We start from the raw sequence: 144179 nt of genomic DNA on the forward strand, positions 1-144179 counted from the left end.
TGGCAACCTACTCCAGTATTCTTGCCTGGAGAATTCCACGGACAGAGAGGAGCCTGGTGGGCTATAGTCCATGGGGTCACAAAGCATCAGTCACGACTGAGCGACTAACACTTTCATTTCACTTTTTTTCACCTTATTTTAGACCTCTGCTCTCCTGGGGTGCCTGTCATTAGCCAAACCCAAGCAGAAGCTGGAGGGAGACAATGATGTAGTCTACACAGCCAGCTTCCCAGGGCACAGAGGAGAGTAGAAGGTGGAGAGTGGATCTGAGGGACGAACAGGAAGTAGCATAGCCTGGAGTCTTGCCTCCATATCCCCATCCATCCTCCACATTTCCAAGACCCAGATCTCATCATTTCTTGCTCTTCTTAAAACCCATCCATTGCTCCCTATTACTGTTGGAATAAAATCAGTAGTTTAGCACCAACTCATGAAAGCCAACGGATAGCATCTTTTCCCAACTCTAGGGACTTCCCTGGAGGTCCAGTGGTTAAGACTCTGTGCGTCTGCTGGACGGGGCGACGGTTCAATGCCTGGTTGGGGAACTTAAGATTCTGCCTGCCATGTGGTGTGGCCAAACAAGACAAAACAAAACACTCCTACCCCCCAACTCTATGTTCAATGACCAATGGCATCAAGCTTGAAATCAGCTACGGGGAGGTGTTCACACTACGGAATTGGCAAATGCTACTGACCATTATTTTTTTCTTTTATAGAACTGCATGTGTTAAGACAAAAGCATTTTATTAGAAGAAAAGAATGAGCTCAGAAAATGTTCTTTAAAAACTCTTTCTATTGAAAACAGAGACAATGCCCAACTTAATAGCCATGAGGGTTCCTAGCACCCAGACTATATTCTCCAAGTACCCTTTCCCACTAAAAGTAACCAGGGCTCCTTGGAGAAAGAGCTTATTTGAAGTCTGGGGTGAGTAAAGTAGCAAGATGTGGCTGGAACATCTTAAGCCAGAAAGCAAGGAAGCTATCAAAGTCTACTGGGGTCATGACAAAAGGACGGTCACCACTGAAGGACTTCTACTGGCCCAAGAGAGGAAAATTTGAGCATGTAAAAACATAAAAAAATTTTTTTAACATTTAAATTTAAAATTTAACATTAAAATTTTAGACATTTTTTTAATATATGTATATCTACAGTGGATTAAAAGACATTGAATATACATTAAAAAAACTAGGAGTCACAGGATTGAAAAAACAAAACCTCACTGGACACGTTTAGAAGATGTTAGGAGCTCACCAGGCTCCTCTGTCCATGGGATTTCTCAGGCAAGAATACTGAAGTGGGTTGCCGTTTCCTTCTCCAGGGGATCTTTCCCAACCAGGGATAGAACCTTCATCTCCTGCTTGGCAGGTGGAATCATGGCCACTGAGCCACCCAGGAGGATGAAGATGTTAGGGAACAAGCTTTTCCTGAAAGCTGGCAAATAAAGGGAGAGAGACAGCATTCCATCTTTTCCTGTATCAATAGTCTTCAAGGTAACCAAATAGTTGGTGATAGGACATTCTTTTTAGAAAAATTCTGATAAATGAAAAAGTAATGGCTGATTATCATCATTTTGCAACCCTCAATGAAGTAAGAAATCAAGTCAGTCGTGTCAGTGGCTGCTGAATCCATGTGGTATGTGATGAAGAGCAGATAGGAAAATTTATAACAAACGAATCAAGCTGGGAATATTTGAACTTTGTGATCAGGATTTACATCACAAAAGATACAGCCCTGAGATCACCCTTTAGATCAGGATGTAATAAGAAACCCCAGAGTATAGAAATTCTATAGCATCAACACCAAATATTGTGTTGGCCAAAAAGTTCATTTGCATTTTTCTGTAACATCTTGTGAAAAAACCTGATAGAAATTTTTAGCCAACCCAATATGTTGCAAGATTTGAAAAAACAGAGAGAGGTTTCCCTGCTGGCCAGTGGTTAAGAATCTGCCTTGCAACGCAAGGGACACTGGGTCAATCCTTGGCCCAGGAAGATGCCCCAGGGCAACTAAGCCCATGCACAGCTCCTGAGCCTACGTGCCCTACGTCGTGTGCTCTGCAGTGAGAAGCCACCACAGTGAGCAGGCTGCACGCCACAACTAGAGCAGCTCCTGCTCTCCGCCTCTGGATAAAGTCCCCACAGAGCAACTAAGAACCAGAGTACTCAAAAATATTAACATTTTTAAAAAAGGGAATTCATAGATTAAGGGGTTTAAGAAACCCATCAACTAAATGTAATGTGGGAATCTTGTTTGGCAGCTGATTCAAATATATGAAATGTTTAAGCCAACTATCAGATATCTGGGGAAATGTAAACACTGACTGCCTATTCAGTATTTCAAATTTATTTTTTAGGTGTGATAATGGCTTGGAGTTTTTTTTTGTTTTTTTTTTTCTTCCAGCGTTAAGAGTGGGATTTCTCACCCTGGGTTCTACCAACATTTTGATCTAGCTCATTTTCTGTCCAGGGGCCTGTTCTCTGCATTGTTAAGACTGCATGAGCAGCAACCCTCGCCTCCACCCACTAGATGCCAGCCGCCATGTCTTAATAAAGACAGCAAAAAACATCTCCAAATATTGTCAAGTGTTTCATGGAGGGACAGTTGCTCCCTGTTGAGAAACACTGTGGTGGAGACACTTACCCAAGTATTTGTGGTTGAAATGATACTGTAGCTGGGATTTGTAAAAATAACCCAAGGGGATGTGGGTGAAGGTAGAGATGAAAGTGTTGGTAATTGCTTAGGCTAGACAATGGACACATGGGAGTTCATTATACCATTCCTTCTGTTTAGATGTTAGACATTTTTTTCCATAATAAAATTTTGTTAAAAAATTGTTGTACCAAAGGAGTATTAAAATATTTCTACTTTTCCAAAGCATCACTAGCATATTAGGTTTAGTAAGTTATCTCTAAGTGAAAAGGAGAAGGGGGCAGAAGAGGATGAGATGGTTAGATAATATCACTGACTCAATGGACATGAATGTGAGCAAACTCCAGGAGACAGTGAAGGAGAGGAGCCTGGCATGCTGCAGTCCATGGAGTCACAACGAGTCAGACACGACTTAGCAACTGAACAATGACAGGTCAAAGGTTATCAGTGTAATTCATAGTCATTTAACAAGCCTTAGTAAAGTCCCTCACCTACTTCCCAAGTCTTGACACAGTGTATGATCTAAAGACTGGATAATAAGCTCTTTTCCAAACTAAGTAACTTTTTTTTTTTTTTTGCTTTCAGCAAAATTAGAGGAGCTAATCATATTTAATTTTTTAATTATAATTTCATTGAGATTTGGGAGATATAATTAGAGTCCTAAAAAATGGGTGACATCATTATCACAAAACACTTTCCATTCCATCTATTAGTACTTATTATGGACTTCCTGGTGGCTCAGATGGTAAAGTATCTGTCTACAATTCGTGAGACCCGGGTTCAATCCCTGGGTTGGGAAGGTCTCCTGGAGAAGGAAATAGCAACCCACTCCAGTATTCTTGCCTGGAAAATCCCATGGAAAGAGGAATCTGGTAGGCTACAGTCCATGGGGTCCCAAAGAGTAGGACACGACTGAGCGACTTTTTTATTATTTATGGCAGCAAAGGTTCTCAGAGCTCACATTTATAAAAGTGAAAATAGGAAGAGAATTGATCAACAGTTCTCTTTCATTATGGCCAGTAGTAATATTTATCCACAAATTTGGGAGGAGTGGTATTCCCAGGTGGCGCTAGTGGTGAAGAACCTGCCTGTCAATGCAGGACAGGAAAGAGATAAGGGTTTGATCCCTGGGTGGGAAAAGATTCCCTGGAGGAGGGCATGGTGACCCACTTGAGTATGCTTGCCTGGAGAATCCCAAGGACAGAGGAGCCTGGTGGGCTACAGTCCATAGGGCCGCAAAGTGTTGGACACAACTGAAGTGACTTAACATGCATGCACATAAGTTTTTTATTATTTAATCCACTCATTTTTTATGTGGCTCATTTTAAAGTCTTTATTGAATTTGTCACAAGATTACTTCTGTTTCATGTTTTGTCTTTTTTGGCTGCTAGGTATGTGGGATGTGAGCTCCCCACCAGAGATTGAAACTGCATCCCCTGCACTAGAAGCCAGTCTTCACCACTGACTGCCAGGGAAGTCCCTAGCCATAAGCTTTTACACCTGCACTTTAAGAACTTTTATTTATTTCATTAAGAGGTGCATTTCAAATATCTTTTACAATTTTTTGTCAAGACATTAGGTGATTTTGATTAAAGATGCACTAACAATAATTATAATGCAAAGTATTTTTCTGGATTGTTAAGAGCCTTATGGTCAGAGGCAATAAAATATTTTAATTTTTTTCACAAATAACAATGACAGGATGGTCAAAAGTAAGACTTATGCTTTAAAAGATAACATTAGAATAAAATTCTAAGGGGAGTAGAAACACGAGTTCAAAGAGGAAAAAAAGATGTCAACTTTCCAATCGACTACGGGCTTTGTCCATGTGCCTTTAATTTTTATTGGATTATAGTTGCTTTATAATGCTGTCAGTTTCCACTGTACACAAAGTGAATCAGCCACACGTACACACACACCCCCTCTTTTTTGGACTCCTTCCCGTCTAGGTCTCCACGGAGCACCGAGTAGTTCCCTGCGCTGACAGCAGGTTCTCATTAGTTACCTAATTTATACGTAGTAGTGTAGATACGCCAGTCCCAATCTCCCCATTCGTCCTACCCTGCTTCGTGAGCCTTTAAAAACAGGCAGTCCCATTGCTTCCTGCAATTAATAATAATAAAGTACAAGTATTAAAAAATAAAATAAAATTAGGGGTTTCCATTGGGTCCCTTTAAGAGTGAGGTTATTTTTAGCTGGAAATTCACAATATGTTGGCAAGTATACACTTTACAGGGCTTCCCTGGTGGCTCAGAGGTTAAAGTGTCTGCCTGCAATGCGGGAGACTTGGGTTCAATCCCTGGGTCAGGAAGATCCCCTGGAGAAGGAAACGGCAACCCACTCCAGTATTCTTGCCTGGAGGGTCCCGCGGACAGAGGAGCCTGGTAGGCTACAGTCCACGGGGTCGCAGAGTCGGACACGACTGAGCAACTTCACTTTCATACACTTTACAACGTTTTAAAAAAAATTGTATTTATTTTTGGCTGTGCTGGGTCTTCATTGCTGGGAAGGCTTTTCTCCAGTTGCAACAAGCGGCGGCTACTCTCTAGGCAGGGGCTTCTCACTGCGGTGCCTTCTCTGGTGGAGCACAAGCTCCGGAGCATAAACTCAGTAGTTGTGGCACACGGGCTTAGATGCCCCACGGCAAGTGGGATCTTCCCAGACCAGGGATTGAACCTTAGTCTCCTGCATTGGCACATGGATTCTTTACTACTGAGCCACCAGGGAATACCCTATATTTGTATTTTTAAGTACGACTGCCCCCTGGGGTCTTATTTAAAAGGCAGCCATTTCCCTCCCTTTTGCTGCTGTTTACTTTTTCCATATCCAATGTCCTGTAGTCTTTTCTGGTGATTTGTACATAATGGAGAAGTCCCCTGAGGGACATACTGTGACCTAGAGTGCTACAGTCATAAAACATTTAAATGCTACTGTAATTTGAAACTTCCAGCCACTTGCTGATCAGAACTGACATTGAAATGTCCACCAATAATGATTAAAGAAAAATTCGATGATTTTTAAAAAAATATTTGTTTAGGCTATGTTGGGTCTTAGTTGCATTCATGGACCCTTAGTTGTGGCTCGTGGGAGCTGACCATGGGTCTGAACCGGTGCCCCCTGCATTGGGAGAGCAGAGCCTTAACCACTGGACCACCAGGGAGCTCCCTGGATGGTTTTTTCATTTTTAAAAAGAACTAAGTGACATTATGCTTGTTCTCCACCTTGCCACACCCCCAATTCTTTTTATGCTAAGGCTACTTAAAGCATTTTATATTGAAAAAGGCTAAACTCACAAGTTAAAAAAATCTCTTTGAGATAGCTGATTTGTGTTTGTTCCTTCAAAAAGACTATGAAGGGGTTGTTTTCTGTTGTGGTTTTCAATGATTAAACTTCACTCTAATTAACACGGTTTTGCAGGAACTGCTAACGAGACTGAGGAAAATCAACACAAAAACAAATGAATGACCTTTTATTTCACACAGAGATACAGAGGAAATTGTGTGGGGCAATGATCTGACAGGCAGTCCAAATTCTGGGAGGAGGAAATACATGGTCAATGTCATGATGGCTAGTTGAAGAGAAGGTCAAAGAAGGAAAAAAGTTGGGACAGAGACTGCTATGGCTAATAAATTAAAATTAAAAAGAGCTACTAAGTGTCAATGCCACGACTTGAATTTGTCTGGGCATCCTCAATGCTGTGAACACCGTAATTATGCATGGTTACCATCAAAATTACCATCTCGAGGTGTAGTTTGTGGCAATCATTGAAACATCATATTTCATTAAAGAGTTGTGAACTTTACTCATTGTCTGTCATGGACGTGGCCTTTGGAGCCCGACATGAATTTGGATTGAATATTATCTTTTAAGGTAAAACGGTTGACATTTTGGTTGGTCCCAGTTTCTGAGGCGATGCCACATAGAGTGGCATCTTCTTTTAATCTGAGGGAAATATTTACTAAAAAAATTGTCTTGCGAAACACAAGAAACGAGGTCAAGGTGGTGGAGACTCCTTCCCTAACACTCCACACCTCACCTCTTCACCTGTCTGTGGGCTGCCTGGAGTGTGCAGACCCGTATGGCTGCACCCGTGGACCTGACTCAGTAAACAGTCTATCATGAAAAACACACTTCCAGCACTTTACATCTGTAACTGGGATGCGTAACATGATTTGTTATCAATGAAAACAGTTTATTGGCTTTAAATATACATCAGTAAATTTTTAACTGTTAGTTTTATGATAAAAGAACACTGAACCAAAACATCAGAGGAAAGGAGGCTCAGTAGCGTGATTTCAATATATTTTCCTGGATAAAAAGACTGTTTTTAAAAAGTACATGACTTTTAATCTAAGAATGAAAGCTCCATGAGCTCAATGCTTAGCACTGAATTGTTTGTGACTAAATTTAAAAAACAGAGTTCATCAAATAAAGGCATAGCGTGGGCAGCAAGAAAAAAGACAAAAAAAAGGCGGGGTGGGGAACCAGATTTTAATATCACGTGTAACATCGCTTGGCTGCTTTTGTTTGGTTTTGTTTCAGTCTGTTTAAGGCAGTATAATCTCTCTGCAACCCTGCAGATAAACCCTAGTGTTTTAGCTATAAAAAAGTTTTAAGAGTTCAGATATACAGATAAGCCAATTAAAAAAAAAAAAGAACCCCAAACCCTTTTCTTACAGTATTCTAAAGACTTTGAAGCATTATATAAATCTTTAAAATTCCTATCACCCCCATTTTAAGAAATAAATCTACACTTTCATAAGGCACTCTTAAGATACAAAACAGTTTTGGAAACAGTTACATTCTACGCTAGGGATAACCCATTCCTTTGCCATAGGGATGGAGTGGATCGTTTGCCTGAAACTAGTCAATCTTTGCACCAACAGAAACAAGCAAGTGTTCAGACCATTCTGAATTTACCTAAATAGCTTAATTTTAACAGTGGGACTCTCCCATCCGCTGATGAGAACTGCCCAAATTTAATGGTGAAATTTAAAAACAACATCCTTCTCTTTCTAGAAAATGCTTCCTTTGAACACAGAACAGTGACTTCTACTAGCTTCCGCCCATAAGAGAAGACAGAATGGAAGACAACCAAAGCCTCCCCATATCCTTCAATTTTACTGATGGAACAGAAATATAAAGGAACTTCACTTTTGAGTGACAACCAATAACTATGGATAACCTAACATTTTAACTGTGTGTCTTCTAAGTATGCACGTTATTGGGCTAATGGCTTCCACTTCTAAACAGCAAGTATTCAAATCCCACCGTCCCTATCACTAATAGAAACAAACACCAAGGCTTACAATATAGTAATGCAACCTCTAAAACTGTAACAACATGAGAGATTTCAGGAGAATTCCCATTCTTCCCTAATAGAAGAAAACAAAGGAACAAGATGGGTCAGACTGGGCCTGAAATACAATTTCACTATGAAGAAAGGACGACCAATGTCCCTGTTGAGTGGGAGGAGTTAAACTTGTGGAGCTGGGGGCGATATTAGACTGAGGCAATGGTATGGGCTGGGTCTTTGTTTTGGAGAAATAAAGAAGGACCTCCAGAAAGGCGGCCACCGGGCACTTCTTTCTTTATCTTTCTGAGCTGGAAGCAAATGCTCTGTTACTTCTCGTAGAACTTCTTGTTGAGAAGGAAGATGAGGAGGTTGACATTGACTTTAGCTCTGTCAAATAATTTCATGACGGCGACTCCTTCATATTGTAGCTGCAGCAGGTCCTGTTCAAAAGAACACATTCTGATGGTTAATCAAGTCCGTGGGACAAGAAAAGGAGAGACACGAGTAGGGAGGAATCTGGAAGGGATGCGGCGTGCCTTGTGTGCCAGATGTGAGCTGGGGTGAGACACAAGTGCCCAGCTATGGACCTGCCTGCTTCGGCCCAGTTCCTCTAAGTGATATATCGCCTGGAGAAGGTGACAGCATTTCAATCCATGATGAGACATAATAACCACTGAACACAAGATAAGGCCAGTAATGTCATCTCAACACCATCTACTAGAGTCTTCATTTCCTTTTCAAATGACAGATCTTTCCTATCCTGAACACGACGGGGAAGAGAGGACTAAATGTTTTTTACATTTACTATATGTTCCTCAATGTAGAAGCGTGTTATACGATGTCTGTTTAAGTCCTGTCAGAAATCCTACCAGGGGTGATTATTTCAGATTTAAAGATGAGGCTACTGAGGCTGGGGGATGTTAAATGACCCACCTGACAGGACAGAGCTGGACGTGGTGAATCTGGATCTGACAGCTAAGCCCCGTTTCCATACTACCCTCCACTGTCCGAAACAAACTGAGGAAATCAGAGTGGTCTTACACCCAAACTTTGGAAGAGCGGTGGTGAAAAAGCAAGAATCAAAGGGCCTAAAGGCAGGACTTCTCGGTGATCCAGTGGTTAAAACTTCACCTTCCAAAGCAGGGGGTATGGGTTTGATCCCTAGGTGGGGGGGACTAAGAACCCACATGCCACAGGGCCAAAAAAAAAAAACAAAACATAAAAACAATACTGTAACAAATTCAATAAAGATTGCAAAAAAAAAAAACCTTTAAAAAAGACAGGGGCTTGAAGGGATTCCAAAAGTTCAACCAATTCATCTTTTGGAAAAATCTTAGCAGCTCCAGGTATACAAGGACCCTGGTGCATCACCTGAACTGTAACATCTTGCACCTGGCGGTCATTCCATATAATGACTCTGTGCATGGAGTGATACACTGAGGCACACTGAAGCAGAATGGGCAGCCTACACAAATTTGGTGAAACTGAGGGAATAAGAGGCTCTTTTTTGTGTAAGGACTTGAGTTAGCTACGTGCATCATAAAATCATTTCACATCTGTACAGTTAACATGTTTTGAGGGTCTACTGGTCATTGAGAAGGAGACAGAGAAATACTACCTGTCCTTAAGGAGTCTGCAGTTTGGAAGTCGAGAGGAAAGTAAAGTTGATTCCTGTAGTGAACAGGGGCTGGCTCTATAGGCTACGGAGGTGAAGTAGGAACTGACTGTGGTGTGGCTGGTGGGGCAAGTTTTAGGTGTGGTAACGACAGGAAAGTCCTCAATAAATGACAGAGGAAGAAAGTGGGGGAAAACTCCCAATGAAGGGAGAGCGACATGCACAAGAGCCCGAATTTCCTTTCAGGGAAAGGCCCCTGCCCAGCCTGACAGGGTGCAGCCATTTGAGAAATATAAGCTGGGTACCAACCACAAAGCACTGTGTTCACAGAACTAATGGAAGCTGGACATTACCTAGGAGTCCTCTCAACACCCTTATATTTTTTAATGTAAAAAAAAAAAAAAGAGAGAGAGAGATGTTTCAAAATAAAAATTAGGGACAGTTATGTTCCAATATGATTCACTGCAGAATTCTTCTTGAATTTAAAAGGGGATTCAGAGGGGAATTCCCCGGTGTTCCAGTAGTTAGGACTTGGTGCTTTATTGACCAGGGCCTGGGTTCAATTCCTGGTGGGGGAACTAAGATCCCAAAGCCGTGTGGTATGGCCAAAAAAAGTCATATTGCATAACAGCTTCAGACTGGAAACCCAGGCCTGTCATTTACTCTTTTCATTCTGATGTAACTCACACTGTTTGTCTGCTCTTTGTTCTGTGATCCCTATTTATTAACTTAGATTCAATAAAAAGTTGCCTTCTCTCAAAAAAAAAAAAAAAGTTCCCAAAATATAAACAAAGTGAGATTCAGTTTACAAAGATGCAACTTACACACATCTTGTCAGCAGTATACCTTTAAACCTCCTATATCAAATCAAAATGAGAGGGGGAAAAAAAAGATTTCAAGCTACTGAAAAAGTTCATGATTTTGTACTGTCAAGATCTGTACCTAAACATTTTATGTCAGTTCAATTTAGTGGCAACCCTAAGTGGAAGCTTCAGGTATGCTCGCTGAAGACTTATATGTCTGCAAAAGCTTGCTAGCCCACACAGACCAAATCTGACACTCAGAACTCAGCTCACTGCCAAGTGTGGGCTGCTTTCCTCACCTAGGTCTGCTTTTCTCCCCTTTCCTACCCTGACAAGAACACAACTGTCTCACACGCAGAGCTATCAGTTTTACCTGGTCCAGACCTACCTGATAATGTAACATAAATGTCTCCATCTGAACTCCCATGAACTTGGCCTTTACTTCAAAGTCTCCAACTTCTTCTGTTGGACTTATTTCAAAGATGACATTTTTAAACCTGTTTGAAACAAAACATCACAAGGATTTGATTTTTGTGTTCTCATATAAAAATATTCTGTGAAGTCTGGAAAGGAGATGAGCTCAATGTTCAGCAGTGAAAAGTGTGAGAAAATAAAGGTGCGAAGTACTATTGCAGGTGGGGATGTGTGTGATATTAATGCTGTAATTTCCATCTGCTTTGGGATCTGGAGAGAGTGGCAACTTCTCCTGGGAGAACGTGGTTCCTACTGAGAGGAACCGCTGAGGAAGGACACAGTGACCTATGAAGGGATGACATCAGGACTCCTCCTGGCCTTCCGTGTGGCCACTCCTGAAGCGTGATAGTGAAAGGAGAATCAAGAGGAAATGGGGCCAGGAGGAGGAGGAGAAGACAGATGTCTGAATACAAGCATGTCTGAGGACTGGAAATGGTACATAAACAAAGCAGGGGTCAGAACCAAAAGAACCAAGACAGGAGGTGTTCTGGAAGGAGTAGGTGCCATGGATATAAATGGAGTGAGTATTACCAAAGATAAACTGTTATTACTGAAAATATTTAAGGTACCACTCAGTCTCAACATGTTACATGCCCAGGAGTTTATGCACCAGAAAGTGGGAGCAAGCTGTTTTCTAGGTGATCAAAGCGTGTCACCCAGATTTCCAAAACTCAACTATGAAGCAAACTGATCTATTATAAGCAGAGCTGAGAACCAGGGAGGATGCAAAAGAGGTCACCAAGAAGCTAGATGAGAGGTTACAGAGTCCACAGTCTAAAACACATACATTTTACTCAACAGGAGACTCTCACAGGTTTTATAAAGATATTATTTTACATAATAAATAATTTTATTTTAACTGGATTGGTTTGTCATCTGGTTTCTAAGTTGGCGGTAGCAAATTATTAAATAATGATAGGCACCTGAACAATAACAGGAAATAACGACAAAAAAAGAAGGGAATAAATAATAAATTATAAAGAAGGGTTGAAAAATGCATAAAGTGCTAATCTAAAAAAAAAATAGACCCAAAACACCAAGGTGCTCAATTGAAAAAATAATCAAAGAAAACACAGATAATAAGCCATGTTTAAATACATACACACACACACCCACCGAAAACCTCAACTAGAATTCTACAAAATGCAAAATTTAAAAGTGCTACCTTTTTTATCTATTAAGTCAAAAATATCAAAAATTGCTTTGTTATTCAATGATGGTAAAGAATTATTGAGGTAAGGAAGCACTTTCATACACATTTCAGACATGGTTAGAAAATATTTTGTAATATTAATACACGAGTTAAAAAATTTTTTTCCACTACTATGGAAAATAGTATGACAGTTCCTAAAAAAATTAAAAATAGAATTTATCACATGATCCAGTAATTTCACTTACAGGTACACAGAAAGCAGGGTCTCAAGAGAGATTTGTACTCCCATGTTTACTGCAACATCATTCACAACAGCAAAAAGATGGAAGCAACCCGAATGTCCATCAATGGACGAACGGATAAGCAAAATGTGGTTCACATATACAGTGAAAAGCGACTCAGGCTTAAAAAGGAAGAAAACCTGTCACAGGTTACAACCTGCATGAACCCTGAGGACATCATGCTAACTGAAGAAAGTCAGACACAAAAAACAAGTATTATATTATTCTGCTGTATGAGGCAACTAGGAGTCAGATTCATAGAATCAGAGAGGAGACTGGCTGGTTTCCCAGGGCTGGGGGAAATGTTACTTAATGGGTACAGTTTCAGTTTTGTAAGATGAAAAGGTTCTGGAGATGGGCCGCACAACAATGTGAACGTACTTAACACTACTGAACTGTACACTTAAAGTAGTTAAGAGGGACCTCCCTGGTGGTCCAGTGGCTAAGACTCCAACTTCCAATGCACGGAGCGTGAATTCGATCCCTGATTGGGGAACTAAGATCGCACATGCCTCACAGTGTGGCCAAAAAACTAACTACTTAAAAAAAATAGTTAAGATGGTAAATTTTATGTTTTGTGTTTTTCACAATAAAAAAAAATTATACACTGATCAGAAATTGCAATTTTAGGCATCTATCATAAAATAAATAATCAAAGGTAGAATCAAAGATTACATTATAAAGGTATTATTACATGCGGAATATTGTAAAAAGTAAAATCAACTTAAAATATTCTACAATAGGTAAATGGTTAAATTAAAACTACAGTATTAAAAATTATATGGTCATTCAAACTATGTGAAAAATGCTCACAACATGTAATGAGGAAAAAGCTGGATACATGACTATAAACAGTATCATTCCAATTTAAGTTAAAAAAAAAGTAGTAAAGTGAGTGAATAATCTTTATGTGAATAGAGGCATATAGGGAAAAGATACAAATACATCCCCTTCTATGAAAGACAAATTAACTCTGGGTATTAGGCCAAATCCTGCATATAACTGATTACTTTAATTAATCAATTACAAACACATGTAAAATATAATAATGATTATCCAGATAAGAGAAAGTCAATAAGATAAAGCTATGACAAACACAGAAACAAAAATAATCAATATATAAAATAAAGTTAAACAGTAAATACTCACTGATTCACTTGCAGGTCCTCAATTTCCAAAAGAACTCCTTTTTCATGTAGTCTTGCTGCCGTGTATTTTAGAGAGATCTTTTTGCTTTTCTTCCCTTTCATTTCCCTAGGCTTTTTGGAGACTCTGTAAAGACCACATTATGTCACTTTCTATAAGTTACTATCTACTACGAATCTCTGTTGGTCACTCAAGGATATGAGGTTGGAAAACAAACTTCCCATATGCAAGCATAAGTAACAAACCAATTCTAAAATGGCAAATGAATGCTAGGATTTCTACTTCAGGGAACTATACTGAAGGGAACCCCACAGGAGTCACTCTTAGCCCCTTGGCTGTGCAGAGAAAAAAATAAAAATACCTTAGAATGTGTAATTTTTAAAGAGTTTAAGTCAGCATAGCAACACAGAGAAATGGGAACAAGGTAAAAGAAAAAGATGTTAGCAGGCCACTGGGATAATCAAGGCACAAAGCGGTAAGAAAAGTAAGCTAGGGAGGAACTGAGATGAATGAGAACTGGATCTGGGACTCTCAAGGGAGGGCTCTCAAGAAACGGGGCAGAAAAGCTGGTAGTTGGATAAAAGGTAATAATCCTTGCAGCTGGCAACTGAAGTACCTACCAAAATCACAACTGCATAAAATTTTGAAGCTGGCAATTACATTTCTAGAAATTTATCTTAAAAAAAATATGCCTACATCTGCAAAATGACATATGTACAAGAGGCTCTTTGTTGCAGAATTTTTTATAAGTAACGAGACAATGTCAATGTCTATCGATGGAGAACTGACTCAGCAGTTACTTTATCTCTACAACAGAATACCAGGAAGCCATTAAAAAGGAAATGAGAGCCTAGCTCTGTCTGCCTAGAAGACCTGAAACAATAATGGCTCTGGCAACGAGCACATCTAGTCCCTAGATTTTGGTTTCTAAATACCATCCTTCATTACAAGGAACGAGGGATGTTTGGAGAAATAGCTGATTCCAAGCCTGGGGAGGGGAGAATACAAACTGAACCAGAAACATCTTGTGTCACAGAAAGTCAAGAGGTGCTCAGAGAATGATGGGGACATTTCAAAGGACAAAGGCACCAACTACGTGAGCTCGGTTATGTGAACCTGATTTTCACCCCTTCATGTCGGCCCTGCCTCACTTTGGGAAGTCTTCAGGTAGGGAGAGAAAAGGCATAGATAGGAAGAGTAAGCAGGCTAGGGAGAGGGGAAGCTGATGGGCTAAACACAGTGAATCTATTAATAGCTGAAAGGTATATGGGTGCTTGTGGTTCTATTCATGGGATTTTTCTGGGGTTTGAAGAGTCTCAAAATGAAAAGCTGGGAATAAATAATAAACAGCCTTCTAGTAAGTAGAACCTGTGCTTAATCACTTCACCTTTCTGGATTTTCAATTTCCCTCCCTGAAAAATGGGCAGATTGATGGTTTGTAGCCAGCACCAAGGAGGCTGCATCAGTTCTTCCTTGGAAGCTGGGGAAAAATCATGGTCTGGGAGCCTGTGCTCAAGAAGTACTGAGGCCAGGGAATTGAACTGTTCATATTAATATTGTTCCTTAAGTGAGTTTTGAGGTGCATCCTGGTTTGGGGGCCACTAAAAGACCCTTTTACAAGGTTCTTTAATTTCCAGGGCCGAGAAGATATTTTGGAACACAGGATGTTTAGAAATAAGCATCCTTGAAACCCTCCACACATTATTTATTTACACCATACCATAACAAATGGAGGGCTTCCCAGGTGGCTCAGTGGTAAAGAATCTGCCTGCCAAAGCAGGAGATATAAGAGACTTGGGTTCAATCCCTGGGTCGGGAAAATCCCCTGGTGAAGGAAATGGCAAACCACTCCAGTATTCTTGCCTGGGAAATCCCATGGAAAGAGGAACCTGGCAGGCTACAGCCCATGGGATCACAAAAGTCGGACACGACTGAAGTGACTTAGCACGCACGCACACATAACAAATGGAACTAGGAAATTACAAACGATTAGAAGCCAAACAAAGGACTAATGCAATAAACAGATCCAGTGTGTTGTCAGTAAAAATCTCCAATGTCACTCACTTCAGTTGCCTCTACTTCTTTTTCCCCTGACATTGATTCTTTATGAGAATACTCACTTGCCCTTGCTGGCTAAGTTATCCAGGCAGGTCTTGATATAGCTTTTATAGTAATCCACCTGCTCTCCATAAAAGGTGGCCTTAGAGTTCAGGGCAGCGTACGTCTGCTGCAGCTTCACCAGCTCAGCCTTCCTCCTCTGTCGGTATCTCCGCTGATTCCGAATATCCTGAGACATAATTATTAAAATCACAAAAATAATGATGTCATGTGTTTCTGGAACCATTAACACTAGAAGCTGGCAGTGTTTAACTCGGCCTTGCTTGTTCTTCATAGGCAGCAGTTTTATGCTCAAAAACTAACAAAGAAATTCAGATCTCATCATTTTCCCCATTTCTATTTTCTAGAGGCAGGGAAAATGGGTTACTTTCACAGACCTCCAACAGTCTCAGAATCAACTGGCAAAGCGTGTTTAAACATCTTAAATATATTGTCATGAGAGGGAGGAAAAAAATCATTTTAATATAACAAGTGCCAAGCTGCGAGGAGTGTGTGGTGTGCTTTAGTGCAACAGCAGAGGACGCACAAACTCCTTGGCCTGCACCAGAGCCCCTTACTTGAGAAGACTCACACAAATCTAGGATGTGATGATCGATCTGAAGCGAATTTCTATTGCACAGTTATCACTGAAAAGATCCAGAGGAATTCTTTAAGGCCAAAAGAAAAACTGAGACACAGGAAACGCTAATCAGGATGTTCTTCCTACTAATTTAGGCCATGGAATAAGCCATGGAAGGGCAGGCTAGGACCGCACGCTGGAAGGGTCAGAAGCGATTCCTGGGAGGAGAGGACCCGAATCGGCCCATGAACTAAAGGTGTGTTGTCATTGGAACAGCTCCCGTGTCCCCACAAGCCTCTGAGACGGCTTTCAACACGGCCAGGCCACTGTTGCCCCCTAAATGCCATACCCTGGCGATGTCATTGATCAGTTCCTGGTATCTGTTCTTTGGGTCCACGGTGCCAAGCTCTGTGAGCTTCTTCAAGCCTGACTGGATCTTCTCCTTCTTCTCCTGAAGACTGAGGTTGCTGTCTTCCTTTATGGTTTTGGACTTCTTCATCTTGTCCGGAGTTTTGGCATCACGGATGGCGCGTCTCTGCATGGCCCTCTGATGCTCTGCCTCCTATAGCAAGGAAGAGGATTTCATGAAAGGACCCACCCTCACCCACACCTGAGCCTGTACAGCCCACACACTCCATTCTAGAAACAGAGGGCAACAAGTTTATGCCCCCCTGCCCCCACCCCAACAAACACATGAAGCAGAGGCTGCCCTCCTTTCATCTGGAAGAGAAACATCTATGAAGCTAGAGGTTGGCGTCTTTTTTTTTCCTAATGTTGACCATTTAAAAAATCTTTACTGAATCTGTCACAATATCACTTTGGTTTCTTGACTGTGAGGCATGTGGGATCTTAGCTCCCTGACCAGGGATTGAACCTGCACCCTCTGTATTGGAAGGCGAAGTCTTAACAACTAGACTGTTAGGGAAGTCCCAAGATGCTGGCTTCTTTCCTGGACTCCAAGGTTTAATCAGGAGATTAAACTCTACTGCATACAAAATCCCTCACTTTTTCCCTATCACATGTGGGTATGGAAACCATTTACTTTTATTTGAAACCTGGCATGATGAATGTTACAATCACACCAATGCAATGCCAGTGGCGGGTGAATGATTTTTTCCCCCACCTCGTCACAGCTGGATCACCTTCAGGCCTGCCCTCTGCTTTCAAATGTGCTGCAAACGCCAGTGAAGAGATCCTTCTTATGTCTGGTATCTCTCCTAATCACCAACCAATGTCTGTCTATTGTGTTCCCACCCAACAAACGATCCACACCTGCTTTCCCCTTCTTTCAGCACTTTCCTCAAAGTCTGGCTATCATCACCAGTTCTCATTACCATTCCTCTCACCCCAAATCCAGAGTCTTGTCGTAGCTGTTGCCGTATTCATCTTCCCTGCACATCTCCCTTGCCTTAGCAAGGGCTGGTGCCTCCAAAGGACCCATGGTCCGTCCTTCATGACTGTTCTCTCCCAAAACCTCAATGATCACCTCTATGCTGATAGATCCTAGCATATGGCTAAGGTTCTGGGACCCTATTTTGAACTGTTTGTACTGGGGATGTTTATACTCAGAAAGGTCATAATTTTTCCCAACCTGGAGCAATTTCTTTCCTAATATTCCCTTTCATTCTAATGTCAAAACTACTGCTTATCATGTGACATAAAGAGCACGAACTGGAGTCAGACAGAACCAGATCCAAGTTTGGCTCTGCTACTGTAAGTGAATGACTGTGGGCAAGTTATTTAACCTCAAGGCGGTCTCAGTTTTGTCATCTGTGAAATGGGGAACCTTGGTTCAAGCCCCATACCTTCCTGATGCTTTGCTCCTCACTGGCCCCTTTCTTAATTTCTATTATTTTTGAGTCAAGACCATGGTGAATTTTCAGTGGTTTTCTAATTGTTTCAGTTTATATGTCACATGTATCCAACTGTATCATGAGTTCACATAACTCAGGAGCCATATTCTACTCTTCTCTCGTACCTACCAAGGTATTGAACAGAATTCTAACTATAGGACTTCTCTGGTGGTCCAGTGGTTAAGAATCCACCTGCCAATGCAGAAGACACGAGTTCAGTCCCTGGTCTGGGAAGATCCCACATGCCTCCGGACAACTAAGCACATGCTCCAGAACCACCGAAGCCCTCATGTCCTACAGCCTGTGCTCTGCAACAAGAGACGCCACTGCAATGAGAAGCCCATGCTCACTGCAAACAGAGAAAGCCCTCATACAGCAACGAAGACCAGCACAGCCAAATAATAAAATTTTTAAAAATTTTAGAAATACAATATTCAATAGATTGCTGGGCAGACTCACTGACTCCGTCTCAGGTTAAATTAAAGCACACACAGACTGTATGCCAGTGCCAGTGAGCTCTGTGCCCTAGAAACATCGACCTCTGGATTTAGGGACCAACAGCTTTCTCAGGAAGCCCTGAGTGCTACCATCTGCCAGTCACACCCAGGCCCACCTCCCAGTGACCGCCTCTTACCATCTGTGTCCCCCCTTCTCAGCCCTGTCACATGCCCACCACAGGAGCATCTATCCATCTAATTATGGTACACAATAAACCCCCAAACTTTACCTGTTCACTGGTGGCTGGTGTTTCTAGGATTTCAGTCAAGGTCTCTCCTGGCTGGAACCGGATGACATCCACAATTAAGCGTTTTGTGCTGAAAGGAGATTCAGGAGGCATCCAAACATTAGCACCTGCCCCACTTCCTCTCGAAGGGACCTCAGCAGGAGCAGAACAAATACCGCCTCCCAGAGTCCCACTGGGCAGCCCCAACACAGGTACGTGAAGCCCCAGGATTACTCATGCAGCTATGACAGAGTGGGTACTAAGGTCAGGATCTCAGAGATGCAAATTTGTTTCAGCATCTCATTAGCAAATAAGGCAGGTAAGTTCTGTGCCAAGTATAGTACGGGAGATGACGAGAACTGTATTGGGCTTAAATGGCCAAGGTCATTTTAGGTATGAACAAGTGGACTCATTCAGCAAGACCAAGGAACAGGCGCGATCACTGGGTTAAAGTCACTCCACTCCTCCTCCTTTCAATCCTCACTTCAGTAAGATGGTCCGAGCATCCATTTCTGCATTCTCATCTCCAGGCACATCGAACTTATTGGTCAGTGTGAGAGACACTTCTGTCTTAGCCAGTGCCTCCTTATTTGGGTCATTCAAATTGCCAGCACCTTCTCCTAAAGTTTTGGAAGGGTAGGGAAAAAAAATCAATATAATAAAGAGAAAAGACATTGGAGAGTAGATGATAATTCATATAAAAGAGAATGCAAGTTTAAGAAGATAGTTGAATCAGCCAATATGTACCTTGTGGCAAGGATACCCTTCAGTGAGAAAAAATATATTATGTCAAATGATTAAGACAAAGGATCCCTAATAAAATAATAAATGTTTGACAAATCATCTCAACACTGTAATATTTCTCTCTCAAAATACCCTGTTCATTTCCTTTATAGGACTTATCATTTCTAGTTATATGATTATATGTATTGCTCTTGCTGTTCAGTTGCTAAGTTGTGTCTGACTCGTTGTGACTCCAGAGACTACAGCAGGCCAGGCCTCCCTGTCCCTCGACATCTCCCAGAGTTAGTCTAAGTTCATGTCCAATGAATTGGTGATGCCACCCAACCATCTCATCCTCAGATATGTATTACATCTGAGCATTTATAATATGCACTACATTTGAGTCCATTATCCACTGGACTTCAGTTCCTAACAGATGGGGACTGCACCTCACTTCTTCCCTGATGTGGATTTGGAGCACAAACAGCGTGGAGACAGAGGAGACAATCACAGCACTCCTGCCGTGCTCCCCATCTCCAGCTGCCAGGAAGTTAAGTCAGAGCCTCACCTATCAGGGACTCGATGGTGGGCACCTCGCCGAGGTCGTCCAGCAGCTCATGGATCGGATCGTTGTGCTCTGGGGCAATGGCATCCTGGTGGTCTAACAGGAGCTGCATCCACACATCCAGGGGTCAATTCCATTCACACACTCAACCCACCAGCCCCCAGCCCCACCCACAACACCTAACAGCACAAAAGAGGTTAGATAACAAAACTCCTGTGTTTTCAAGAACTGACGAGCTAATCCTCAACAGACCGACCCAAATAAACAACATGACACATAGAGCAACATGCTGGCCTGTGATGTATGAAGAAGAAATACTGGTACTCTCTCAGTACCAGCTTAGAGGATTTAAATGCACCCTACAGAAGAAAGAACATGGGAGCTCACAGACTTCAATACCCAAGTCATCAATGTACTCTACAACCAGTTCAAATGACTCACACTCATGCTTTCGTTTAAAGCTTCCGGTATATAATATCTTTTAATTCAGAGAAAAGTGCATTAGATCAACATTATTATTAATTCAGGGCCATTCGCCAAATCCTACTTGGTGATGTCGTCAAAAATGATAATCACTGAAATTTCATTTTACTTTCTCATTTCTTGTTCTATATGCCCCCAAAGGGGAAAAGGAATGAATTATAAAAATCTGAGGTGGGGAAAAAAAGAGCACACAAAGGAAAGTCACTTGAAGGTAACACAGAGGGAAAAGCTGGTATCTTAGATCATGTTAGAAAAGTAACACAGAGGGCCAGCGTAAAAAGAAGGAGCAGTAAAAACAGTATTTTATCCAGTCACTATATCAGGGGTCACAACAGAAATTCTGAAGCCCACCCACAGGGCTTCTGATTCAGCTGGCCTGAGGTGGGGTTCTAGAAATTTCGTTTTTAATAACCAGCCCAGATGATATTGACGCAGGTGGCCTGGGGATCACTTCAAGAAAGTTAAGAAAAATAAGCAAAGGAAGATAAGAAACAAGGCAGATGTGATGTCAGTAAGATCAAAGGATGGGGAGGTATCTGGCATCCAGAGACAGTGGACAGCAGCCAGAGAAGGCAATTAAGGCAGAGCAATGGAATTACGTCATTGAAGAATACTTACCGTGTGGGTGTTGATGATCTCGCCAATGGAGATGTAGATCACTGGCTTGGTAAGGGTCACTAAGTCGGAATACTCGTCCACATTAAATTTATCCTGAAGCTCTGGGACATCACAAGCAGTTTGGAAAAACCGTCTGAAAATAAACACAGCAGTCAGGCCCCCACAAGTGCCATGCGTGTAAGAAGCTGACAAAGGAAGGACACCCCACAAACCCTTGGAGCGGTGAGTTCAAACAGAAGCCAGGCAAGACGGCTGACTCGAGAGAAACCGCAGCATGTCCATTGTGCTTGACAGCCCTGGGACGTTGGTGCTCTTTCCACTTTATTTTGGTTCTGCCCACAAGAACCGCTCAACCATAATTTAAGATGGTTCTCAAACACCCGTTGTTGTTAGTGGACCCAGCTCTCGAAGACAACGCCCTGAACTCACGACTGAATGACTAACTTATAAATACTGAAAGTGCTCGCCAATTCTTCTCTGATTACAAAGTAACATGTGCCTGATGTAGATGTTATGTTTATGTTAAGTACTGTCTATTTCATAGGAACACATTTTACTTCTTAAAAATATTTTTAAAATATTATTTTTCATTTCTATTTTGGCTCTGTTGGGTCTTTGCTGCTGCTCACAGGCTTTCTCTCACTTCGGGGACATGGGCTTAGTTGCTCCACGGCATGTGAAATCTTTCTGGACCAGGGATCCAACCCATGTCCCCTGTGTTGGCAGGCGGATTCTCAATCACTGGACCACCAGGGAAGTCCAGGACACATTTTGATAGCTCGCACATGCTCCTTATCATCATCTGGAGCTCCGAGTGCATCAGGCGTGTATCCTATGATACTGCGGTCCAGGGAATGCTGGGTGTGGTATTTCATCTCGTTTTTACCCTTAAGAGTTAGAAACATGCCCACAGAGTCTTTTAAGCACCTCATCCCTTTCCCCTTACCTGAATTTCTGGTAGGACTGGGAGAGGTATTCATTAATGATGCTCAAGTGAGCGTTATCTCCCAGGAACATCTTATTGGAAGCTGCATGCTGGAGCATCTTGGCAATGGACCCGAGATTGCGGCGTTGGTCTGTGGTGAGCTGGCCTCCTGCCGACAGGTCAATGATGTCAAAGGCATCGGGAGCAACAATGGCTGGATTCATGTATCGGTAGTAAAGCAAGTTGCCAATAATCTGGGAAGAGAGTAAAAAGAAATGGGTGTTAAAAGCCACTCCAACAAGTAAGCCACAAATGACTTTGCTAACAAAACCAGAAAAGGTGACCCTGTGAGGAAAAAAAACAAACACTCTACACACTCATACACACCTTTTCTCAAGGCCTGAAACTAAAATGACCAAACATCCCTCGACTGGATGCAGAAAAAAAAGAAAATGAGAACAGAATTGAAAATCACTACAATGAAAGAACAGATTCAGAAGGTAAAAATGATAGACATAAAGTCTGTTATTGAGCATTTCAGGACAATCTTTGTCCACATATCACGGCAGCAAATAAAGCCATGTCAGCCACATGTACTTTTCATTACCGTGCAGGGGGGCACTCATTCTAAGCAGCTAAAACAAATCCTTGAACACGACCTAGCGTCATCTGTCCAACCCCCACCATTCTCATGCTGCAGATGTCAAAGGCAGACAAGTTAATGCCTCTGAAATCAAAGCCACTCAACACATATCTCTTCTACGGAATTCAAGAACAGTCAAAGCATTTCCCCTAGAGTTTCATTCAGAAAAAAAGAAAATGAATTCACCTGAACAGAAAGTCTAGAATCGAGGCCTCACTGTAGGAAAGCAGAGAGCTAGGAGAGAAGAAAAAAGCGTTCAGATTAAGGAAAAAAAAAAAAAGAGGGAGCATAGCTGAGTAAGAGAGTTATCAGCAACAGCCTTAGCGGAAACAACTGTGCTTGCTACCATTCACCTGGCCACCAGCAGAGGGAGCAATTCTTCAGCGAAAAGACAGGACTCAAAGAAATGTTATCTCAAGACAGAAAAATCCATCTTCTCTACTTGGTTGATAGCCATGTGCCATTCAAACAACATAGGAACTATACAGGATCTAAGAGAGGTATCATTTACTGTTTACAATCACTTTCAAAACCTCACGCTCAATGGCGAGCTACTGATAAAATCTATGTTAAGGTCCTTACTGCTAAAGGTCTAAGGAAGGGAATAGCTACCCACTCCAGTATTCTGGCCTAGAGAATTCCATAGACTGTATAATTCATGGGGTCACAAAGAGTTGGACATGACTGAGAGACTTCCACCTTTCCTTTTCACTTTCAAGGTCAGGCTTAGTCCTGGAGAAGGAAATGGCAACCCACTCCAGTATTCTTGCCTGGAGAATCCCAAGGACAGAAACCAGCAGGCCAGTCCATGGGTTCTCAAAGAGGCAGACACAACCAAGTGACTAAAACAAACAAAACGAAGGTCTAAGGCCAGGTGTGGTCTGGGCACTTTTCCTCCAAGGGCTAGTATCGGAAGGGAAAGAACGTGCCAGCTTTTGGTCTTACCTTCAGCAGCTCATCCTCACCAGCATCGGGGAACTTCTCATGTAAGGAGTCCTTCAGCACTTTGGCAATGAAGCGCATCCCGTAGCTGTGGGGTAGACAAAACTTGGTGAGAAGGACCGGGAGCTGGAGGCCACTGATGCTGGGCTCTACCAGGGGCCACAGAGGGCGACACTCACGGAATTTTGTCCACGGAGCTGATGATGGCTGCCAGGAACTTGTCAGTCACGGCCCGCATGTTCCGGATGGAGTTGTCTAGCCGCGTCCTGACTTCCTCGTGAGACAGGGCCTGCTCTGGGGTCACGTCATAGGGCAGTTTGCTGGGAAAGCAGAAATTACCCCCATGTATGTTAGACTATCACTTCATGGCAAATAGAAGGGGAAAAAGTAGAAGCAGTGACAGATTTTCCTTTCTTGGACAAAGGTCCATCTAGTCAACGCTACAGTTCTTCCAGTAGTCATGTATGGATGTGAGAGTTGGACCATAAAGAAGGCTGAGTGCCAAAAAACTGATGCTTTCTAACTGTGGTGTTGGAACATATACTTGAGAGTCCCTTGGACAGCAAGGAGATCCAACCAGTCCATCCTAAAGGAAATCAACCCTGAATATTCATTAGAAGGACTGATGCTGAAGCTCCAATACTTCAGCCATCTGATGCAAAGAGCCAACTCATTGGAAAAGACCCTGATGCTAGGAAAGACTGAGGGTAAGAGAAGAAGGGGGTAACAGAGGATGAGATAGTTGGATAGCATCACCGACTCAATGGACATGAGTTTAAGCAAACTCAGGGAGATAGTGGAGGACAGGAAAGCCTGGCATGCTGCAGTCCACGGGGTTGCAAAGAGTCAAACACAACTTAGCAAATGAATGACAACAACATGTTAGACCAACAGCCTGAGGCCAGGCTGTGTCTTTCATAAGCAGAATGACCCAGAGAGACCAGGTAATTTTGTAATGTTCATAGAGCTGGTGAACGGTGGGGCCGGAACTGGGGCTCAGGTTTTCAGCTGTGAATTTGGAGCCTAGATCTATGTGCCAGGCACTGTGATGGGCATTTGGGATCAAAGCGTTAGAGACATGATAGCTTCTCGAGTTCCTCACGGTTTGTACGTGTGGGAGAGACACACACGTAACTATCTGTAAACACATCGTGCAACAATAAGAAGCTGACCAGAAGTCTTACAATGCCACAGAGAAGAGGCTTCTACTCAGACTGGAGGAATCAAGAAGACTTCCATAAGGAAGGAACGTATGAACTCAGAAAAATGGGAGAAAAAAAAGTCTTCTACGAAAGAAGATCAAACACAAGGAAGGAAGAGGGAGGAGAAATGAGAACATTAAAATAAATAGAGGCCAGGTCATGGAGGGCCCTGTGGGTATTGCTAAGTCTGGACTTTCCCAGAAGCCAGGGAGAGCCATTTAAGGGACAGGAGATCTGAACTTTGAAGATTACCCCTGAGAACCTCACGCGTGATCTAACCCTACTCTACACCAAATGAGAAACCCACTGCAGACCACTCTGCTCACATCTCTAACCCTCACCCAAGCTGGATAAAATCAGAAACATTTTGGCTCTCTGAGCTGTATTTCCCCAGCATTTCCCATATTCTGGTGACACATTCCTGCTCTGGATGTATTCACATAGGTGGTAAACTATGGCCCAGGCACAGAAGTCTCCTAGATTACGGTAATTTAGTTGGCCCAACTTTCAGTGATCCAGGGCAGCTCTTCATTGGCCCACAGCATCTCCTGTTCCCTCTCACAGAACACAGAGATCTCACTCAGATCCAGGTGTCTCTTCCCACCTAACCCCATATCCGCGATGCCCGTGTCCTTCCAGTCCCAGGCTCTCAGAGCTCCTTTCACCTGCCGGCATTTGGAAAGGAAGACTCTGCACTTGGCAGGGCCAATCGCATCCTCCAGCCTCCGCCACGTGACAGTTCACCTGCTCAGAAAGGCTCTCTCCAACCACTCTAAGTTAGCTCCCACTTGTATGCTTCATCACAGCTCCCTACAAAACTACAGAACTCCCCTCAGCTTGCAACTTCGTTTCTATGTACCTGTCTCATCTCTCCAAACTATGAACAGAAGGCAGGGAGTGTGTTGGTTTCAATCATTATTGTATGTTTCATCTGTTATTGTATTTTTTTTGTTTGTTTAATATAGACCATTTTTTTAAAGTCTTTATTGAATCTGTTTCAATATTGTTTCTGTTTTATGTTTTGTTCTGGCTGAGAAGCAGGTGGGATCTCAGCTCCCCGACAAGAGATTATCCGCACCCCACCCCACTTAAAAAGTGAAGTCTTAACCACTGAACCGCCAGAGAAGTCCCCAATATCGTATTACTATATGTGCATTATGTCTGGCACTTAGGAAGTACTCTATAAATATCTGCTAAATAAGTGAAGAAATTACCAACTCAACTGCTTAAAGAAGAGATTTCTATGGGAAAACTTTTGAACAACTACTAACTTTCAAATCAAAGAAATATTAACCGCTTAAAAAGAGAGAGAAAATACTAAAAACATGAAAGAAAAAGGGGCTGTGATGATCATACCTCGCCTCTCCTGTCTGGGACTCCATCTGGTTAACCCAAGACTTGTAAATATCCACGGGGTCAGTTTTGATGTTGAGGGTCTTGTCATCCATGATCTCCTTCACCACTGGAGCCAAGATCTGTCTGAGCGCATTCTGGCCCCGGGCGCCACGGTTGAAACTCACAACCATCTTAATAACTGTCGGATTTCCTGTCACAATCTCTTGAATCTGATCTACTTTCGACCTGTAAAACACAAGAAACAAGTTCAATTCAAACTAATCACGAATCTACCAACTTTCAGATCCTTCCTACTTAAAGACCCCATCTCCTTAAAAACAGAAGTAGCTGGAAAGAGGTGGGTACATGCTCTTTCTCTAGAAACTTTCCTGACTCTCATCTGAATACGGGACCTGCCTGCAGCTGCAAACTCTTATCATGGAAACATGATTATTAGCTAAAGATGGGAAAGTTTCTTGTTTGGATAAGTTTTTAAAAAATTCTGTCTTAATACAGAATGTTTCTAAAACTACTGGCAAATCTCTTATTCTATCATCTCCCAGAAACAGCAACATTTTATATTAGTGTTTATATTAGTTCATAATTAGCATATTAGTTTACATTGTGTATATATGATTAGTTTATATTGGTGTGTAGTATATATAGCATGAAAAACTGAAATTGAAACTGTTAATCGCTCAGTCATGTCTAACTCTTGTGATCCCATGGTCTGTAGCCCACCAGGCTCCTCTGTCCATGGGATTTCTCAGGTCAGAATACTGGAGTGGGTTGCCGTTCCCTTCTCCAGAGGATCTTCCTGACCCAGGGATCAAACCCAGGTCTCCCGCAATGCAGGCAGATTCTTTACCATCTGAGCCACCAGGGAAGACCAATTAATTACATGTATATGGCATGTATGTAATTAATTTGTACTTTTAGTATAATTAGCTTGCATTAGTGTATAATATATGTTGCTGTTGTGGTTTAGTCCCTAAGTCGTGTCCGACCCTGCGACCCTATCCACTGTAGCCCACCAGGCTCCTCCATCCATGGGATTTCCCAGGCAAGACTACTGGAGCTGACTGCCATTTTCTTCTGCAGGGGATCTTTCTGACCCACGGATGGAACCCACACTCCTGCACTGGCAGGTGAGTTCTTTATCCTATCCTATACTATATATATATTATTGTTATAAAAATAGATGCTTCTTTAGAGTAAGTACTTCACACATATTACAGTGTGGAAAAAAGGCACAGACAGGCCCGAATCTCTAACTGGCGGCATCTGTGATGGAGGGGAGGGGTTCCTGGCCCTGCAGAAACCTGCCCCTACTTGATCTCCTCCTGCAGGGCTGTCTTGAAGAGCCGCAGGAGCAAGTACTCCTCTCGCTGGTTGGAGGCGTAGTTGTAGAGAGTGAAGATCACAGAGTCCATGAACTTGGTGGACTTGTTCTGGGGCATCTGAAAGATCAGCTTCGCCAGGTAGGTGGGGTTGGTCTGAAACATAAACCAAGGGATAAGTGATTTCCATGTAACGTGAAGGCTGGCACAAATATTCAAGACTTTTCAGTTTGAAGGATGTACCTGAATCATAAAAGAAAAATAAGACAAGCCCTTTGCTCACCCCTCAGTGGCAATCAGAAAGACTTCTACAGAGATCCACGCATGAGGCTTTCTTGAGAAAAAGTTAACTATATTTTACAGTACTGATTCCAGGAGCCACTCACCTGCAGTAAATAAAATAAGTGCTGATACGCTTCCAATTTCTCTCTCTTCTCCTTGCTCAAAGCCTTCAGACCTCCCTTCTGTTTATTTAGCATCATCATATCAGACAACTGTTCCTTATTTTTTTTGGTAAGTTTTTTACTGTGGGAAACCACATCCTGTAAACAAGCACATGTATACATAAATCAAAACACTTTCAAAGATGCAACTCCAGGCATTATGGAAAGGTTTTTAGCACCTAAAACCTTTCGTGAAGGTCTACTGCACTGGCGGATCCCATTACATACTTTAGAATTACTATCATCTGCTGCTGCTGTTTTAATCACTCAGTCGTGTGGGACTTTGGGACCCCACGGACTGTAGCCCACTCGGCTCCTCTGTCCATGGGATTCTCCAGGAAAGAATACTGGACTGAGTTGACACTCCCTCCTCCAGGGGATCTTCCCGACCCAGGGGTCGAACTCGCATCTCCTGCTTGGCAGGCTGATTCTTTACCACTGAGAAACCTGGGGAGCCCCTGGAATCACTACATTGAATCCCATTTTCAGTATGTCAATCAAATCTATTCCTACTCAAATCTACTTATGAAGAACCTAATCCTAAAAATGTCCATTGATTCAGGAAACCAGCTTCTAGGAGTCTATCTTACAAAGTCTTGTATACAATAAAGCTACATGTACACTGAAACATTAACTGCAGTATTATTCTGTAATAAAAAAAGTTGAAAATGCCAAATAGTCTGGAAAAAGACGTGACTCAGACTACTTCCTGATCAATTATTACACTGCCATTAAAAATAGTATTTGTGATGATATCATATAAAATGTATCTTATCCTCTATATTAAATAAAAATGTAGGATACAAAATTATTGTTAGAGTGGTGGAATAATGGGATGATTTTTATCTACACTTTTCTATTTTTAAAAAATATTTATTTGGTTGCCCCAGGTCTTAGCTGTGGCAAGCAGACTCTTAGTTGTGTCATGTGGGATCTACTTCCCTGACCAGGGATGGAACCCAGGCCCCCTGCACTGGAAGCATAGTCTTAGCCACTGGATGGCTAAGACTTCTCTACTCAAAACTATGTGATCAAATAATTTCATTTCTTATATAACATAAAAGAAAACATACAGCATTCACTGAGAAGAAAGCCAGCCCTGCAAGGCATAAAGGTAGGGAGGCAGAGGTATCAAGCAGGACAGTGCCCCAAGGCCCTGGCTGGTACTGGACCATACCTGCAGTGTAATTTTATTTTTCACCAGCAGTCCGATTTTGATATCCATGAGATTGAGGTCATTCTCCAGCTGCTGGTTAGAACGGATAAGGGTAATAACCTCTTCCCGCATCTTCATAAGATCGAGCTCCTCCTGAAAATCCTGGTCACTTTGGTCGAGCAGGTGGACGAATTTCCGGACCACGATCATAGGCGGGTCCTCGGCACTGACTGACAGAGAGAAAGCATGTGTCAGACGAGGAATGGCATTCCCAGAAGAAGTTCTGTGTCTTGGAAAGCATCAGCATTGTCTTATATTTAAAAAAGAAAACAAAGCAGCTCTATTCACACGTAAGATATTCGTTTATTTTTGAGATGTGCAGAGACAACCACCAAATGCAGTCTTCCTGGTCATGCTGTTGCTATGTTGTTAGGCAGAAGGCAGATATAGCAAGCAGCAAGACACCAAGCCATGGGTTAGCAAAGGGGCTTCAGTCACAAGCAGCACCCTGCCCCCCAAGCCTTGCCTGCAGGACAAGAAAAGAGATCCGTGGAGAATACCCAGAACCCGATGGCTCTCAGCCACTGCCTCAACTCTTCTCTGCTGAGCCACAGTTACTCACTGAGAGTCTTGTAGTCATCACGAGCTTTGTTTGCCCGGATAAAAGCCTGGATTTTGATAATGTCATTTATCTAAGGGACAAAAAAGAAGAAATTCCTCAGTTCATCTGTCCACTGCAAACACAGCAAAACTGATTCTACTGGTGCTTCTCACCCAGGGGTACTCACATGATCTCGGAAATACTGCAGGCGTTCTCTATAGCGCTTTCTAGCTTGGTGCATCCTTGCCAGGGACTGGATCTGTGGAGAAGGAGAGGGGGTCCCAGAAATGAGAAGAGCCCTTCATCTCCGCACATGTCACGCTCACACGCCATGCTGATGAGAAACCCTGCCTGGGCTACGTACCTTTATAACTTCATCTTTGTGGGAGCGCAGGTAAGCCAAGCGGTCTTGGTACGCCTTCTTCTGCTTGTATCCTCTCCACTGAGACTGAAACCCAAATGTTACAGAAGACGCATCATTTCCCAAGGGTCAGAGGAAGTTTAAAAACTTTCCCCCAAGAGCAATTTGTGATACACCCTTAAAAAGGATGACATCCACCTGTGATGGGGGAAGGAGAGATGGGACTCTCCTTCACCAGGAGAGCACCTGGCTAATTTCCACCTCCCGGAAGGGAGCACAGCGTTGCACGCTTTTCAAAGGGCATCCACACAGATGCTCTCACTGGCTCCTCAAAACCAGTTGGGGAGGAAGGTAAGATAAACACTAGCATCCGCATTTACAGAGGAGGACACAAACTCAGAGAAGGGGCTCGCCACATCCTGACAGTGCTGGAGTCGTAACTCCTAACCCAGAATTCTTTCTGAGCTTCCCTAGCACTGAAGCAAAATCACAGTTGCTTCTCTCCATATTCAAATCTCACATAAAGGAATAGTCTTAGGAGACAGTGAGGTGGCGAGAAGAGCCGCCACTGAGCTGGACAACTTACCGCTGAACACCATGAAGCACACGCTGATCACGTGGCAGGAGAGAAGGGGATGGTCAGAAGGCAAAAACCCCACTCAGTCACTCAACCACAGGCCCTGACTGTTTATCACACTCAGACACTCAACTGTAGGTGTTGACTGTTCGTCAGTCCTGCTCTGGAAGCCCCCGTGCTGTCTGCACATAGGAGGCTCTGAAATACCTGAATGCAGGTGATGGCCGGGATCTGTTTCTTTAGGAAATTCATCCTGGATCGGAACTCCTGCCGGACCAAGTACCCCCGGCAGCAAGCCTGCAGCTTGGTGATCAAGCCTTCGTTGGCCAGCCAGAGCTGTTCCCGGTTATACGCAGCCGTTACCCCAGAGATGGAACTCTGAAAACACAGCAGTCACGTGAGAAGACATACACGCACAGAACTTTAACACAGTGCCATCGCCAGCGCACGCACTAATGCTCACAGCTTGCCAAGGCTACACTAGACTTTTAAAAATACGGTGTGATTAGCTTTTTTATTTAGTGTTTTGGCTGTACTAGGTCTTCCTTGCTGCACACAGGCTTTCTCCAGTCGCGGTGCACTGGTTTCTCATTGCAATGGCCTCTCTTGAGTTCTCTAGAGTTCGGGGTTTGGTAGTTGCGGTGCACGGGCTTAGTGACCTCATGGCATGTGGGATCTGCCTGGACCAGGGATCAAAACCACACCTCCCACATTGGCAGGTGGGTTCTTTACCACTGAGCCACCAGGGAAGCCGCTCTACTAGATCTTTAGCCAAGAAACAGCAATGAAGACTTTAGGTCTATTTTTCAAGGCCAAGCTGCCCTCACATCCCCCAGCAAGGAGTCAAAAACGTGACCTTCTTTGACCTCATGTTATTTCCTTTACTCACTCACCCACCTAATGCTGACCATCCCAGGAACTGTGCTTGCTGATCTGGGGTCATACTGACAAGAAGACAGAGAGACAGGTGCTACCAAGGCCTGGAGCCCCTGGAACACCACAGAGGAGGGCCCTGTGGGGGAGTGGATAGACCATAGATGGTCTGGAGAATCAGCTTAGCGTGTCTGGACTGTTACTACCAGCCCCGGAGAACCAGCAAACTTTCAAAGAGGAATAAAACTATTAGATGCGTTTTTAGAAAAGCAGCATAGTTAGCTGAGTAGCTGGCAGATCAGCGTGAGCAGGTGAATTAGAATCCTGGTAGCGTATGATCCAAGTGAGAGCAGCCCTGACCATCCTGGGTGAGGGCAGGAGTGCTGAGAATGGCTACTGAGAACACCTGCAAACCCACCTGATAGCCATGGCCCCTTCTTGTCTTTGATGTCAGAGCTATTTCCGCCCCCCACCCCCCGCCCCAGACAATGTGTACAGTTAAAAGACTACATGAGGACCTCCCTGGCAGTCCAATGGTTAAGATTCTGTGCTTTCACTGCACGGGGGATGGGTTTGGTCCCTGGTCAGGGAATTAAGATCCCACATGACGCGCGGTGCAGCCAAAAAAAAAAAAACCACAAATAAACAGAAACAAAAAGACTATGACCTAGGGACAGTCCATGGGATGCAAGCAGAAGCAGCTTGGTAAGATCTTTGGGAAGGAAAGCTCTTTAAGAGAGACAGACAGCTGGCATCAGGCCTGTCTGCTCTCCTCCCCGTCTTCCTACTTCCTGCCTGCCTTCCTTCTGGATGACAAGGTGACCTTGAGAATGGCAGACGGAAGAACCCTGGGACAGACCAGGTCGTGGAGCCACCACACCTTCCCTGGATGCTCAACTTCAGAATTACTTTATGTGAAGAAAAAAAAAAAATACACCTTTATGTACTAGTCCAGCCCTGATTTTCCCATCAAACTGTGCTGAGGTGTCCACTGGACTTCTAGACTGAAGATGGAAAGGCAAATCTGGTGGTGAGGAAAAGGACTAAGGTGGCGGGCAGTGAGTCTGAAGGAACAAGATTTAGGTTTGCAAGCACACAGGTGAAAACTGGGGCTACTGGCTTGAATTAGATGACTGAGGAAGACTATACAGAGGAAGAGAAGGGGGCTGATGGAACCCAGATATAACGCAAGTAGAGTCAGAGGAAACAAAAGGAGACAGAGATTAAGAAGGGACACTCGGAAGTAGACCCAGGAGAGAACAGCACTGGAGGAGCAGAAAGAGTCGAGGGTTTAAGGAAGCGGACACACCGAGAGGTCACCTATGACGAGAGCACACCTCCTCGCTGAACTTGGCAATTAAAAGGCCACTGATACAGTCTAAAGCAGGAGTTTTACTAAAGTAAGAGCTGGATAGCCATGAGCTAAGATGTGAATGGTAATGGAGAATGAATTCATGAAGGACAGACTGACTTAAAGGCATTTACTAAGAACAGAGTATGAACTTACAGGCAAGACTGAATCAGGAGAGTTCTACAGGATTAAAATTTTTGTCTTTTTTGTTTTCAAAGACAAGGGAGACTTGTCTTGTCTTGATTATGTATGTAGGTGGTATTTAAAAGTATATCCTTGAACCAGCAGCACCAGTATCACCTGGGAGCTGGTCAGAAATGTAGAATTTCAGGCCTCATGTCAGACCCACAGAGCCAGTCTTCATGTCACCAGGATCCCCAGGTGACTCACACACACGTTTGCTTTTTTTTTTTCCACATACACATGTTAAGTTCTGGAGAGCACTGATCTACGTCACACAGAGGAGGTGACACTTGAGATGGGTGTGCCTGTACAGCCAGAATTCTGACAGATGTAGATGGCAGGGGAGGGACATCTCACATTAGCAGGCACTTTGTTTTGTTTATGATTACACCTCTGATGCACAGAAGAATATATGGTACATGTAGGAGGACAGGAGGTGTTCATAAAGTGTCAAATGAATGAAGAAATCCTAAAAAGAATGAAGAGCATCAGCAAAGACATAGGGGCTGGGAAAGACGTGCTTTGAAAGCTGCAATAAAAAAATGCTAACTTTATGTGAAAGTGCAGGCTATATTCAAATACAGTAAAGTTTGGAGTTTGTGGGATAGTCAGAAAAGAGATTAAGTATGTAAATTGGGAAAGATTAAGAGTAGTTGTATTTACCCTTGTTCTTCCTAAGTAGTATAACCTCTAAACTACAGGTACTGTCTCTCAGCTCCTTCTTTTGTGAAGAAATGTGACCTACCTGGATCTCCTCCCGAGAAAGCTGCATGGAATTCTGCACAAAGTCTGAGGGTTCGTCCCATCCTCCTTCCTGGGTCTCCAGATTGTGGTAATAATAATATCCACCTTTCACCCAGTGCTTCACCCACTTGCTGTTGTTATCTCCTGACATAAAATAAAGGAAAGATCCAAGAAACTCAGAGCCACACTCCCCACAGCCACATGTCTAATCCTATAGGATCACTCTGATCAGGCTGAACAACCTAAATGAATACCATTCCCAAAGCCTACCCCTTGGGTCTGTGAGAGTAAAGAGGGATCCTAAGTCCCTCTTAAATTATGACTCTGTAACGTCTCATTTAGTTCATTCATGTCCACACTATAACAAGAAAATACCTATGAAGTCCACATGTGGAAACTGACCTTGACTACCTCTGTTCCTTTCAAAGCCTACACTGAAGTAAGACCACGTGTGTCAGAAAACTATTTTCATAAAAGACTTGCAACCATTCAGTCTTTCTAGTTAATTTTCAAAAAAAGGGGGGGGGGGCATAAAATGGGATAAAATATCTTTATTCCCCCCTTTCTGCAGATGAACTACTTTTAAGTATCTTATAGGTTTAGGTAATCAGAACTATACCCTATGAAAGTAACATTTTCAGAAAATTGACCTTCTTAAGTTAGCCGTGACCATGGTAACTTAAGTGGTAACTTAAGTGACCACCTTGAGTTAGCCGTACTCAAGGTGAAGAAAAAGAGTTATTTTTAAACATAGGAATATTATCTCCTTGGGTCTTTACAGTAAGCCCCCTACTGTACTTCTTCAGGGCCTTTCCCTATAGCTTGTCCCTTTCCCCTTCAGTTCCATGGTATTTCTAAGTTTCTATGGTATTTCTAAGCTCTTACTTTCAGGACACATATTGATTTATCCATAACTCACCTGCTGCCAGTTTTTTCTTCTTGGCTTCAGCAAGGTCACTCTGGTAAGTTTCACCACATTCGGGGATGACACCATACAAGCCGACGTCGGGGGAACGAAGGGCGCTGAGTGTTTTGCTAACATCACCTTTCTCCACTGCTTCATTGATGGCAAAGATTCCTAAGGCAACTATCCCAGGAGAGAACTGTTACTGGAATAGTTTAGAAAGCATCTAGATTTGCTTACTAGCACACTGTCCCCCCTGCAACTATCTTTTTTTTTTTAAATTTTGGCCACACCACCTGGCAGGTAGCATGGTTCCCCATTCAGGGATAGAGCCTAGGCCTCTGCGGTGAAAGTGCCAAATCGTAACCACAGGGCAATCAGAGAATCCCCAGCCCTCTATCTTGGTCAAGCTGAGTACTGAGCTACGGAACACCTTGCCACCCCCCACTTTCCATCAGAACAGAAATAAACTGATACATACACTTTTGTGCTTCTTGGGTGTCTTTGTTGGACTGCCAGATTCCACCTTGAATTTCATCCAACCATAACACAGCTGACTCATCCTGGGTTTCCTGCAAACCATTAAGGGCAAAATGATCTTAGAGTCATGAAATCAGGGTACATGCCATGATGGTGGCTTCTGAGACTCAATGAGAGACAGAGGAAGAGGTTTCAAACATACAAGACAAGACATGTGGAATAGTCAACTGGAAGAAGCCAACATCAAAAACTGGTAAAAGGGTTACATGAGAAATACCTCAAATATAAGTGACGGGTATAGGAAGGTGAATTCCAGTCATTCAGGAGGACAAGAGCAGCTAGAAGGAGCAAAAGGTCCAAACTGGGAAGAGACCCAGGGACCTAAACACTGGCAAGGACCACAGCATGCATATGAATATGCAATACTTTTTTTAAAAAAGCCTTCTTTGCTGGCAATATTCAGAGGGAGTAAATATTCTCTACATATTTTGGGGGGCTTCCCTGGTGGCTCAGTGGTAAAGAATACACCTGCCAAGTCAGGAAACACAGGTTCGATCCCTGATCTGGGAAGATCCCCTGGAGAAAGAAATGGCACCCCACTCCAGTATTCTTGCCTGGGAAATACCATGGACAGAGGAGCCTGGCAGGCTACAGTCCATGTGGTCGCAAAGAGTCAGACATGACTTACCAACTAAACAACAATAACAATACATTCTCTATGACCACTATTTTTAAGACTATCAAGACTTTATCGCATGTAAAGCTAGGAGTCACTATGGGGAACTTAAGCTTATCATCGGCTTATATTCTAAAACTTGAAAGTTAAAACAGTTGTTGGAAACTTAGAGACACATCTTCACACAGAAACATAATAAATGGTGATTAGTTTACTCAGTGTGGCCAACAAGAGTTTCTCCAGCCCAGTGAAGTTTGAGTTGAATACTAGGAACAAGGGTGAGACAGAAATGGAGTCTTTTTCTCCTTCTAGGCAAGGCACCTTGGGTTTCAAAGTGACCAGGCTGGGAGAATTGTGTTTGAGACAACCTTGGCAGACCCGGCAAGAGTTAACTACTCCTGAGGCTTGAGCTAATAGCAGTTGGGATAAATCCTTCAAGACTACTTGATATAAATATAATTTGCCAAGGCACCCAGGAGACAACTGGGGTCAGTTACTCTGTGTTGTCAGCTGAGGCAGGGTCTTGGCTTTGGGGGAAAATGGAAAATTTCACTGTCTTCAGCACACCCAGCAGCTGAAGAAACTACAAAATCTCAGAGGAGGCTTGGCTTTCCTCCTGTGTTATTGGGAAAAGACACAATATTTCATTCAGCCAAGCCAAGAAGTCACAAATCCCAGCAGTTTACAAAGTGCCTTGGTGGCAGGGTGAGGCCAAAAGAAGGCACCTGAAATCCAAAGTAATGATTTCACTCAAATGCAGAGTTTTAGAAAGAAAGACCACTTTAAATTATGTTTAAGTACTGGGCTTACAATCATAGGCACTGTCCCAATGTAAGAAGTTCATAGTCTCGGTAAAGGATAAAAGGACCCCAATAAACAGAACACAAGAACAAGTCACCTAATAGCTTCAGAACTTAGCCGTTTTCTACCAATGGTCAGTTTCTGTTACTCAAAATAGAAAATGGCCACACACAACTCTCAAGAGTCCTATGAATAAATACTGGCAGTGCTAAGCAATAGTTTCAATATGAAATAATATACTGAGTCAGTGATAACTTAAACTGAGAAGTCATGAGCTAGACAGCTGAAGCTGTATTCTCTGAGAGAAGCAGCGTAAACATCCTTGCACCCTAAAAATGGGTACTTCCACAGAATCAGGTCATTTGCAGGTTCACTTTTAGGCTAATCATACATGAGCTATCTCTGCACAGAATCTCCTGTAAGCAAAGCCAGGAGGTTTGGCTCAGCCTTCCTTGTATCTGGAGAAAGGTGCAGCTTATCAAGAATTCTGACCATCCAGGGGACTTCCCTGCTGGTCCAGGGGCTAAGATTCCATGCTCCCAATGCAGGGAACCCAGGTTCAATCAGTTCCTGGTCAGGGAACTAGATCTTACATGCTGCAACTAAGATCAAAGACGAAGATCGAAGATTCCCTGTGCCACAACAAAGACATGGTGCAGCTGAATATATAAATATTAAGAAAAAAAATTCTGACCATCCAGAGTTCTGTCATCTCTGTCCCATGCAGACTAAAGCAGGAGGATTAAAACAAGCACTTTCATATATACATACATTTCATACATTCCTAAGAAACAAGTGACAGAGCTGTGGTGTGAAAGGAAAAAAAACAACACTGGATCCGTGTCTTAGGTGGGTCAGGGGAAAATGAGATAGAAACATCCTTCCTCTGACTGAATGAGGCAAGACAGACGACATACACCATCATCCCAGTGTAAGGAAAGAAGAGGACCTCGCTGCTCCAATTAGATCAAATCAGATAACAAAATCCAACATCCTCCTGAGAGAGTCTGCTCTAAGGATTAACTCAAACCACTCGACAGAGTTAAAAACCTGAATAAGATATTGTGGAGGATATTAAGATGAAACAGATTTAATGTGAAAATGCCATATAAAATATACTGAAATAACATCCCCTGACATCTCTGAGTACACTTTGAAGCACACTGATTGCACTTTAGAAGAGGTAAAGAGCCAGGGACCAGAAATAAGAATCCAAGGAGTGGGCAGTGACTGGAGGTAAAAGAGGTGGAGAAGCCACAAGATACAGGGAAAGGAAAGGGCAGACAGACAAAAGAAGAGCAGTTACCATCTGTATGTACATATACAAAAGCAAAGACATTTGCAAAGGGGACTGTGAAAGTGAAAAGCCGCTCAGTTGTGTCCGACTCTGCGACACCATGGACTGCGGCCTGCCAGGCTTCTCTGTCCATGGAATTCTCCAGGCAAAAATACTGGAGTGGGTAGATTCCCTTCTCCAGGGAATCTTTCCAACCCAGAGATTGAACCCAGGTCTCCCACATTGCAGGTGAATTCTTTACTGTCTGAGCCTCCAGGGAGGCCTGAGAATACTGGAGTGGGTAGCCTATCCCTTCTCCAGCAGATCTTCCTGACCCGGATTCTTTACCAGTTGAGCTACTAGGGAAGCCCACAAAGGGCACGTCTCACCCCTAAAACCTCCTTAAAAGTCTCTCTTGTTTTATGTGGCATGGATGCACGTGTCATGATTCCTAAAATATTCATAAATGTGTAGACACATATATGTGTAATATAAATTAATATCTTAGCACTCATCACGTATATTAACCATGCTATAATACATATAGATATACCTTAAAGCATCATACATACCATATATGCATGAAACACACATACATAAATCTATAAAACATTTATTAACACAAGTGCTGACCATTCATAGTGGAGCCTTGATGGTTTAGGTATCGATCCTCTAGCTGCTCACAGTAAACGCTCAGGGAGAGAGCTAGAACTGGGGGTGCCACACTGGGAGGTTTGGGACAGGAGCAGTGCACCAAACACACGTATTCAATATTCTAGCAACTGGTCCAGCTGGTTTCTAGCTACATGCATGTAGGCATGCCTGTGTACACACAGACTGTGGGGTGGGTGAGGAGAAGCAAGACTTAAACAGTATTCATATTTACAATTATGAGTTCCTTGAGAACCCCTAATGATACTGAGGCAGGGCCCTGTGGGGTTCCTGGGCACAAGGTCTTTCTGTCTCCCATTTCTTTGATTATAGGAAAAAGCTTTCATTCAGCCTCTGGGACCTTCCCTGAGTTTGGTATTCTGCCCACAAGCATGTAGACCCCAGACCAGTTGGACCTGAAGGTTGATGACGCTGACTCTTCCTCACCTCGATACCCATCCATCAGTCTATAAAACTTCTCACTGTCTTCCCCAAGTGGGGACATGTAGCTTTTCAAGGCAGGAGTTTGCTGTGTCCCCGTTTGCCTAGCAAAGTAATAAAGCTATTCTTTTCTACTCCACTCAAAACTCTGTCTTTGAGATTCAATGTGGCACTGCTGTACATAGAAGCTGAGCTTTAGGCATCACTAATACCATGCCTTGGCATTCAAACAATACTAACCCAATGACCAGTAATCTACTTTTAGCAAGTATTCCCAAGGCACTAAATTTAAATGAAGAGAGAAGTGACTTGGTGAAAACAGTGGAGGCAGGACCTCCAAATATCCCTTCTACATAAAAGCAACAAAAACACTGGCAAAAATCATCAGAATCAACTTTTTCAAAAATCCAGAAATTAACCAAAGGCTTCCAGCAGTCAGAGAGAGTCTATTCAAGAACAGTTGACTCTCTGTAAGAAGAGTGAGGTTTGTGGTGCTTTAAATGGCTTTATTCCCTTTTTGTGCTCTGCGCACCCCCTCTGCTCCCACCCCATACACACCTTCCTGCTTTAGATCTATCTATTCCCAGAGAACTGTCATTAGTTGACACATTAGGGAGACCACAGCTAGGTTCTCTTTATTTGACCTGACTCAGAGCGTGCCCAGTGCAAAAAGCCTTTCTGGAGTATCTGTCCGAAACAGTAAGAGGTAACTGCTTCACATCAGAGATGTCTGGGGCAGCGGATAAACACTTAGGCAAAAACAGGCTAACCGAAGAGCTTAAAAGGACGGACTTCCCCGACGGTCCATGCTCTCACTGCCAAGGGAGAGTTCAGTTCCTGGAGTTCAACCCTTGGTTGGGGAACTAAGATCCCACAAGCTGCAGAACACAGAAAAAAAAAAAAAAAAACCACACAAAACTGCAAAGGAAAAGCTAGAGAACGAGATGTCCACAGACAGCTTTGAAAAGCTCTGACAAACTCCTGGGATGGGGATCGAGAAGATGACAGTACACGTGTAGGCTCTGCACATGCTCAAAAAAGATCTGATAAGACTGTAAACTCTGACCGCTGGCTGACCCTGAGGCTCTGGGCAAGCATGAAGTGAACGTTAAAGCAAAATTGTGAACTGCCTAGCTGAGTGTGGAAGGCAGGCCCCAACACATACAAAGCCCCTCAGCAAAGGCTGGAAGCTTTGCTGGTTCTAGGCATTCAAGGAAATTTCTGTCTAATCATTAGCTGACCACTAGCTAACCAAGCAGAGACTTCAGTGGACACACATGACTAAGAATACAGACTTGAAAGAACTGAAAATCACTAAGAAAACAACAGAAATGAACTGGCACAGTAATAAACCCCAAGGAGGGGTGGAATCTGATTTCCAAACCTTCTCTATTATATTATTAAAATGTCTAACTTTCAACCAAAAATTACAAGATATGTAAAAAAAACAAGAAAGCATGGTCCAAAGAGGAAAAAAAAAATAAAGCAGACAACATAGTAGACAAAAATGTAAGTCAGCAATCTAAAGTATGTTCAAATAACTAAAGGAAATGAGAATAATGCCTCACCAAATAGAGAATATCACACACACAAACATATCTATTAAAGAAACATTAAATTATGGAGTTGAAAAATACAATAACTGAAATATTCACTAGAGGGATTCAGCAGATTTGAGTAGAGGGAAGATATATGCATAACGGAATTCCCTAAAGGCAAAGTGAAAGAAAAAGAGGCATTTTACTTGAAGAAAATCTGAACAGACCTATACCAAATATAGAGATAAAAATCAATTAAAAAAAAAAAAATCAAAACACATCCTACAAAAATAAAACCAAACCAAAAATTCAGGACCATATGACTTCACTGGTGAATTCTACCGAATGTTTAAAGAACTAACATTGATCCTTTACAAACTTGTCTAAAACATAAGAGAGGATGGAACACTACTCAATTCATTCTATCAGGCCTTTATTACTCGGATACCAAAACCAGACACAGAAATAATACAAGAAAAACAGACCAAATTTAAATTAACCTCTTTCGCTTGCTAAATTTGGAACTCAGATGGCTATTTTTAAAACTACTCCCAAGAGGAACTTAAAAGCTGAGCTGAAGCTTAAAAAAAAGACAACTATACCTAAACTGTAGTGTACCCGACTGAACCTGGCAGTGTAAGTAAACTTCCCTCTCATTCTCCCTATTCTTCTGCCTTTGATGGACTCTGGAAAGTTATTCCACAGCAAAAGGAAATGCTTTAAACTCTAGTCACATCCTCTAAAAGTTTAACTCCCAGGACCCAAACAAAAGGAGCAGTGAAGCCGTCACATGATGAAAGCAGGTACAACTTATATCCTCAAACTTCTTTCCTTTTTTAGACATGGACCCAGACTCAGTTCATTCTTTCAAAGTCCACTCCTCCTGGACTAATAAGGCAGCAAAAGACAACATGACCACCACTGGCCTGGGCAGAGCCACAGCAGCCAGGGCCCACACTAGAGATTCTGGATTAGCAGAAACAGAGTTAAAGCTCAGGAATCTGTATTTTAAAAATGACCTTTCAAGGTTTCTAGTGATCAGTCAAGTTTGGGAAGCTCTGATCCAACAAACTGGTATCACAGACAGACCTCCATTTATGGCTTCCTATGACTAAAAAGCCTCTTGATCAAAGTGAAAGAGGAGAGTGAAAAAGTTGGCTTAAAGTTTAACATTCAGAAACCTAAGATCATGGCATCTGGTCCCATCACTTCATAGGAAATAGATGGGGAGACAGTGGAAACAGTGTCAGACTTTATTTTTTGGGGCTCCAAAATCACTGTGGATGGTGACTGCAGCCATGAAATTAAAAGACGCTTACTCCTTGGAAGGAAAGTTATGACCAACCTAGATAGCATATTAAGAAGCAGAGACATTACTTTGCCAACAAAGGTCCGTCTGGTCAAGGCTATGGTTTTCCCAGTGGTCATGTATGGATGTGAGAGTTGGACTGTGAAGAAAGCTGAGCACCGAAAAATTGATGCTTTTAAACTGTGGTGTTGGAGAAGACTCTTGAGAGTCTCTTGGACTGCAAGGAGATCCAACCAGTCCATCCTAAAGCAGATCAGTCCTGGGTGTTCATTGGAAGGACTGATGCTGAAGCTGAAACTCCAATACTTTGGCCACCTGATGCAAAGAGTTGACTCATTGGAAAAGACCCTGATGCTGGGATGGATTGAGGGCAGGAGGAGAAGGGGACGACAGATGATGAGATGGCTGGATGGCATCACCGACTCGATGGGTATGAGTTTGAGCAAACTCTGGGAGTTGGTGATGGACAGGAAGGCCTGGCGTGCTGCGCTTCATGGGGTCGCAAAGAGTTGGACACAACTGAGCGACTGAACTGAACTGACTGAACTGATGGCCAACTGTTTCTCACTAGAGTAAGCAAACCAGTTAATGTCTCTGTCTCAATTTCCTGGCTACAAAATTTCCTGGGAGTTGTGATTCAACCCAGAGCACAGGATCAACTGACATGCATAATAATGATCTTCTTAAAAGGAACCTGGTACTTGCTACATGTATACATTTAGGACACATTAATGTCAAGTACTCGCATGACAACAGAATCAAAGGAGATCTATCCACACTATATTATGGGGCTTCCCTGGTGGTCCAGTGGTTGAGAATCTGCCTGCCAATGCAGGGACACCAGTTCAATTCCTGGTCTGGGAAGATCCCACATGCCAAGGGGCACCAAATGCCTATGTGCACAACTATTGAAGCCCACACACCCTAAAGCCCATGCTCCACAAAAAGAGAAGCTACTGCAATAAGAAGACCTCGCACTGCAACTAGAGACTAGCCCCGACTCTCTACAACTAGAGAAAGCCTGTGCACAGAAACAAAGACCAACGCAGCCTAAATACATACATAAATTTAAAAAATAAAATCTAGGCACTGGACTAATACCACAGTTGATTTTTGCCTCTTAAAAAAAAAATTGTATTATCTACAACTCCTGCCCCACAGCCTAAACTTACAGAACCCACAAGGGTGTCAGTGTACAAAACCTCCAATTATACAAAAGCCCTGGTCTGTTTTACTACTTTTGACTTTCCGGAAAGAATCTGACCTCCTGAATAAAGAAATTCTTTTAGCTCTTCTGCCTGCTGCAAGAACCTCATGGCAGGGATCTTCAAGGTTGTGGGCCTCAGCACAACTGTTGAGGAGGTTCCTTATCCAACTGTTGTTAGTTAGAAGAATTTAAAAGGAGATGAACCACAATTCAGACAAACAGATGGTCATTACGCTTTAATCACAGAACAAACAACTGAGGGCCTGCCAAACACATGGCGACTTCCTATTCATCAAGAGAACTAAAAAAGGTGTAAATCTCATCCATTTCCTCAACAAACTGGCTGAGAGGCAAGACAAACTTTTTAAAACTGTCTGTGTGACATCTACTTTGGAAAACATATTCATAGCAGCATTATCCCTAACAGTCACAAAGTGGAAACATGATCATCAACTCATGAATAGATAATTAAATGTGGTGCAGCCATACAACGGAATATTGTTCAACAATAAAAAGAAAATACTAATGCATGCTACGGTTTGAATAAACCAAGCTAAGTGAAAGAAGCCGGTCACAAAGGACCACACCTTGTACTGATGATTTTATTTATATGGAATGTCCAGAACTGACGGATCCACACACAGAAAGTAGACTGACGGGCACCAGAGCTGAAGAGACGGGAGGGTAACGACTCGGTATTGACGGGTACCAATTTTCTTTCTTTTAAAAAAAAAATATTTATTTATTTGGCTTTGCTGGGTCTTAGTTGCAGCACACAGGATCTTTTAGTCATAGCATGTGGAATCTAGTTCCCTGAACAGGGATTGAACCTGGGCCCCCCGCACTGGGAGCTTGGAGTTTCAGTCACTGGATCACAAGGGAAGTCCCCCAGGTTTCTTTTAGGGGTAATGAAAATGCTGCAAAATTGATTTTAGTTATGCTGTAAAATTGATTGCCTATGAAAGACGAAAAACCACTGAACTGTATATTTTAAAGTAGTGAGCTATATGTGAATATGAACCGTATCTCAATAAAGCCATTATTAAAAAAACCTTAATGGCATTATTTACTAAAGCTTAACATATGTATTCCCTATGACCCACAAATTCCATTGCTAAATGTATACTTGATGGAAATGCTAATGTACATTTACCAAAAGACATGTACTAAAATATTCACAGAAGCACTAATTGCAATAGCAAGTGAGAAACAACCAAAAATTCACTAATAACAGAATATGTAACCACAAAACAAAATAGTATATAACAATAAGAATGAACCAACTACTGCTACATGCAACCACATGGATGAATTTCAATAACATTATGTGGGACAAAAGAAGCCAGACACAAGAGTAAATAATGTATGATCTCATTTAAATAGAGTTCAAAACCAGACAAAAATCAACTGTGGTGTCAGAAATCAGGATGCTGGTTACCAGCATGCTGTAGGGAGTGAATAAGGATATAAGGGAATATAAGGGGGTTTCTGTTATTGCTTTTTATAATCCAAGCACCAGTTACATAGGTATGCTCACTTGAACATTTATACAACCATATACTTAAATAACTGACACATTTTCCTGGATCTTATGTTTCAACAGAGAATTTATGTAAAGAGACATAAGGTGTGTCTACAACCATAACAACAAACACCAACAAACAAACCAAATGTGTAAAATAGCACAAGTTCTGGAAGGCGGAGTCTATGACTCTTATACCATGTGTATCCCACTGCTCTGAATCTAAGGGTGCCCAGGGAAGAGAGTCACTGAGTGAACGCCCCCCCCTCTGTCTCGGCCCTAGGATGGATGGCATTCTCTGAACAGAAAGAACAATTTAGGGCCACTCACCTGGGCCTTCTCTCTCTTTGCTCGGATCAGTGTGTCCTGATAATGCTGGGCCACGTCTGCGAGGACCCCCTCAAGTTTAGCTGCAGGAATCTGCAAGGCCTGCAGGGTCTTCTGGGCATCACCTTCATCCAGGGCTTCGTTAATCAAACCAATGGCTAAAATCCCTACACAGGGGTGGACAGAAAGTCATTTTTGTTAACTGAGAAACTGTATAAATAAATCAGTCTTTAAACAAGCTAAGTGACCATCAATCCTCTACCCAAGTGCTATCATGAGTTAAACTACAATTTGCCATCCAAAATGTTAAACAGCATTTAAATTTTTTCCTTTAAATGTAGTGGGTTTTTTTCATCTAAGTAAACTCCCTTATATCTATTTTCCTATTGAAATCTCAAGTCTTTTTGTTTTATTTTTAATTGGTCTAACTGAAGAGTGATGAGGACTGTGACAAAACTAGCTTTACAGGATAGCTTTCGAGTATACTCCAATGTGTGATCAAAGCTATTCTTGACTCACAAAAAGTCTAGGGCTCAAGGGAATCTTTTTTTTAACTTTTTCCTTTGGATTAGGGCATAGCTGATTAACAATGCTGTGATAGTTTTAGCTGAACAGTGAAGAGACTCTGCCATACATATACACGTGTCCATTCTTCCCCAAACTGCCCTCTAATCCAGGCTGCCCCATAACATCGAGTACAGTTCCTTGTGCTATACAGTAGGTTCTTGTTGGTTATCCATTTTCAATATAGCAGTCTGCACATGTCAATCCCAAACTCAAGCATTCAAGGGAATCTTAAAAATCACCTAGTTCAACATTTTTATAGAAAAAAATAAAAGGATGAAGTTTAGGTATCTCTTCAATCACACAGCAAACAAGTGGCAGGTGGAAAATCAAAGCTTAGGGCATCCTCCTCCAAAGCAATGCTCTTCCCATTAAATCACTGATAATTTCTCACGGGAAACACTAAATGAAACTAGGAATGTTCACTCCTTACATATCTCAGCCAGCTGGACTACTCTTTAATTTTTATTTTTTGGTAAACCACATGGCATGTGGGATCTTCATTCCCCAACCAGGGATCGAATCCACACCCCCAACAGTGGAAGTGCATAGCCTTAACCACTGGACCACCAGAGAAGTCCCTGCACTGCTTCCGTAACGACTCCACTGTATAATAAATGCTCGTCTTTGTCTCTGGTTTCTGGAAAGTGAATGTTGCTCAGTTGTGTCTTGACTCCATGTGACCCCCTGGCCTGTGGCCCACCAGGTTCCTCTGTCCATGGGGTTTTTCTGGCAAGAATACTGGAGTGGGAGGCCATTCCCTTCTCTGGGGCATCTTTCTGACCCAGGGACCAAACCCAGGTCTCCTGCACTGCAGGCAGATTCTTTACCATATTTCCCAAGTGATAGGAGTATCTTTGTTGCTCATGGTGGGCCCCTAGGATCACACCTGAGTTTATGCCAAACAGGTGATTCCTGTTGGGCCCCTGGAAACTTCTGGGGTAGGGGCTGGTCATGCTGGAAAGACCAACCATGTGATCAGAAGGTTGGGGTTTTGAGTCTTATGATCTCTGAACACCTGCTTGGCTATTCCAGACACAAAAAGCAGACTGGAAATTGAATTCAATTACTTGGCAACTACTCTGCCAAGTAATTCAATCAATCAGAAGTAATGAAGCCCCAGTAAAGCCTCTGGATAGCCAAAGCTCAGGTGACCTTCCCAGGCTATGACACACATCGATGGGCTGGAAAGGGCAACATATCCTGAGGACACAGAAGCTTCGAATTTGGGGCCCTTCCAGACATCACCCCATTGGTTTCTTTTGACTGGTCCTGATTTGTACTCTTTACATAAAACTCTTTTTGTACTCTTGTACAACAAAATTCAATTTGTACTCTTTACAATACTTTGGCCTGGAGAAGGCAATGGCACCCCACTCCAGTACGCTTGCCTGGAGAATCCCATGGACGGAGGAGCCTGGTAGGCTGCAGTCCATGGAGTCGCTAGGAGTCGGACACGACTGAGTGACTTCACTTTCACTTTTCACTTTCATGCATTGGAGAAGGAAATGGCAACCCACTCCAGTGTTCTTGCCTGGAGAATCCCACGAACGGGGAAGCCTGGTGGGCTGCTGTCTATGGGGTCGAACAGAGTCAGACACGACTGAAGTGACTTAGCAGCAGCAATATTTGATGTAACAAGCTGACTCATTAGAAAAGACCCTGATGCTGGCAAAGATTGAAGTCAGGAGGAAAAGGGGACGACAGAGGACAAGATGGTTGGATGGCATCGCTGACTCAATGGACATGAGTTTGAGCAAACCTCAGGAGATAGTGAAGGACAGGGAAGCCTGGCATGCTGCAATCCATGAGGTTGCAGAGTCGGACACAACTGAGTGACTGAACAACGATAAAACTATAACCACAAGTACAGTGCCTTCCTGAGTTCAGTAAGTCAGTCTAATCAATTACTGAAACTGAGGGGGTGGAGGGGACCCCGGAATATATTTTCGGAAGTGCGGTGACCTGGGAACGCCAGATTCAAAGCTGGTGTCTGAAGTGAGAGACCTCTTAGGGAGGACAATTTGTGCAATATGATCTTCTAGCTCCAGGCAGTGTCAGAACCTGTTATAACAACATTTAAAAGTAACAGATCACATTCAATTCACCTCCTGAAAAACCTTAGTTCTCTTTACATACTTCTCCAATCATAGCAGTGGCCTGGTGTTTTTAAAACAATAGACAACCATAGCTTTTTGAGAAAGTTAAATGGACAGACTTTTTTGGTTTTTTTCAATTTCCAAAAATCCCCAAGGGGCAGTGCTCCCAGGAGGGTGGAATCACACTGTGTGTGACGGTGACATGATTTGGGGGAGCGGAGGCAGACCACTCACTCTCATGTTCCTCCTGCACCACCAGGTTCACATGGTCCACAGAAGCTTGGATGTCATTCCACGTAATGAATTCATTGTTCTCTGCACGGGCCTGAGCTTTCAGCTTCATCAGCTCATCCAGATACCTGCCCCATTCCCCCAACAAAAGAGGGAAGAAGTGCAGCATTAGAAAAGGGACCTGCAGGGTTATTTCTGTGGACAGCAATAAGAAGACATGAGGGCACAGGACCCAAGAGATGGCTGAGGAACCCCAACAGTTTGATGTATTCTAGAGGCCAGCTTTGGGACCCAGGCGTTAACCTGAACAAAGGGTAAAAATACAAAGATATCACTAATTCTTAATATCTATATGAAAAATATCTATATTATTTGTTATAAATTTCAGGTAAGACTAACTCTGGAATCAGAGGCAGCAGCTCAAACAATCCCTCTGAGGATCAGAAAACAAGGTCATGCACCAGCTAATAAACACAGAAGGAATGACAGACCAACAAATCACCATTCAGCAACTCTCACCCAGAGTCTGGATTTACACAAGGATCATCATCGGGGTTAAAACCATTAGGTGAATGGAATGGGAAACTGGACATTGTGATGGTGTAAAAGGTACAAAACAAAAGATTACGTTCTGGAGATAAGGGAGAAAAATATACAATGAAGGGACTAGCAGACTCCCTAATCGAAGGATCAATCTCAGTATCTCTGATGGTGGGGAGAAGCAGGTACTACATGCCTCTTAAAATGAGAAAATATGAAACACAAGTCACCAAAAATACTTCACTGAATCTTGACAAGCCTTTAGACCTGATTTCCAATTTACAGGAATAAAACAAATATTAGGAAGCAACCAAAACTGAAGATGGGACATTTTAGAAGACAATTGGCTTCAACTCTTTAACAAGTCAGAGTTATAAAGAAAGGGACAATGCTAGATTAAAAAATATCAAAGTGGGGGTTGTGAGGTGGAAGGAGGTTCAAGAGGAAGGGGACATGTGTATACCTATGACTGATTCATGTTGATGTATGCAAAAAACCACCACAATAAAGCAATTATCCTTTAATTAAAAATAAATGAATTTTTTAAATAAAATAAATAAAAGATAACAAAGGGACACAGTATGGATTGCATCCTGGTTTGAATAACCAGCTGAAAAGAACAAACAGTTTGGGAACAAGAGAAGTATGAAAACAGACTAGGTTTAGAAAATATTCAAGAAGTATTATTGACTTGACAAGGTATAAGAGTGTTATTTTGACTACATGACAAATATCCTCATTGTTTTAAATAAGTATATTTATAATAAATTTAGGAGTGGAATGCTATAGTACCTGTAATTTACTACAAATCCTTCAGCATAATAAAACAAACTGAAATACGGGGTGGAGTGGGGAGGGGAGAGGAACTAAAAGACGATCACAAGGGTCACGATTCCTGCAGAGAAAATAAGAGTGCTGGTTCACGGAAGACAGAGGTTAGGGTCAGGGGCACCCACCTCTGGCAGTTTTCCTCTTCAATGTTGGTAAGACCTGTCACTGAACTGCTCAGCTGTTTCCACACTGTGTTCATGTCTCCAGATTCCAGTGCCCTGTTGATTAGGGCCACTGATGACAGCATCTCCACCGCCACAGAGAGCTCAGGGTGGGTGAGGCTATGCTGTACAGAGGGAGAGGTGGGGAGAGAGTAAGGAAGGGCATTCTGGAAGACCCAGGGAGGGCAGACATTTAATAAAACCACACAGAGTCTAACTTTCTGGTTTAAAAAAAAAAAGGTTCTGCCTAACTACACCCAGAAGTGGGTATTAAATTCACGTTCACTCTTGTTTTGCTCACAAACAGCACGGGTTTGGTGAACTCACCTCGGGACTCTGATGCTGCAGGGTGGCCAGCTCCTTCTGATAAAGCTCGGCAGCAAACGGGTACACCTGGGGCAGCTGGGCTTCGGGGTTCATCAGTTCCAGGACAGTCTTCTCAGCCACACCCTTCTGGATTGCGGCATTGATCGCTGCCACTGCCGCCAACCCTGGGTGGAGAACACGAGGTCAAAAAGGCCACTGGCTCCCAGAGCCCCAAGCGGGCGCAGACGCCAGTTTTCACAGGAGAAAATCATATTCTGCAGCTAAACTATTAGTCGTGACGTTTGAAGTGGAACTTCCACCTTCAGACAGTGGTCTTCTTAGTCTGAGGATGAACTCAACGGTATGTGAGCTGCATCTCAGTAAATCTGTTTTCTTTCCTCTTCTCCTCACCCCTCCTGCTCCTGCCTGCCACCACTACACTCTACCTAAACACCCCTCCCCTACATCAAGGAGAGCCTGGTAAAGGTGGTGGTGTTGTCGTCATTCAGACACTAAGTTGTTTCTAACTCTTTGCGACCCTGTGGGCTAAAGCCCACCAGGCTCCTCTGTCCACAGGATTCTTCAGGCAAGAATGCTGGAGTGTGTTGCCATTTCTTTCTCCAGGAGATCTTCCTGACCCAGGGATCAAATCCACATCTCTTACATTGACAGGCAGATTCTTTACCACTGAGCCACCAGGGAAGTCCCAACCAACCACGTAAGCACGTGCTTAGAGCCAAAGTGAGCCTACATGGACTCTGGTTCTACTTTTAAAACTGGAGGACTCCTACTGCCACCAAAGGTACCTGGTAGTTGACTGTGGCTAATAGGCTTGGGGTGGGTTGAGGAGTGACAGAGTCTACTCTCAGGGCCCTCCATGACACAACGTCACTCTCCTCCCCTACTCAGTATTTCAGGGGACACACAGTTGAGGGGACTCTTACTTCTCTGATATTGCTGGGCGGCAGTGTTTGCGGCATCCACTCCAGACTGTAGCTCCTCCTTCTGCAGGGGCTCAGTCTGACCACCCTGAGAAAAACAGAGAACATTCAGGTAAAGATGACTCTTGCCTGTATGTCCAGGCCTCACAGTTCTCATATCTCAACAACAGTCATTAGGGACACTGAGCCATAGACCTAAGAGACAGCTTCAGGCTACAAGCAGCTGAAGCAGCAGCCCGAACTAGAGTCAAAAACCCTTGTCAAATCTGGGGGAGAAGGACTTTCCAGATACCAACACACTTAAAAGAATATTTTGTAAAGAACATCGAAATGTTCCAAGATAAAATCTTTATAGAAGCATTAGCATATTAATGTTGCTTTCTCTGGCCAATAATGAGAATTTATAAAATGTACACTAGTCCTTATTTAGCAAAAAAAAAAAAAAAAAGCCCCTTGGATTTGTTCTAAAAAATAAAAACCCATAAAGTACAACCCCACACAGTCTACTCTTACTGCAATATTAAATGCTTTCCCAGTGTTAGCCAGAGGAAACTTGTGAGGTACGGTTTTTTTAAAAAGTGGAAATTCCTGAAGTAAGAATATAAAATTTCAGGTTCTCCCCAATGGCTTTTGTCATTGTTCAGTCACTGAGTCGTGTCCGACTCTTTTGCAACCCCATGGACTATAGCCCACCAAACTCCTCTGGTCCATGGGATTTCCCAGACAAGAATATTGGAGTGGGTTGCCATTTCCTTCTCCAAGGGATCTTCCCAACCCAGGGAATGAACCTGCATCTCCTCAATTGGCAGGTAGATACTTGACCACTGAGCCACCTGGGAAGTCCTCTGCCCAGTAGTTTTAAGTTGGGGATTTACGGGACTTCAAGTGAAGGGATGGTGAGATTCAGAGGGTGGACGAAGCTATTTAAGAGGGGATTTACAACTCTACAAGCAAAAGAGAGCTGAAGATAATCTGCACTTTACCTGAGGATATTAAACAGCTTAATTCACATGCAGGAGAAAGTTATATTAGCGGGCAGGAAAAAAACGGCCCCACTGATAACTTTACACAACAGCATGAGATTCAAACGGATGGATGTCAAGCCTTACAGGTGCCACTCAAGATGCTGTTACCTGTCTCTTCTGCTCTCTGTCACTCAGAAGCTGCTTGAGGTACCAGTCACTATTCTGCTGCTGCAGCCCTCGCAGGCCCAGTGCGGGTGACTGCAGGATCTTGAACAAGGCTGGTGCAGATCCCTGCTCCAAAGCCAGGTCTATATTTGTTAACGCAGCAAGCACTGAGGAGGGAAAAAAAGGCAAACGCTTAAGACAAAACTATGTTAACATCATAGCCAGGAATATTTTTCCTTCCCAAAAACCAGTCTCGGTTCAGACTGGGGAAATATAATTAGATAGCTTTTCCTGTGGAGCATCACAGAAGCATTAGGCTTTGAGGGTGGAAGAGAACCTTAAAGTCTCCAAGTTCAGAGGTTCCCAGGGTGTTCAGAATTAACGGATTCCTAGACCACACCCCAGGCCTACTTACAAACTTCTAGATGCAGACAGGTTGGCACCAATAAGGGCAGCAATTTAAGAGGCATCAATAATAATACATGCCTGCATTCCCACTAAAATGCCAAGTCTTTATCCAGACTAAACTACTACACAGGAGAAAGTGTCTCCCACTGCAATTTACTACATCTCTGGATGATTCTGTTTAAAAAAAAAATTGTTAAAGCTCACACACTAGAGTTGACACTTGAGTACCTCCAACCCCTCTTCCCTGTGACAGTCTACTCCCAACTAAAGAGCCTTAGTTCCTTCAAATATTTCTTATACAGCATCATTCTGAATCCCTCCTGGCATCTCCTGAAGGTACTCTGCCCCTAAGCAGTGCCGAGACACGGAGGCTGGTCTGACCGTGTGGAGCAGAAGGGGCTCTCCGCACTGCCTCAACATTCTTTACTTCTACCCACAGAACCTGATATCACACAAGGTCATTAACACATTATCAACAGTAAAAATGCAGATTTCCCTTCATCTGAAAATGATAATAAAGGTACATTCCTCCTAAGATTCCTCATGAGATTAAATGAAATCATACATGTGAAAGTACTTTGCATATTATAAAATAAATAAGGTATTAAGTTGAAAGTCAAAATAATACATTTTCTGATTTCAGAAATGACAGCCCCTGGAAAATCGTAATTATTATTTTCAGCTTCCCTATTTTTAGAAGAAAAAATAGGGTTCTTCTTCCCTTTCCCCATCCAGGAATAAACATCTAATCTTATCACCAAAGTAGCAAGACAAACCAAAAATAAAATACTAAAAATCAAAATATTGGGGGCATAGCAGTAGTTATCAGTTTAAACTGTTTCATTTGTAAAAAAAAAAAAAAAAGAAAATTAATGTAAGGTGTTATAAAGAAAACAGTCCAAGAGAAAACAAAGTCTCAAACCAGAACTAATACGTGACACCAAGAGGTAAAAGGACGAAAGGCTAGATTCCTAAGAGACTGTTCCCTTCTTCCCAACCTTCTCCCCTGTGGTTTGGCTCACTGATCACCACACCAAAGAGACGAGCAGCTCTCTGAATCACGGCTGCAGGTCTACGTGGCCGTCGGCCAACCAACCAAGCACTTTCCCACCACAAGGACCTGCACCTGCTGCAAACAAAGCCAGGAACAAAACAAACAGGTTGTCTCCATCCTCAGGGAGCTTCTGCAGTAGTGGGGGACAGAAAATAAAAGCAACACAGGCTGGTAACAACCAGGCTTCCTCTAGGGATGTAACACAAGAGTCTCAGATGATCATCTGCAAAGGCATCTAGTCATTTATGCTTTTACTAGAAATATAAACTTACTATGTACATAAATATGTAAATATTTAAGTGGATATTTACTAATACTTATACTCTAAAGTTTAGAACAGGGGTTCCCAACCTCCAGGATCTAATGCCTGATGATCTGATGTGGAGCTGATGTAATAACAATAGAAATAAAGTGCACAAGGAATATAAAGTGCTTGAATCATCCTGAAGCCATTCCCCACCCCACCACCATCACCCTGGTCCGTGGAAAAATTACCTTCCATAAAACTGGTCCTTGGTGCCAAAAAAGTTGGGGACCACTGGTTTGGAACATTATTCACATACTTTCTCCCACTATGCTTTAATTATCTAATTTTCTTTATCCTACTTAACAAAAAAATAAGAACTTTTTCTCATTTTTAACTCTTTGGCCTGCAGCTTTCTTCTGAGGCAGCATAATGGCTTCACTGCTTGCTCTCAAGCCCTAGGGAAAGAATCTTATCTATAATTACACTAAAATAATTCTTGGGACCTAAAGTCCCTCTGTCTTCCAACTTTCCCTTGTCTCTGACTTTCCCTACTGTTAGGATAAGATTGTCCCTCTATTGAGAATTCTGCGTTATATCCTCACCTCCTTACCTACCCTAAGAACCCCAGTGAAGGGTCATGTACAAACCTTGAGGAAAAGTCATCATTCTTTTCTTTATTCTATGACTGTATTTCACACGTCTCTGGTTGCCTTGAAATTACTCACTGAATTGTTCTAGCCAAGTTGCCCTGAAATTATGCATCTGCCTACCTTCCTCACTGAAACATATCTGAGGGAATTTTTACTATTTTGCTCCTCTGACCACATAAGAACAATATGCATGGAACACTTTCAAAATACACACATACGTTTCTTTCCTTATGAGTTTATAACTAACTCTAACATAATCAGCCAGGTATAGCAATAAAGGCCCCAAACAACATAGTAGAGAAAAGTCCCTTAGTAAATAAGAGTATTTTATGCAGTGTATGCAGCAGGAAATGTACTGGACTTTCTTCTACAGAGAGAACTAAGTGCAAGGACATTCTGGTTTATGCTTGCTGACTAAAGCAGTATTCATACAGATACAGCACAACCAATCACCCATATGTGAATGGAACTACAGCTCTATTCAGAAAGCTATTATCCTAAATGAACCAGAACGGAACAGAATACACAGACTCCTGGTCAGGATTTAGAACCCTCTACCATAAGGAGTGGGTAAAATCTATAAATTCTCACCAGTTATTCAGAGCATTAGTACAAGTGAGAAATTAGGATCTCCAAAGAACAGAGAGGACCCTGATGACTATTACTACTATTATTTATTATCTTAATCAAAATAAGATCAAGGTTAAGTCTGGTTGAATTAAACAAGGTTTTTTAGTTCTGTCGGTGACTCTAACCCTATGCTAGGAATTATGAGGATTTAAAAAGAAGCAGAATTCATAAGTAAACTCAAGTTTAAGTCTATATAGATGTAAAAAACAAAAAACAAGCACTTAAGACAATAGAGAATTAAATACAAAATCATGTGGTTAAGCATACAGATGCTGTAGGAGATGTGAAAGGCAAGTATATTGTGAGCTAGGATACGCACTGAGGTGAGAACTGATCTGAATCTTGAATGATGGGTATAATTTGGATGAGGTAAGAGATGAGGCGTGAGGGCATTACAGTGGGGCAGTTACATGATTAACAACAGTAATGATAATGTTATTGAGTGCTTACTAAATATGAGCCAATTTACATATATTATCTCATCACGAGTATAATGACTCTGTGCCACAGGTGCCCAGTTCCCACAGTGATTAATACAAGGGCAAGAGATCAAACCCCAGGTCTGCACAACTCCAGAGCCACTCTTCATGAGTCATAAAATGAACACAATGAACGTGGGAGATGATCAGGCACATGAGTTTCTACAGAGAGTTGCATGCATCAAACAGTGCATAAACAGCTCCACGAGGCCAGGGAACAGCATTTTGTCTGGCAAGTAATAAGAAACTGATGCAGGTTCTTTTGCAGAAGAGAGACTAAATTAATTCAAGAAATTAATTTTTCAGAAAAAAAAATTAATTTCTCAAAAGTGTGTAACACATACACAAAAATCAAGATGAACAAGACAGCCTCATTTCTGTTTAAATATATGTTCTGAAGGATAAGTTAAAAATACCAAGCATGGTTATTCTTAGGAGTCTAATTTTTTATTTGTGGCTCATTTCTGGATAACTTGTATTGCTCTTTAAAAGAAAAACAAAACTATTATTACTTTAAAAATAGGACAATAAAATCCCTCTTCAGATTTAAGTGTCTAACACAGGGTGAAAAGAGTTAAACTGCAGCCAAAAACCCCAGTCTGTGAGTTACAACAGAAGAGCAGGGGGGCAGGGGGCAGGGGGCGTGCTGCCTGAGGACAATGGTAGCCCAAAGAGAAGACACATGAACACAAAAGACAGTAAATGTGCAATAGTTCCTAAGCAAATCCACAAATGTCTGATATAAACTTAAACCATGAACAGATCCACAGGCACATTATTCAGTGACATTCCTTTAGGGGCCTGACGGGGGCACATACTTACAGTTGACTTTATTTATATTGCCTTGAATTTCAGCTTGAGTGAGCAGTTCCTCATAAACGTCCCTTTCTCTCTCAGAGCTTTCTGTCTGAAGATGAATAAAAGGTGTAGTTAAATTAGCTGAAGTCTCTAGGAAGACCAAAGAAATACATGTGTGTTCCTCCCCCACCACGACAGAGTCAAGAGCAAGAAAGGGTGTAGCTTAAAATCCTTAATAAAGAACAAAGCTACAAGATTGTGACCAAAAACATAAAAAGGAGATCCAATCATAAATAACAAGCTCAAGGGGTTCTTCCAGAATCAAGCAGAAGGAGACACTGGTGAACCCTGCTCTGCTCATCTGGGAGCCTGAATCCTTGTCTCAGACTAGATCTCAGAGCCTCTCACAGGTTTGCACACAATTCGAGAAGAAAGTAGATGTCAAAATATAATCTAATACTGAAAGACTACATATTGGTAACTCCATTTCATTTATATAAAATTCCAAAAAAGATAAGCTAAAGTGATAGAAAACAGACCTGGAGTTGCCGGGGTCAGGGGTGGACAGAGGGAGGCAGTAGAGGTTGACTTTGAAAGGGAGATATGGGAACTTTGCAGGCGGTGGTCACATATCTGTATACACTGGTCAAAACTCATCAAACTGTACACTTTACATGGTTGGGTTTTATTATACATCGATTACTATCTCAATAAAACTGATCCTTAAAATGGAGTCATATTAAATAATGAAAGACTGTAAATCAATTGTGAAAAGTGAAAGTTGCTCAGTTGTGTTTGACTCTTTGTGACCCCCACGGACTATACAGTCCATGGAATTCTCCAGGCCAGAATACGGGAGTGGGTAGCCCTTCCCTTCTCCAGGGAATCTTCCCAACCCAGCAATCAAACCCAGGTCTCCCTCATTGCAGGCAGATTCTTTACCAGCTAGGCGACCAGGGAAGCCTGAGAATACTGGAGTGGGTAGCCTATCCCTTCTCCAGCAGATCTTCCCAATGCAGGAATCAAACCAGGGTCTCCTGCATTGCAGGCAGATTCTTTACCAGCTGAGCTACCACGGAAGCCCCTATAAATCAATTTAAAAGAGCAAATGTTCCATTTTTACCCTGTTTTTAGCATTTGCCATTTTGTCCTGTTTGGCCTGGTAAAGAACATCCTGGTAGGTAGAGGCCAAACATTCTTCAAGATTCACAAGCATGGCATTGGGATTTTTCAAAGCTGTGAAGGTGTCAGCTGGAATTCTGTGGTCAATAGCTTCATTAATGGCAATAACAGCCGCATGTACTGAAAAAAAGAATTCAAAACACAGAACACTGAGGTTATATAAAGTAAAGGATGTACATTACACATTCAAACACAGCAATCCCCCAGCACAGACAGAGGGGTTAGAGGAATCCCCAGATCTTGTGAGCCCTGTCTTTTCCCTAACACATAAAATCACAGCTCTGCCTATCATCCATGTCTGAAATGCTCAATCTGGAATCTTATGGGGAAAACATTTGTAAGGGACTTTGCAGGGAGCATCTGAGCATTTGTTCTGGAAATGTTCACCCTTAATTATCATGTAAACACCATTAGAAGATAAGAAACTAAAAAAGGCATTGAAATGTAGAATTTGCTTTCTAGTGCTTTTATTTTAATCAAAACTATTTGATTTTTTCTCACTTATTTCCAAATAACAGCATAAACAACTGTATAGCAGTGTTTGAAACTGTATCTACTGACCTAAAGAAAGAAGTAAATGTTAGTCGCTCAGTCATGTCTGACTCTTTGCAACCCCATGGACGGTAGCCCACCAGGCTCTTCTGTCCATGGGGATTCTCCAAGCAAGAATACTGAAGTGGGTTGCCATTCCCTTCTCCAGGGGATCTTCCCGACCCAGGGATCGAACTGGGATCTCCTGCATGGCAAGCAGGCTCTGTCTTTACTGTCTGAGCCACTAGACACTTGCTGGCAAAATACCTCATGTCCAAGACCACCATTATAGTATTAATCATTGAAAGCAGTAGCAACAACTCCACTTGAACCCACGAAATCACTCTCTTCTTACATGCGGCTTCATCCACTGACAGCTCATTAGCCAGAATACCCCCGATCTTGCTAAAGGCAGGCATCTGAATCCCATACTTCTCCAGTTCAATCTTCATGTTGTTGATTTCTTCTTCTACAGGAAAGAATTAAGACCCAAAGGTAAGCACCTTTTCAGAACTTAGAAGGAAACAGATTCCTTAAACACAAAATGTACTGGATAAAATGACTTCTAAGTCTTAGGATTGTTATAAGGATTTAAATAAGATAATATTAATACATGGAAAGCACTTAACCTAATATCTGGTATATAACATGCATTCAATAGACACACAACTATTATCAGTACTATCACGAGCATCAGAAATAACCATAACATGAGACTGGCTCTATAGAGAATAGTTTTCCCAAACTGCTACTAATGGCATTTCCTCTAATGAACTTATGAATAGAGCAACTTTAAAGGAACCTCAAACAAGAAGTGAATCCAAGTCACTAGCTACTATTAAACAATTTTGTGTCTAAGGCCAGAAGCCAAATGATATAGAAAACAACATGTTAAGGTTTGGCCCTTGCCCCAAGTCTGGGGAACAACTTCTCTGGAAGAAAAAATATCATAGATAAAAGCTGTATTACCAATTTTTAAAGCTCCAAAGCCTATAAAATAATCACCAGTTCAAAAAGATTTGAGTCTATTTCACCCTTCACCAATATTTCCCCTGTTCTTTTTCTCCCCAAGCCCCCATCTCTTCAAGGATTTGACTATAGCAAATATACACAGAAACACCCACCCAAATAAACTAAAGTTTTAAAATTACTAAATTGCCATCTTTGTATCATCTCACCACCCCCCCCCACCTTCATTTGCCTACAAATGATGCTCACTGGAAGGGAAAGGTAAAGACTGTCATAAAGTTTTTCTCACTATACGTGAACATTTAATATTAAATGTTAATATTCTAATTTACATATAAGAAAACGCAGACTTCTCAACCACACCCATGTCATAACTGAGAGAACAGAGCCTGAAATCCCGTTTCGTGTTCCTTCCACCATACCGGGAGAAGCAGGTTCCTTGTGCTTTTTTTTTTTTAAATCACTGCCGGCACAGTGTTTTTAAAGCCCCACATCTTTAAGATTGGTACAGTTGCCTCTCCAGGCTATTTCCACATAAATCAAGCACTTCCTGCCAGGTCTGGAACTTCTTACCTGTGAAGTCAACCTTTCCATACAGGTCTTGAATCTGAGGAGCCAGGCCTAGTTTGAACAGGTACAAACTAGAAGACAAAATACGCAAAAGAGTCAGGACTCCCAGCTGGATGTTCTGCTGCTCTAAAGTCAAAGGGGAAAACCACCATAAAGAACAGAAGCATTCTGAACACGGAGACTCCCAGGACTCTGCCATATTACACCCAGCAGCTATGATACTTTATCTCAGAGCCTTCTTTTAGTTTTCTATAACAAGGAGGTCCTTAAAAGTCACATAATGTAATGCAAAAAGCACTGGGCTGGGAATTAGGAGACACAAATTTAAGTCCTAGCTCCAGGACAAATCCAATAAACAATCAGACGTTAATACAAATGTTAATATAACAAAGGTAAGTGAAGTCTCTTCATTTCCGTTTAACTTCCTGTGATCAGTAAGTTTTTTTAATTTTTTTGTGATCAGTAAGTTTTAAGTAAAAAGACATTTTAGCAAAGTCTCATGAAAATGACTCAGATAGCAAATCTTACTTAAGCTGAATTCATATTACTGATGGAAAAGTTTAATTCAGGTACTCTAGGAGTTTTACATAAAGTATATATCATATATCTTTATTCTTTAAATAAAAATCTCCTAGACTCTAAGCCCCATGAAGTCAGGGTCAATAAAAGTCTTGTTTACCAGTGCCTACCCAGAGCCTGACATATATTAATAAATAATAATTAATATTTCACAGATGGATGTATGTCTACAAACATGAATCAGATTAACCAGAGACTAAGGCTCTACCAGCTCAGAATAAATTAGAAGAGATCAGAAAACCACTCCACAGGGATTAACATGAGCAAGACATTGACAGCCTAGTAATAAGAGAGGAAATAAAAAATATCGAAGAAACAAACCACAGAAACTCAACAGAGTAGCCTATAGCATTTGCAGATAATCTCTATATCTCAATGCTATCTACATACAAATATGGATCAGGTACACTGCATTCACAAAACTGATCACCATCCAAACTGTATAAGATAAACCCAAATGCATAATCTTAAAAAAATCAAGTATTCTGAAAACACATTAGTATATGCACATCCACAGTAACCAATCATTTTCTCAGGTAAGTACAAATACAAATCATATGTCTACAATTATGGGCTTTTCTTTAGAATAAAATGCTCAAGATGGAAATAAAGTTCCTCTCTCCAAAGATTTTACATTATTCAATACAGTTTCCAAAGCCAAAGAGCTAATGACTTTCTGGACAAGTAATATGCTTCTTCATATACCTTCCCTGCACAGGATGTTCCATCTGCATTCTAAAATAGTAAAAATATTTTTCTCCAGAAGCTTCTTCCTCTTTTATTTCTACCGTAGAACAAGAAAGTGGTTGCCACATTTCAACAAAAGCTTGAGCATGTTACTTTCACAGCCCCAACAAGAGTGAGTTCCTAAGGTTTTCAATGATAATCAAAGGCATCACAGTGCTATCACCAGTTGCTGTAAAAAGCAGAGAAGGGAAGCCGAAAGCAGATGGGCATTATCTTGCTTTTATCTCATTTTAATTATTAGGAATATTTTAAGGACATGATGGAGCTATAAATGGAATCCTAATGGCCACTTGGGTCCTCTTATCCAGGCTCGAAAGCACTTAACCTCACAGCTAAAACTTAAAATTCCTAATAATAAACATCACTTTCAGTTTTTGTTCCTGGCCTCCTGTGCTTGCTTTCACAAATAAGCTATCAGCTACCTATCACAATCAGCCTGTAATTGAGTTCAGATTTCTTTTCATTTTTTTCCTATTTAAGTTATACTCTACAGCAATGAGGAGAAGAAGCTGTGTCAGCCCATCTGGATGATGATTATCATCAATGACTGTGAAAGTGAAGTTGCTCAACTGTGTCCACTCTTTGCGACCCCTATGGACTGTAGCCCACCAGGCTCCTCCATCCATGGCATTTTCTAGGCAAGAGTACTGGAGTGGTTTGCCATTTCCTTCTCCAGGGGATCTTCCCAACCCAGGGATCAAACCCGGGTCTCCCACATTGCAGGCAGACGCTTTACCGTCTGAGCCACCAGGGAATACAAATCAATGATTGTAGAGTAACCTATGAAAGAAGTCACTATGCTAATCTCAAAGATCACTAACAAATGCTCTTAAACACAGCAGCTGATGAGGAAACACAACCTAGTACAGGTCCACATCCCTCACCTAAATTCCCTGGGCCAAATATTAATTTAGGATTTCTCAGAAAAGTTGTACAGTGTATGCAGCAAAATAAAACACCCCCAACAAGTCTTGGGGAAGCACCGCTAACCAAATACATTACCTTTTCTGCAGAGAAACATCTGAATAATCACATTAAGTAGATATACATTCTAAGTAATCTCAATTAATACTGATCAGATCTTGCCAACAAATGAGTTTGAACTGAACCAAAACTCAGAGTTTTTAGCATTTTTTTTTTTTAATTTAAGATAAAGGATTATGGGCCAATTTAACCCCAAACTGAATTCTTAAAAAGATAAAGCATGCAGGTGGGGAATGGAAAGGAAGTATACAAATACACCTGGAATAATGGAGAAGTAGGGTCTCATCTGAGAGTGGAGTGTAAACTACAAGTGTAACTTAGTCTGACTGATGTACAGTAACTATCTCAGGAATAATGCCAGTCAAGACTTGGGTGGGGGGGGGGGGAAATACAGATGGCAGGAAGGGGGGAAAACAAGGAGATAATGCTTCTTTATCACTGTTGATCCAAAAGGGAAACAGTGACTCACCCAAAACAGGTAGGTGAAGTGAGGGAGCTGCCTTGAACACTGTCCTGTGAGGGTAAACAAGAGCCTCAAGCACTTAGAAACACTTCCTACATATTATCAAGAGTGGCCAACCCACCCCTCAGGAAAAACACTGTAAGGGAGGAAAGAAATTGTAAATCTCCAACCAGGACACACTGCTGTGTATATACTTTCTAAGCACGAACTGCCTATTGAAGAGAAATGGAGAACAATAGCAGGCTTCCTCCCTTTCTCATTCCAATTCCATCATGAGAAAGGCACAGTTAGTTCTTCAGTCTCTCTTCAGGGGATGTGACAGCCTGCGACCCAGGTTACATGGCAGAGAGCAGTAGCTACAGAGAGGAACTCTGCCAGCTTAGCTTCTCTGCCTGCCAACTTCAGATATCCACGGTGGGTACCGCCTTCACAAGACTATCAACATTGACAGACCTCACGGAACACTGAGCCAACCACAACACTTAGAATCAATCTGATTTTAGCTCAGACATATACATCTGAAATGGCTACATTCTGAAAACTCTCTGATTTGTCACCTATTCCTAAACAATGTTTTTAAATTCTCATTTTACCATTGTTAGTCCAACATTATGCTATGTACCTTTGAGGGAAAAAAAAAGTAAGGCATGATTTCTGTCCCTAAGATGCTAATAAATATAATAGGGAGAAAAGATATGAAAGAAGGAATATATAACTAAACACACACACAAAACAAAAAAATCCAGAGGCTTAGAAAAAGGTAAAAAGCTGTCATTATTGGAGAAACTTCACCAAGAAAATGAGAACTGAACTGAAACTTGACTGGATAAGTAGAGACAAACATGAAGAGCCCTTCCATAAAGACAAACTGCCATTTCCTTTTTCACTGACAGGGACAAATTATCCCCTTGGGCTGGAGAAAGGAAGGGAGATTTGTTATAATGTATAATTTGGACACACATGTTTATTGTGGTTATATACTAGGCATCTAAATACTAACAATACAAGGATAAAGAACAAAGGAAATACTTTTGCCCCTAAGGAGTCCACAAGATAGCCAAGCACAAACAGTAACCAGAGGACAATGTAACAAGTAAGATAAGTGGAGTGAGAGCTTTGTTACAAAATGCTAGAGGAGCACAAAGATGGTAAGTAGCTAACTCTGCTTCAGAAGGAAAAAGTAAGAGAAGATACTTATGGCAGCATTCTGAGGTGGCACCCTGGGAAGAGCACAGGTTAAACCAGGGAGAAAAGGGCATTTCAGGCAGAGGAAACAGCAGAAGCAAAGGCATGAGATACTAGAGGACAGATACACAGGAGGGAATGGCTAGAGGTGACACTACAGTGGAATCATCAAAGCATTTTATGGAGTGTCTGGTAAGATGAAAGCTGTTTTGGAAAGACAGCTCTGAGTGCAGCATAACAGATGGACCAGAAGGTAGAGAGTCTAGGGAGGGAAACTCTGAGGGGGTTAATGTGTCTATCAGTCCACACAAGAGGTCTACCAGCGCTCAGTTACATTCTCTTTTACGGGTTTCACGCTGATTTCAGTGATACCCAGGGTCTGGCACACATTAGGTGCATATACAGGATGTGATATAAAAAGAACAGCGCAAGCGGAATGTTCCTTCTTATACTCACCCACTTGTATCACCTTCTGGTTTAGTCCTATGGCCAACCAGTAAATCTGAGCCACGCTGAAATACTAGGCTACTAGCACCTACCCTACTCCCTTCCCATCCCACCCTCCCTCCAGACATACCACCTCCTCCCTCCAATTTAGTACTGTGTTCCTTCTAAGGGCTGAGGACCTGAAATTAAGTCATCTTCCAAATTTATTATGAAACTGAGAAAAAAATTATACCTTGTTTCAGTTCTTATTTATCATATTTGCATTGTCATAAAAATTATTTAAGGAATAAATGTCTTATCAAGGTCCTAGATAACTAAACAAATTATCAATCAATCATTTGATAATTGCTGGTACTATGTTACCAATCAGTATCAAGACATAAGAGTATTATGTTCAGAAAGACTCACATACTTAGAGAACAAACTTAAGGTTGCTGGGGTGGAAAGACAGGGGGAAGGTATAGTTAGGGAGTTTGGGATGGACGTGTACACACTGCTATATTTAAAATGGGTAACCAACAAGGACCTACTGTATATACAGCACAGGGAACTCTGCTCAATGTTATGTGGTGGGCTGGATGGGAGGGAGGTTTGAGGGAGAATGGATACATGTATACATACGGCTGAGACCCTTCGATATTCACCTAAAACTGTCACAACATTGTTAACTGGCTATACTCCAATACTGAATAAAGAGTATAAAAAAAAGACACAGTATATTTTGTAATTCAGTTTATCAGGTTGAAACAAAATGGTAAACAGTTAAGTTTTCAAATATATATAGTTTTTTATAATTTTTTTTTTTTGTATTTTATTTTATTTTATTTTTTTTTAATTTTTATTATTATTATTTTTTTTTCCAGTGGGTTTTGTCATACATTGATATGAATCAGCCATGGATTTACATGTATTCCCAATCCCGATCCCCCCTCCCACCTCCCTCTCCACCCGATTCCTCTGGGTCTTCCCAGTGCACCAGGCCGGAGCACTTGTCTCGTGCATCCCACCTGGGCTGGCGATCTGTTTCACCATAGATAGTATACATGCTGTTCTTTTGAAATATCCCACCCTCACATTCTCCCACAAAGTTCAAAAGTCTGTTCTGTATTTCTGTGTCTCTTTTTCTGTTCTGCATATAGGGTTATCGTTATCACCTTTCTAAATTCCATATACATGTGTCAGTATGCTGTAATGTTCTTTATCTTTCTGGCTTACTTCACTCTGTATAAGGGGCTCCAGCTTCATCCATCTCATTAGGACTGGTTCAAATGAATTCTTTTTAATGGCTGAGTAATATTCCATGGTGTATATGTACCACAGCTTCCTTATTTATATCTCCGACATAAATCAAAGCAAGATCCTCTATGACCCACCTCCCAGAATATTGGAAATAAAAGCAAAACTAAACAAATGGGACCTAATGAAACTTAAAAGCTTTTGCACTACAAAGGAAACTATAAGTAAGGTGAAAAGACAGCCCTCAGATTGGGAGAAAATAATAGCAAATGAAGAAACAGACAAAGGACTAATCTCAAAAATATACAAGCAACTCCTGCAGCTCAATTCCAGAAAAATAAATGACCCAATCAAAAAATGGGCCAAAGAACTAAACAGACATTTCTCCAAGGAAGACATACAGATGGCTAACAAACACATGAAAAGATGCTCAACATCACTCATTATTAGAGAAATGCAAATCAAAACCACAATGAGGTACCATTACACGCCAGTCAGGATGGCTGCTATCCAAAAGTCTACAAGCAATAAATGCTGGAGAGGGTGTGGAGAAAAGGGAACCCTCTTACACTGTTGGTGGGAATGCAAACTAGTACAGCCGCTATGGAAAACAGTGTGGAGATTTCTTAAAAAACTGGACATAGAACTGCCATATGACCCAGCAATCCCACTTCTGGGCATACACACTGAGTTTTTTATAATTTTAAGAGATTTTAATTTAAAAGAGGGGCTATATCTCAAGTGAAATGCATAGTTCAGAGAGATATGGCTGACATAATAATGTTACATTAATTTCAGATGTACAGCATGAGATGATCACCACAGTAAGTCTAGTTAACTTCCATCACCACACATAATTACAAATTTTTTTCTTGTAATGAGAACTTTTAAGATGTACTCTCTTAGCCACTTTCAAATACATAATACAGTATTATTAACTATAGTCACCATGATGTACCTTACATTCCCAGGACCTGTTTATTTTACAACAGGGAGTTTGTACCTTTTGACCACCTTCACTCATTTCACCTACTCCCAAATCCCCACCTCTGGCAACTACCAATCTGTGCTCTATATCTATATACTGCTTATTCTACCAAGAAAATCTGATTACCTCAGTGCATGAATACAGTAGATACATCTTGGCATGTTCTTTCGATCATAAATATCTGTAGTTTCTGGATAAAAAATCTAAGGAGAAATAAAAGAAGTAGAGTCAGGTATGCATCCACTGGGTTTCAGTTAATCATTCACCAGTCATGAGTAAAACAAGTAAAACTTTGGACAATTAAAAAAGATCATCAGTGTTCCACAAATAACTTCATTAGGGTGAACAGACAATTCATCATAAGCAATGTAAGGAATCAACCTTACTAATGTAGGAATCAACCCTGAATATTCATTGGAAGGAATTCATTGGAAGCTGAAGCTCTAATGCTTTGGCCTCCTGACGCTAAGAGCTGACTCACTGGAAAAGACCCTGATGCTGAGAAAGACTGAAGGCAAAAGGAGAAGGGGGCGGCAGCAGAGGATGAGGTGGTTAGATAGCATCACTGACTCAGTGGACATGAATCTGAGCAAACTCCAGGAGACAGTGAAAGACAGGGAAGCCTGGCTTGCTGCAATCCATGGGGTTGCAGAGTCGGACACGACTGAGCACCACCACCACTCCCACAATACCTATGGCTCCCAATAAGAAAGAACTGTGTACCAAAAGAGAGATGGGATGTACCAGAATCATCTCTTTTAATAATTTTTAAAATTTTACATGCTCATTTCCTAAGACTAAAATGTCTTCCCCTGAACAGTGAAAATCAAGGTCAAAATCAGTCATCCTTCCCCCCAAATATTACAGAATCCATTTTAGAAAGTAATAGAAAAACAAGGTTGGTTAGGTAGGACAGAGACAGATTATGAGGACTTTTGACAGTCAGACCAGTTTGAACTTGATACGCAGGCCTCAGAGAAGTCCTAGCTTCAAAGCTAAAGCTAAAAACGGAGCCTCAGGAAGATCTGACTGCAGACAAGACACAGAACACAGTGAACAGTGGAGACTGAAGCTGGAGAAACCAGGCCGGGAGGTTGCTTCAACAGATAAAGCAGACGCTGCGAACGACTGAGGAAGGCTGGGGCAAGGGCTCTGCTCGGGAGTCCACAGGAACGCCAAGGCTCTGAGCCTGGGTGACTGGGAAAGTGACGACACGGTGCCACTTACACAGAGGAGAAGGTCACCAGGGAGAAAAGGCAGTTTTAGTTTTAGATAAGAGACATTCCAAACAACAGAAAGCTATCCACAGAGAAATGTCTAGTAGCCAATTGAAGACACTATTTATCATAAAGCAGAGTCTTCAAAACAACTGAAACCATGAGAATGGGAGAATGTAGCTGAAAACAGAACTGCATCTTAAGGAATGCCCACTAGGATACAGAAGGTAGGAAAGCTGAAGAAAACAGAGGACTATTAGGCAGATTAAAAACAATTTTAAAAAGCAAAAACAATAACATGTTTCATAGAGAAGATGGCCAACAGCACCAATTATAATGAAGAGTCAAATGGATAATAACTGAAAAACTATCATATTAAGTCTCTATAATTAGTTTGTATGTACCACATAAAGAGATTAGGAAAGACATCCCAATAAAACTATGCATGTGTTGATATATGGCAGAAACCAACACAATACTGTAAATCAATCATCATCCAACTAAAAATAAATAAGTTTTAAAAAATACTATATAGGTATTGTCAATTATTGATCACACAGTATATTATGGGCAAAAACACATTTTTTTTAGGCTAAGCATCTTTAGTCCACATTACTCAAAAATCTTTTGGACTTAAATCCTACAGAGCAAGGCTAATAGCCACGTGCTCAGTCACTTCAGTTGTGTCCGACTCTTTGCGACCCCATGGACTGCAGCCCACTGGAGTGGGTTGCCATTCCCTTCTCCAACTGTTCTGACAGCCTTTGGGGAATTCTGTTTGTGGTCCAGGACAAGGCACTACTGTGAGTAAACAAAAATGGCAATAAAATTAAATTATTAAAAAGGCATTTTTGTAGTAAAAATACTATTAGCAAGAGCAATTATTAACAAAGCTCTTAGTATCATTCAAAAAGGTTAAACTGCCATTGCCCATTGGGTGTACTATATAAAAGACAGGAACAGGAAGTTACAGGTGCACAGAAAGGCCTAGCGGCTGTAAGAACGTGAAGTGTTGCATTTCCTGACATGTGTGGGACTTAATTCTTGAACGTACCAGTGCAGGGAAGAGAGCTTCAGCACTTTGCTTGGAACAAAAGAGGACACAAGCTAGCCTTCAGCCAAGACGTAGCTCTGAGTTAAACTCAATTCAACAGGTATGTGTGCGACAGTGAGCAGAGCGCTCCTTGAAATGCCAAATGCTCATTTCCCAGTGGCTTCAGCCACCTTCTGATACTCTACATTTCTTTTGAATCTTTCTTTGGTTACAAAAATTTAGACTCCACAGGAAAGTATAGAGAATGAAAACCACCCCTTAACTCCATCACACAGAAATGAAAACTATTTCTGTCTGTGAATTTTTCCCAAGAACACTCTATTTTTAGACAAAAATCACGACCTCATCTAAGCCAGAACACAAACTTGTATAATCTTAGCCTGATTTTATTTTTCACTTAACACATCACAGTTAGGTATACAGATTGACATCATCCTTTTTTAACGGCAGCAGTAGTATTTGACGGGCTGTAACATGGTTAATACCCAAAGTGAAGGAACATGTGGTTTGCTATCAATTTTTTACATCATAAGCAATGCTGAAAAGCCTTACATATACTTTTTTTTCCCTGCTTGTCTAATTTTTTTCTTTCTTTCTTTCTTTCTTTTTTTTTTAGCTGGTGGGGTGTGGGTGGGGATAAATTCCTAGAAGAAGAATTCTTAAGTCAAAGGATGGTGGGGGTGGGGGGAATAAAAGCTGTCCTTGCCTCTAACAGTGATACTACATCATGGCCTCTCTGACTATTCAAGACAGGACTGGGTAGCTAGTTGTATGATCACCACCCAGGACAGTGATTCTCTTGCTTTCTGTACATCGCCTGCTCAACAAGTCCGTGCTTCACGTATATCCTAGTCATATGACTGACATTCCCTTTTAACTGTACACCCTGATCAGCAAATGCTAGTGACTATTCTAATCTTTAGATCAGAACAGCTCCACGATGCTAGTTTATCGAAGGGAAGACTTCTGCCCGAGCGACCAAGAGGGACATGACCCCCTGCTGTTTGCCCTGGGCCAAAGTAAGTGGGAAACAACCCCCGAGCTCCACCACCAACAGCAAAGACTGCTGCCATATTCTGCCTGCTCTCTGCAGCCCACGGCAGGTTGTCACTCCAGAGCCTTGCTCCAGACATGAAAGATCCCCTATCCAATAAACGAGGGATGTCTCTGTTGCTGTCTCTGGGCTCTTCCTTCAGTCTCAAACCTGGGCAACTGCAAGGCTTGCCAGCCTGGGAGGTGCAGCCCAACATTTGAGATGGCAATTTCACCAAGAGCAGCACCAAGCAAACGCATGAGCAAAAGTGCTCAAAGATGCTCCTCCCGTATCAGAGGTACCACCACAGGGGTTCCTGGTGGCACAGCCAAGAACCTGCCTGCCAATGCACTGGACTCCAGCTTGATCTCTGGCCCGGGAAGATTCTGCCTATCACGGAGCACCTAAGCCCGTGTGCCACAACTACCGAGCCTGTGCTCTAGAGCCCGGGAGCTCCAACTTCTGAGCCCCCGTGCCGCAACTACTGAAGCCCTCACGCCTAGAGCCTGCTCTCTGCAACGAGAGGAAGCTCGAGGGCAGCTCGAAGACTCAGTGCAGCCAAAAAAAAAGTTACACCATCATTCCAAACTCAAGATGTAAAAATTAAATATGTGTCACTTTTCTGTCATCAATTATACCTCAGTAAAGCTGTCATAAACACAAACTACAGCCATCACCAAGACCGGATACAAGAAGTAAACATCATTATATGGCCTACACAATCTGAAATATAAAATAAACCCTTCATACTCCACACAGATTTAATTATTCAAAAGCTGGAAAATGATGTTTCTAAAATATTTCCTTATGTTTCCTAAAGTCAGACCTGGATGTAGCAATTCTGTGAACAAATAAAGTCCACTGAATTGTGTACTTTAAAATGGTGACTTTCATGGCACGTGATTTTTTTTTCCTGGCTACACCTCAAGGCTTGTAGGATCTTAGTTCCCCAAAAAGGGATTGAACCTGAATGTCCTGAGTCCTAACCACTGGACCAGCAAGGAATTCCCTCATGGTATGAGAATTTTAACGTTTATAATTTGGTGTAGTAAAAGTAAAGGACATCATAGGGAATTTCTCTAGGGTAAGGTGATGCAGGGATGAGAAATATAAAAGAAAAAGAACAAAGCCAATTCCTAAAACAAACTGGAGAGATCTTTTAGCATTTGAAATAGAAAAAAAAAAAAATTACACACACACACACATATATAAAACACCAGTTGAGGATAATTTTATATGTTGAATGAGAACTGTTGTGCCAAAATAGCCAGAACTAAGCCAGAACTGTGAGTATCACATTAATTACCTTAGGCAATCCAATCTCGCCCATGGCATTCAACCACTGAATCACGTTATCAGTATGTCTGAAGTGAAGGCCAGTTGCCTAGAACAAATAAAAGACCATTAGGCACTGTTTGGCAATACTGAAGCAAATACTAAACAAAAACTCTCCTTGTAAAAGCTTCCTGTGAGACTTCGCATGGTCCCCTTAAACTTAAGGTCTATCTCCAGCATATGTTCACATTCTAATCCCTAGAAGCCAAACTCACACCTCAGCTCTTCTCAGTGAAGAACCATCTGGTGAGTCTTCTGAGTACAGTGTGCTCAACAGAACATGGTCTTGGGAATTCAATTATTCTGGATTCTGTTCCTGATGCAGCCATCTCTTGGTGACACTGGGCAAATCTCTTCACCCTTTTGAGTCTGAGTTTCCCCGTCTTTCATGGAGAAGGAAATGGCAACCCACTCCAGTATTCTTGCCTGGGAAATCCCATGGACTGAGTAGTCTGGCGGGCTATACAGTCCACAGGGTCATAAAGAGCTGGCCATGACTTGGTGACTGACACTGTTACCCATCTTTAACATCTACTTTATATCTGTCGGAAAGATTTAACTGAGAAAATGTACATAAAACACTCAATGTGGTGTCTGGCTGGTAGAAGATACTCCCAAAGTGAGGTTTTCTCATACTTCACATACAAACTTCCCCCTCTGAACCTCTGCACCTGTTGTTTTTTTAGGAAGGCTTACTCTCAAGGCAGGTAGAAGAGTAGGCTAATTGCTTTTACTGCTGCTGCAATCTCCAGGCCTCTCACGTCTATCTGTTCTGCACACATTTTGTAGACTCTTGACTCAGGAAGAACAAGAACAACTCAGGAAGTATCTTCAGAATAACTACTTAGTTAACACTCCACATATAAATCTTTGCTTTTTTAAAAATTTTTAAATGAGGTTAGCATATTCTTTATCTATTTTTTGATTGCACTGTGCCGTGTGTGGGATCTTAGCTCCCCGACCAGGGATTGAACCCACACCCCCTTCAGTGGAAGCACAGAGTCTTAACTCTTGGACCAGCAGAGAAGTCCCAAGTCTTTGCTTTTTGATGAGGGAAAGTTTCTACTTGGGATGTTAATTTTGGCTTAAGATCTATATTTTCCTTAGAATTTAAACATAAAACAAAAATCTCTCTTGATTCTGTCTTCATTCTTAATCCTGAGCTCTGACCCAGTTCTGACAGTTGACCCTTCATACATTTGCTCTTGGTTTTGCAATCTTCCACTATCTTCTACACTTACCCTTTTCTAGATAAGAGCTCTTAGGAAAGCTCCCCACAGAAATTCTGTAGGCAATAGAATTTGGTCCTTGTCAACATCCCAACTTACTTAAGGTCATCCTCTTTTTGAGGACTGCAAGAATCAAACACTCATCTCAATTTCCTGAAATCAGATCACTTTCCTACTTATCTTAAACTTTAATATCACAAGGTGATTTTCTTCCCTCCAAAGTTGCTAATGCTTTCATTTTGTCAACAAATCTCAGAGTTTGGTTAAAATTAAAGTAGTAATTTCCCTAGTTATTTCCTCTGCCTTCTAAGAAATAAAAACCTCATTAAGGACCATGAAAATTTCTCTATACAAATTACTCATTAGAATTGCACCAGGAATATGGTCAGCTCAGGTTCTTTTACTACTATCTTGATTTTTGCACTGAACTTTCTCCACTCTGCCAGGCATTTTATTTTGTTGGAACAAAGACATTTCCACATATTTCTCAGTAACTCTTTCATGGGATAAAGGATGCTAAACGCTCTCTGATTTATGGAAACTGAAGCACCAAACAGGGAAGGACCCACCTTGTATCTGGTCTGCTCTCGGTCATAGATCTTCTTCAGGGACACCACTTTAGGGGAGAAGAAGTTTCCCAGTTTGGCGAGGTAGACCCCATTCCTAAGCCCCTCTTCCAGTTCCGTGGTGGGGGGCAGATCTTCCCCAAGGCATGCTTCCATCCACCTGCACAGAAGGAGAGAGGCCTTGAGAAAAAAAGAGGGAAGGTCTGAACACTCTCCTTGGAGATCTCAAGCTCAATTTCCACTCTTCTTGGACAAGTTTATATCGAACATAGGCAACACTCTTTGAAGATTCAATTTCAGGGGCTTCCCTGGTGGCTAAGTGGTTAAAGAATCCACCTGCCAATGCAGGAGACACGGGTTTGATCCCTGATCTGGGAAGATTCCACATGACTCTGAGTGACTGAGCCTGTGCCCCACAACTACTGAGCCTGTGCTCTAGAGCCCAGGAGCTGCAATTACTGAAAACCGAGCACCCTAGAGCCCATGTTCTGCAACAAGAGAAGTCACTGCAATGAGAGAAACCCGTGCAGCAATTAGAGAGTAGCTCCCCACTTGCTGCAACTAAGAAAAGCCCGTGCAGCAGTGAAGACCCAACACAGACAAAAATAAATTAATTAATTAAATTATTTTAAAAAAAGATTAAGTTTCACACACATCCTTGTCCTGGCCCAGTCACATCTCAGGAGCCAGGAACTGAGGGAAATTCCTGAGTATAAATGCCGCCCTCTTTGCCCTTTTTTCCTCTCCTGCAACAAGATGCCAGCTGGCTTCCAGGTCCTCACTGCCCACGAAGCTCAGCCCAGACCCTCTCCCTCACTCCTTCAGTTGCTCCTGAAGAATTCCTAAGAAAAATCTTTTGTGACTGAAGCCACCATCTCTCAGCTGCTCAGAAACTTAAATTTGTAGATGAAGTTCTCTTCTGGTTTGAGAATTCAGCATCGACAGTGAATTTCTAGGTTCAGATTTTAAAGTTGTTTGGGGGTTACCAAAACAGTCAATCATCTCACCTAAAATACTTTAGGAAACTCCAATGGAACCAGTACAAATGAATTAAGTATTTTTTTAAGAGAGGAGAAGAAGTTAGAAAGGAAAAGAAAACTATACTGTCCACCTCAGATTCCTCTTATAAGATTTCAAGGAAGCCCAAGATAAAACCCTAGTGGATCAGATGGTAAAGAATCTGCCTGCAATGCAGGAGACCTGGGTTCAATCCCTAGGTCAGAAAGATCTCCTGGAGAAGGGAATGGCAACCCACTCTAGTATTCTTGTCTGGCAAATTCCATGGACAGAGGAGTCTGGTGGGCTACAATCCGTGGGCTCGCAGATCCACTTGACAGAGCAACACTTTCACTTTCAAGATAAAACAAAGCAAAATTTACTTCACACATTTTCTACCAATAGAATTGCAGGTAACTGCCATTCAGGGCGATGATTTTAAACTTTTCTTTTTTAGTCACAGAATCCTTGGAATATGCAAGGAAAGCTATAGACCTCCCCTCAAAAATGTACACATACTTAAGTTTATAATTTCAGAGATTTCATTGACTCCATATTGAAAACCTTTAATTTAAAATTATGCTACTCAAACTTTACAAGGCTATTGTTATCCCCATGTTCTTCACCACACCAGGGGAGCAGGTAGGGTGGAAAGAGGACCACTATATGATGCCTGGTCTATTTCACTAGTGCCAAATATTTGAAAAGCCCAAATGAAAAACACAAAAGAACAAAGATGGTGGGGTGGGAAGAGTACCAATATATGATGCCTGGTCTATTTCACTAGTGCTAAATATTTGAAAAGCCAAGTGAAAAACACAAAAGAACAAAGATACAGCAGACTGAAGTAAAAATTAGATTTACTGACAAATGAGACAACATAAAAATTAAGCGTTTATAACGTCAATGGATACATAAGCTTAAATTAAAAGATAAATAAAATTTCTTGTATTCCATCTTTTCAAACTTAGATTACTCAGAATCTTTAAACTTACTCAGAATCTTTAAAAAAATAATAAGGGAAAGCAACAGTGGCCCTGTTTTTCTCAAGTTCTATAGAATAGTTATTCATCCTCTTTCAAGACTATTCTGTTTCTAACTCAGACAGCACACTGTCTGACATTAAGTCAGTACTCAAATAAATATTAGTTGGACAGATGAATGGGCAAGAGACTTTTCTGGTTACTTCCTATATCCAATGGTATTGTATTTTCTCCTCTGGCTCTTCTTTTACATAGTAGAATTGAAATGTCAGGAGGGGAAAAAGAAGAAACAGATGAATTTTCCAAGAGAGTCGCCACAGTAACTAGATACCAATTTTGTAACAACTATAAAATCCAAACCATGCTTCTCCAAAAGCCTAAAGACCAGGAGGGCAATGTAGGGAAGAACATAGGTCCATGGTCTGAAAAAGAGCTGTAGTCATCATAAATAATCGTCCCTCCAATGTTTTACTGCTAAAAAGGATCCAGCAAACAGCTCCTGGCAACCCCTGCTCTCAGGGGGCAGTCTAACTTGTGTTCTCATTTAACAGGGACAAACCTGGAATAACTCGAAGCCAAACACAGCCCTTTACCACATAAGGGTGTAAAGAAAAAGTAACATTTTCCTCTCAAAATGGAGAAGACTGTGCACAAACAGCACACTAGTTCTCTTGCCTTGCATCAGAGCCAGCAACCAGGGCACTGCAGGCTCTCCTCTCCGAGACTAGATTACAATCCCATTAAAAGGAGGGACCACAGCCATGCTCCCCACAGCCCTTCTCTGCCTCCTCTCGTCTGACCGCTCTAAAACAGTCCCAACTAATGACAAGACTCGCAAGCTTCCTGGTGGGGCTGAATGCCCTGCATGCCACACAACTGTCAGGCCAGAAGAAAAGTCACCTGTGACCTGGTCACAAAAGATAAAGCAGAGAGCAGGAGCTAGAAGAAACAGGCGAAGCATACAAGTGTCTCTAAACAAGCCCCTATCTGCACGCCAGTTCCCTGCGTGGCTCATCCCTCATTCTAAACTCTGCTCCACAGCAAAAGTATCCTCTGGTTTGTTTATAAACATAAAGTTAGTTAAATGAGGACCAAATTATTTTGGAAAATTAAGAATATTAAGTGATTGCTATATTACTATCATTTTTAATCACAGCAGCAGTTTGAGTTCTACTATAATTCTGAGGAGATACAACAAACCCACCTGTCCTCTCCAGCCCACCTGAGATTCCCCCTCTGCCACTAATTCAAAGAACCACAAAATGCGAGAGCAAGGAGCTGTTAGGACAAATCCCTTTGGGTTCTTCCTCCCAGTATAACACACATCCATTATAGAAAACTACAAGACCTTTCTCATTATTTTATGAATATTTTCCATGTCTCTGAACACCCTGAGTCACATTAAAATTCTACTAAGTGCTTAATCAGTCACCTATGTTGGATATTTATAACATTTCTAAATGTTTTCAACTGTTAAATAATTCTCCAAGGAACATCTTTGTACACAATATTCTTCTGTATTTATAATTAATTGCTTCGGAAAGATCTTAGAAGTTTAACTCTGAAACAAAAGACGTTATTGACCAAAAGCTCATCCCAAGGTTGTACCAATCTGCATAACCCTCTTGTTTTACAAATAAGAATTAAGGTCTACCCAAGGTTACCTGCTAGTTAGTGACAAAGGTGGGATAAGAGGACCCTGATTCCTAGTTTAGAATCCTTCTCACTAAACCATTATTGCTCTTATCACATCACCCCAGAAGCCTAACAGGGCTAAGCTCCACAGAGCTGTCTAAACAGGACAGAGCTGCAACTCTCCCATGCAGGAAAAAGACTGGTATCTCTGCACGTTTTGTCCACTTAATAGGGTTTTAAATATTTCAGCTTAACTGTAAGTCCACCAGCATTTCTCAGCTCAGACACAAAACTTCCTTATAAAACATTTAACCGTATTTAACTGTATAAGTTCACTTTAGAATAAATCTATGCATTGATACCAACCTTATGCCAGACACAAAAAAATCAACTCAAAATGGATTAAAGACTTGAACACTGTAAATCTGAAACTGTAAAACCCCTTTAAGAAAACATAGAAGGTAAGCTCCTTGGTATCAGTGTAGGAGACAATTTTTTTGGAGTGTTTGACACCAAAAGCAAAGACATCAAAAGCAAAAATGAACAAGGAGGATTACGTAAAACTAAAAAGCTTCTGCTGCACAGCAAAGGAAACCATCAACAAAATGAAAAGGCAATGCAAATCATATATCTGATAAGGGGTTAATATCCAAAATATTTGAAGAACTCGACAACTCAACAGCAAAAAAAAAAAAAAAAATCCAATTTTTAAATAGAGGAACTGAATAGTTTTCCAAAGGCATACAAATGGCAAATAGGTAAGTGAAAAGATGCTCTGCATCATTAAATCATCAGGGAAATGCAAATCAAAATCACAATGAGATATCACCTCACACCTGTTAGAATGGCTACCATCAAAAAGACAAGAGAAAACAAGTGTTGGTGAGGATCTGAAGACACCCTTGTGCACTGCTGGTGGTGTAGACAAAGAGTGTCAGTCATCGCCACTGCAGTAAACAAAGAATGTTGAGGCCATCAAGCCATTGGCCACCACGGCCGCACCCTAAGGGGAATTCAGGATGGAGGAAAACGGGTTGACTGCCACCAAGCCAGCGGCCTCTACATCCACCCTCAACGGTGTATTCTGAGGGGATTCAAGACAGAGAAGAAAAAAGGATACTGGCTCTAGATAGGCTGCATATCAAACAAATAATTTTGGACTTCCCTGGCGGTCCAGTGGATAAGACTTTGTGATTCCAATGCAGGGAACCACAGGTTCGATTTCTGGTTGGGGAACTAAGATTCAACACGGTGCACAGTGTACCACCAAAAAAACAGAAGGAATAATTTCAATAAGCTCAGACTCCTGCATCTTCCCATATGTAGAAAAGCACTAAATTTGTTAACTTGAGATGTCTGGGTGGTGGTGGTGGTGTTGATAGCAGTAATCTTTTTTTTTTTTTTTTTAATTTTTATATGTGTGTATTTGCTTTGGATTTTAAATTAAACATGAATTAGAGTTTCAATTATAAATACAAAGATTTTTTTTTTTAATTTATTAACACTTCTTTAAGTTCACAACTTTTATTGTACTATGCCAGTCTTCTCATAATCTCACCTAATGAAGTTTTCTACAAAGTCAAATGTTGCATGTTTTAGTTCTGAAATTTCTAATTGATTCATTTTTAGGCTTTTTATTCCTCTCCTGAGAAACTCGTGCCATCACCCATTATGTCCATGTTTTCCTATAAATTATTTAACATACTAAAATGTTATAAAGGCTGTGTATGTCTGAGTCATCTTTGGATCTGTTTCTACTGACTCATTCTTCTCTTGAATATGGTGACATTCTGATATACTCAAGAATATAGTTTTTATAATATTATTATATTAAAAATTGATTGTATGATTTGTAGAGATGCTAGATGCTGTTAAATATCTTAGAATTTTTCTAGCACACCTTTATATTATTTACAGATCACTTTAATTTTCTGAACACTTTTATTAAGCTTTGTTAGGGCAAGACTATTTTGCTTTTGGCTTTGATCCTTGGGCATGGCCCTTACTGTAGACTATTCCTAAAGTAAGTCCCTTCTAAGTTTTCCATAGGCATCAAAGTTTTATCAAACCACTTCAACTTGATAGTACTCCAACATGAAACTCTTATTCTGCAATGTGGAAAATGACTAAATCTTTGCTCACATTTTAAACCTCCTATCAGTTGCTTTCTGCTTGTTTCCTTGAAGTTTTGCTCTGTGGATTTACACATAAACTGAAAATTTTATGATTCTATCTGCAGATTTGGGGACTTCCTTCTGTATCCAAAACTTTCTACCATTTTCTTCTCAATTTTTAATCTCTCTGGTAGTTTCACACTGTGATATCCAACTCTGCAGTCAAGATATCTTTCACCTTGAACCTTGGTATACCCACACAGACTGAAGAATCCCCTCAGGGAAAAGTAAGTTAAATGTGGATCTCACCTGTGTGTGTGTAGCCAGTTGTGTCTGATTCTTTGGGACCCCATGGCCTGCTAGGCTCCTCTGTCCATGGTATTTTCAGGAACGAATACTGGAGTGGGATGCCATTCCTACTCCAGGGGATCTTCCTCACCCTAGAAATTGGACTTGTGTCTCTTGCATCTTCCGCATTGGCAGACATATTCTTTATCACTGCACAGCAGTTCTCACCTAGTTAATTTCATTTCCGGAGTTCTATGTCTACTTCTCACTGCTTCCAGTGCCTCTTTAATGCTCCAAACACTTTTTTTTTAATTTTTCTTTGGCAATTTTTAATGTTTCACATGTGCAGAACTGAAAATTATACTTAAAGGCACAGAAAGAAGGAAAGGTAGTTGTCAGAGCATAAATCCGCAGGAAGGTGTGTGTGTGTGTGTGTGTGTGTGTGTGTGTGTGTATGATCAGTCATGTCCAACTCTGTGACCCTATGGACAGTAGCCCATCCCTCTCTCCATGGGATTTCCCAGGCAGGAATACTGGAGCAGGTTGCCATTTTCTTCCCTAAGGAAGCTTCCTAACCCAGTGATTGAATCTGCATCTCTTGCATTGCAGAGGAGACACTGGATAAAATCATAGGGCTGTTCCTCTTAGGAAACATAAATAATGTTATGTTCCTAATGCCTTAGGAAAATAAAAAATGTGGCATTAAATTATGTATTTATTTATTATTATATTTTCATGTAAATACAACTCCCAATTTTCAACTGAGCCAAAAACTTTCTGGACGGATACCAATGGTGCATAGTTGATCTTACTCTGGAATAAATCCCCAGAAGGTAAATACCATCAGTGTGTGGGGGCTCTAGGGATAATGTCAGAAAGTAGACAGAGATTTAAAGCAGTTAAACAGAGAACTTTAAAAACTGGAAAAGAAAAATTTTAAGACATCCATTTTGAAAATAAAAATTATCTGCATATCAAGAGCTATGAAAAGAAAGTGAAAGTTAAGTCGCTCAGTCGTGTCTGACTCTTTGCGACCCCATGAACTGTAGCCCACCGGGCTTCTCCGTCTGTGGGATTCTGCAGGCAAGAATACTGGAGTGGGTTGCCATTTCCTTCTCCAGATAGCAGTAATCTTATGATGTCCCGACTACCTAAGCATTTTGGGTTTTTTCCCCAAAAAACTCTCATTTTTTCCTGGCTCCTCCCTTACCTCTTTGAAACAGTCCTTCCGAGCTATCTGAGAGGCTGTCTCTCGGGTTTAAGTCAGCCGGATAAAACATAATTCTCAACTTTCAGATTGCACTTTTTTTTCCCCAGTCAACAGTGGGAATATAAATTGGTACAGCCACTATGGAGGCAATATGGACGTTCCTCAAACAATTGAGAAGAGAACTGCCTTTCATCCAGCAGTCCCACTGCCAGGTATACTCCCTGGGTATTAACAGGGTGGTTACAGGACCTAAATCTTGGACTCGGGTAAGACCCCAAATCCGAGGATGCTCAACTCCTGTATATAAAATGTCGTAGTATTTGCAACCTAAGCACACCCTCCCCATATACTTTAAATCATCTGTAGATTACTTATAATACCTGAAACATTGTAAATGCTATGTAAATTATTGTAAATACAATGTAAATGCTATGTAAACAATTGCTGCCAAGCAGCAAATTCAAGTTTTGCTTTTTGGAACTTTTCAGAATTATTTTTTCCCTGGATATTTTCAATCCACAGTTGACTGAATCCATAGATGCTGAACCTGTGGATACAGAGGGATGACTGTATGTCCAAAGGAAATGAAGACAGGATATCGAAAATATATTTGCACTCTCACAATCATCACAACACTATTCACAACAGCCAAGATGTGGAAACAAGCCAAGGACCCACGAATGCATGAACAGATAAAGAGGTTATGATATATGGACTGTTGTTGCTTTCAGTCGCTTGTGTCCGACTCTTTGTGACCCCATGGACTGCAGCACACCAGGCTTCCCTGTCCTTCACCATCTCCCAAAGTTTGCTCAAGTTCATGTCCATTGAGTTGGTGATGCCATCCAACCGTCTCATCCTCTGTCGTCCCCTTCTCCTCCTGCCTTCAATCTTTCCCAGCATCAGGTATGCATATACATACAAAGAAATATTATTCAGCCACGAAAATGAAGGAAATCCTGCCACTTGTGACAACATGGACAGACCTTGAGGGCAGTATGTGAAGTAAAATAAACCAAAAGGAAAAAAAAATACCATATGGTATCAATCACATGTGGAATCTAATAAAATAAATAAATAAAGTCACACTTTTAGTGCTTGCCAGGAGGTAGGGCCCGGAGAAAATAGGGAGAGATTGGTAAAAGGATGCAAACTTACACCTGTAAGATGAATAGGGTCTGAGGATCTAACATAAAACACAGTGACTATACTTGATAACACTGTATTGTATAACTGAAAGAAAGCAGAAATTTAAATGTTCTCACCAAAAAAGAAAGAAAAAGATAAACATGTGAGGTGATGGATATGTTAACTAGATGGAGGAAATCCTTTCACAATGTATACATACATCACATCACCACAACATACTTGCTTTCAAAGTCCTACAATTTTATATGCTACTTATACCTAAATAAAGCTGAAATCTAAAAAAAAATAAAATAAAATAAATTTGGGACTTCCTTGGCAGTCCAGCAGTTAAGACTACACGCTTTCAATGCAAGGGGCACAGGGTGAATTCCTGCTGGGAAACTATGATCCCACAAGCTTTGCAGTGAGGCCAAAAAAACAAAAACTAACTGAATGAATAAATAAATAAAATCTATGCACAAAAGAAAAGTCATTGGCCAACACAATTCTCATGTTACCAACTCTCATGTTGAAAACTATCTTACTATTCATAGAATTTCACGGTTGGAAGGCTCATTAAAACCCTTCCGGTCTGCCCTAACTCCTCCACTCCCCTCTCACCTCCCACTCCCTCCCTCACTTTAGCGCCTGAATACTCCCAAAACATCTTGGTCAAATCATGCTGTAAACTGACTCTGGTGGCTCAGTGGTAAAGAATCCACCTGCAAGTTAGGAGGCACAAGAGAGGCAGGTTCAATCCCTGGGTTGGGAAGATCTCCTGGATTAGAAAATCCTACTCCAGTATTCTTCCCTGGGGAATCCCATGGACAAAGCAGCTTTGCGGGATACAGTCCACAGGGTCTCAAAGAGTCAGACAGGACTGAGTGAGCTCAAGTATATGAGCATCCAGGCTGACCCCTGATCACTGATGCTGACGTGGAAACACACATTCAAGTTATTCACCCATTTCATCTCAGGATTCTAGTAGCCAAAAAGCTTTTTATTAAGCCAGCATCAGCTCTCCATGAGCACCCTAAGCTGCCTTATGGAGCAAGACAACATATGGAATTAAAATATAATGTGTCCAGACATGGCCAGGGACTTTTAAAGACCTGGATTTATATCTTGTCTCTGTTACTCATCAAGACCAAAGTCACTTACCCAATTTCTTCATTTGTTAAAAGGGAATAATAATACTTTCCGGATAGGTCTATTGTTGAGGCTTAAATAAGATTACATGTGAAATGCAGGGCTTAAGCACAGGGCATGGCCGGGTATTTTAAAAACACGTGTGCTTTTCCTCTCATATGATGAGCCACATGCTGACACTTCTGTCAGTAAGATGATTCCAGTTCCTTCAAGTGTGCCTCAAGAAGGGAACAGCACCCACCTCACAGGACGACTGTGAGGGTTAAAAGCGACAACCACACCCAGGGTTAAGAACAGCGCCTGGCATAAAGTCAGCACTCAGAGCGTCAGCTGGTGCTACCAGGAGTCTGAGAGGTGACTCCCTGCCCCTCGAACCTTCCTCATTCATCTCTGAACACTTACGTTCCAGGTGTGGTCTGACTGGCCTAAAATGGAACTGGAACATCACTTCTTCATTCTGAACAGACCAAAACCACAGACAAAGCCTTGATTAAATTACTGTATAACACTTTTCTAATCAACAGAGTTTCTTAGGATGTTTTCCCCTGAATACACAGCTGCTAAACCTGATCTCTGCAGCTCGGTATATTAGATTCTTATTTGCACTCATCTCTAGTACATTTCTTCCTGCTTGATTCAGCCCGTTGTCCCAAATGTCAACATATTTGCAGATCCTAATTCTGTGGCCCAAAATATTACCTTCTCTCCCAGCTTCATATTATCCATAAATATTAGTGGATTTTGAAGAATGGTGAGGAGTCAACCAAAGGGCCACAGCAGAAAAGGCCTCCAGGCAGAATAAACACCACGTACAAAGGGAGGACTGAGAAAACACAGCGGTTACGGACCAGCTCGGCACTGACACTGCTGGAAGGGAAAGCAGGAGGTAATGGGGATAAAAAAAGAGCAGGTTGGATGGTGCAAGGCCTGTTTATCAGCTAAGAAACCTCTCCATCCCTCACAAGGGACACTGAAGGATTTTAAGTCGGAAGCGACCTGATCAGATCTGTGTTTTAGAAAATCGCTTTGGCAACAATATAGGCTTTTTAAATTTTTCTTCAAGTACAAATGTTTTAACAAATAAGTCACTTAAAAAAAAGAAGTTCTGAGAATATTATACCAACTGGGGACACCAGCACACTCTTATCTGTGATGAGGTGTCTCCGCCAGGGCCACAGACAGACCTCAGTGACAAAACTCTTAACATTAAGGAAATGGAGAACAAAGTTAGTCCTTCCTCCCACAAAAAGGGGTATAAACTTTGAACATTTTCTCCTCAAGTTTAACCCTAAAACAGCTTTAACAAATCTAACTCAAATGAAAATTACTAAAAAAAAAAAAAAATTAAGTCACATCTTACCTGAAACACAACTATTAAACAGGAAAAGTAATTTTTAAATGGTTCATTTTCTAGAAATAATGCTAAAAAAAAATCTCTAACACCATGTTTTAATTTTGGCAGACATTAAGCTAACTACTTCACATGGGTTATCTCAGTTGAACCTTGCAAAACCCCTTAAGGTAAATAGTATTATTATTCTTATTTTACTGATTAAAAAAACAAAACAAAACAAAACATGGGCTCCTCCAAGTAAAGTAACCTGTCCAAGATAACTTGTCTTGTAAGTGGCTGAGCTCACAATTAAACCCAAGTTGGTATGATTCTAAAGCTCAAACTCAACTGCTGCAATATATTGCCTCCTTTGAAAATAATAATAGTTATCATCTACTTAACACCCACCAATGAAAGCTCAAGTTCTGATGCTTCTTAAAGCATCCTAAACCACAACATAAATAACAACCCTTATTCTAGCAAGTACCAAAAAAGAGACCTATTAAACACTGAAGTTGACATCCTTAGTGTGAAAAATACATGCTTATATAAAAGCCCATCTTTACTATAATGGCATAATAATTCTTATAAATAGTCCTGATATAATTTCATATTTAGCCTATTTTGATAAAACTTTGATTTATACATATTTTTAAAATGTACCCTGACAGTTACGCACCCATTTAGGAAACATTTCTAATGGATCACTCTGTGCAACCTTACAGTGGCATAAAAAAGTGCTGAATACCTGGAGATCACCCCTCTGAGAAAAGAGATGCTTAAACTACCAGCTACAATAGGAGATGATATTTGAACTAGGCTTTGTAAGATAAATTGTATGTAGAGAGATGAAAACAGGAAAAACAGACACCGAAGATAAAGGAGACAGCACAAAAAAAGAGCAAAAAGGACTGAAAACAAATGGCATATTTAAGGAATGACAAATCCGTGTGGTAAAGGAATACAAGGAGATGTATCTGGAACATTAGAGTTTTAATCTGCAGGCAATGGAAACCACAAAACTTTTTGAGCAGAAGTGTAGCTTGGTCAGATCTGACATTTAGCGTGGTAACTAGGACAACAGCACAGAAGACAGAGTCAACAGAGAAATATTAGGCAACTATTTCAAGAATCCAGGTGATAAGGTCTTCAATTAGGGCAATAGCAGAAACAGAAAGAAAAATGATGAGTAATTTCAGAGAAAGAATTGACCCCATTTAAGGATCTGTTATATGGCTGAGAGTAGGGGTTAGAAGGACACTGAGGAAGATGAAGGTTTAACAGACAAATTGGGAGGAAAAAAAAAGTTAGCTCCTGACCTTACATTAAATATCAAGTGGATTAGAGATTTAAAAACATTAAAAAATTAATGTTAAAAATTTTTAATGTTTTAAAATTAATATTAAAAATTTAAAACATTTAAAAAATAAACAAATGAATAATCGTATAACCTTGAAATGAGAAAGGCCTTTCCAAACAAGACTGTGGACACAGAAATCATTTTTTAAAAGGGGGAAATGAACTGGCTACATCAGTTAAACTTCTACAAGGCAATTAAAAAAAAATTAAAATTTGAAAGAAGCCAGAGGAGAAATCTGCAACCCATAACAAGGAGCCAATAATCTCCCATAATCTTTATTTTTATTTTTTGGCCACATGCCATGCAGGATCTTAGTTCCGTGAGGAGAGACTGAACCTGAGTCCCACCCTCCACCGTGGAAGCATGGGGTCCTAACCATCGGACCACCCAGGAAGGCCCCTCTCACATAATTTTTAGATGCACATGTACACACACACACACACACATATAAATGCTTTAAATAAATAAAATGACAAATATCTCCCTAGGAAAATACTCTAGAAACACAAACAGGCAACTCAGAAAAGAATACAAATAACCAGCAATTATGGGGAAAAAAATCTTAATCTCATTACTGATCAAAGGAATTCAAATTAAAGTAACAATAACACCATTTTCAGCTATCAGACTGGCAAAGATTAAAAAGAAGAATAGTAACTTATTATTGCCCAGTATGTAGGGAAACTTCACATTCTCACACTGTCCCACTGGCAACGTGTATCATCTATAGCAAACTTGCAAAAACTTCCGTAAAAGGAACAAGGTTGTTTTATTTTTAAGAGATGATTTGGTGTCTCGTGGAATGGATGGCTAAATAAAAGACAAAGCCATTAAACAAGGCTGGGGACCCCAGGGGAAGCAGGCCAGAATGAAAAGCTCATATCTGAAACGTGTTCAACTGAAGAGGTCCATGAGACACCCAGGCAGAGACGTGTTGGAAGTACAAGTCTGAAAAACTCAAGAGAAAGACCAGGTTGGAAACCCAGATTTGAAAAGTGGCGTCCCGGGAGTGGATGAGCTCCCTAGAGAAAGACTGTAGCAAAAAAATTTTCAAGTTCCAGGACTGTGCCTTGGAAAACGCTGACACTTAAGAGGCGAATATTACAGAGAAAGAACACTTACTATGGTAAAATGAGAACTATGAGAGAATCACATGATGGCAATCAAGGAAGAAAACATTTTAGGAAACTGGGAGAGGTCACCAACTTCAAATGCTGCACTGAGATGGGTGGCAAGAAGAAAAAGACCTGGCAAATAAGAAAGAAGGTCATCTGGGACCCCAACAGGGGACGTCTCAGTGGAGCGGTGAGACAGGATCAGATTACTATTACCAGAAACGTCACTAGAGGTGGAGAACCAGAGACAGCAAGGGTAGAGTTCTTTCTCAAGAAATCTAAAAAGGGAAGACGAGAAACCAGGAGAATAAAGGGTTAGGACTTCCCTGGTGGTCCAGTGGTTAAGAATCGACCTGTCAATGCAGGGGACACGGGTGCGATCCCTGGTCCGGGAAGATCGCACATGCCGTGGAGCAGCTAAGCCCGTGTGCCACAACTACTGAGACCTGCTAGAGCCCCAGAGCCCGCGCTCCACCAGAGAAGCCGCTGAGACGGGAAGCCTGCGCACTGCAACAAAGAGCAGCCCCCAGGCGTGGCAACGGAGACCCAGCACAGCCGGAAATAGAGAAAGGAGAGAAAAAGAAACAGGTGGGGCCGCAGAGTCACATGACTGAGTGACTGAACCGACTGAGCCTGCAGTGGTGGCACAGCCAGGGAAGGCATGTGTTTCCCTCTCTCTTTTTTAAATAATTGAAGAAGAGGCACTTATTTGCACCTCACAAGGAAAGAGGGACTAAAGACACAAGAAACAGAGATTAAGGAAGAAGATTCTGAAGAACACAGGGGGCAGTTATCTATGGAAAGGAACATACCCGCTTCCTTGAGAAAAGAGGGAAGGAAATAATGAGCAAGAATGACATACCTAACTATACCTCTCTGAGCTTCAGCTTCCTGTCTGTAAAGCAGGATTAGGAATAGCACCTATTCTCATAAGACTGCTGTGAGGATTAATTGAGATAACGCAAACAAGCGCTGCTGCTGCTGCTGCTGAGTCGCTTCAGTCGTGTCCGACTCTGTGCGACCCCATGGACTGCAGCCCACCAGGCTCCTCTGTCCATGGGATTCTCCAGGCAAGAGTACTGGAGTGGGGTGCCATTGCCTTCCCCAATACAAGTGCTAGTAGGCTCTAAATTTTGGTAGCTACGTGTTTGTGCATGTGTAGGGGGACACCCAAATCCCAGAAATAAACCTGCTTCTAGAGTCTGACACCCGGTAACTTGTGGGCTCCCTGATAACTTTTGCCAAAGGGAGCATCTACGTGGCCCTACCCATCCCACCACTCGGCAAGATAAAGAAATGACTATTTGGAGGACTCCAGTGTGGTAAGCCTTGAAACAAGCCCAGACCAAGAGCATATGGAGAGAAGAATCAAGGTGAGAATCTGAATTAGGGGTCTGTGAAGAGGAAACCAGTTGAACAAGTTCCACCCAGCACATGACTTCAGCGGTTTCCCAGCTCTGTGCAATACAGAAGCGGAACATACCAATGCCGGAACTGACTACTCCAAACCACTGAGATTCGGTTCCTCCAGGAGCGGCTGGGCGGGTACACACGCAGCTTGCAGAGCAAACGCCCCCCCAAATGTCAGCATGACTCACCGAAGAAAAACCTCCCGAGTAGATCGTCTTTCCTCATAAATAGGATAAGTACTGAGCCACTAACACATATGAGCACCATCTCAGCCCTGGAAACAGCCTCATAATTTCAACACTGTGTGGCAAAAACCCAGTCCTGAGAAAAAGGAGTGTAGATTATTCAAAAAGGCATTCCTCACCATATGAAGAGGGAAGGGAATTAGGGCTGGGTTCCTAGAGAAAATGGCATTTATGTGTTAATGTGCATGTGTGTGTCTGTGTGTCTTGATGGGGGGAACATGTCAAGCCAAAGGAAGAAACTGTACAGAATCTTTGAAGGATTTGAAACAGGGAAGGAAGTGATTAGGTCTGATTTACAAGATCACTCCAAACACAATGGATTAGGAAGAGGGGCTATTAATGGGTGCAGAACTACTGAACAAAGGCAGGCGGTCACCCAGGCAAGACATGACAAGGGCTACTTTCCCAAGCCATACACACAAAAGGAGAAATCTTGATAGTATCTGTTTTAAAAGAAACTTCTGAACATGAATTAAACCAATCTGAACAGCTATAGGGATAAGTGAGAAGTAGAAGGGAATTTTTTTTTCTTCATCTTAAGTAACTTAGTTTAACTTCTGTGTTCCTTGATACCTAATATAGACCCATCCCTGAACTAATCATTTCATTCTGCTGAACTGGACATGAGGTATGCCGGATTCACTTGCCAAAATTAAATGTCTGAATTTCAAAAGGGTCCCTCGTCTTAACTAGGGTGGTAGAAACTAGACTATGCTGATGGTTGCACTACTTGGTAAATTTACTAAAAATACACTGAAAATGAGAGAATTTTATGGTATTTAAACTATACTTCAGTGAAAAGTTCCTGGGCAAACAGGATTAACTCACTTTCAGACCAAATCTTCAGAAGCTCAGCCTGGTGAAACATTACCATGTTCAACCTATCCACCCATCCACCTCGACTTTACCATGTATCATAAAGCATGAAAGTCCTTTTAACCCTAAATGAAAAAAAAAAAAAAACACAAAACTTCAAAATAAGCTAAAGCCTCAGCCTTGGCACTGCTGATTGCGATCAGCTCTTGAGAAAAAAAAAAATCAGGTGAGAGTCCTCTACTAGGTGGAAGACAGGCACATATTTCTTTGCAAAAAAACCAATTCTCTGAGTCACTGCGACTGCAGCAGCTGCTAGAGCCCAGGGGAACAAGGAGAGCCTGCAGAGCAAGAATGCACCAAAAAAGTTAATGATCAGATCTAGTCGTTAGTGAGAATAATCAAGAGGCGGGGTTAACTGTGATAATCATGAAAGACATAGCCCTTGGTCTCTAAAGTGAAAAAAAAAGTCACTCAGTCATGTCTGACTTTCTGTGACTCTATGGACTGTAGTCCACCAGGCTCCTCTGTCCATGGGATTCTCCAGGCAAGAATACTAGACTGGGTAGCCATTTCCTTCTCCATAGGATCTTCCTGACACAGGGATCAAATCCAGGGTTCCTGCACTGCAGGCAGATTCTTCACCATCTGAGCCACTAAGGAAGCCCCTAAGGCTCACAGTAAATCAGATAAGAGACAAATATAAACCACTATACTGTGAAAACTACAATAAAGACACTTGGGGGGGGGGCAGGAACTAAGGAGACACAAGAGTATGTGTGTGCTCAGTCACATCCAATTTTTTGTGACCCCATAGACTGCAGCCTGCCAGGCTCTTCTGTCGATGGGATTTTTCAGGCAAGAATACTGGAACACGTTGTCATGCCCTACCCCTGGGGATCTTCCCGACCCAGGGGTCGAATCTGCATCTCCTGCATTGACAGGTGGATTCTTTACCACTGAGTCACTTGGCAAGTTCACAGAGACACAAGAGAGGAGCACCTAACTCAGACCTGGAGTGAGGGTGAGTGTCCAAGCAAGCTTCTTGGAGGAGGCACCACCTAAATTTATTTTCTTAGACAGGCAATATATATTTACACAGGTCAAAATTTTAAAGCATAAAAAGATACCCAGTTAAAAGGAAGAAAATCTCATGAAGTGAAAAGGCAGAGTGTCACATGCTGCAGAGATTAAGTAAAATAAATCATGAAAATTTTCCAGTGGACACAGCAATTCGGTCATTGGTGACTTGAGAAAGAGAAATCACAGTGGGGGGCGGGGGTGGGGGAAGGAGGGCACACAATCATACCCCCCTGAGTTAAGACACACCAAAAAAATGGGCATAGGGAATAAAGACAAGCTTTCCTTGAAGGAGAAAAGAAGAGGCAATAATCCTAGACAGGGTCTTGGATTGAGGGAGTCTGTCTAAAATGGGTGAGGATATTTATGTGCTAAAGAAAAAGAATGGGAGAAAGAAAAAAAAAAAAAGGTCAAGTTATGAGCTCAAGTTTAGAAAACAACACTGGATAAGAACCCTAGGAGACAAGAAGGGACAGGATCCAGACCACAGACAGAAGATTGAATCTTAAGAAGAAAAACAGTTCTCCCATTGCTACAGGGAAGGAAGTCAAGATGGCATGATAAAGGAGATGGGGTAAATTTTTTAGGGCCAGAAAAAATGAAGGAGTTTGTAGAGAAAGCAGAGTTCATCAAGTTGTGACATGGGAAGCCAGGGATGGAGATGCGTACTAAGAATAAAGGTTGATAAGATTGATCAATTCAAGTGGTACTTTGAAAAGGCACCTCTGTCCATGAACTCTCCTACCATCTACCACTGGAAATAATCTTTTCTTCCTCCAAACTTCCTCTAGACTTTCTTACTCTGTATCTCTTTACCTCTTAACATTATTTAAGAAGGTAAGGGTAGAATCCTTTTCTGATTTCTATTTGAAGCATGGTGCTCAGTAAATAACTGCTGAATGACACAAACTGTTCTTTCTGTCTTGCTTGAGGACCACAGTCCTGGTGTCAATGATTAATACAATCAAATAATGAAAGAAACAAGAAACAACCCTAAACTCTCATCATCATCAACAATGAAATTCTCTTAACCACCAGAGCCCCCCTATTCCACACAACTTTTCACCAATTCAATGGAACAATATCCTGAGCATCTACTTTGTGAAAAGCACTGTGGCAAGAGATGCTGCTGGACACCAAGAAGTGGAAAAAGACTCACCCCTAAAGGAGCACAAGAGAATAAGATGAACACACACAGTTTTGCTGTCCATTTCCTCCCATACTACTTCAGACTACATTGCAAAACTCAGCCATAAAAGAACCTCTTCCTTAGCTAAACCTTCACACATTAACTTTCTGCATCATTTCCAGGGCAACCTAGATTGCCTTGTGACATCAGTTAGATCTTCCATCCTTTGATGTTGAGTAATTTTTTAATAACTCTTCTCTTGTAGCTCGGTCGGTCAAGAATCTGCCTGCAATACAGGAGACCCAGGTTCAATTCCTGGGTCTAGAAGATTCCCTGGAGAAGGAAATGGCAGCTCATTTCAGTGTGCTTGCCTGAAAAATCCCATGGACAGAGGAGCCTGGTGGGCTACAGTCCACGGGGTCGCAAAGAGTCTGACACAACTGAAGCAACGAAGCATGCAACATAACCATCCCAACTTTTTTAGCCAGGTCAAAAAATAAAATGAGCAATGGAATATTATCAAGTCATTCAAATTAAAACACCTTTTAATAATAGGAAATGGAAATAAAAACTATTTTAAGTAACTTGAGAAAGCCCTTAGGTTAGAACATAATCTTCCATTAACCGTTATACAGTCTGTATGTAAAAATCTGCGACATGCATTTTCTCAAAGCAAGTTTTGGGAAATCTCTTCTTGTTACAAAGTTCTTCCTCATATTAAGCAGATTTCTATTGACAAGTTCTGTTCCTCTGGTACTGAACATGATAAACTGAAACCCTCTTTCATTTTTCAGGGATTTTTAAATAATGGCAGGCAAAACATACAGGTGAATAAATTCCTATACTGGAGGAGAGGTTGATCTTTTGCGATTCTATGATTCTGTGTTCCCTCTAAATTTTGTTTCCATATTAAGTGATCTCAGTCCTTTCAGTTACTCCCCAAGCACTGTAATCTCCATACTGTGCTGTGCTGTCACTCAGTCGTGTCCGACTCTTTGGGACCCCATGGACTGTACCCCACCAGGCTCCTCTGTCCGTGGGATTCTCCAGTCAAGAATACTGGAGTGGGTTGCTATGCCCTCCTCCAGGGGATCTTCCCGACCTAGACCTTTCTTAATGCTGGACATGCTCACTCAACATGCTCTAGTCCCAGAGCGATAACCAAGTCTCAACTAGCAGACGGAAACCCACTGACTGGGCGTGGTTCCCCAGGGAAGGATCCTGATGTTCAGCAGTGTCTGCTGTGGGTACCTATCGAGGCCCCTCCTGAAGTACGGCCTCCAGAACAGAACCCAGCCTCAGGCAGCCTCTGACCCTTACAGAGGCTGGCAGAACCACCTCTTCCTTTGCTGCGTAGGTCACATTTCTACAGTGAGTTAACAAACATCTCATATGTATACCTGTGGCTGATTCATGTTGATGTATGGCAGAAACCAATACAATATTGTAAAGCAATTATCCTCCAATTAAAGAAAGTAAGTCAGCAGCTGCATTAGCTCCTAACATAAAAAAAAAAAAATCTCAGGTCTGATTCGTTTCGTTTTTCTTTCCACTAATCCTCTCCCTACTAATGCTACTTCTCTATCCTGTGTTACAGACACTCCATTTTTTGAACCCCAGCACAGGACGTCACAGTTACCATTATTAAATTTCATCATTACATTCAAGGTATTCTGAAAGCAAAATCTGTCATGTATTAACCATGTGCAGCGTATTAACCATTCCAGCAACTGAAGTTTGATCAATATACCACTAATGCATTCACAAGTCCAAACACAAATGTTTTACATGTAACATGCCCTAACAAGTTATCTTTGAATTAAAAATCTAGCTGCTCCTTTTTTTGAGCTACAATGTATATTAGATAGATTCACCATTTTTTAACCATTTTACATAATGGAGTTCAGTGGTTTTTAGTATATTCACAATGTTGTGCAACCACCATGACTATCTAATTCCAGAAAATTTCCACCACCCAGAAGGAACCCTACACCCATGAGGCAGTCATTCCCCATCGAGCAGCTCTTCTGGAATGATTTATTCAACTGGCTACAAATCTTAATCACATTACAGTCTAGTCCACATGTATCCAATCCGCAGAAGCATCACAAGACAAACTCTCAAATGCCTTACTGAAATCTAGACATTACTCTGCTTCTCTGATTCACCAATCTGAGGACCCTGTCCAAAAGGCAATGATGTCATGGTGACAAGGCCTTTCACAGGAAGTCCTGGTTGACTCCTAAGGATCCCTTCATTTCTTACCATAAGCCATGTATACATGCTTAGTCTCTCAGTCGTGGCTGATTCTTTGCAATGCCATAGACTGTAGCCTGCCAAGCACCTCTGTTTATGGGATTTCACAGGCAAGAATACTAGAGTGAAGAGTCATTCCCTTCTCCAGGGGATTTTCCTGACCCAGGGATCGAACCTGAGTCTCCTGCACTGCATTCAGATTCTTTACCGTCTGAGCCACCAGGGAAGCCCTCTATAACATATGACAGAACATATGCTATGGACTTTTGCCAGAGACTAGTACTAGACTAGAATTTGTGATATCCTCTCCTTTTTAATAACTAGTACATTTGCAGTTCCCCATTTTCAAAAACCACACTCCTGTTCTTCACAATGTCTTAAAGACCGCTGGTGACAGTTCAGTAATTGTGTGTATCCAGTTCATACCGTAATGGCTTTAGTTTAAGCTCTATAAACCAAGAACATGAGAACTCAATGAAGGAAGTAAAGAAACTACAGATAAAACATAAAACAGTTAAAAAGTGACCATCAACAGGTCTTGAATTCTTAATTGAAATAGTCCCTTGAATCCATTATTCTGAGAGAGAACACTATTTCCCAAACAAGTACACCCTGGAACACTAGTCCTAAGAAAGACAATCTGTGAGGAAAGAATCTGATAGCAAACTAGGTTGGAGGAATATTGCCCTTGGAGATTCAGAATTTACAGCCCATGATAGTCTAACAGTCCACTAGTTACATAATCTGCTTAACTTGGTTTAATACAGTATTTCTGAAACCTATCTGACCACTAAACCCTTTCCTCCTTAATGTCACATTAATAGAATACACCTCAAAATAGTGATACAGAGGTTAGCTACACAGTTTTCCAAAGTTCCTCAAAACTGTACTCTCCTTTAACACAAAGAATAAATTGTGAGTTTGACAAGTTGATTCATACCTTCACAGTATACATACATGTCAAAGTTATCCATCCAAAATCTGTTTTCTCAAGACCAACTTCATTACACTATTAACCTTTCTAACATAATACAGCTTGCTTGAAAACTCTCAGGGAACTTCTAGCTAATTTTTCTAAGAGGACATTTAAGACATATGTTGCAAAATTCTCAAAAGTTGAAATGCTTTATTCTGAAAAAAAAAAAAAGAAAGAAAAGCTAAATCTCAATTCACAGACTAAAGAGTTTGGCAAATTCCAGAGCACATTTCATGAGAGAGCCATTCCTGGTACTCACTATCTAAGACTGGGATCCTCAGCCCTGGGACCACAGACTGGTACTGGTCTGTAGCCCGTTAGGAGATGAGCAGCTGGCAAGCGAGTGAAGCTTCATCTGTATTTACAGCCACTCGCCATTGCTGTATCACCATCTAAGTTCCATCTCCTATCAGATTAGCATCAGCAGTAGACTCTCATCAGAGTGCCAACGCTACTGTGCCTGAATCAGCCCAAACCACCCCCTCTAACCCCCATCCGTGAGACCGATCCAGGGGCCAGTTCCAAAAAGGCTGGGGATGGCTGATTTAAGATACTATCCAAATACCATCTAGAGAAAAAGAGTTTTACCTCATTCTTTACACCAAAATAAATTCCGAACGGACCAAAGGGTCAAATGTTAAAATTCTTTACATCCTAAAAATACTTGAAGAAAGCCTGGGGGAATATTTTTGTATAGAGAAGGACCAAAGAGTCCCTTTAAAAATGATACAAAGTCATAAAGCTAAAAAACAAAAGCTTAGTAAAACCAAATACGTTTTTAAAATTCTAAATTATTTTAAACACCTTAAAATTGAAAGTTAAAAGACAGTATCCAAAGAGGGTCAACCTCTTCAATATAAAAAGAGCTCTTACATCAATAAGAGCAATAATAACACGCTAGAAAAATGAGCAGGACTTCCCTGGTGGTCCAGTGGGTGAGAATCTGTCTGCCAATACAGGGGGCATGGGTTCAATCCCTGGCCCAGGAAGATTCCACAAGCCTCGGAGCAACTAAGTCTGTGCGCCCTGCCTGTAGGGGCCTCGAGCCACAACTACCGAAGCCCAAGTGTCTGGAGCCTGTGCTCCGCAACAAAAGAAGTCACCGAAGTGAGAAGCCCATGCACAACTAGAGAGTAGCCCCTGCTCTTCACAACTAGAGAATACCTGTGTGCAGCAGTGAAGACCCAGTACAGCCAAAAATAAACAAATAAAAATATCAAGCGTTTAAAAAAGAAGAAGAAAAACAGGCAAAGAATTCTGCCAAAACAGTTCACAGAAAAGGAAACAGAAAGGCTTTTAAACACATGTAATAAGATGCTCAGCTTCACTCAGAGTTAGGCAATCTGAAAAAGAAACTGCAATTACAACACCATGTTCAACTATGAAAACAAACAAACAAACAAAAAAAGTACTCTATGTTAGTTAAATCATAGGGAAAGCAGTCCTCTCATATATCACTGATGTACATATATTCTGGTACAACCTCCAGAGAGAGCAGACTGACAATATTTGTCTGTAGAGTCAAAGCTATGGTTTTTCCAGTAGTCATTTACAGATGTGATAGTTGGACCATAAAGAAGGCTGAGCACCAAAGAATTAATGCTTTCAAACTGTGGTGCTGGAGAACTCTTGAGAGTCCCTTGGACAAGCAAGGAGATCAAACCAGTCAAACCTAAAGGAAATCAACCCTGAATATTCATTGAAAGGACTGATGCTGAAGCTGAAGCTCCAATACTCTGGCCACCTGAGTCCAAGAGCTGACTCACTGAAAAAGACCCTGATGTTGGAAAAGATTGAAGGCAGGAGGAGAAGGGGATGACAGAGGATAAGATGGTTGGATGGCATCACTGACTCAATGGACATGAGTTCGGGAAAACTCTGGGAGATGGTGAAAGACAGGGAAGCCTGGCATGCTGCAGTCCATGGGGTCACAGAGTCGGACAGGATTGAGCAACTGAACAACAAAGCGTGGCTATTCCCACTGACTTAGAAACTCTACCGTAGTACAATGTAACCAATGCAGTACTTCAACTAATGCACTGGGGCTTCCCTGATAGCTAAGTGGTAAAGAATCCACCTGCCAAGGAGACTCAAGTTCAATCCCTGGGTCAGGAAGATCCCCTGGATGAGGAAATGGCAACCCACTGCAGTAATCTTGCCTGGGAAATTCCATGGACAGAGGAGCCTGGCGGGCTACAGTCCATGGGGTCACAAAAGAGTTGGACACGGCTTAATGACTAAAAAAAAAAAAAAACAAGCTAATTTGGTTTAGATCATAGATTTGAGCCTAGATAGTCAAACTCCACCAGCACCTTGCAGGTGTGTAGTTTCCTATCTTAAGCAACTGTTAATGAAGGAGAGAGGAAATTAAATAGCATGGGATAGCATTGCACTGGGGGAGGGGGGGTTATTTGCCTGTACATGATCATTGTCTTTAAAGATAAAGAATCACTTGGAAGAGATCAAAAGTGGATATGTGCATCCTCATCGTGTCAGACTCTGCGACACCATGCACTATAGCCCTCCAGGCTCCTCTGTCCGTGGAATTCTGCAGGCATTAATACTGGAGTGGGCTGCCACTTCTTCCTCCAGGGGAATATTCCCAACCGAGGGATTAAACCCGCATCTCCTGCACTGCAGGCGGATTCTTTACCGCTGAGCCATCAGTAAAGCCCAGGTGATAGGAGACCAGATTATCTTTGTAAATCAGTTAGGCAATGAGAGTAGCTTGAATATGGGAAGTGGCAGTGAGGATGGGGTGAGCTGACAGAAATAGATGGTGTGTGGGTGTGGGTGTGTGTGCACTCATGTCTGCACATGTACATATTAAGACAACAATAAAAAAACTGCATCAATTAGACCTGAAAGGTGACAGGAAAAAAAAAAAAAGTAATTTCTAGGTTTGCCTAACTGAATGTCTAGTAGAGCTGGCAAGTGAGGTCGAGAAAGAAGATAAACTGGAAGAGGGATGATTATAAATTTATCTTTGTAAATTCTTGGGTTTGGATTTTTTTCTTTTTAATATCCATGGAGAGGTGTGGGTCCACAATCCCTTATTCCAATATTTAAAATTCAAGGTTCCTTGAAAATCAAATGATTTGTTCTCATAAATCTGTAGCAACTTATTTAGCAATAAAGTGATCTCAAACAAAACCAAAGAAAAAGAAATCCCACTTGTAGAAACTCATCCTACAACACTTGTAAGTGCAAGATGGCAGCCATACAAAGTTGCTAACTACACCACCACCGATGAGAGTAAAAGCTGGGAGGGATAGGTCCACTGACAGGTTAAATCCATGCAACTGTGAAGGGGAAAAAGAAACAAATGAAGCACTATAATGTATTCAGCCAGAATATATTACAAGATGCAAAGAAGAAAGTATAGTGTTATCACTTCTACACAAGGAAACAAAAGTGATTTTGCATATATGGAGAAGATCTGGGTGCCTGGGAAACAAGAGTAGGCAGGCGGACTTTTTTTTCTTTACTGAATATCCTAGCAGAGCTTCTGAATTAAGTATCATGTCCCCATACTACCTGTTTTTTAAGTGATTAATAGTAAAAGTGTAATTTTAAAAAGTTAAAAGACCAAATTTGCCAACACCTTTGTGGGTATTCTTGAGTTTTTAAAGGAAAACCCCCAAAGTCAAGCCACTGTCTAGCACAAGCTCGTCAAACTAGCAATGACTAAGCAGCACTGTCCAAAGAAACAACATAGTGATAAGTCTTCAGGGCAGGAAAACATCGTGCTTTGGTAGTCATGGAAGTGATAAGTAACTTTTGTCTCCTTTCGTAATAAAATGATCTGCTACACCAGAAGATTTTTTCAATTTTTTTTTTTTTTTTTGACTGCTCTACTCGGCTTACCAGATCCTAGCTGTCCCACCAGGGATTAGACCCTCACTCTCAGCAGTGAAAGCATAAAGTCCCAACCACTGGACCACCAGGGAATTGCCTTACATTTTATATCATTTTTCTATTTTTAATGATCATAGGTTTTTTTCCCTTTCAGGTTTTCTAAATGTGCCCCATTCCCTTTTTTTATACTTCAGTTTCTCTGCTTCAATTTTTAGGAACACTAACTAAGCCATTTCAAGGAAACAGTCTTAGTTTTTTATGTTGCTGATTAATGATCCCTAGCAAAAGGCTTATGCTTTCTACCTTACGCATAAACACCTATCACAACAATAGTATTTCCTTCCATCGCAAAAGCCTCACAATTTTTCTTAAATCCAGAGTCCTCTGAGTCCCCAGACTTCTAGCCCGACAGAAGCCAAGCCCTGGGCTGGCAGCCGCCTCTCTGATGCTCCTTCTGCTTCTCGTTAGGATTTCCAGTGAGTCAACAGGAAGGTATTCGGAGTAAGGAAGAAATAGAGGCCTGGAGACAGGCCTTTCCTCCACCCACAACACCAAAAAATACAATTCTTGCCAAACTGTCCAAGGCAATTTCCAATGCCACTCCTGTCTGCATGAGGTCACTATTGAAAAAATAAGCAACTGGGAAGGAGGAAAGCTTTTCTGAGCTGAACTGAGAAGAGGTGCTGGGTTAGGAAGAAGAAAACTAACCAGGCCCTCTCTCTAGTCTCCCCAGAGCTGCTATATGCAACCACGGGACCTCTACTGTGTCCACTTCCAATCCCGGGAGGCCATCTTAGTGAGCAGGAGTTAGGTCAAAAAAGTCCAACAGACACAAGTTTATCACAGACCAGTTATGTCTCTTGTTGCTGCTGCTGCTGCTGCTGTTCAGTCGCTCAGTGGTGTCTGACTCTTCGCAGCCCCACGGACTGGAGCCCACCAGGCTCCTCTGCCCATGGGATTCTCCAGGCAAGAATACTGGGGTGGGTTGCCATGTCCTCCTCCAGGGCACTTTTCTCACTCATGGATCAAACCTGAGTCTCCTGAATTGGCAGGCAGATTCTTTACCACTGAGCCTCCAGGGAAGTCCCAAGTTATGTTTCTAGACCCCTGTAAAAAAATCACTTAACTTAATGTTTACTGCATTCCTTATAAGCATGCAGGCACAAATTTTTCCTCAATCAAGAGTCAGCAGTTACTCATGTATGCCTATCATGATCTTTAGCTTTGTAAGAAAAAGCATACTAGGCAGAGTCCGACAATTTGTTAGACGCAAAAATACATGAGACAAATACAGAGACCACCTATATGAAGCAGGTAAAAGAGACTACAATGAGAAGCTAAACAGCTCATGTTCCCTCACCCACCTGACACCAAGAAGCTGTTTAATGTCTGGGAACTAGCTGACTGAATTGTGGACTTAAACGTTGCCCCTTCAGTAGAGGTTGACAGCGGTAGTGATAGTGTCACACAGAGGTGGGCTTGAGCTCCACAGATAGTTACATGACCTTGAAATATGTGATACCAACTTATTTTTGTCCCTCTTTAAAATAAAAACAATGCCTATCTCACTGTAATGTTGTATGCAAGGAGATCAAACCAATCAATCCTAAAGGAAATCAACCCTGAACATTCATTGAAAGGACTGATGCTGAAGCTCCAATACTTTGGCCACCTGATGCAAAGAGTCAACACATTGGAAAAGACCCTGATGCTGGGGAAGACTGAAGGCAAAAGGAAAAGAGGGTGGCAGAAGATGAGATGGTTAGATGGCATCACTGACTCCATGGACATGAATTTGAGCAAACTCTGGGAGACAGTGAAAGACACTGGAGCCTGGCATTGTGGTCCATGGGGTTAGAGAGAGTTGGAGATGACTTAGCATCTGAACACACAACATACCATCATTCTGCTTAATTACTGGTAACTACTGTTGCTGGCATTAGATTTTGAAGCACAAATGGTTCGGCAGTGAGAGACTGGACCAGGGAAAAGCAAAGGCTTTGGAGTCTCACCAAGCCTGGAATCTGGATCTATCACTTAAAGAGATGGTGAGTCAAGCTCTCTGCACTTTGTTTTCTTTTCTGTTAAATGTAGATAAGAATAAGCACCTCACGTGACTTCAAGCACAGCTAACTAGACAACACATATGAAGGGCTTAGCACAGTACCCAGTACATGATGAGTGCTGAATAAATGGTACTGATGATGATGATGATGAAGAGGGAGAAGGGGGAAGACACTGGCAAACAGAAAATATTGTATATCATGCTGTCCATGCAAACCGCAGGGTTGGTTTTTGGTTTGGGGGGTGGGGGTTGTTTTGCTACCTCTTAGCTGGTGTAAAGGTATCTGAAGTATTAAAGTTTCTACAATAAAACACTGAAAAAAGTTAATTCTTCCTATCACACAATTAAAAGAAAAAAATTTTAAACATTCAGATTTAAGCAAGTAGATTTTCCCTTCAACATAAACCCTTTAACCAAATTTTTTCATTTATATATTTAAGATTTTTTGGGGAAAAAAAAAAAAAAAGATTTTTTGGTTCACACACAGTCAGAGTACGGGGATCAATGAGATTATGAGGTCTTTCAGAAGAAAAATCAAATGGCAGGGTCTTTTTTCGATCAGGTAGGCAACAGAACCTCTGCATTCATGTGGCACTTCACTCAGCTTGCTCAGATACGGTCTCTAGGCAACCAAGTCCCAACTTAAACAAACATACAGTTGCATGAATCACTTCTGGATGGTCTCACTTTGCCTACCAGCCCTTTCTTACACAAATACTTCCTGTGAAAGGGTTTACTTAGCAGCCCCAGATGGAAACAGCCATGCAACCATCAAATACCTCACAGTTTAAAAATATTCGAAACAGATCCTTCTACCATCAGGTATCCCCAAATTGCTAAACTGTGAAACAGAAGGAATCATGCAGAAATTAAGAGACAAAGTATCATGCAAAGCCAGAAAATCACATTCCTAAAACATGCCTTCAAGTATATTTTTACTGTTTCTTAAATTGGGAACATCAAGACATATGAACAATTGCTGCTTTGACATCTAAGGCCAGAGAAATATGTCAGATGAGGTCAAACTAACTGCCCAAGACTTAGCCCAACCAAACTTTCCTAACCTTGACTGGCGAACAAACCGGTTAACACCAATTTCCTGTGGTCTTAACCACTCCAATACTTACTGAAAATACGGGGAACTGGTAAAGTAACCAACTCTTGGCTACAAACTCCTTTTTTCCACCTGCAAAGGATCCTAAATCACACTATTTAGTGATACATACAGGATCCTTTTCAGGTGGAAAGGAGTTTGTAGCCAAATCAGAGACCTTTTGATCTATTAACAATAGTAGAGAGGGAAAAGGAGTTAGTAGGCCAAAATGAACACTGCAACAGGACAAAGCAACCACCATTAACAGACTCAAAGAGGAAAAGTCAAGATGGCAGAAAACCAAGTTAGTGAAACAGAAGATTTAAACAAACAAGATCAGCCATAAGACACTGAGATATCTAACCTACCAACAGGCACCCCCAAGAAAGACTACTAAATTAGAACCAATTATTAAAGGTATAACAATTTCCAAGAGCAAAAATAAACAAAAAAGATATGAAGATATAAGTTGAGAAGAGTCTCCGCATTCAAGGCAAAATTACTAAACCAGTATCAACTGTAATATGTAACATGAGGACACTTTATAAGAAGTAAGAACCTTACAAGTTCCAAATTGTGACATAGTATTTTTAAAATGTTACTTGTCTTGGAGCTAAAAATCAAGCTAGCTTCAAATGTTGTTTCTAAATAACAAATACAAAAAATGAAGTCATACATTTCTCTAAGAAAAATGAAATACAGTTCACCATAACAGAATAATAAGCCTAGAAAGATAACTATATGTAATTCAATATATGACATAGTAGATATCAATTGCTAATACATAGTATAAAGATTATTTTTAAATATCAGAATGATTTAGAAACATGAAATTTAAAGATTTAGATGCCTAAAAAATTAAATCACTAAATCATAGAAAAGCTAACAGAAAACTTCAAATTTTAGCAAAGCCTTACAGAAATTAAACTATCTAGATAGCAGAAATTGCAAAAAGATTAACACTTAAACTACATAAAATTTAAAACTTCCATACAGTGAAAGAATAAAATGGAAAATCAAGAGAAAATATAGCAATACGACAACCTGATACCCATAAGAAAGCTTCCAAAAATCAACAATATAACTCTAGAAAACAGACAAATGCCATTGATAATTTGCAAAATAAAACAAACAATAAACAAATATATGGGAAAACGTTTAATCTTTTCAGAAATCAAGGCAATATAACTTTGGAATAAACCTAAATAAACTACAGACATCATGTACCCAATGAAAATAGTAATTAAGACAGCAATTACAAATTCTAAATTTCTTTACTGTCTGAGCCACCAGGGAAGCCCAAAATTTGTGATTACCACTATCTAAAAATTATATACTTGGACACTTTTCCCTTTTTCTTTCTTCTTTTTTCAATCAAGAGATAGAACCTGGGCCCTCCGCAGTAAAAGTGCAGTCTTAAACACTGGACCACCAGGGAATTCAGTTTTTCCTTTTTCTTAATCCATTCCTTTTTCATTATAAAATTCATGATCATTGTAAAAAGCATTTTGTTGCTGCTGCTGCTAAGTCACTTCAGTCGTGTCCGACTCTGTGCCTTAGAAGGCAGCCTACCAGGCTCCCCCGTCCCTAGGATTCTCCAGGCAAGAACACTGGAGTGGGTTGCCACTGCCTTCAAAAAGCCTTTTAGGTATATGGAAAAGCATTATGTAAAAAGGAAAAGTCTTCTCACACCCTCCAATACCTAGAAGTATCCTCTTGTTCTTTCAGACAACAGCTTAAGAATGAAGAGAAAAAACTAGAGCTACCAACCTTGAGAATCTTGAAAGTACCCAGAAAATTCCCTGGAAAAGTTTATGAATGCCTCAGCGTCTTCATATTAAATCTGCTTTTCCCCAAGGACCACGATAAAGAATACGTCTATTGAGTTCCTACTGTACTTCACACTGTGCCAGGCACGTAACACTCACTCAACCCCCTAAAGTGCACAGCATTCTGCAAAGTGCAAACTTGTGCTCTGCCCCCCAAGGTTAAGAAACTTGCAAGACCAGAACCAGACTCACACCTGCCAAAACTGAAAGTCCTCATTCTTCACACTTCGAGTATTTCAACAGTCAAGATTTTCAAAGATGCTTTATTCAGGCTTTTAAAATGTGTTTTACTTAATTGTAAGTATTATGAGACTATGGTCATATGACTCTTCTTAGTAATCACAACAGCTAATAACTACTAGACTGCCTAATTTACACCAGATTACTGTCCACATTTCTCAAATTGTAAATTTGCTAAATGGCTCAGCTACACTGTAGGCAAGGTTTATGTGGCCTAGCTGGGAACATATCTGCTGATTTGTAACATTGTAATAATATGAAAAAGCACTCTTAGTTTGAATCAGTTTTATCACTTTTAAACAGCAACACACTTCTTACCATGGAGTCTGTCCAAGGCAGTTGCACTAGGTCAGTTTCAGAAAAAATGAGACTTTCATCTATGTCACCATTTTAAGAACAAATCCCGCCCCATACTTCTCCTTGATAATCATAAACACATGAACGCATCCAGTTTGTACTTCGAAAGTACCACTACAAAGCTACATTTATTGTGGCCCCTTAGTCACACTGGGCCTCATCAAACAATTAAATTTGTTTTCTCATCTGTGAAAGGAGAGCTTGGGTCAATCTAAAAATTACCCTCCCCAATCTCTAAGTGATATTCCTCCCTAAGGGAATTCTCCAAGCTGGTGGGCAAGCTTCTAGTTAAACGCCTTTAATTTCTCTTTTCATGATAGCAGTGTACCAGCCTAGATACATCCAGATGTAACTGGAATTCTGATCCCACTTACAGGAAAGGAGATCTGGAAAATATTCAATGCCAGCAACAAAGACATACATACATACAAAAGAGAATTTGTTCTCAAGGACTGATTTCTTTGCAAGATACTTTTTCAACGCCCCTAAATTACAGAAGGCAAAGTGCTTCTATTTAGTGTTACACTCTTGTTAACATCACATGATTTTTGACAGTCTCCAACCAGCCACAGCCTTCACTTTCCCCACTTTGGGGGAGCGGGGGGAGGAGTTGCTCTGCTCCCTGACTTAAGCAAGAGGAAGGAGACCCATGACGGGCTCAGAAGGGTGTATGGGCAAGCCTCTGAAAGAAGGAATCCTAAACTGTCAAACTTGGGGAAATGCTGGAATTAGCCTTCTTCCTGTGACCTTAAACCTAACTGGATCTCCTCCCATTTTTAGTCCTACTCATTCCTTCTCCTCCCCTGCAGAATATTACATTCCCTTCTCAGTTCTTTTCACCTAAACCTTCTGATCTTTCTATTACTGAACACTTACCACATCTCATATACTTAAACCTCACCTCCTTCAAACTGAGTGAAAAATGCTCTTTATCTCTACTGTAAAACTGCTGCTAAGCCAAAACAAATGTAAAGCCCAATCAGAACAGGCAATAGGATAAAAATGAGCCCATATTTAAGCATAAATACAGAATGTAAGAAGTCTCACTTAATAAAAAGCCCTTGGTCTGCTCTGTGGCCCTCAGCATAAAACTCGATGACACTGCATTAGAACACTAACTTAATTTCCGTATTGAAACTAGAGGAAAGCAGAATCTCCGTAGTTTCTATTTCCCAACCATGCCCAGAGTGTACACTTGTAGAGAATCACTCCTAAACTTTCCCACTTAACCTTTCAGGTTAAGCTCACAACACGCTCTCACTTATTCTCCACACATACTCTCACCTACACTCCCTGTTTACATGCTCTCTCCCTCCACACGCTCTCCTCTCTTCCCAAGGCAGAGCTGCGGCGGGTCCAGGAGAAAGCAGAGTGCCCCGGGACACACAACGGGGCCACTGTGCTATAAGGTGGGGCTACTAGAGGGAGGGGCAGCAGCATTATAAATAGAACTAAAGAGGGGAACCTTTTCTCCCCTGGATCTCTCTGATCTTTCTTCCTGGCCGTGGAGTGGGCGTAAATTCCAGACCTTGGGACTCCTCCAAACTGGGAGGGGCAGAGGTTATGAAGGAAACAGGATGGGGCCAATCGAAAGAGACAAAAAGGACTTGTGCCAGAGGTGCCTGGGCAGCACACAAGGAACATACAGCCCAGCTCACCAGGGCAGGAGACGCTGCCGCAGATAATAACTGAAGCTGCAGCTAATAAGGAAGAGCGTGTGATCTGCCTGTGGCACACCTCGGACACTCTAGGGGTGGCAGCAGCCTCAATGGGTGGCCAGCAGGTATCCCAGTCTCCTTTTTTCAGCACAACATCCCCAGGCTTCTTGTCCTAGCCCTCTTTCGGTGTAAAGTCTAAAGAGGTGCTTCCGAAGTTGATAATCTAATCAAAGCTTTAAACAACAAAAACTACTGCATCCAGATCTTCTGTAACTGCCTCCATAAAATAAACCAGGCACATTTCCTCAATGTGGGGCCAAAGTGCAGAGTGTACAAGGACAAAAAGCCACTATTATGCTCTCCCCTATAGCCAAAAGCATGAAAAATCAAGACTGTCTCAAATGTCTCGCCGCCTTCATCACTCCCTAAGTATGCAGAAGCACCCAACTGAAAAACATCCCAGGAGATCATGGCTCCTGGATGGATTTTAAAGGAAATGGGAGCCTTTTTTATTCAAGAAAAAAAAAAAAAAAACAACACCTGCCAGAAAAGAACATGCTCTGGAGTAGAGGGAAATGAAATGCCTTCCTAGCGCAGCACTTGAAGAAGAAAATGTGATAAAGAACACCATCCTAGTCAGGCTATCGTAATCTAGTGTAAGGGAGAGTTCTAAAATGTGATTTTCAATCTCATTTCTCTACTAGGGGGGACCATGAGAACCATTTTGCTGTTGTTGTTTAGTCACCAGGTTGTGTCTGACTCTTTGCAATCACAGGGACTGTAGCCTGCCAGTCTCCTCTGTCCATGGGATTCTCCAGGCAAGAATACTAGGGTGGGTTGCTATTTCCTTCTCCAGAGGGATCTTCCAGAGCCAGGAATTGAAACTACGTCTCCTGCATTGGCAGTTGGATTCTTTACCACTGAGTCACTAGGAAAGCCCAATCAGAACCATCAGGAGTTTTTAAAATATGTAGTTATCTGGACCTTCTAGCCCAGATCTAATAAACCAGAATCTCTGTGGTAAAGTTCAAATAGCCACATTTCTTAAGCTCCCCTGACAATTCTGACATACACAGCTGGTTAAAAACCACTGTTTAAAATGACAGAAACTATTCTTCAATCAAGAAAACTGCACATGACCATGGACATTCAGACCTCAGTTTCCTTACTGAAATGAGATGGCTGAACTGGATAAGCTGAACTGGGGACTTCCCTGGGCAGTTCAAGGGTTAGGACTCCAAGCTTTCACTGCCAAGGGTGCAATTTTGATCCCTCATCGGGGAACCAAGATCACACAAGCCACAAGCATGGCCAAATTAAAAAATAATAATAATAATAATAAAAAAAAAAGAAAAGAAAAAAAAAATAATAATAGTGGAACTGGATTAGTGGTCGCAAGGGAATGTTAACTAAAATACCCTCTTTTAAAAAGGGAATTTTACTGTGCAAATCCAATATTAAAAGCAGAAATGTTTTAGACAGGGGAAGGAAGATGGGTTGGGGCCCTTCTCTCATCCACAGGTCACCTCAACAAAGACACCAAGTCTTCACAGGGCAAAAGGTGGTCTTTCATATCAGCTACAGCTTTCAAATTCTTTACCTTCCACAACTAGATCTAGTCCGTAATTTGAGTAACAGAGGACTTAATGTTTTTGTTCCTTACAAACTCTGCATGAGAAACACTCCCCTCCCTAATAACATATTCACCTCCTTCCATTTAACCTTCCATTTAGAAAAACAAGTGTTATTACCATTCTCCACCTAAATCATCATTAATCCCCTCTCCGCTCCCCCAGTCTCATGCAAGGGCTTTAAGCTCAGAAAAGAAGCCCAGATTCAAGAAGATGCATCAAATGCATATTAGAGGTAACCCCAGGAATAGAAAGAAGGAGAATGGGATCAGGGAGGAACATAAAGGGGACTCCAACTGCGCCTTTTTAGAGCAAGGGGGAATATCTGAAGGACTGACATTTGCTAGTTTTGGAATACATGATGTTTGCTGTATTGTTCTCTGGACTTTCCTGTAGTGTTTTAAAATTTTCAAAATTAAAAAGGCAAAACAAGACAGAAAAACTCTTGTTTATTAGCACCCTTTGAAAAATCCTGGATTTTCATTAGACTTTAACCACAAAACCTCTCATTTGCCCTTGCTGGCCTTTTCCACCAAAGCTCACTTATAGATACATGATGTGTAATTACATCTATCTACCCCGCAATCTTGCAAAAAAAAAACAAGCACCAGAACAAAAGAAATGAACTACTGATAATAAATCGACACTCTAAAACCACAAGGTCTTGGAGCATCTGAAAATGGAAAACATCAGTTGCACATTAACTTCACAAAGAAAGCAGATGACACTGCCTTTGGTAAACAGTCTTTGAATATTGCCAAATGGATGGAGATACACCCAGAGCACTACCAAGGGGAAAACGGACCCAATTCACACATAAAGCAAAATCAGTAAATAACCAGTGAAATATTAAGGCCCCAAACTTGAAACCTTAAAAATGCTTTCCTCCCATATAGCTGGTAGTGCCCAAAACATGCACCATAAGCATAAAACTGAACAACACAAACCTGGAAATTCTTCAGTATACATAAGTGCCCACTGGACACGACTGAAGAGAATGAAAAAAGTGTCCCTCAGACTGTTTCATGATAAACTACAAATCAAGGCTACTTGCTCCTATGAAAAAAATATCCTAGCTATACTTATTCCTTCAAACGACCTGCCTCCCACAGTCACACCTACAACATACTCAATGAGATCTTTATCTTTGTCCCCACAGTATCAGCTCCTTTCTCCCAATCTTCTCTCCAGCCAATCTTTACCTCTTTGCTTCTTCCAAATGACAAAGGTATTCGTAGGCCACATTCTGACGTCTCCTCTCATCCATCTCCTCTGCAGTAAGTCTCTCATTATCCAGGACAGCTAAAACATAAAAGAAAGAATGTAAGCGCAAGACTCTGTAACCCTTCCTGAGCGATGAAAGAATGCCACAGCATCCAATTCCTGCTGGTCACCTGGAGAGTTAGGGTAACATGTGGATAGCCAGGTGTAATATAATAACTTTCCTCAGATAGGAACCATTTTTCAATTGTTATATATTCATCTTAGTATTACTTAAAAGTACAATATTATGTTATTGTACTTTTAAGTACAATAACATATTGTACAGTTGTTACAGTTGTTCAGTTGCTAACTTGTGTCCGACTCTTTCAACCTCAGGGACTACAGCCCGCTAGCCTCCTCTGTCCATGGGATTCTTCAGGCAATAATACTGAAGTCAGTTGCTATTTCCTTCTCCAAGGGATCTTCCTGACCCAGGGATTGAACCCACGTATCCTACAGTGGCAGGTGGATTCTTTACTGATGAGCAACCTGGGACACCCCCAATATTATGAACATGTACTATATGTACTATATGACTTGAGATTTTGGTCCAAATTTGTGCTGATCTATCTGCCAGACTCTCAATCCAGAGCACTTCATGCTTTTTCCCTTTTTATTAATCACTAAAGCCAGCAATCATTGAGACCTAAGTGGCAGTAATTGTACTGTGCATTTTACATGCATTCTCCCATGGAAGCCCCACAACAATCCTGTGATTATCAAATGATTTACAAATGAGGAAACTGAGGCTGAGTGATCTTTGCCCCAAGGCTAATAAATGATGGGGCCTATATTCAAACCCAGGTGGTCTGTATCAAAAGCCCCTAAGATTAACTTCAAAGCAACCTGCTTCCTTTATAGGCATCCAGGATACAGAAAAAATGCCTAAGTGCTGGGGCTGGCATTCAATGCCTTTCCCAATTTAGCCGCAACTACTTTTGGTAACTCTTCCCCCCACCACCACCACTGTGTACTCCACACAACTCAGGAGCCAACACACAGAGCGCTCTTCTCTTCCCTAACTTAGTTCACGCTCTTCCGCTTCACCTTCATGTCTTGCCCCACCCTGCCCTGTCACAATGCACAGCATCCTGCAAGGCTGTGTTCGAATGTCCCATCTGTGCTCCTACTGCCGTCCCCAAACCCCTCCTCTTCATCCACATTACCTTTTAAGCCTGGTTGGTTCACATGACATATTTATCTCTATCCCTCCTTATTAACATTAGATAGTTACACCTGTCTGCCTCCCTGATTAAAACGTTCTTTGAAAGCAGGGTCTGGTCTTACTCAGCTTTAACGTCACAAATTTGACATAATACTTCGCACAGAACTGTCGAGTGAAATTAGCCAAAAACACTATTCTCAGAATATCAAATAAAATCGGAAACCTCAAGACTCCAAAAGGCCCTCCTTTGGCCAGCGGTAACTATTCCACCTGCAGTTCAGTGATGTCCCAGGACAGGGACAGAAAATGAGATTCGGAAAATGAGGAAGTCAGAAGTATGTTTCTTTTTTTCTTTTTTGTGTCTTCACTTTTGAAATCCTGTCGAGGGAACTAAGCCCGAGAAAGCTGAAGTGACTTGCCCAGGGCCGCACCTCTCAGCTAGCCTGGGGCCGGGCAGGTCTGGACCCTGGATGTACCCGCAGGCAGCGCTCGGGCAGCGCCTTCCCGCGAAGCCAGAGCAGAGCCCGCGTCTCGGGGCTCCGGTTCCCGGGACACGCCCTGCACCGTCCTCCTGCCACCTCACCCTAGGCCGTCTCCCCAATCTCGGTCGAGCTGGGCGGCGAGAGGCGCTGGGTGGGGCCCTCCGGCCGCAGCGCCCGGGACCAGGCGTGGGGGCGGCCGGGGTCCTCCCTGCCGCCTCGGACACCGAGGGGGTGCGGGCTGGGGGCCTCGCCACCCGCCACCCCGTCGCACCGGCTCTTCCGGGTCCGCACGGCCCACAGCCGCCCTGCCCCACCCGCCCGGCCAGCCCCCCGGGAAAACGGCGCAGGGGAAGACGGAGAGCCCTCCCCGGGACCCCCGCACCGCGAAGCCCACACTCACAGCCATAATGCGGCCGAGCCACGCCCAGTCCGTCAACCTCGTCCGCGGAGGACATGGCGGCCGAGCCCGGGTCTCTGCTCAGGAAGCGGCGAGACCTTGGAGGCGCGGGCGGCGGCGGCGGCAGCTACTGCACAGTGAGCGGGCTGCCCTGGTCCCCGAGGCTCCGCCCCGCGCCGCCGGCCCCACCCGCGGGCCCCGCCCCAGCGTCCCCGCCCCAGCGTCCCCGCCCCAGCGTCCCCGCCCCAGCGTCCCCGCCCTGCCGCGCCGACTGGAGAGGGCGGAAGGAGGCGGGGCCTGAGCCTCCCGGCTCCGCCCCTGGCCCCCTCCCTGCACCCACAACGCCCTCTGGAGGCGGAAGGAAGAAGGCGGAGCCTGCCCGCCAGCCCTACTCGCTGGAACCTCCTCTCGACAGAGAAGACCCGCCCGGGCCTTGGATCTTTGCCCTCGCCGGCCGCCGCCCTATCCGCGCCACTTATCAAAATGCCGCCAGTGTCTGTAGCCTGACACAAAAAACGTGGGCATCTTCCGTTCCCCTTCCCGCCTAACCAAATTCTTCTGCACCAAAAGGCTCAAGGAAGGCCTCCTTTGAAGTGGCCCAGTGTGTTCCTGTGGACACATGCAGGACCCAAACTGCCCTAAGGGGCCGCACACACTGGCAGTCGAGACTTCTCCCAGATTTCGTCAGGTCTTCCAGATTCGCCAGCTGTCGCTGGAGTTGAACTGCTTAACCTCTCTAATATCTGAGAAGTGGATGCTAAAGCCGGAGTGTTGTGTTTGTCCAGATTTCCTTTCCCCTAGATTCATTGCCACTGTTTTTTGCAAGTTCTTCCTTTTAGGGGACTCTTTACCTTTTTAGGAGTGCCTCCTCTCCTTGCAGCTTGTGGCCTGCCCTTAAAATATTGGTATGCAACGGAATTCTGTCCTCAGCTCTCTTCAGTTTTTTCTTTGCCCATATTTTTTCTGAATAACTTTATGCACGTTCACCTTAAATTGCTGAGGAGTCGTAAACATGTAACTCAGACCAGACTTCCTAGAAGCCCCAGTTCAGTATTTTCGGCTGTGTAGTGGACATTTTAACCTATGAATCCCGCAGACACTTAGGGTCGAACCCTGACCCTGCTCCTGTTATAATCCCTATTGTGTATGCCCAGTCGCTCAGGCTTGTCCCACTCTTTGTGACCCTATGGACTGTAGCCTACCAGGCTCCCCTGTCCATGGAATTCTCCAGGCAAAAATACTGGAGTGGGTTTTCATTTCCTCCTCCATGGGATCTTCCCCACCCAGGATCCTAGGAGGCATCTCCTACATTGGCAGCATTAGGCACTGTTAATTGACAAAAAGTCTGATATAACTATAAGATTATCTGGATTTATGAAATATAATTTAAAAATTCAGTCCCAAGGACTCAACCTCTCTTTTTTGAAGACTTATTGAAAATATTAACTATTTGGGTGCCTGATTTAAAAGATAAATCTAGTATAAAGGCTAGTCCACAGATAGTGGGGCTCCTGCTTGAAATCCAGCCAGCAGCTCTGGGCACTATCACAAGCTCTGGTAGCCGTTGTGACCTTCCATTAAGAGAACTCATGCTCTGAACACAGGTATGCTTTAGTTTAAACATTAAGATTTAATTATGACATCTGAGGACGCAATCCACAAAATAAAATCACAATAGTTTTTTCTTCTCTTACAACGATCCAGTATATAACTCCTCCATATTAAACTACTTTTCCAGACAGATAGGAATTATATTTGTGAACACAGAATGAAATTGCTCAGGATGTTTAAAACTCATATTTGAAAAGAGTTCACAATATTACATCTAAGTTTCACAGAAGATCCCAGTGATCACCAGGAGATCTACTAAAGCCCAGTTTTTCCAACCCTAGCAGATCCGAACTTCAGGGAATAACTGCTATAAGTAGTGCTCAGTTCACAGTCGGGACACACCAGACTCCTTGTCTCATGTCTTATGTGCAATTGGTATTATTTCTGAAGTGTCTTGCTTTTGTCTCTGTCTCCACTGTGATTACATCATCTCTGTTCTCCACTCTGCCAGCCAAGTCCCTGCAGTGACTTGCCTATTCTTTCTAAACTGCAAATGCGGTCGTATTCTTCCTTATTATGGTCTTTTCCTAATACTTTCTTCAGGATATAGTCCAAGTTCCTTAGCATGCCAAATAAGCCACTTCACAATCTGACTCCAGGCTTTTTGCTCTAGCAACTTTCATTTTACCCATTCTTCCTTTAAAATATTACAGTGAGATACTTGATAAACTGTAAGTACAGAATACCTCCATTTAAAAAAAAAAAATGGCCAAAGGTTTAATTTGTTACAAATTCAGAAATTAGTTCTTTTTTTTTTTTCATTTATTTTTATTAGTTGGAGGCTAATTACTTTAGAATATTGTAGTGGTGTTTGCCATACATTGACATGAATCAGCCATGGATTTACATGTGTTCCCCATCCGGATCCTCCCTCCCCAGAAATTAGTTCTTTCTCAAGCTTTTCAAAACAAAATCACTTTTTTAAAAGATGTTTTTGATGTGGACCATTTTTAAAGTCTTTATTGAATTTGTTACAATATTGCTTCTGTTTTATGTTTTGCTTTTTTTTTTTTTTTGGCCCGGAGGCATACAGAATCTTAGCTCCCCCATCAGGGATGGAACCCCCACCCTCTGCACTGGAAGGAGAAGTCTCAATCACGGGACTACCAGGGAAGTTTTGAACCATACAGTTCCAACAGGTATTAAATATTTAAGCTCATATCCCACTGAGTTTCAAATATCTAAAATAGCTTTTATCTAATTGTCACAAATTGTCATTCTTCTTAAGTAAATAAATGAAATGTACTGAGGCTTTACTGGACTTTGTATGCTATATTTATTTTCTCATCTGAACCTTATAATAATCCTAACAAAGAAATATTATCTCAACAATTTAAAGATGAGAAAATGGAGAACTAAGTAATTCAACTGAAGCCACACAGCAACAGGCAGAACTGGAACTCAAGTTCAGGTCTGTTTAATGACAGAATCCACATGCCTGTTCAATGAAAACAAGTTCAGGGAAATGTACATTATGGTCATAACTGACATCAGAGTACCAACGTTTTCTTTTTTTTTATTTATTTTTAATTGGAGGATAATTGCTTTACAGTGTTGTGTTGGTTTCTGCCATATAACAACACGAACCAGCCCTAAGTACACATATGTCCCCCCCCTCTTGAACCTCCGTCCCACCCCTTATCCCATCGCACCCCTCTAAGCTGTCACATAGCACCAGGTTGAGCTCCCTGTGTTATACAACTTCCCACTAGCTATCTATTTTACACATTGTTATATGTTTCAATGCCACCCTCTCAGTTTGTCCCACCATCTTCTTCCTCTGCTGTGTCCACAAGTCTGCCTGCATCTCTTCCTGCCCTGCAAATAGATTCATCAGTACCTAATTGATCCTGTTGGCAAGAGGGTGAAAAAGCAACCTTTCTCATGCACTGCTGATTGGGCTGTATATTGATACAATCTTTCTGAAGTCCAACTTTGTGGTTACACAGCCATCCTTCAAACAAGGAATTTCACTTCTTGGAATATATTGTAGCAAAGTTATTTTTTAACGTGAAAAAATTTGATGATGAAGATGCTTATTGGAAAAGTCTTAAATGCCCATCACTAGGTTGTTTCTGTTTGCTTGGTTTATACTTAGTAATGGCAGCTCCACACAATGGGATGCTATACAGCCATAAGTAATGATTTATGGTTCTGGTCAGACTTGAAGAAATAGACGCCTATTTTTTTTTTCTTTGTTTCTTGTTTTTGGCCTTGCCTCATGTCATGTGGGCTTTTAGTACCTACCCCGCCCCGCCCCACCCCCCCACCCCCCCCACCCCCCCACCCCCCCGCCAAGGGATCGAACCCATGCCCCTTGCCGTGGAAGCACTGAGTCCTAACCACTGGACCACCAGGGAACTCAAAAAACCCACTTTGTTATCTTTAGAGGAAAGAAGACTGAAAGGGAAGTATTTATAATAAACATGTGTAGACTAGAATACTGGAGCAAGAAAAAAATAGGACTAACAGAAGCCTGATGGCATGGCTCTGTCCATCTGGGCATCTTGGTTTTTGCCACAGGCCTGTTCTACCCTCCTCTCTCTCTGACAACCAGCTTCCTCCATTCTAATTTTTTCTGCTCCCTCACAACTCTAACCTCTATTTGATGCAAGGCCATGGCGTCCTTACATCATCAGCTCCACTGAGGATGTCGGTTGCCCAATTCCATGATCCAGGGACATCTGATTGGCCCAGCTCATCTTTTCACCCCATGAGCATGTCTCTGACCACCTAGGGGTGGGCTGTCCTTGGGTCAGATGCCAAGCCTTTAGTTCAATCAGCTGGGGTCATGAGATCAAGTCAATTAAGAGTAGAAAACTATGAGTTGACATTATTTCCTTTAATGGGTAGGCAAATAGTGATCAATATTTTTAATATGATGGTTAAGTAAAAATAACATTATGAACTAATAAACATACCACTTTTGCTTTAAAAGTATAGGTAGATAGATTATATGTACATATGAATTTTTAAAAAAAGGCCTGAAGCAATATAATAACAGTGGTTTCTCCAAATGGGGATTTACAACAGATTTGTGCGAGATTTATTTGCCTCTGTGTACTTACCAAGAGTTCTACAACAAGCTACTCATAATATTATTTTTTCAGTAAGTATATATATGAATAAAGTTAGTAAATATGAAAAGAATAAGTAAACAATAATTAAATGACCCCAAAAATGAGCTAATGGGCTGTTTTGGAGACAGAATTGGTTCATGACCTCAAGGAATTTACAGACTCATGGGAGTGGAGCAATATTAACAGAATAGGTTCAGATAAACACCATAATAGAGATTTCTCTTGGCTTCGGATAGCTTTTAGCCTCTTATCTGCCTGAGAAACTCCTGCTCAACTTCCCAGACTCAACTCAAATGTCACCTCTTCCCCAAGCAAAATTAATCACTTCCTCGTTTATTTCCCATAGCACTTAGAAATTGCATGTTTTCAAAAAAAAAAAAAAAGAAGTCCCAATTTTTTTCACATTTTAATACTTCTGAAATCAGACAGCCTTACAATCAGTATTAAAAGAAACTAGCCAGCTGCCAGGTAAAGAAGTTGATGGGAAAGTACCATAATTGTTATTGCAGATGTGTTAATTTAGCTAATTTCTCAGAAAAGGAGAGAGAACTTTCAGAGCTGGAACTGATGATAGATTCATGCTTGTTGATGACTAAAGTGAAAGTGAAAGTCGCTCAGTCATGTCTGACTCTTTGTAACCTGTCCTGTCTGACAGGAGTCCTGTCAGACTCCTCTGTCCATGGAATTCACCAGGCAAGAATACTGGAGTAGATAACCATTCCCTTCTCCAGGGGATCTTCCAACCCAGGGATGGAACCCAGGTCTCCTGCATTGCAGGCAGACTCTTTACCATCTGAGCCACAGTTGTTGACTTAGGAATGGCTAAGTGGATCCAAATAGAGTTAGACTTTTCACAAAAAGTTTGACTCCAACTTTGATTTAGAGAAGAGCTAGTAAGTAATCCTGGTGATTAAGTGAAAAGTGAAGTCACTCAATCATGTCCAACTCTTTGCAACCCCATGGACTGTAGCCTACCAGGCTCCTCCATCCATGGGATTTTCCAGGCAAGGGTACTAGTGTGGGTTGCCATTTCCTTCTCCAGGGGATCTTCCCAACCCAGGGATCAAACCCAGGTCTCCTGCATTGTGGGCAGATGCTGTACTGTCTGAGCCACTAGGGAAGCCTAAATACCAGTGATAAATATACTCTATTGTCAATCACTTTTTTAAATTCATATACATTTGATAAGATATTCTCAATGTCCCAAAAAGCTGTTGGAAGATAATTAAAAATGTCTTCAGTTCCAGTGAATGAGGTACAAGGCCCTAGATATTGAAAAACTAATTCCTCTTCTTTAAAAATATAAGTTGAGAACTAAATGTTAGTTCCATGGATAGCCTTTGCTACCAGAAATTTTATTCCTGCAAAAATCTCTTAAATGAAATGGATGGTCTTCGAGATATTCCAAACTGTGATAGAAATAATGCATTGAATTTGAGTAGGTCCCTTCTTCAGTAATCATTCACAGATGACTTCAGACAAACTTCATGATTCAAAAGAACCAATTCAAATCTAATGTGTGAACTTTTTCCCAAATGTTTTGTATGTATGTGTGTATAGGCATAAAAGAGGTTTTGTTTTCTTTTTTATTTAAGTTTAATTTAAATTTATTTCTATTTTATTTTATATTAATGAGTATATTATTTTAAATTATACTTCTATCATTTGACACTATATCCTATATAATATGCTGTGATGAAGGAAATCTGACTTTATTTTCCTTTTAATGTTTAATCAAAATAATTTTTAAGTTGTAAAAAATGTCTTCAGTTCCAAGAAGTGTGTACTTTTACATGGCTCTGTTATAGCACTTAACTCATAGATCACAATAAGTTATTTACCTGTTGATCTTCCCAGACAGGTCATTAACTTCTCAAAGACAGAAATTTGGGTAAATAAACTCAGTGTGAATTGTCAACAAATGCAGCATACTTACAGTTGGAATTTTAAGATTTGCTTTTTACATAGTTCATATAGAAAATTTCCAGAAGGATGGATTCCTTAGGTTAGATAGCAACATTTTTTACTGCTTCGGTTCCTTTTCTTGTATGAATACATATAGGGCTTGGATGCAGATTGCTTCTTTTACAAGAGACTGGAAAATCTGAGGCTATAGCTTTTCAATACGCTTAAAGGTCAAAGGTTAAGGAATTTGACAGATAGCTTTTCAGGGGGCCGTAGCTATGCTCTGGTAAGCAGAATTCTAAGGTCAGTGCCCAAGATTCTGCCCTTGGTTACCCATTCACACACTAATCTAGGGACTGTTTTGAAGGGCTCTTGCTGACGTAATGAAGGGTTACTAATCAGTTGATCTTAAGGTAGGGAGATTATCCAGGTAATCACATGAGCCCTTTAAAAATAGAGTTTCTTTAGCTGGTAGCAGAAGTCAAAGAGATTCAAAGCACAGAAAGAATCTGATGGGCCATTGCCAGTTTTAAAGATGGTTGGGGCAACATGGGAAGGACCTGAAAAAAGCCTTGAGGCACTGAGAGTGACCTCAGACTAACAGTCAGCAAAGGAAACAGGGACTTCAGATCTATAAACCCAAGAATTTTGATTCTGTAAACGACTTAAATGAGCTTGGGAATAGATTCTTCCCCAGACGCTCAAAGTAAGAGCCCAGTCCAGTAAACATTCTTACTTTGGTCTTATAAGTCTTGAGCAAAAAATCCAGTCAAGCTTGCTCAGAATTCAGTAGAAAACTAATACATATGACCTAGGACACTTGCATGTACGGCGAGGGGAATAAAGTGGTTCACAAGTTGTATTGCCAAATATACTGATGATAAAATTTTGCATTAAAAGAACTATGAGCTAGTTGGGCACCCTGTTCCTCTCTTACAAGATCATCTCCATAATGAGTCTTTTGAGCAGCTATGCTAAGTCGCTTCAGTCATGTCCGACTCTGTGCAACCCCATAGACAGCAGCCCACCAGGCTCCCCTATCCCTGGGATTCTCCAGGCAAGAACACAGCAAGAAGGGTTGCCATTTCCTTCTCCAATGCATGAAAGTGAAAAGTGAAAGTGAAGTCGCTCAGTCGTGTTTGACTCCCAGCGACCCCATGGACTGCAGCCTACCAGGCTCCTCCGTCCATGGGATTTTCCAGGCAAGAGTACTGGAGTGGGGTGCCATTGCCTTCTCCTTGAGCAGCTATAACCAATAATAAAAGTGAGTATTCCATTTGATCTATGCAGTCTCTGAACTCATTTCTCTGTCTTCCTATAAACTGAACAACTTGGGTAAGTAACCTAAGACTAGAGTAGAACAAAGGGGTCAACACAGCAAATTACAGAATACCATGAAGTGGGTCTCTATCAAAAGTCAGTTTTCATCTTCATTAAACCTTAAGTTTAAGATTTAAGTTAAGGACTTCCCTGATGGTCCAGTGGCTGAGACAGTGCTCCCTATGCAGGGGGTCTGGGTTCAGTCCTTGGTCAGGGAACTAGATCCCATATGCTGCAACTAAAGATGCTGCATGCCACAATCACAACCCCGTGCAGCCAAATAAATGAATAAATATTTTTTTAAACCATAAGTGTTATCTATCACTATTTAACTCTCCTTTACTTCTTCATTGGAAGAAAACCTAGTTTGCCTTGCACTTCAAGTATTTAGATATTCCAGACCTTGTGTCTGGGCATATCTCCTGTCAGGTATTTTGACTTTTGACACATCTTCAACCTCACAGCTTTTCAGAAAGGAGCAAAATTTTTTTAACTATCTGTTTAAAAGAATCTGCCTGCGATGTGGGAGGTTTGGGTTCGATCCCTGGGTGAGGAAGATGCCCTGAAGAAGGGAACAGCTACCCACTCCAGTATTCTTGTCTGGAGAATCCCAGGGACAGAGGAGACTGGCGGATTACAGTCCGTGGGGCCGCAGAGTCAGACACAACTGAGAGACTAACACTTTCACTTCACTCACCAACTATTTACCATGTTCTGAAACATGCTAGGTGCTTTACTGTCTAATTTAATCCTCACAATAACCCTATGAAAAAGATATAATTATTCTCATTTTTATAAATGAGAAACAGGCACAAAGAGGTGAGGTACTTTGCTCAAGGTCATAAGAATCAGGATGAGAAATCAAGCCTAAGTCTTTCTGATTCTAAAATCTCTGACAAATCACCATTCAACACCAGCTCACAGATGATAGACAGCATGTCAATGAGAAGGTGTTCATTCAGTTCTTGTGCATGCCTAATTGCCTCTGGAAACCTTTCAGCAAACATTTCTGAACATCCATGTCCTGGTCTAGGGACAGCTGACTGCGACAGGCTCAGAATTTGCAGAAGGAAAGCCAGGAAGTCAGCACAGCAAGGAGTTGGGACACTGACTTCCTAACTGGGCTTAAAATAAGCCACAAGGCATTACTGCAGTCTCCAGGCTATTGACAAAGGACAATACAAGGACTATCAAGAAACACATTAGGATCCATCTGTTCAGGAGGTAGATAGACCAAACTGTGGAGAGAAGGGTAAATGGGGCAAAGAACACCAGACTCCCTCATGGGCCTGGATGCTGAGATAAGCCTGCATGAGCTGGTTTCCCTCATGGCAAGCTTCTTAAACATCTACAAGGATAACAGTTCATTACTAGTAACAATAGCTAACTTGTGATGAATGTCCTCCAGGTCCACTTCTAGATGTTTTGTGCACTATCTTTTTGATCTTTGCAACAGGCCTATGAGGCAAGAACTACAACTGATCCTTGAACAGCATGGGTTTAAACTGCACAGATTCACTAAGATGCAAGTATTTTTCAACAGTAAATACTACAGAACTACATGGTTGGTGGTTGACTGAATCCTCAGATGCTGAGGAACTGTGAATATGTGTGTGTGTGCGTGTATGCTCACTCAGTTGCGTCCGACTCCTTTCGATCCTATGAACTGTAGCCCACCAGGCTCCTCTGTCCATGAAATTCTCCAAGCAAGAATACTGAAGTGAGTTGCCCTTTTTTCTGTAGGGCATCTTCCTGACCCAGGGATCAAACCCACGTCTCTTATGTTTCCTGCACTGACAGGTGAGTTTTCTTACCAACTGAGCCACCAGGGAAGCCCCATGAGTTGTTCAAGGGTCAACTATAGAAGAATTCTCCAATCTAAGGAAGAGGAGGGACTTCCCCAGCAGTCCAGTGGTTAAGACTTTACCACTGAGTCACTAGGGGAGTTCAGCAGAATTCATACAGGGAGCTTAAAGAAAGTTTAATTTTAAGACCCTGCCTTATAGTCATCTATTTATTCATATATCAATTGCTCTAAGTGACACTTCCTCCAAGGAGTCTTCCTTGACTCTCAGCATAGTCCCTTTCGGACTTGCCTGGTGGCTCAGTGGTAAAGAATCAGCCCGCCGATGCAGGGGACACAGGTTCAATCCGTGCTCCAGGAAGGTTCCACATGCTGCGGGACGACTAAGCCCATGCACACACTACTGAGACCATGAACTCTAGAGCCCGTGCTCCACAACGGGAGAAGCCACAGCAACGAGAAGCCCGTACACGGCACCTAAACAGTAGCCCCCATTTGCCACAACTAGAGCAAATCCACATGAAGTAGTGAAGGCCCAATGCAGTCAAAAAAAAGAGATGCCATGTGGGACAACTAAGACCCAGCGCAGTCAAATAAATAAATGAAATTAAAAAAAAAAAGACAGCCCTTCTGTGGCTCCCATGTTCTTCTTTGTGTTGAAAATGTGTGTCTGTATGTCGGTCTCCTTCAGCTACCTTATGTGTTCCTTGACAGAACTGTTGTGTTTGTATCTATATCCCTAGCACCTTGGACTGGGCCTGGATGTCATAGGCGTATAATAAGTATTTGCTGAATTAAATTGAATCAGCTGAGGAGATACGATGTGGATTGGACATGTATTCATATATTCTGTTTGTGATATGCCTTTGACTCTGAAGAGGTAGGGCAGGCTGTGTCCAGGTTTGGACTCTAGGCTAAGGTGTTGAAGTTAAGTGCTTTGGGTTTTCTTCAGTTGAGCCTAAATCACCTGGATAAAGAAATATATATACACATAGTACTCAAATGACATATTCAGGGCAAAACTCCTGCTCATCAATAAAAGCAAGCTTTTAATTTCAGGATCCCTAAATTTTTCTGTTTAGTAATCTGATGTGCAGCTAAAACAGATGGGATCAACGTTGCATCCTGACTGCGAGGAGAGAAGCCAGACATTTGAGTACTGGGACCTCATTGTGGATGAAGAATCCAGAATCTGGGGCAGAAGGTATGGTCATCTCAAGAGGAGAGTCAGGAAGGAAAGTTGTTTCCAGAGCCCATGTAAGGATCTTACATGCTCCACTAAGGAGATTCAACTCTCTCCTGTAGACAATAGGCAACTAAGATTTTATAAGCAGGGGAGGAATGATTTGATTCAATAAAGTTTTATGAAATGTTGTACTAGGTACTAATGAGGTCATAAAGTTGAGTTAAACATAGGCTCTGCCCTTTAGATGGGTACACAAAACAGAGTACAAGGTAAAATAAAAAAGTGAGTGAAACCCAAGACATACAATAGAAAGGGTTATGGAGATTCCACCTGCTTGATGGCGGAGATGTGGAAATATTTCCTGGAGAGGGAGTGTTTTAAAGGGAATTTAAAGAATAGATACTTTATGAACACAGAATTCACTGAACAGCCAATAAACTCATAGACTTCAAGACTAATCAGGAAAGTGCATATTAAAACCACAATGAGATGTTATTTCACACCTATCAGACTTGAAAAATTCAAAAGTCTGTAAAACTCAGGGCCAACAAGAAAAAATAGTAAAGGTAATATTTACACCCTGGTGGTGATGGTGGAAATTAGTACAGTCATTTTGGAGAATAATTTGGCAACATCCAGGTAAAGATGCACTCACCCTGTGACCTCAGGATCTCACTTCCAGGTGTGTATACCCAGATAAACTCCTACATATTGCAAAATACACAAGGAGATGTACCCAAAATAGGCAGAAATACCTGCGACAGCAAAAACCAGAAATGACCTAATAGCTATCGTCAGGAAAACAGGTGAATGTGGTATAATTATATACTGAATGTTAAAGTAAGGAAATTAACTAAGTTCAACATGGAAAACCTCACAAACATAATATGGGGGAGGGGGAGGTACAGAATTCTTAACCTTGCTACTCATTTATATACAACATAAACAAGTTTATGCAAACCAGTAGTATACATTGCTTAGGGATATATATCAGTATCTCCTTATAAATATATCTAGAGAGACAGAGGGCATCAATAAATGCAAAGGCACAGGAGTGAGAAATACCAAATTCAGGAGCATAGAATATGGGTTGGAGAAAGGCTGTAACTGGGGAGGAAGTCACAGGAACGTTTAAGTGTAGTGGTAAAATCTTCGTTCCTTTTTTTTTTTTTTTTTAATTTCTTAAGCCGAAGGGCAGGTACACAGTTGTTCTTTCCTCTCCTCTTTGTAACTTTTGTACACCTTTTTTTTTTTTTTTTGCTATGCCACCACACGGCTTGCAGGATCTTAGTTCCCTGACCAGGGATGGAACCCCAGTCCACGGAATGAAAGGGCTGAGTCCTAACCACGGGACCACCAGGGAATTTCCCCTTTTGTATAGCTTACATACTGATTAAAAAAAATAATAATAAGTGGGGCTTCCCTGGTGGCTCAGTGGTAAAGAATCTACCTTCCAGTATGGGACACACAAGTTCCGTCCCTGGTCTGGGAGGATCCCACATGCCGTGGATCCTGTGGGCCACAACTACTGAGCCTGTGCTCTTGAGCCCGGGAGCCCCAACTACTGAGCCCACATCGAAGCGACTCCTGAAGCCCGCCTGCCCCAGGGCCTGTGCTTTGCAACGAGAAAGCCCACCGCAAACAGAAGCCTTCACACTGCAACTGGAGAGTAGTCCCCGCTCTCTGGAACTAGACTATGAGCACAGCAACGAAGACCCAGAGCAGCCAAAAATAAATAAATAAAATTATTTTTGTTAAAGTGGATGCTTGTTTATTCAGAAGAATTGAGCAGAAGTCATTCTAGAGGGAAGGATGTTCCAGCAGGCTACATCCAGGGAACAAAGTACCACCGTTCTATTTGGCACGGTAAAGGGTGTTTTATATCATAAGCACAGCAACTCGTAATTATAAAACATCCTGTACCTTATAAATCACTTTCACCTACACCAGCTCATTTAATTATCAACTTGAGAGACAAGTATTCCCATTTTATAAGTGGGGGAAAATGCTCAGAAAGTTTAGGTTGTTAGAGAAGAAGTTAAAAGGATATCCAATTAACAGTAGTGGTTATCACTGGTAGGTGGAGTAGCAGCTGATTTTACCTTTCTTGTTTGCTGAATTCTATTTTCTGATATTTCTAAAATGAACATTTAAAAAATAATAAAGCAGGGAGGGGAAGGGAACAGGAAAAAAGTGACTTCCTGAAAGTCAAATAGTGGAGTTCTTTGATTCTGATCCTATATCCTAAATAAACAAATGACAACAGAAGAAATAAAGAAGCTGACATTGGAAAAAATGTTTAATTTCACTGATAAAGAAATGCAAATTAAAACAATATGTAAGGATCAAGTCTATTGTATTAGCAAAAGTGTTTTTCGAGGATAAGGGTGTGGTGAAACTAGCAGTCATTTATGACTGGTAGCATTGTAAATTGGTTCAATTCACTCAGAAAACGATTTGGCAGCTAGCAACGAGAGCTGTAAAAGTGTTCACACCCTGTGGAAATAATCCAAAATGTGGAAATATTTTTTTTCTGAGAGGAAAAAATAAGGATGTTCTCAAGAGCATTATTAATATAGCAGGTCATCCTCCATTCAAACAGAGGGTCTGAGTTTGGCTGTTTATAGGAGGGTAAGCCTGTAATCTTCTGAGTGCTTGTTTGCACTAATTGATGTACATAAAGGGAGGGTTTGTTTTTTAGCTGAAGGAAAAGTGACAAAGTGTGAGTGTGTGATTTAGAATAAATGGAGGAGATTTTCCTGGTTGGTGTCTGTTTGGACTCAGGCATTCTGGACTGTCTTTTTTTTTTTTATCTCTTCTTAGTGTAACTCATCTCTATGAGATTTAAGTGGAAAAGATTTGTTTGTGGAAGAGTATTGTTTTCTTATTTGCTTTTTTTTCTCTTGTGAAATATCTTATAAATTAAAAGTCAAGCGTATATAAACAATGCATATTAATTGATCTTTTAAAGATTTTTTAAAATGTGGACCATTTTTTTAAGTCTTTATTGAAATTGTTACAATATTGCTTTTGTTTTGTTTTGGTTTTTCAGCCGCTAGGCATGTGGGATCTTAGCACCCTGACCAGAGATGGGACCTAACCACCTGCTTTAGAAGGTGAAGTTTTAACCATTGGACCACTAGGAAGTTAAAGAATTATAATTCTATGATTAAAAGAATATCTGTGCTTAGCATCCAGCTTAAGAAATAGAAAAAAACCCTGAGCATCCTTCTTCCCCATTCCAACTAACCTCTACTTTGAATTTTATATTAATAAACCCTTTGTTTTTCATGACAGTTTGTGCTTATTGCTTAAGCAATATAGTATTTGGTTTTGTCTGTTTTAATCTGTATTGTATTTTGGTCCTTACTATATGTATTTTCTGCATCTTATTTTTCGCTCTCAATATTGAGTTATTGAGGCCTATCTATGTTAATAGATACAACTATAGTTTATTCATTTGTCCAGATGTATTCAACAATTCCACTGTGTGAATTTACCATATTTGCTGGAGGTGGGGCCACTAAATCTGCATTTTAAACAAGCACCTCAGTAGGAGGAATGCAGGTAGTTTTCGACTCATGCTTTGAGAAATACTCTTAGAGGTTGAGGCCAAGCTATCACTTTTTAGTCTCCCAGCTCTCTACCTCTACCTTTTAATTTTATTTAAACTGCCTGCCTCCCACTTTCCAACAATATTTTTCTTCTTCTTTTTTTTTTTTTTTGGCTGTGCTGGGTCCTCACATGCAGACTCTGTAGTTTCAGTTGCAGGCTTGGTTGCCCTGTGACATGTGGAATCTTAGTTCCCTGACCAAGGATTGAACCTGCATCCCCTGCATTGAAAGGTGAATTCTTTATCACTGGACCAACCAGGGAAGCCCCTCTTCACCTCCATAATTCTTATTCTTTGAATTTCCTCTTTAAACTATAAACTCCTACAAAGCAAAGATGAGATCATTATCATTGTTGTTATCAACATTTACAGAACACACACAACATACCAGGTACTATGCAAAGAGTTTGCTATGTATCATCTCATTAATCCTCATTGACCCTATGGAGGCTTATCCCCACTTTACAGGTAAAGAAATAAGGATCAGAGAGAGTAACTTGCCCAAGTGTAACAGCTTTTTAAATGTGGAACTCTTTCATTGTTTTGTCTTTATACCTCTTGTATCTGGTGTAGGACTTGGTGTATCAGTTCAGTCACTCAGTCATATCCAACTCTTTGTTACCCCATGGACTGCAGCACGCCAGACTTCCCTGTCCATTACCAACTCCCGGAGCCTACTCAAACTCATGTCCATTGAGTCAGTCATGCCATCCAAGCATCTCATCCTCTGTCATCCCCTTCTCCTCCCGCCTTCAATCTTTCCCAGCATCAGGGTCTTTTTCAATGAGTCAGCTCTTCTCATCAGGTGGCCACAGTATTGGAGTTTCAGCTTTAACATCAGTCCTTCCGATGAACACCAAGGACTGATTTCCTTTAGGATGGACTGGTTGGATCTCCTTGCAGTCCAAGAGACTCTCAAGAGTGTTCTCCAACACCACAGTTCAAAAACATCAATTTTTTGGCACTCAGCTTTCTTTATAGTCCAACTCTCACATCCATACATGACCACTGGAAAAACCATAGCCTTGACTAGACGGACCTTTGTTGGTCTAGGTTGGTTATAACTTTCCTTCCAAGGAGCAAGTGTCTTTTCATTTCATGGCTGCAGTCACCATCTGCAGTGATTCTGGACCCCCAAAAAATAAAGTCTGCCACTGTTTCCATTGTTTCCCTATCTATTTGCCATGAAGTGATGTGACCAGATGCCATGATCTTAGTTTTCTGAATGTTGAGCTTTAAGCCAACTTGTTCACTCTCCTCTTTCACTTTCATCAAGAGGCTCTTTAGCCCTTCTTCACTTTCTGCCATAAGGATGGTATCATCTGCATATCTGAGGTTATTGATACTTGGTGTATAGCACTCAATAAATTTTTGGTATTTTTTTAGTTGAACTGAAGGGAAATATCATTGAGAACAGATGAAAAACCATCTCTTTAGTTTAGAGGCTGGAGTGCGGATGGAAAACAGGAGCTAGGAACAAGATTTGGGAAGCCAGATGGTTACAGGGGTGAATTCTGGGGAGTGACATTGTGGGAAGGAGTAGGAAAAATCGAGGCATTTTCTTTTCTTTTTTTTTTTTTTTACTGTGGGCACTTCTGTACTGTTTGGAGAATTTTACAAAAAGCACATGGTGCTTTTACAATTAAAAAGGTGGGGGGCAGTGTGGAGACAAGTTCCATGACTCAGCACCAGCAAAATACAGGAAAGAGGGGGAAAGAGAAATCTAAGCCAAAGGTATCGTGGAGGTGAGACGCTCAATTAAAAGAGCCTGGACATGATAGCCCTGAGAATATGATACATATTAATGGAAGTTTGACAAAAAGGAGAAGGGGACTTCCCTGGTAGTCCAGTGGTTAAGAATCCACTTTGCAAGGCAGGTAACACAGGTTTGATCCCTGGTTGGGGAACTAAGATCCCATGTGCTGCTGAGCTATTGAGCCCCTGCACCACAACTAGAGAGAATCTGTGTGCCGAATCGAAAGATTCCCATGACCCAGTGAAGATTCCTTGTGCTGCAACTATTTATTTGGCTTCAACACAGCCAAATAAATAAATAAAATAGTTTTTTAAAATATAGTGAGTCTTCACAGACATAGAAAACAAAATTGTTTAAAAAGGTTGGGGAGGGGAGGAATGTGACAGTAGGGTTTAGGAAGAATTCTTTTGAGGTAGAAAGAAGGTTTAATGGTCTTGCCTTTTTGTTCTGTATCTCCCAGTGCCTGCCACAGTGCTTGGTGATTAACAGTCATCTATTGGAGAGCTACTATGGGCCAGACACTAAGCCCTTGATATCATGCATTGAGGCAATGCTTTTCATTTTTCCCTGTGGAATGTGATTTACACATGGCTGCCCAATCAAACTTCCTTAAACAATGATCATGCCTCTCCTCTATTGGAAAACCATCATTGAGGACAGACACTCCATTCCCCCAGAGAATAATATCCACACTCAGTTTGGCAACTAATAGCCTCCCTGGTGTAACTCTCACCCATCTGTCCCTCTTCGTCTCACACCACTGCTTTTCCAGCACGAGTTCCTTGCCTATGAGCATGCCTCCAAGAATTCATCCAATGAATGTTTACTGAGCACCTAGTACATGCCAGGCACTGTTTTAGGTACCAGGGAAAGAATGGCAAGTAGGAGAGATGGCTCCCACCTACCACTGAAAGTTAGTTGCACAGTTGTGTCCGACTCTTTGTGATTCCACGGACTGCAGCCTGTTCCGCTCCTCCATCCATGGAATTCTCCAGACAAGAGTACTGGAGTGGGTTGCCGTTTCCTTCTCCAGGGGATCTTCCCCACCCTCCTACCATAATGTTTACCAAAACAAGTAAACAGGAAAAGATCAGACAGGTATAAGGGCTTTGATGAAAATAAAATAGGATATGGGACTTCCCTGGTTATTTAACATACTGATTGTATCTGACTTAGAACAGTGCTTGGATAGATACGATAAATGAAGATGATATGCTCATATAGTACCATGAAAGGGCTGAAAAACCATTCCCAGCTAATGGGAATGTAATTTCCTCTCCTGTTTTCAGGCCTGGGTCAAGAAATACTGAGTTGGCCAAAATTTCCCTTCAGATTTTACTGTAACATCTTATGGAAAAACCTGAACCAACTCTTTGGTCAACCCAATATTAATTGGCAACTTAGCAAGTCCATCCCTAAGGAATCACTCAAGTGTTTTCTGAGCTCTTTAGCACACGGCTTTCTGGAGAACCTAGTCAAACTAGAGGGGTGTAAGCAGGAGAAAAACATCAGAGGCCATTAGAAGAAATTTATTCTGAGACTTATGCATTTATAAATGTCCTGTCAGAGCAGAGTCTCTCACTGGAAGGCATTTAAAATCTAAGGCATGGAGGCCCACATTTATATACTTTTATTAAGAAGAAATCAGAGGGGTTCTAATCAAGCAACTGTTGTTCCTATACAAGCTGTACCTCAGGGAAACCAAATAGTTGATTGGGGGAGTTCTCTTTAAAGAAGTATTTCAAAAAAGTAATAAAAGCTTGTTGCAAAAATGAGAAAAAAAAAAAAGTATTTCAGCTAATAGATGAAGAAGGATGACAGATATAAAAGCATTTGGCAAACCCAAGTGAAATAAGGGCTTATCAATGGTAGCCAACTTCATAAGAAAAGAGACAAAAAGAGGTATCAGGTGCTTCCTGACAGAAGTGCATAAGATCACTATGGAGTGTTATTGCCCATATTGTTGTTGTTTAGTCACTCAGTCATGTTCGGGTCTTTGCGACCCCATGGACTGGAGCCCACCAGACTCCTCTGTTCTACATTGTCTCCTGGAGTTTGCTCAAATTCACGTCCACTGAGTTGGTGATGATATCCAACCATCTCATCCTCTGCCTCCCCCTTCTCCTTTTGCCTTCAATCTTTCCCAGCATCAGGATCTTTTTATTCCCCAGGCAACAATACTGGAGAGGGTTACCATTTCCTTCTCCAGGGGATCTTAATGACCCAGGGATTGATCTCACATCTCCTGCACTGGCAGCCAGATTGTTTACCACTGAGCTACCAGGGAAGCCCATTCTTGCCTTACCCTTCCCTAAATCTGAATCTGATCATATTTACAGATCCAACTACCAACATTAGGAAAGCAGATGATGAGGAGCATGTTAAAGGATCCCATAGGTTGAAATTAGCAAAATACAGACCTGTAGACACTTAAAGGACAAGTTTTTTGTTTTTGTTTTTGTTTTTCCCAACAAATGAAATACAAGGAAAGGAGAGAGAAGAGAGATGACTTCTGTAAGGAACATATCAATCAGTTGAATGCAAAGATCTTATCTGGATTTTGATTCAAAACAAACTGAAAAATAAAAACGGGGACTTCCCTGGTGGTCCAGCAGTTAGGACTCTGCCTGAGTTCAATCCCTGGTCAGGGAACTAAGATCCTGAAAACCATTCAGCACGACCAAAAGACATGTAAAGTAAAAATAAAAATAAAAAAACATAAGATAATTAGGGAAATGTGAACACTGACTGCAGTATTTGTATTAGTATTTGGAGTATTACAAAATCTTGTTAATTTTTTGTAGGAACAATAATAGTACTGTGGCTGCCTTTAGTAGAAGAGCTATCTTTTAAAGCTGTGGTTCTCAAACTTGGGCATGCATAATAATCACCTGGAGGGCTTATTAAAACACATGTTGTGGGACTTTCCTTGTAGTCCAGTGGTTAATACTTTGCCTTCCAATGCAGGCAACACAGGTTTGATCTGTGGTCAGGGAGCAAAGATCCCATGGAGCTTGCGGTGAGAAAAGCAAAGTTAAAAAAAAAAAAAAAAACAGAAGCAATATTGTAACAAATCCAATAAAGACTTTTTAAAAAATGGTCCACATTAAAAAAAAATCTTTGAAAAAAATTTTTAAATAAAACACATATTGTTAGGTCCCACCCCTAGCTTCCAATTCAGTAAGTCTGGGATGGGGACTTAGAACTTGCATTTCTAACAAGTTCCCAGATGATGATAATGCTGCTGGTCAGGGATCACATTTTATGAACTTATAGCACTGAATTAACCAGATTTTTTTTCCCATTCAATTATCTATTTTTTAATACTTTCAGTTCAGTTTAATCACTCACTCGTGTCTGATTCTTTGCAACCCCATGGACTGCAGCACACCAGGCTTCCTTGTCCATCACCAACTCCTGAAGCTTGCTCAAACTCATGTTCATCAAGTCAGTGATGCTCTCCAACTTTCATCCTCTGTCGTCCCCTTATCCTCTTGCCTTCAATCTTTCCCAGCATCAGGGTCTTTTCCAATGAGTCAGTTCTTCGTATCAGGTGGTCAAAGTATTGGAGTTTCAGTTTCAGCATCAGTCCTTCCAATGAATGTTCAGGACTGATTTCCTTGAGGGTTGACTGGGTTTTTGCAGAGTTCCAAAGAATAGCAAGGAGAGATAAGAAAGCCTTCCTCAATGATCAATGCAAAGAAATAGAGGAAAACAATAGAATGGGAAAGGCTAGAGATCTCTTCAAGAAAATCAGAGATACCAAGGGAACATTTCATGCAAAGATGGGCACAATAAATGACATAAATTTTTTAATACTTATTTTTATTTATTTGACTGCACCAGCACTTCATTGAGGCATGCAGAATCTTTAGTTGTGGTATTTGAATGCTTAGTTTTGGCAGGTGGGATCTAGTTCCCTGACCAAGGACAGAACCTGGACCCCCTGCACTGGGAGCATGGAGCCTCAGCCACTGGACCACCAGGGAAGTCCCCCTGATCAATTATCTATTAAAGAAAGTGTTTAGGTCATCATCTGAGTTCTAGCCCCTGTTTTAGCACTCAGATGGCACTCCATATACTGGAAGAGAACTAGTGTTCCAAGGCTGATCTGTTAGTCTGTATTGACATAGGAAAGCTTGAAAGAAAAACCTTCAGTCTCCCACTTTTCTCTCCAGAGTGTTCAATACCCAACTCCCTCCTTACCCACTTACATCTTCCATGAGGATCAAGGACCCCAGCATCGGACCCTGTAAAGTTATTGGGAACCTAGGCTACCTCCCCACATCTTCTCCAATTTCAGAGTGGTTTAATGGACATAATATGGTTCCTTCAGTTGTGTGGTGTCTCAGAGATGCTCTAACAAATCCCAGAGCTGGTCTGTTCCATGTTGTGGAAGAGGAGACCTGCAGACAGATTCTGGTTTTTCTGTGAGTTAATTACATGACCCATAATGAGTCATTTAGGGCTTCCCTGTTGGCTCAGCGGTAAAGAATCTGCCAGCAATGCAAGCAACCTGGGTTGGATCCCTGGGTCAGGAAGATCCCCGGAGGAGGAAATGGCAACCCACTCCAGTATTCTTGCCTGGAGAATCACATGGCCAGAGGAGCCTGGTGACCTACAGTCCCATGGGGTCACAAAGAGTTAGATAGGACCAAAGGGACTTAGCACACACACAATGATAGAATGACTACATTTATCTCACTTCTCTTTTAGTAACCAGGCATCAACCACAAAACTCACATTTCTCTATGAGTCAGTCAAAAACACTGAAGGAATGCTTTTTGTGTTTAGAACACTGTTTGGACCCTCTAGGTTTATCCTTGCCATGAAAAAACAGAAAAAGAGAACAGATTAGGACCTGACATGAGCTACCAATGCTCAGCTTTTCTCTATTTGGAGCACTTAGAGATAATAGCAGTGGGACCTCCTGGTGGTCCAGTGGCTGAAACTCCGAACTTCTAATGCAAGGTTTGACCCTTGGTCTCCATCCCTGGGTCGGGAAGATCCTCTGGAGAAGGAAATGGCAGTCCACTCCAGTATTCTTGCCTGGGAACTCCCATGGACAGAGGAGCTGGCGGGCTACAGTCCATGGAGTTGCAAAGAGTTGGACATGACTGAGCGACCGAGCATGCACATAGAGAATTAAGGTTCCATGTGCCTTGCAGCGCAGCCAAGAAAAAACAGAAACAAAGACAACAGCGACGGAAATTTGGAAGGGAGGAGAAGCACGAAAGACTATTTCCTACATCAGGTGAGTGTTCTGATGGCACAAAAGGTGTGCTTTCTGCCGGAAGCTCTTGTCGCATTCACTGCAGTGAAAGGGTTTCTCTCCTGTGTGCGTTCTCTGGTGTGTGAGGAAATGGGAACGCTGATTGAAGGTTTTGCCGCACTCGGGGCAGCGATAGGGTCTGTCTCCCAAGTGGATCCGCTGGTGGGTGATGAAGTGAGAGCTCTGGTTGAAGCTCTTGCCGCATTCGCCACATTTATAGGGTCTTTCTCCGGTGTGGATCCGCTGGTGCTTGACCAGGGCAGAGCTGTCGGCAAAACCCTTCCCACAGCCATCGCACTTAAAAGGCCTCTCGCCCGTGTGTGTCCTCTGGTGCGTGACCAGGTGCGAGCTCTGACTGAAACTCTTGTGGCAGTAAGGACAGCTGAAAGGCCTTTCTCCCGAGTGAGTGCTCATGTGGGCCACAAAATGAGAGCTATCTCGGAAGCCCTTCCCGCACTCGGGGCACTTGAAGGGCCGCTCTCCCGTGTGGGTCCGCTGGTGCTTAATCAGATCCGAGCTCTGGCCGAAACTCTCCCCGCAGTCGCGACACCTGTAGGGCTTCACTCCGGTGTGGGTCCTCTGGTGGGTGATGAAATTGGAGCTTCGACTGAAGCTCTTGTGACACTGAAGGCACACGTAGGGCTTCTCCCCGGTGTGGGTTCTCTGGTGCACCGTGAGGTGAGGTTTCCGTGCAAAAGTCTTCCCACACTCAGGGCACTGGTGGGGTCTCTCGCCCGTGTGGGTTCTCTGATGTTTGATGAGGGTCGAGCTGTCGCTGAATTTTTTCTCACACCTGTGGCACTGGTAGGGTTTCTCTCCTGTGTGTGTTCTGCGGTGGGTGATGAGGTCTGAACTCTGTTTGAAGCCTTTCCCACACTCCATGCACTTATAGGGCCTCTCGCCAGTATGGGTTCTTCGGTGCCTTATGAGATAGGAGCTCTGGTTAAAGCTTCTCCCACATTCCACACACACCAGCTTCTTTCCTATATATCCTTCCAGGAGCTTGTTTAATTCCTTCTCCTGTGAAAAGGGCCCCTGCTGACCCTCTCCCAAGAGGGTACCATGCTGCCCTTCTAACTCAAGACCCCTCTCCCAGTTTCCTCCCCAGCTAGGAGGAGGAGAAATATCTTTATTGGCCCCTTCTGAGGATGTTCCACATGGTTCTGCAGTTTCGGAAACGTCCTGATCGAGTTGTACCACCTGATGCTTAAATTCTGTAAAGTTAACAGAAGTAACACAGGATGAAGTTATTACTTTTCAGGAAAGATCATCAGAAAGCAGCAAGAAAGAGTAAAATTAGTATTTTTGCTACAGACCACATTTAATCTGACTACTCTCATTCTGATTCCTGAAGAGTATATCCCTGGTGGCTCAGTGGTAAAGAATCCACCTGTCAATTCAGGAGATTCAGGATCAATCCCTGGGTCGGGAAGATCCCCTGGAGGAGGATATGGCAACCCACTCCAGTTTTCTTGCCTAGAGAATCCCATGGACAGAGGAGCCTAGCAGGCTACAGTCCATGGGGTTGAAAAAGAGCCAGACACAACTTAGCGACTAAACATCAATCAGGAAAGATCAGCAGAAAGCAGTAAGAAGATTAAAATTAGTGTTTTTGCGACAGACCACATTTAGTCTGACTACTCTCATTTTGATTCCTGAAGAGTTTACTGAAGATCACTGAGCTTCCCATTCATGACAGAAGGAATTCCCAAGCCCTTTTTATTTTAAGATGGTCCAATGAACCCTGAGGTGACCTTGATATCAAGAGTAAAGCACATATTGTCAGAACTGGGTAACTTTTTTCAATGATGTTAGAGTCTAGACAAAAGTGAAAGGTTTAATTTAAATGAAGGCTTTATTTGGTCAATGACTGATGGTCCAGGAAGTCAAAGTTAAACTTCTAATAGCAAGAACAAAGTCGAGGGCAGGGTTTCCCTGCTGGCTCAGTGGTGAAGAATTCGCCTGCCAATGCAGGGGATGCAGGTTCAATCCCTGGTCAGGGATATCCCACATTCTGCAGGACAACTAAGCCTGTGAACCACAACTACTGAGCCCACGAGCTCTAAAGTCTGCACATTGTAACAAGAGAAGCCACTGCAATGAGAAGCCCATGCACCGCAAGTAGAGAGTAACCCCTGCTCGCCACAACTAGAGAAAGCCCGCATGAAGCAATGATGACCCAGCACAGCCAAAAATAAATACAATTTTTTAAAAAGTCTAGGGCAGCATTCCAAATTCCTTAACTAAACAGGGGCTGAAATGCTAGATTTCTACCCTCCAGGCAACACATCTCACCTGTGTGACTTTCCCTCAGGATCTTCCTTGCCTCAAAATTTTGCAGTGGAAGGACCCATGCCTCTTCTTTCTGCTCCAGCTGGGAGATTACACTTGGTTTCGAAATCCTATAAGGAAGGTGAACACAGGATATTAATTTGAGCCATCACAGAAGGCTTGAGAAAATGCAAGCCCCTCTTCTTCCCCAGGTAAAGGAGACCACCCCAGGAAATTCTGATGTATGTTCGGTGGTCCAGTGGTTACAAATCCACCTGCTAATACAGGGGACACAGATTAGATCCCTGGTCTGTTTCGGGAACATTCCGCATGCTGCAGGACAACTAAGCCAGTGCACCAGAATTACCGAGCCCTGCAGTGAGAAGCCCCTGTAATGAGGAGACTGTGCACTGCAACTAGAGGAAGCCTGTGTGCACCACCAAAGGCCCAGTGCAGCCAAAAATAAATAAATAAAAATGAAAAGGGCAGCCATGATGGCGTGATAAAACAGGATGATCTCCCAAGAGGCTGAGAAAAAGCTCTTTGCTTCCCATTTAAAAAAAAAAAAATCAGACTTGGGTGATAGGAACTCTAGAATAAGCACAATAACTCATCCCTCGAGGCACAAGGCTAAACTCCTGCGGAGAGATAACTTTATCAAAACAAAGCCGCCATGACCTCACCCTTAGAAAGAATCAAGGAAGTTAACTATAATGTTTGGTTTTTAAATTTTCCCAGAAGGGCAGCAGTCAATACGACCATGAGAAAAAGACAAACACTTGTAGTGGAAAAAAAAAGAAAGGACAAAGGACATGAATGGGCAATTCACACAAAAAAATAAAGCAGCCTATAAATATGTGAAAAACTTTTAACTCATCATTAGCCAAAGAAATTCAGATTAAAACAACGACACACAGGGAATATAGTATAAAGGTAAAGAGTGCAAACACAGGAGTCTTATTGTCTGAATTTGAATCCTAACTATGTCTCTGACTAGATGTGTGACCTCAGGAACGTTACTTAAACTCCCTGTGTCTCTGTGTCTTCATCTATAAATTAGGGATAATGATAAAACCCACCTCAGGGCTTCCCTGGTGCCTCAGTGGTAAAGAATCCGACTGCCAATGCAGGAGACATGGGTTTGAACCCCCGGTCTGGGAGGATCCCCAAGCCATGGAACTACTATGTTCCTAAAGTCACTAATGCAGGGAACACAGGTTCAATTCCTGGTTTGGGGAAAGATCTCACATGCCGAGAGGCAACTAAGCCTGTGCACCACAACTACTGCGCCTATACTCTCGAGCCTGGGAGTACTCTAGAGTCCATGTGCCGTAATTGCTGAAGCCCAAGCACCCAAGAGCTCGTGCTCTGCAACAAGAGAAGCCACTGCAATGAGAAGCCCTTGCACTGCAACTAGAAAAAAGTCTGTGCAGCAACAAAGACCCAGCACAGCCAAAAATAAATAAATACATTTCATTTAGTTAAAAAGACCTACCTTATAGACTTGTCATGAGGATGAAATGATTAAGTCCTCAATAAATGTTAGCTATCACTATTATTTTACCTACACTCTTAGATTACGGTACCCCCCGTGATAGATAGAATATGAAGAAATAGACACTTCATATAATGCTAACAGAAATAAATAAATTGATTCAGTCTTTTTGGAAGGCATTTGGCAAAAATACCAAATATCTTAGAAATGTATCTATTCTCAAACCCAGAAATTTCTAGAGAGTCTAAAGAAATGAACAAAAGTAAACAAACAAAAAAAGGACATTGTGCAAAAATATATATATTAGCTAACTGTTAACTAGTTATTTCAATAAACAAGACTTTTAAAAAGGCAGTTAGTTAAGAGAGCATCATCACAATACTAGTGAAAATTTAAAATGACCCAAATAGCTCCCAACAAAGAAATAATTTCATTTGATTGAGCCATCTGAAATTGCCAGTTTATAGGTTAAAAGTAGTCCAAAAATGTATGGTTCAACTTTATGTAATTACTGTATTCCATATAATAAAATACTAAGTAGTTACTTTAATGTACAGATATTTATTATTGTCAAAACATACTCACAGTACATTGTGTAAGAAAGTAAGATAGACCACTGAATATTCAGTATGATCCCAATTATTTTTATTTCCTTTTTTTTTTAATTGTATATATGCTTAGATCATAACTCTTCAGTAGTGGAATAGATGACTTTTGTTTTCATTTTGCTTATCTTTCCCTTTAGTGAATATATATTACTTGTGTAATAGATATGAAGTAAAGCAGAAAGAAGGAGACATCCCAGAAAGAAGGTGATCCAGTGATTAAGAATCCATGCTTCCACCACACGGGACATGAGTTCAATTCCTGGTCAGGGATTTAAGATCCTGTGTGCCTCATGGTACAGCCAAAAAAAAAAAAAAAAGGCAGAGTTGCCATGGTATTTTAGAAAGAGCTCTGGAGGGGTCGGTTTGTTTGTTTAAGTGACGGGAAAAAAAACTCTGGGGAGAGCACCTTCCCTTTTCCACAAAGACCTGGGCTGGGCTCACTTTTGCCACTTAACTTTAAGTCTCAGGGTCCTCAGCTGGAAAAGGTGAATGAAAATACATATATCAAAGGGCTATGGTAAGACATCAATCAGACAGAAAAATATCAAAGAAATCTGAAAACCACTAAGTGCCATAAAAATAGAAGTCATTCTTTTTCTGCCAGGGAGGTGTCAATTACTCTCACACAGAGCTGGAGCTCTAAGAGACCAACATCCCCAGAAACTTCTCAGATCTGGGCCCTCTCAAAGTGTTTAAGATAAAGGGACTTCCCTGGTGGTCCTGTGGTTAGGACTCCAAGATCCATTGCATGGGGGCATGGGTTCAATCCCTGGTCAGGGAACTAAAATCCCACAAGCCACTCGGTACAACCAAAAATTTTAAAAATTATATTAATAAAGCTAAGATGAAGGAAAATTGCATCCTTACCCTTTGGGAGCCCATTCTTGTATCTGTGCTGGGCGGTATCCCTGAAGAGGACTCTCTAAGCAGTGTCCAGGTAACCCACTTGTCCCTGAAGTCCCCAGCCACATCACTGAGGGTCATCAGTTCCTAAAGCAAGAGACCTCAGTATACATCAAGAGTTCTCTAGACATTCTCACCATTATCTCAAAACCGAAAGACAGCCACCACCATACCCAAACAAAATCCCCTCAACCAGAACAGCTCTGAGGTAAATGCTGAAAAAAGTCCATAAAGTCAAAGCTATGGTTTTTCCATTAGTCACGTATGGATGTGAGAGTTGGACCATAAAGGGGCTGAGTGCTGAAGAATTGATTATTTCAAATTATGGTGCTGGAGAAGATTCTTGAGAGTCCTTTGGACAGCAAGGAGATCAGACCAGTCAATCCTAAAGGAAATCAACCCTGAATATTCACTGCAAGGACTGATGTTGAAGCTAGAGCTCTAATATTTTGACCACCTGATGCAAAGAGATGACTCACTGGAAAAGAGTCTGATTCTGGGAAAGACTGAAGGCAGGAGGAGAAGGGGCCAGCAGAGCATGAGATGGTTAGATAGCATCAACAACTCAATGGACATGAATCTGAGCAAATTCAGGGAGATACTGGAGGTCAGGGAAGCCTGGCATGCTGCAGTCCATGGGGTTGCAAAGACTTGGACACGACTTAGAGACTGAACAACAACAATAACAAATGCTGTCAACAACAGAAGGGATGCTCTTCTTTTCTCTTTTTACATAATCATTCCTTTGGCCAAATTTCTCATCACAAAGTGAGGACTGGGCCTCCAAACACATCTGTAGAACCCTCACTCTTTTGAAGACATGAATGTTTTGAGGAAGAAATTGTCCACAATGGACAAGAAAAACAGAAGGGAGTGTGTGGGTATAACTCGATTTCTGGAAAGCACTGGATTCTCTCCAACAACATTTTCCTCAGCTAGGTAGGAGATTTCAGACTTAATTAGACTCAGATTAGTTATGAGAAAGGCTGACTTTTCTTGTCTTGTAGATTTAGTGTCAATTTCAAGGGCTAACTGTGCAGAAGCCCAAAGGGAACTGTTCTAGGTATCATTCTATTTCAAGGTTTAACGCCGTCAGAAGTGGGACTCAAAAGACATGGATTGAAAAAACCAACATGGATAAACTGTAAAATTAAGTGAAATTTAATGGGGATAAGCATAAAACAAAATATTTGGGGGCTGAAAACAATCATTAAGACATTAATAAAATCAACATCAATATCATGAAGAAATTATTTGGGGGGAGATGGTCAGGTTACTGGATGAATCATTAAGTTATTCAGTAATCAACATGCTGTAAGGCAGTAGGAGTCACAAAAAATATATAAGATAATGTTGGGTTTTTTTTGTTGTTGTTTTTCCACTTAAAGAGTTTCCAATAGAAACAAATACAAGTCAGCAAGCTGAATCTGCTACAAAGAATTCTGCATTTCAGTGCAGAATGGACTAGACTGGGGTGAGGAAGTTTGACTCTTTATCATCTTTTGTCTTACCTGTCGAAGCACCTGGTACTACTAGAATACACAAACACATTTCCTGGGAACACTGATGCATTTACAGATATTGCTATTGGCCACTTAGAATGTACTGGGAATGCATATCATCTCTCTGGTTTAAAACCTTAATAAAAAAAAAATATTGTCATTAGGATGTGAACACTGTAATGAGTCTGAGCAAACATTTTATTTCTACATCCATTACAAACCCACAGCAGGGCCCCCCTGCAGGAGACAGGGGGATGGAGAACTCTTAGTCAGGGTTAGACAAACGCTGTTTCCCACCCAGTCTGTTGCCCCCTGTACAGGTGACCTCAGGTGACCTCAAAGGCCCTAGAGGCTGTGGTGCTGTGACTAAGTGCCATTGTCTAAGTGCCATAGAAGCACTAGTTGGTTCCCTGGGTTTATTAATAGGAACATGACCGCACGGCTAGGACCGAGACCCATTCTCCTCCCTCGCGGTGCTGCAGGCCCTAATCTGGGTGCAGCGATCAGAGGGTCGCAAAGCTAAACTGAAACCAGAAGACCATCACCGAGGAGCAAAAAGAAAAAAAAAAAAAAAGAAAGAAAAAGATTAAGAGGATGAGCTATCCCGACGCCGGCAGAGAAAAGTGTAGCCACCTCTCCCCACTCCTCAGCAAGACCCGTGGGCTCTGAAAAGCGAGCGCAGGGACCCGGCAGGGACAACCTCGGGGCGCTGGGCGAGCCCCATCCACGCCCCTCAGCAGCTCCGAGGCTGCAGCCGCAGTCTCCTTCCCCGGATCACTCACCGCCCCCGGGCCCAGCCCCGGACGGAAAACCGAGCGAGGGTCCTCCACCACCGAGCCGCAGCCGGCCCGCTACGCCGTGGCGGTCCTGCCCAGAACCCGACCGGGATTCGTGACAGGGCTGTGGGGACACAGGTGGGAAGCCCGGCAAGGCAGCCAGCAGCCGGAAAATACCGCCCCCGTCCTCTTGCCATTGGCCTCTCAGCCTTCAGGCCGAGAAGTCTTTCCCGCCCATAGGCTGAGGTAGCTTTCAATCACCGCGGAGCCTTTTGGGAAATGTAGTTCTGAGCGAGACCGCAAAGGATTGGGAGTCCCGGGCCGGGTTCTCAGCGGTGACAAGTACACTAAACCCACTTCCCGAGCTACCTCTTCGCTAGGACCGCCTCTTCGGAGCTGAGAAGGGGATCCAAGGACTGTAATCAGAGAGGGATCTGAAGATGCGAACCTCCGGGCCTCACCTGACTGGCGCAGAGCAGCCCAGTACCAAATACGGCATCTCCAGCGCTCTGCCGCCTAGCCTTCCAGAGAGAGGAGCAGCTTGGCGCTACGACCTTGGGGTGCAGCCTCCTCTGCCGGGTCCCCGCCCTAACCCGGGGCGGCCAGAGCCAGACGCCAAGTTCCGGGCCGACTCAGACTGGACATAACAGACCCCAATCAGGAGCCATTAGGTGAAAACCAGACTCTGCTTCCCTCTATTAGCAGCACAATTCTAAGGCGAATCTCCTTTCCATTATTGCCAGAGGAAGCCTACGAGAGCGTCAAGTATTCTAGGAAAGGTGGTATCGGGTTCCAAACTGTGAAGACTCCTGGATCTTACCTGAGAGCCAGTGTTCCCTTGGGGGCCAGTGTAGAGGGGGTGTGGGGGAGGCGGGGACTACATAAAAAATAATGAAAGCCTTTCTTTACAATGAAAAGGTATGCCTATCTGCTCTGTTGATTCACTGCAATTAAAAAAAAAAAAAAAAAAGAAAGTACATCAGCAGAAAACTGAAAACAGAATTACCATATGATTCAACAATCCACTCCTGGGACTATACCTAGATAAAACTGTAATTCAAAAAGCTTCATGCACCCCTATGTTCATAGCAGCACTCTTCACAATAGCCAAAACATGGGAACAGCCCAAGTGTCCACAGACAGATGAATGGATAAAGATATGCTATGTATACACAATGGAATACTACTCAGTCATTAAAAAGAACAAAAGAATGCCATTTGCAGCAACATGGATGGATCTAGGGATTATCATGCTAAGTGAAGTCAGAAAGACAAATACCATACAATGTCACTTAAATGTGGAATCTAAAATATAACACAAATGAACCTATCGCTGAAGCAGTAATAGATTCACAGACATAGAGAACAGACTTGTGGTTGCTAAGGAGTGGGGGGAGAGGGATGGACTTGGGAGTCCAAACAAGGGAGAGTTTGGGGTTGTCAGATGCAAACTACTAACATTACATTTAGAATGAATATACAACAAGGTCCTACTGTGTAGTGCAAGGAACTGTATTCACTATCCTGTGATAAACCATTATGGAAAAGAATATTTAGGTATATTAGATATAACAAATATATATAGGAATATGTTAAAGTTTTAGTCACCCAGTTATGGCAGAAAGTGAAGAGGAACTAAAGAGCCTCTTGATGAAAGTGAAAGAAGAGAGTGGAAAAGTTGGCTTAAAGCTCAACATTCAGAAAACTAAGATCCTGGCATCTGGTCCCATCACTTCATGGCAAATAGATGGGGAAACAGTGGAAACAGTGGCTGACTTTATTTTTCTGGGCTCCAGTATCACTGTGGATAGTGATTGCAGCCATGAAATTAAAAGACGCTTACTCCTTGGAAGGAAAGTTATGACCAACCTAGACAGCATATTAAAAAGCAGGGACATTACTTTGCCAACAAAGGTCCATCTAGTCAAGGCTATGGTTTTTCCAGTGGTCATGTATGGATGTGAGAGTTGGACTAGAAAGAAAGCTGAGTGCAGAAGAATTGATGGTTTTGAACTGTGGTGTTGGCGAAGACTCTTGAGAGTCCCTTGGACTGCAAGGAGATCCAACCAGTCCAACTTAAAGGAGATCAGTCCTGGGTGTTCATTGGAGGGACTAATGTTGAAGCTGAAACTCCAATACTTTGGCCACCTGATGTGGAGAGCTGACTCATTTGAAAAGACCCTGATCCTGGCAAAGATTGAGGGCAGGAGGAGAAGGGGAAGACAGAGGATGAGATGGCTGGATGGCATCACTGACACAATGGACATGGGTTGGGTGGACTCCGGGAGTTGGTGATGGATAGGGAGACCTGGCGTGCTATGGTTCATGGGGTCACAAAGAGTCGGACACGACTGAGCAACTGAACTGAACTGAACATGTCTAACTCTTTGTGACCCCATGGATCGTAGCCTGCCAGGCTCCTCTGGATATGGAACTCTCCAGACAAGACACTGGAGTGGGTTGCCATTCTATTCTCCAGGGGATTTTCCAAACCTAGGGATCAAGCCCCAGTCTCCTGCATGGCAGGCAGATTCTTCACTGTCTTAGGCACCAGGGAAGCCCATTTAGAAATATATATAGGTATAAAGAATGTGTATAGGTATATAAGTGACTCACTGATGGAAAGCAGAGATTGGCACAACATTGTAAATCAACTATACTTCAGTTTTAAAAATAGTAATGATAAAAAGATAAATAAAGCAATAGATAGGGAAAAAAAGGAAAAGTACATTTTGTGATGGACTGCAAAAAGCTGAGAATTACCAGCCAATGAGCTAACCGCAGAAGACACCTTTGATGTTAATTCAACCATTCTCCAGCAAACATGCATGATGCATCTTCTAACAGATATTCACTGGGAGTGTTCTATGCTCAAGAACACTGTGGTTACCCACAGAAATCACACATGGCCCTTGCTCTCATGAAGTTCGTGGCCTGATAGAGGAGATAAACCAAGACGCTAAAATACGAAGCTAATATTCTGTCTTTTCTTCTTTGTTTCATTTAACCAGAGGGATTCAGTTAGTATCTGCAACATAATTGTAGTCATCTGCAAGGTAATCACAATAGCAGTTTAGAGCTTTCTGTTCACTATAAACCGATGGCTGGGTTTACTTTTCAGCAACAGCAGGGGACATCCAGGAAACCAAGAGTTTTCCAGGAGTCATGGGGCTGAAGCACTGTTCAGGCCCTAGAGAATCAAAGGCACCTCTCGACCTCTCAGGGGTCTTTCTGGTATTCTGCCATTGATGGGAGGGGGGAGATTCCGTAGCTCTCCAATCAGTAGGGAGTGTGAAGGGAAGATGAGGGAAGACTCACAGAACCTGGCTGATGCTTATCCCTGCCTCTTCTTTCTCTCTCTGACTTGTCTCTCTTGTCCAAGTCTTTTTTAAAAACTAATTTATTTACTTATTATTTTTGGCTGCACTGGATCTTTGTTGCTCCATGCAGGCTCTCTCTAGTTACAGTGAGCAAAGTCTACTCTCTAACTGCAGTAAGTGGGCTTCTCATTGCAGTGACTTCTCTTACTGTGGAGCAGGGGCCTTAGGGTGCTCGGACCTCAGTAGCTGCAGCTCTCAGGCTCTAGAGCACAGGCTCAGCAGCTGTGGCACACAGGCTTAGTTGCTCCAAGGTACGTGGGATCCCCCTGGACCAGAGATTGAACCCGTGTCTCCTGCATTGACAGGCGGATTCTTTACCCCTGAGCCACCAGGGAAGCCCTGTGCTGAAGTCTTTTAGTCACCATCATCAGATACGTGGGGGAAAAGCGAAGACAGGGTTGGGAGAGCAGAGAAACTTGGTGTCCACAGGAGCAGTCAGTAGAGGAAACGAGACCAGGTACCTCAGGTGGCTGAGAGGAGGGGAAAGAAACTGTCAAAGTATCTCGTGGAGAAAGATTTTTGGCAGGTGCTATAACTGAAAGTTTTAAGAGAGGGAGTATATTTGTTATCTATGACTGCATAACAAACTACCCCCAAACTTAGTAGTTTAAAACAGCATTTATTAATATTTATTTATTTGGCAGGATCAGGTCTTGATTGGCTCAGGCTTAGATGCCTGATGACATGTGGGATCTTAGTTCCCCAACCAGGGACGGAACCCACATCCCCTGCGTTAGAAAGCCGATTCTTAACCACTGAGCCACCAGGGAAGTTCCCCAAACAACAAACATTTAGTATCTTACAGTTCCTGTGAGTCGGGAATCTAGAAGACCTTAGCTGAGTGTCACTGACGGAGGGTTTCTCACGAGGCAGCTGTCTAGATGTTGGCTGGACCTGCCGTTATCTGAAGGTTTGACTGGGGCTGAACCTGCTTCCGAGATCACTCATAGAGCTGTTTCCTCAGACAGGCCTGTCTTCATCACATGGCAGCTGGTTTCCCCAGAGTGAGTGATCTAAGAGAGGTAGGAAGAGGAGCTAACCTGATCTTGGAAGCGACATACCATCCCTGGTACAGTGTGGAAGAGGACTACACAGCACGTGAACCCCAGGAGACGAGAGTCATTGAGGGACTTTCCTGGTGGGCCAGTGGTTAAGAGTCCATGCTTCCAGTGCAGGGAGCTGGGCTTCAATCCCTGGTCCTGGAACTAGATCTCGCATGTTGCAGTTAAGACCCAGCACAGCCAAAAGTGGGGGCGGGTAGGAATCATTGTGGCTTTCACAAGTCTAAAACAGATGTTAGGACATTTTCCTTGTGACTAATCTCAAACTCCTGTGACACCCCTTTTGGAAACTTATAGTAGAGATCTATATGTATGGGGAAATTAGGGGTGGGGTGTGGTCACAATGTTCACACTATGAGCGAGATGTGCAAATTTTTTTTAATGTATCTCTGTGATGGCTCAGATGGTAAAGAATCCACCTGCAATATAGGAGACCCAGGTTCGATCCCTGGGTCAGGAAGATCCTCTGGAGAAGGGAATGGCAACCCACTCCAGTATTCTTGCCCTGAGAATTCCACAGACAAATGAGCCTGGCAGGCTACAGTCCATGGGATCACAAAGTGTTGGACATGACTGAGTGATTAACACTTTCACTACTTCCACATAATTGAACTTAGATTTCTCAGAAGACTTTCTTTACAGGAAACTTCAGCTTACCAGCTAACAGTCTCTTCTGGGTTTAAAAAAAGCCAGTTTGGGGTAAATCTTAGCCGATTTGAAATTCAAACTCCCTCTGAAACTGTCTCCTCCAAAGTTCTTCCCTCCACTTCTTCTTCCAAAGATGTTACTTCAGTGCAAGGGGAAAGGACCCTGGTTCTCCGGCTGACCTTCTCCCCTGGCTCCTGCTCACTCCCGTGAGGTACAGCTCCCCTCACCACATGCCTGCTTTGGCCTCTGTACTGGTCCCACCCCCGCCTGACCCATGACTTCAAGCCTGAAGTTCTGTTTTCTCTGCTGCCTTCTTCGGCTGCTGCCCGGGAGTCTTGGGTATGGTGGTGATCCTTTGGGATGCTTCCTAGCTCCAACTTTAGCTACCTCAGTCGCCTCACTGGGAGCTCATAGGGACTTCTGAAACCCTTCATGCTTCATAGCATTAAAGAAGCCTTGGGTGCTACCTCTAACCCT

At 42.0% G+C, this 144179-nt stretch overlaps 2 protein-coding genes across 2 annotated transcripts; both read right to left on the bottom strand.

Annotated features, from left to right (window-relative positions):
- Nucleotides 1-6104: 6104 nt before the first annotated feature.
- IQGAP1 (IQ motif containing GTPase activating protein 1) lies at nucleotides 6105-109669 on the bottom strand. Its single transcript, XM_061158766.1, has 38 exons — nucleotides 109515-109669; nucleotides 107407-107506; nucleotides 72257-72413; nucleotides 70430-70507; nucleotides 65946-66022; nucleotides 59194-59261; nucleotides 58007-58120; nucleotides 57062-57240; nucleotides 55963-56047; nucleotides 51676-51839; nucleotides 50546-50630; nucleotides 49623-49786; nucleotides 49260-49420; nucleotides 47767-47891; nucleotides 44873-45036; nucleotides 35123-35213; nucleotides 34657-34824; nucleotides 33739-33881; nucleotides 30794-30964; nucleotides 30013-30096; nucleotides 29836-29907; nucleotides 29670-29739; nucleotides 29069-29277; nucleotides 27835-27990; nucleotides 27441-27604; nucleotides 26130-26354; nucleotides 23751-23891; nucleotides 23575-23659; nucleotides 22008-22240; nucleotides 21062-21194; nucleotides 19964-20066; nucleotides 19157-19292; nucleotides 18676-18763; nucleotides 16445-16657; nucleotides 15539-15705; nucleotides 13422-13544; nucleotides 10753-10861; nucleotides 6105-8386 (listed from the first exon to the last, which is right to left on the bottom strand). The coding sequence occupies exons 1-38, from the start codon at nucleotides 109567-109569 to the stop codon at nucleotides 8273-8275; spliced, it is 4974 nt and encodes a 1657-aa protein (XP_061014749.1). The 5' UTR covers nucleotides 109570-109669; the 3' UTR covers nucleotides 6105-8272.
- A 17443-nt stretch (nucleotides 109670-127112) lies between these two features.
- ZNF774 (zinc finger protein 774) lies at nucleotides 127113-138750 on the bottom strand. The gene is made up of 5 exons (XM_061158767.1): nucleotides 138620-138750; nucleotides 137847-137973; nucleotides 136300-136422; nucleotides 133354-133460; nucleotides 127113-132272 (listed from the first exon to the last, which is right to left on the bottom strand). Exons 3-5 carry the CDS (start codon nucleotides 136401-136403, stop codon nucleotides 131032-131034), a joined length of 1452 nt encoding a protein of 483 aa, XP_061014750.1. The 5' UTR covers nucleotides 136404-136422; nucleotides 137847-137973; nucleotides 138620-138750; the 3' UTR covers nucleotides 127113-131031.
- Nucleotides 138751-144179: the final 5429 nt, after the last annotated feature.

The sequence above is a fragment of the Dama dama genome, chromosome 13 (genome assembly GCF_033118175.1).
Source record: "Dama dama isolate Ldn47 chromosome 13, ASM3311817v1, whole genome shotgun sequence".
NCBI classification, from domain to species: Eukaryota; Metazoa; Chordata; class Mammalia; order Artiodactyla; family Cervidae; genus Dama; species Dama dama.

What these genes read in the sequence shown, in the direction of transcription:
- IQGAP1 (XM_061158766.1), bottom strand. Translation starts at nt 109,569, where the DNA reads ATGTCCTCCGCGGACGAGGTTGACGGACTGGGCGTGGCTCGGCCGCAT. An exon ending in CGCCCAGCAATATCAGAGAA is followed by an intron (nt 49,787 to 50,545) that starts GTAAGAGTCCCC and finishes TTCTCCACCCAG; the next exon opens with GGTTGGCGGCAGTGGCAGCG. An exon ending in AACTTAGCCAGCAAGGGCAA is followed by an intron (nt 13,545 to 15,538) that starts GTGAGTATTCTC and finishes TGGTCTTTACAG; the next exon opens with AGTCTCCAAAAAGCCTAGGG.
- ZNF774 (XM_061158767.1), bottom strand. Translation starts at nt 136,403, where the DNA reads ATGTGGCTGGGGACTTCAGGGACAAGTGGGTTACCTGGACACTGCTTA. An exon ending in CAAGAATGGGCTCCCAAAGG is followed by an intron (nt 133,461 to 136,299) that starts GTAAGGATGCAA and finishes CCTTCCTTATAG; the next exon opens with GATTTCGAAACCAAGTGTAA. An exon ending in CCTGAGGGAAAGTCACACAG is followed by an intron (nt 132,273 to 133,353) that starts GTGAGATGTGTT and finishes TTAACTTTACAG; the next exon opens with AATTTAAGCATCAGGTGGTA.